The sequence below is a fragment of the Stigmatopora argus genome, chromosome 20 (genome assembly GCF_051989625.1).
Source record: "Stigmatopora argus isolate UIUO_Sarg chromosome 20, RoL_Sarg_1.0, whole genome shotgun sequence".
Lineage (NCBI taxonomy): Eukaryota > Metazoa > Chordata > Actinopteri > Syngnathiformes > Syngnathidae > Stigmatopora > Stigmatopora argus.
In genome coordinates, this window is record NC_135406.1 from 7,964,017 (window position 1) to 8,108,195 (window position 144,179).

At 41.8% G+C, this 144,179-nt stretch overlaps 6 protein-coding genes, 1 long non-coding RNA gene and 8 other non-coding genes across 19 annotated transcripts in view; 7 read left to right on the forward strand and 8 right to left on the reverse strand.

Annotated features, from left to right (window-relative positions):
- The first annotated feature begins 21,160 nt into the window (after nucleotides 1-21,160).
- On the forward strand, nucleotides 21,161-21,234 carry trnai-aau (transfer RNA isoleucine (anticodon AAU)). Its single transcript has one exon. It is a non-coding gene; the product is annotated as a tRNA-Ile (tRNA).
- A 314-nt stretch (nucleotides 21,235-21,548) lies between these two features.
- trnai-aau (transfer RNA isoleucine (anticodon AAU)) lies at nucleotides 21,549-21,623 on the forward strand. Its single transcript has one exon. It is a non-coding gene; the product is annotated as a tRNA-Ile (tRNA).
- Nucleotides 21,624-35,657: 14,034 nt separating this feature from the next.
- On the forward strand, nucleotides 35,658-36,848 carry LOC144066152 (uncharacterized). The gene is made up of 2 exons (XM_077589496.1): nucleotides 35,658-35,668; nucleotides 35,715-36,848. Exons 1-2 carry the CDS (start codon nucleotides 35,658-35,660, stop codon nucleotides 36,538-36,540), a joined length of 837 nt encoding a protein of 278 aa, XP_077445622.1. The 3' UTR covers nucleotides 36,541-36,848.
- Nucleotides 36,849-39,060: 2,212 nt separating this feature from the next.
- LOC144066447 (U5 spliceosomal RNA) lies at nucleotides 39,061-39,172 on the reverse strand. Its single transcript, XR_013297612.1, has one exon. It is a non-coding gene; the product is annotated as a U5 spliceosomal RNA (small nuclear RNA).
- A 973-nt stretch (nucleotides 39,173-40,145) lies between these two features.
- LOC144066398 (U2 spliceosomal RNA) lies at nucleotides 40,146-40,336 on the reverse strand. Its single transcript, XR_013297570.1, has one exon. It is a non-coding gene; the product is annotated as a U2 spliceosomal RNA (small nuclear RNA).
- Nucleotides 40,337-44,058: 3,722 nt separating this feature from the next.
- Nucleotides 44,059-110,066, reverse strand: LOC144066153 (uncharacterized). Its single transcript, XM_077589497.1, has 2 exons — nucleotides 110,018-110,066; nucleotides 44,059-45,578 (listed from the first exon to the last, which is right to left on the reverse strand). The coding sequence occupies exons 1-2, from the start codon at nucleotides 110,049-110,051 to the stop codon at nucleotides 44,059-44,061; spliced, it is 1,554 nt and encodes a 517-aa protein (XP_077445623.1). The 5' UTR covers nucleotides 110,052-110,066.
- LOC144065979 (uncharacterized) lies at nucleotides 68,775-73,365 on the reverse strand. 3 transcript variants are annotated; one of them, XM_077589244.1, is made up of 3 exons: nucleotides 72,797-72,922; nucleotides 72,037-72,203; nucleotides 68,775-71,380 (listed from the first exon to the last, which is right to left on the reverse strand). In XM_077589244.1, the coding sequence occupies exons 2-3, from the start codon at nucleotides 72,191-72,193 to the stop codon at nucleotides 69,171-69,173; spliced, it is 2,367 nt and encodes a 788-aa protein (XP_077445370.1). In that variant the 5' UTR covers nucleotides 72,194-72,203; nucleotides 72,797-72,922; the 3' UTR covers nucleotides 68,775-69,170. The 3 variants fall into 3 exon arrangements, with proteins under 3 accessions (XP_077445370.1, XP_077445372.1, XP_077445371.1); XM_077589246.1 differs by lacking the exon at nucleotides 72,037-72,203 and having other exon boundaries at nucleotides 72,797-73,365; XM_077589245.1 differs by lacking the exon at nucleotides 72,797-72,922 and having other exon boundaries at nucleotides 72,037-72,319.
- Nucleotides 78,971-79,052, reverse strand: trnal-uag (transfer RNA leucine (anticodon UAG)). Its single transcript has one exon. It is a non-coding gene; the product is annotated as a tRNA-Leu (tRNA).
- On the forward strand, nucleotides 80,333-80,523 carry LOC144066373 (U2 spliceosomal RNA). Its single transcript, XR_013297547.1, has one exon. It is a non-coding gene; the product is annotated as a U2 spliceosomal RNA (small nuclear RNA).
- LOC144065990 (uncharacterized) lies at nucleotides 82,828-88,475 on the forward strand. Of its 2 annotated transcripts, XM_077589262.1 has the most exons (3): nucleotides 82,828-83,393; nucleotides 84,795-84,853; nucleotides 84,884-88,475. In XM_077589262.1, exons 1-3 carry the CDS (start codon nucleotides 83,264-83,266, stop codon nucleotides 86,450-86,452), a joined length of 1,758 nt encoding a protein of 585 aa, XP_077445388.1. In that variant the 5' UTR covers nucleotides 82,828-83,263; the 3' UTR covers nucleotides 86,453-88,475. The 2 variants fall into 2 exon arrangements, with proteins under 2 accessions (XP_077445388.1, XP_077445387.1); XM_077589261.1 differs by having other exon boundaries at nucleotides 84,795-88,475.
- Nucleotides 96,540-104,729, forward strand: LOC144066009 (uncharacterized). Its single transcript, XR_013297371.1, has 2 exons — nucleotides 96,540-101,312; nucleotides 101,733-104,729. It is a non-coding gene; the product is annotated as an uncharacterized LOC144066009 (long non-coding RNA).
- An 8,662-nt stretch (nucleotides 110,067-118,728) lies between the features above and the next one.
- The window catches only part of LOC144065978 (uncharacterized), a 206,738-nt gene continuing 181,287 nt past the window's right edge, over nucleotides 118,729-144,179 (reverse strand). Inside the window, exons 1-2 of one of the 2 annotated variants that reach the window (XM_077589241.1) lie at nucleotides 130,287-130,610; nucleotides 118,729-121,516 (exon numbers count right to left, since the gene is read on the reverse strand). In XM_077589241.1, the coding sequence (XP_077445367.1) occupies nucleotides 119,100-121,516; nucleotides 130,287-130,413 (2,544 nt within the window). In that variant the 5' untranslated portion in view covers nucleotides 130,414-130,610 and the 3' untranslated portion in view covers nucleotides 118,729-119,099. Of the gene's footprint in view, nucleotides 121,517-130,286; nucleotides 130,611-144,179 lie in introns of those variants that run through there. The other variant, XM_077589242.1, reaches the window with a different exon arrangement.
- Nucleotides 131,267-131,431, reverse strand: LOC144066509 (U1 spliceosomal RNA). The gene has a single exon (XR_013297659.1). It is a non-coding gene; the product is annotated as a U1 spliceosomal RNA (small nuclear RNA).
- On the reverse strand, nucleotides 132,120-132,230 carry LOC144066457 (U5 spliceosomal RNA). The gene has a single exon (XR_013297622.1). It is a non-coding gene; the product is annotated as a U5 spliceosomal RNA (small nuclear RNA).
- LOC144065993 (uncharacterized) overlaps nucleotides 133,820-144,179 on the forward strand; it is a 12,991-nt gene continuing 2,631 nt past the window's right edge. The window contains exons 1-2 of the mRNA XM_077589271.1: nucleotides 133,820-134,259; nucleotides 142,856-144,179. The exon at nucleotides 142,856-144,179 is cut by the window's right edge and continues 2,631 nt beyond it. Of these exons, the coding sequence (XP_077445397.1) occupies nucleotides 134,124-134,259; nucleotides 142,856-144,179 (1,460 nt within the window). The 5' untranslated portion in view covers nucleotides 133,820-134,123. The remainder of the gene's footprint in view (nucleotides 134,260-142,855) is intronic.

Genomic DNA, 144,179 nt, shown 5'->3' on the forward strand with positions numbered 1-144,179 from the left:
TCAAAACGTATGGATTTAATCTATATGCAAAAAATTTTTGTAGGGCATGTTTGACTTGTGCTCGACATAACCCCCAAGGGGGGATACGGCCAAAATGTGGGCAATTCCCAAAAACTACATATCCATTTCAAGGGATACATATGGATTTTATTGAATTAAGTAAAAGTGAGGGGAAAAGATACTGCTTAGTGATTGTAGAGGCCTTTTCAAAATGGGTTGAAATTTTCCCAACAAAAAACATAGATGCATTAACTGTAGCCAAAGCACTATGTAAAGATATCATTCCACGATATGGAATCCCAGAAACCATTTATAGTGATAATGGCACCCATTTTGTTAACAAAATAATTGATGGAATTGGCAAGAGGTTCCATATTTCGTTACGAAATCATTGCGCCTACCATCCACAATCGGCGGGCCTTGTAGAACGGATGAATGGAACTATAAAGAATAGACTAAAGAAATGCATGGAAGAAACAAAAAGGCCGTGGACGAAATGTATCGATTTAGTCAAATTATATATTAACATCACGAGTACAAACGGATTAACACCGTATGAAATCATGTTTGGTAGACCTTACAAATTGCCATTATTCACTACACAATGGGAATTGGATGACGAGGCAAATCTGGCTGACTACATGAGAAAATCTTTAGAAAAACGCATCGAACTTAAATTACCGGAAGGGGATTGTTTTTTTCAACAGGAAACGGACGAGACGACGGTGGTGCCAGGAGACTGGGTGCTGATACGCAGCATAAAAAAGAAACATTGGAGTGACGCAAAGTGGGAGGGGCCATACCAAGTGTTGCTAACGACACCAACAGCTATAAAGATAGCCGAGAGGGGAACTTGGATCCACCTTTCACACAGTAAGAAGGTTATCTCAGTTGAAACGTTTCAAGCTCCCTAAACAAAAATGGCAAAAACAATTATTGCTCTTGGGGCAATGGAATTAACGATTGTGACTCTTTTCCTCTCCACAGTAGGGCTACTTTCTCCAGTTGGAGAGAAAGGCGGATGCGTTTCATCTAAGGATACACCTTACGGGAGGGTAAAACGAGCAACAATAACATGGGACATAACATTACCTACTGAATCAAATTTCCAAACATGCATTCGAGATGACACCCCCAGACGATTAAACACACAAACAATGTTTTGTCTTTGTTGGAATAATCATTATTATAAATGTGTTTGCAATGCTTACTTAGGAATAGAAAGCCTTATTATAAACATGCTTACTATATTAATCAATATATTTACTTATTAGGAATAGTAATGCTCATCCTGAATGTGTAACAATATTAAACAATACATATATGTGTTGAACACTGTGCTTTTATGTTAGAGTTATTGGCATTAATAAAAGCAATTTTAATGCATGCCTTGGTAAAGTAAGGACTGGTTCACATCAAGAGGACAGGGCATGGAGAGGTCTCACAACAATTGCTCTTGGGAACTGCGAACGGTTTTCGGCTTCGGAGGACTCAGGACAGGTGCTCTTGGGAACTGAGGACTGTTTACGGCTTCGGAAGATGGACTCACAACAAGCGCTCTTGGGAACCAAGGACTGTTTTGGGAAGCCCCTCTTCGCTGAAGGGTTCGCATCGAAACTCGCTTGGGAAGATTCGACAGGTCCTACAATTGTTTTGATAACTGTACAAAATTGTTGTGAGACTCTACGAATGTTTAGACTTCTGTGGGGCATGGCGTGAAAATCTTATGATTAAATTAGCGAAACGGACTTCGAGTTGTTAGAATGATCTTGGCCGGAGACGCGGATGGATGTATTCTCTCTTGCAAGAATTAAATGTAGATATGACTACAGATGCCTTTTTATTGAAAGCTGAATACGGAAAAACCTAAGGATAAACCTACAATTGGATGAACCTAACATTTGGTCCTTCGAGCCTGTGGCCAAGATACCGGAGCAGAATCCAGGTCGCTTCCGTTCGATATCTGGAAAGACCGTGCACGGCGCTTAAATACCCTTTTACGGGCTGGATTATTCGACGAGGCGACTTGGTTCTCGACGGTTGACGGCTAACACTCTGAAAGGGACATCTGGAGTCATATCTGGTAAGTCCACGTGAATGTCTGCATTTGTTGAAGGGGCATTGCACGTGTTGGGGTAATCATTATTATAAATGTGTTTGCAATGAATATAAAGCCTTATAATATACATGCTTACTATATTAATCAATATATTTGCTTATTAGGAATAGTAATGCTCATCCTAAATGTGTAACTATATTAAACAATATAGTTATATGTGTTGATCGCTTTCAACGAAGACAAACGCTTACGCCAAGGTCGCTCTCCAGGACAGCTGGGTCCAGCGAGAGATACAAGTTCGAAAGGACATAAAACAATCCACTGAGTTCTTGCTCCGAGGACTGATTACTGGAAGATGCGAGTTCGAAGATCGGTGAAGGACGCTTAAATTGTTGTTGGCTCAACGGATGGCTATCAATCAACTCGCATATTGTTTAATTTGTGACGCTTGATATGGAATTGTTTTGTTTCTTGCTTACGCAATTGGATCGATTACTCGCATATTGTTTTAATTTGTGACGCTAGGTTGACGCTTGGTTTGCTTGATTATGGAATTGTTTTGTTTCTTGCTTACGCAAATGGAGTCGATAACCTTGTAATTGTTTTGATTTGAAGCCTTAAATGGGCAGGACATAATGCCGCTCTTTAGAATAATCTTGGTCGGCCGAGCGGTCCGGATGTATTCTCTTCTTGCAAGAATTAAATGTGATGTGACTACAGATGCCTTTTTTATTGAAAGCTGAATTGGAAAAACCTAAGGATAAACCTACAATTGGATGAACCTAACCTCATATCTGGTAAGTCCACGTGAATGTCTGCATTTGTTGAAGGGGCATTGCACGTGAGGTCCATTTTTTGAAATGAGACTCGCGTCCAGGGGGACTGCGTAAAACCCTGGGTATACTAGTCGATGCCAGGTAAAGAGACAGAGCATGAGTGTATAAAACTTGGGGCAGTTCGGGGTGTCCTGTGCCGCGGTCCGGAAAGGTACAAATATAACTCTGACAGTATATCACGCTAGGGTATACATTTGTGTTGCGTGTGTTACGTGCGTCCTTCCGCGGAAAAGAAAGTTAACTAACTGATAACTGAGTGCACGCAAGCTCCCTTAAAAATGGGCAGCTCAAATATCAATGCGGTTAGCGACGACGATGTGAAACAGTGTCCGCCGTGTAAAGATGAAATTTGTTGAAAATCAAAGCGCTACAAGGGTTAAACACCTAAATTTATGGATAAACAAATATGGGTTTGCTGGCCAGCTTAAATATGCATGAAATATTAAAACCTGCAGGATAAAATACGCACTAAGCATAGAAGTAATCTATATAATATGTGAAGGGAGATACAAGCGAGGCGGCTTGTTCAACAGAAAAAAGGAGTGATAAAACGGGTCCGTTGTGTGAAATAAAAAATAAAAGATAGCGCGGGCTACTCGGCTGACGGAAGAGGATAGGAATGTAAGCCAAGAAGTTGGAAAAAACAAATGAAATCGGGTTTTCAAAAATGCTATGTGCGCGAGTGCCTGGACAAAAAGTCTCTAAAAACAAGGCAGGCCTGCTCAAAATGATTTGAATGGGGATTTTGAACATGAGGATGTTGAGCTAATTTTAAACCAGAGATCACATTCTTTGTGAATGAATTCAATTGGATTTTTTTGTGTGATGCTGAAAGTTGTAAAATGGCAATTAAAATGGTTATTTCAAAGTGCTAGGCATACTTTGCTAATAGTAACTAAATGTACTGTGAAAGTACTGGAATGAAATGGCTTATTGTGGCTTATCCTGGTTTCGTTCCCGTCTGCTAGCGGGAATGTTTTGGTTAACAGTAGAAAAGAAATACAAAACGACCAATTAAATGTTTAGCGGGGTTGCCAAACCTGCGTTTTTTTGTCATACTCTAAACTGGTCAAATAATGCGTCGGCTGCAGGGGAGCGCGGCTGTCTTTGCTGCTGATTTGAATGCAAAAAAACATGTGGACCGCGTAGCGGCTGATTTGACGGTGTTAGGCATTCAGTATGCGCGCAGACCGCACGAGCGACTAATTTTTTTGGACCCCTTCCATGAAGACATTACAATAATTGGCCTTGGGGGTGCTGAAGCAAACTTGAGGGCAGAAATGGGTTTTGCGATGCTTGCAGCATATTGTGATTATGGGGTATTGCCAAAATATTGTGATATAGTTGGATATCAGGAGAGGAATTAATTTAGTCTTCTCTAAAAAGCGTTGTAATTGTGAGGCGAAACATTGTGCGCAGAAAGAAAAAGAGGTCGCTTAGGAATGTCAACATTGATAAGCTGCTTCGCAGCATCCGTGAAGGTCACAGTTAGTGGCTAAGAGCGCGCTTCCGTTAAACACTTCATAATAAGAGCAGCAGGGTTTTCGCAATGACCTTCACACTTATTTTTGGGATTTAATCAGAAATGTCTTTCGAGGTGATAGTAAATCTGTTTGGCAAAGATCGATTTGGTAAAAGCTTTGGAATTGGGAATAATACTATTATTATTATTTTCTTTTTTTCTTCTGTGATGTTCAAAGGGCTCTTAATTGAAGAGAGCTAGTTTTTGGAGGATAGAACGAGATTATTACTGTTTTTGAATGTTTGGATTGTTCAAAATACTTTAATATAGGAGATTGGCTGATTAAAGAAAAATGAATGGATTTTTTTACAATATTATGGCATATTGGTGACAATTTGTGGATCCTTTATTAAGCATTGAAAATTGTAATTAGGAAATGCCTGGTAAAAGGTTGATTTCTCTAATTTACTTATTGTAGATTTCTCTTGTGATAACAGGGAGCTATAAGAAATGGCTCTTATCTTAAGTAAACAGTATGGGGTGATTTAGAAATTATGTCTTGGGTATTAAGAGTAATTTGTTTGTTAAAGAGATTAGACATGAAATTAGCAATGCAGAAATGGCATGAGAAATTTCGTGGCATTCGTCCAAATTATTAGGTAAATTGAACCTGGCTGGGGTAGATAAGATAATTGATTTAAGATAGGCATAGTTTCCCTAGAGCAGGGGTCTCGAACTCAATTTACCTGGGGGCCGCTAGAGGCCGAGTCTGGGTGAGACTGGGCCGCATCAGGATTTCCACAAGAAAAGCACTGATAAAACATTCCAACGTTATCAAATATCTTTTTCTATTTTTTAACAAAAAATAATGAATTAAATAAATTAACTTAAAGATGAATAAAAAATAAATCAATCCGTAATACAAAACCAAATAATACTAATGAGCATACAGTAGATATACACTGGCTGGCTAAGTAGAGAAAATGAATTATTTTTATTCCGTTTCAAATGTCTGTATTAACAGCTCTTTAACCTTTAACTTTCTGAACTTGAATGGAACATTGAACATGAAATATTCTGAACACGGCTTCTCTTGCCTACTCCTTGCTGCTAGAGACCTGGCAGCGCTTCTTCTCACATAGTCACATTTGGCTTGAGGGAGGAAGCAGTGGAGACCCTCAGTAGAGCTTGAAGATGCTCATCAGTAAGTCTGGACCTGTACTTGGACTTATTGAAGTTCAAGGTGGAGAAGAGCTTCTCACACAAGTATGTGCTCCCAAAAAGGCACATGGTCCGCTTGAACCTTCGGGAAAGTTCAGGGAAGCTGGGGGTCAACTCTCTCAAAAATTGCCCAAGCTTGTCTGCTTCTCCACTCACCTCCCTGAACTTGGCTTTGAGTGCAGAGTTGCACTGCAGGTCAATGAGCTCCATTTGAAGCTCAGGAGGGGCATCTTGCACATCAAAGGAGAAGGGGTCCGCAAAAATTTGAAATGTGGCTTTGTGTGTCTTGAAGTCTGCAAATCTGTGATCAAATTCCTCCTGTAGCTTCGAAATGGCCTCAACATACTTCTCACCACTGAATGGTGTGCCTGCATCCACGAGAGCCTTGCATGCTGGGAAATGGCAAAGGTTTGTCTGAGAGAGCTGGGCTTTCCATAACACAAGTTTAGGGCAGAATGCTCTCACGTTGTCATAGGCAGCACTGACAAGTTGCCCCTGGCCTTGTAGCTTCTTGTTCAGTACATTAAGCTCATGTGTGATATCAACAAGAAAAGCCAAGTCCATGAGCCATTTGGGATCACTTAGCACAGGATCAATCAACTCACAAACGGCGTAGCTAGCTTTGACTGCTGCATTACTGTCTTTGGTAGCCTTCTTGAAGAAATCCTGTTGCCTCAGAAGACGTGTTTTAAGACTGGCAACCTGGTTGGCTTTCTCATCTCCCTGGTATTTTTCGTACTCCTCAGCATGTCTCGTAGTACAATTACGTTTCAAATTGTATTCCTTGTGCACCGCAACTTTTTCAGTGTAAATGGGACACGTCGGGGTGCCCCTGTGTTCAACAAAGAAATATTGCACTCCCCACTTTTCTTGAAACTGTCTGTGCTCATCACCGACCTTTCTCTTCACGGCAGGCTTTGAAAGAGACATCTCTGGGGCTCTGTAATATGTTTTTCCACTTGGAATGAGTCTCGGGTTGATCTTTCACATTCAGTCGCGCGGGTTTGTGGCGCATGTGCACTTTCGCTCTCCGTTTCAATCGCGGAGATGGCTACAGACACTGACACAGGCTGGATCACGGATCATAGCGCCTCATTCAGTTCTATGCTGAGAGCAGCGGAGGAGTGTGCGCGCCGAGCGGAGTGATCGGCCTCACGGCTTCTCCTCCGCCCAGCTGATTGGAGGAATGAATGAGTGAGTGAGCGAGGCACTGTACAGCCCGGCCGATGTCCCGCCCTCCAGAGCCGTATACCTCACCGTGATTGGTTCATTCAGCTCCGAACCAAAGTTCCCTCTAATTTTTTGTTGGTCTGAGCAGAAAGACAACCTCCCTGAGCGCAATGAGTACCAGTGTGAGCGACATCATCGGTACTCGGATGATTCGCCTAAAGACGTTTCGCCGACGGACGTTTGACAGACGGGCAGGTCGCCGAATGGACCTTCCACCGAACGTTCATTCGGCCGAACAGAGGTTTCGCCGAAACGGGATTCGAACGCTCGCCCCGCCGGATCGTGTGTGTACAAGTTTTTCAACCTCGGCCCGCGGGCCATATACGGCCCGTTAGGATTTTTAATCCGGCCCGACGCCGGTGTTGTCCAAATTATAGTAAAAAACAATGTTCGTCTACCATCAATGGCAGCCCGGGAATAAGCACTCTTGGGCAGGCAGATGTAGCAGAACCGAGCCGTAAAATGACAGCAATCGGGTCAAATCCATCCTAAAACAGCATTTAATGATTAAATACAAATACTGGATGATATCGCGATGGAGGCAAAAAAACGTCTATAGACGTCCATTCGCCAAACGGCTCAAAATGCTCTCAAATTGGGTCAAATCCAGCTGAAAACAGCGTTTAATGATTAAATACAAATACTAGTATTTGTATTTAATCATTAAACTAACAAATACTAGTACGACCTGTCCGTCTGTCAAACGTCCGTCGGCGAAACGTCTTTAGGCGAATCATCCGGTCACGACATCATCATTGCTCGCTATGGGCACACCAGTATCACACCTGCCACAAGCAGGTGCATGTCAATGTTCCCTCTAATTTTTCATGTAAAACATGCTGTAAAACACGAAAAACATGAGTGGACAGAGCTACTGCCACTGGCTGCCACTTAAACGGCGCCATCATGGGGAAAGGGGTAAAAAAAAAAAAAAAAAAATTAAAACAAAAAAAAAATCGATTTTTTTTTTACTGCGCGCCATATGATTGCTACTGCGCAGAGAAGACGAGAGTAGTGCGCAATTGCGCACGCGTGCAGCTTAGAGGGAACATTGCTCCGAACACAAGTGTCATTCATATCAATTTTGCGGGCCGCACGAACATTAATCTTTCATATTAAGACGGGGGCCGCAAATTATCGTCCCGAGGGCCGCAGTTGGCCCGCGGGCCGCAAGTTTGAGACCCCTGCCCTAGAGGAAACATGGAGCGTCTTTAAGTGCACAGAAGACGTTCCCTGTTTGACCTGAAGGGGGCAGATGCTTTGGTATAGGTCATATTGATGACTATTGGGACGTTACTGCCTATTTGTCAGGAGTGCCCTTTTGGCCCTCCTGGGTTGCCGTCGACACGTACCGGCTGTAGCCAATTCAATGATTACTTTCGGTTCCTGTATTTAAGTAAGCGACGCGTCATCACACGTCGCCGGATCATCACTCTATCGTCCACTGTCGATGACCACCATTGACTGTTGTTAGCAGTTGCTAGCCGTAGCTAGCGGTCGTTATGCTGCTGCCATTCTGTTTGCCTCTGTCCGTATGCGCGCCGCATGCGGCCACGCTTGTTTCCACGTTTTGGTTGATGCATTAAAGGACTCGTTATCACGCTAATGCCTCGTCCTCTCCTGCCTCCTGCATTTGGGTCGACCTACTTCCACGATCGCGTCACACGACGCGGCGCGACCGTAACTGATACCCCCGATCGCGCTGCGACGACCCAGCGACGCAGCGTGATCATAACACTATTGCTTTAGGGGCATACAAATTAAGAATTTAGCCAAAACTTACTGCATTGCAATTATGGGGTTAATACACCTGAATGTTACGGTGATAACGATTGGCAATAACAAGCTTAGATAAAGGGGAATATCTACAACAAATTCAGGTGGGGCCTTTCATAGTGTGAAACAAGTGATGAAATAATGTCTATGTTTTAAAAATAACATCTCCAAATTATAAAATATCAACCTTGGAGAAATGCTTTAAGTAGATGGGTTGACTAGAATGGGCAAAATTCGATAACATTGAAAGGGGGTGTAACTTAATGCAGAACAATGAGATAAAGTTTTTACAAACGGTTAAAATACTAAAAGGGGGTGTGTGTGTGTTTCAATGTGTCACAACTTTTCCGTTATTGCATTATTGGCGAATAGATAGTTAATCACAGCCACTCGCATGGCAGTCTACATGCTGACTGACTGGGGTAAGGGGCGGTGGCAATTGAACAAATTTCTATTTTTAGATATGTGGCATGTGAATCTAATACATTAATTCTCTAGTTTCTTCAGGCATCAATCTTGCGGTTCGAGGATCTACTAATGCGGAGTGGATCCAAACCTTCCGGAGTGTGGAGTATTCCTGGTGTCCTCAAGAATTCGTGGGTTTTCTCTGGGTATTGTTATACACGAAAGATATGCAAAAAAGACCTGGCTTGGTCGCATCACAAAATTTTGATCGCATGACGGGCGAATTATTCGATCGAAATTTCCGCCGTAAGACGAGAATTTTGTATGACGAGCGGTCGTATGACGAGGTACCACTGTACTGGAGCTTTTGAGACATTACAACCAGACCAGGGGGTGATTTTTTCCCGGGAAAAGACAGCGATGGACGTCAATGGTGAAACGCCAAAAATTAAACTGGGGTAAAATCCACTTCCTAGCAGCATTTTGTGATTAAATACAAACACTGGAGCTTAAAAACAAACACTGGAGCTTTTCAGATATCAGAACTTGGCCCACAATTGAAATATTATTTAGGAATATAGCCATATTTTACTCACCAAAAAAACTTTTTACACAATATCCATCCTCCTTTCTTCCTTCTTTTCTATCGCCATCAAAGCTAATGATGAAAGTCGAGCCTGTCCTGTTATATTTCCGGCATAGTCCGTTTTGAAAATAGCTTTAAATCAACACAACAATATACTAGTTGCTTGTGGAGCTAAGTTAGCGCGCTGAAAGTGCCGCACACACCATTTTCCCGGCTGTAACAGGCTTGCTAGCTTCGGAGTTGACCCCCCTTTCTTAATGATGTCCACTTTTTTCTGGAAAAGTCCGTCTGAAAAATAGCTTTGTGAGCACACAGAATCCATTTGTTTTTGCTTCTCTCGGCCATTGTGGGTGGAGTTTGCGATCTCAGCTGCCTCGGGTACTGCTTTGGCCCGCCTACTAGCCAATCATAGTTGGTGAAACCAATGAAGTATTCCAGCCAGCAAAATGCTAACGCCTATGAAAAATCATTGTGGGGTTGCCAACTCGAAATCTGATTGGTTAAAAGCAACAGTCTAGTTTAATGCAGCAGAGCCCGCAAGAACTGATTGTGAAGGCTTTGAGGCAGGTCTGATCTGGCAACAAATAATGGCTGAAATGGGATTGGTTAAATGCTTCAATATGAAAACACACATCTGGAAGCAGTGCAACCAGGGGGAAAAGCAATGAAAGGAAGCTAAAATACATAAAAATAAAATCAGACTTAGGCTTATCATCATCATTGACTAGACAAAAGCCTAATTGTCATCATACCCAGCTGCGTATGACAAAATTGAAAGTGCTTCTCCATAAAGTGCGCTTTTCCCAGGCAAGAGCCCAACCAAGTGATAGTTTCAGACTTGCTGGCACTCTGCCGTGATGGATACATCGCATCACCTCCCGAGCGCAACCAACTCCCTGCGACTGCGAAAAGGTTTGCCTCACCGATGCCAACAAAGAATAAAATGGATCACTTACCTCCCACTGTCTGCTTACTTACCTTCAGTCAGCCAGCAGGAGGCAGATCACCGCCCAACGTCCTTCATGTTTCCTCACCCCGAAGTTGTTACACAGAGGGGATTGTGTGTCGTGCTACTGCAAATTCAGAGTCCTGATGGCTGTGGGAAAGAAGCTGTCCTTAAGCCTCTTTGTCCGTGCTTTGTGAGACCGGTAGTGCCTGCCAGAGGGAAGCAGCTGGAACAGGTTGTGACCAGGGTGGTCCGGGTCCCCAACAATGTTGCCGGCTCTGCTGAGGTAACGAGGGCTGGAACAGGTTGTGACCAGGGTGGTCCGGGTCCCCAACAATGTTCCCGGCTCTGCTGAGGTAACGAGGGCTGGCAATATCTTCCAGTGAGGGCAGAGAGCAGCTGACAATCCTCTGGGCAGTGTTAATCACTCTGCATGGCCTTTTTGTCTGCTGCCGTGCTTCCAGCGTACCACACTGTGATGCCGTATGCCAGGATGCTCTCCACAGTGGCTTTATAGAAAGTTACCAGAAGCTTAGTGTCCAAGTTGTTCCTCCTGATTACCCTCAGGAAATGGAGTCGTTTCTGGGCCTTCTTCACTACTGCTGTGGTGTTTGTGGACCAGGAGAGCTTGTCCGTGACGTGGACCCCCAGGAATTTAAAGGACTGGACCCTGTCTACACGAACTCCATTTATGAGGAGTGGGGCCAGATCTGTGCTCTGTTTGCGGAAGTCCAGGATTATTTCTTTAGTTTTTGGGTTGTTCAGTGTGAGGTTGTTTATCGAGCACCACGAAGACAGTTTGTTGACCTCGTCTCTATAGGCTGCCTCATTCCCTTCTGAGATGAGTCCGACCACAGTGGTGTCATCAGCAAATTTGATGATGTAGTTAGACTGGTGGGTTGGTGTACAGTCATAAGTGTACAGGGAGTACAGAAGAGGACTCAGTACACAGCCTTGAGGGGAGCCAGTGCTCAGTGTAATGGAGGAAGAAAGGTGGGGACCAAGTTTAACAGTTTGTGGTCGGTTGGTTAGGAAGTTCTTTATCCAACAGCAGATGGAGGAGGATAGTCCAAGGTGGGAGAGTTTGTCAGTCGGAATGTCCGGTTTCATGGTGTTGAAGGCTGAGCTATAGTCAATGAAAAGCATCCTCACGTAATTCCCATGGTGTTCCAGGTGGCTCAATGCTGTATGTAGAGCAATGGTGATAGCATCCTCAGTGGACCTGTTAGCTCTATAAGCAAACTGGTGAGGGTCAACTGAGGGAGAGATTGTATTCCTGATATGGCGGGCTATCAACTTTTCAATGCACTTCATGATCACAGGCGTGAGAGCAACAGGCCTATAATCATTCATCCTGTCAATGGTTGGCTTTTTGGGGACAGGGATAATGGTGGCAGATTTCAGGCAGGATGGAATGATGGATTGTTGCAGGGAACAATTGAAGATTTTTGTGAAGACTCCAGCCAGCTGGTCAGCACAGGCTTTGAGCACCTTCCCAGGTACTCCATCAGGGCCAGCAGCCTTCCTGGTATTCACAGACCGCATTTCCAGTCTCACTTCCTGTTCCCGGAACGTCAGTGTATTGCTGCAGGGTGGTGGTGGGGGTGTTGAGACTGGGTCTGATTTGTCAGTCTCAAAGCGGGCAAAGAAACGGTTCAATTTCTCCGCTAGTGAGGCATCTGCGTTAACAGACATTATTGTTATTGTAGTTGGTAATATGTCGTATTCCCTGCCACATCTTCTTTGGGTTATTTTCTGTGAAGTGCTCCTCAATTTTCTTAGTATATTCTGCCTTGGCCTTTTTAATTCCTCTTTTCAGCTCAGCTCTGGCAGCTCTATATTTCATCTTGTCCCCTGATCTGAAAGCGATGTTACGGCATTGTTTATTTATAGTGACGTCGTCCATGCAGTTTTTGATATAGGAAAGTACAGCGTCCGTATAGTCCTGGAGGTTGTTGTGTTCAAAGAGTTCCCAGTTGGTGCGGAAAAAACAGTCCTGCAGCTGAGAAAGGGCGTTGGAATAATGATTCAAACCTTTTAAATCATTATTAGTAATATTTAATTAAAAAAGGAAAAACATCTTTCAACAAACTCTGCTTACAACTTGCAAGGAAAATGCCATGTGACGCCGTCTTAGTCCCCAGTGCATTCTGACGAGCGGAATACTCTTCGTTCCATTTAGCGGCACATAACCAAAACATTCAAAGGTAATCTGATTTAAACAATTGCATACGCAAAAACAACTGTCTCTGCTGTTCCAGTACTCAGTCCTCGGAGCAAGAACTCAGTGTATTGTTTTATGTCTCTGTGTACTTGTATCTCTCGCTGATCCCAGCTGTCCTGGAGAGCGACCTTGGCGTAAGCGTTTGTCTTCGTTGAAAGCGATCAACACATATATATAGTTACACATTTAGGATGAGCAAATATATTGATTAATATAGTAAGCATGTATATTATAAGGCTTTATATTCATTGCAAACACATTTATAATAATGATTATTCCATCACCGGACCAAGTTTTTATTGTCTTTATTTGTGGCCTTGTTAGCCTCCGGAATGGAGTGTATGCTGGGGTGAGGGCTAGACAGAGGTGATCTGATCCAGCTAGGTGAGGGAGGGAAGTGGCTTTGTAAGCATGTTTGATGTTAGAATAAACATGGTCAAGATTTTTGTCTCCCCTCGTGTGACATTTTACGTATTGGATAAACTTAGGTAGAACAGTCTTTAAACATGCTCTGTTGAAGTCACCAGCAACAATAAAGACTCCATCGGGGTGGTCAAGCTGTTGTTTGTTTACAGCCATTCGCAGGAGGTTTAATGCCGTGTTGACGTTACCATCAGGAGGAATTGAGATCGCCGTTACTATGATGACCGTTAGCTCTCTCGGTAGATAGTAGGGCCTACATCGTACTGCCAGTAGCTCTAAGTCCGGGGAACAGTGAGTGTCAATGATTCTACTGTCACCACAAAATTCATTATGTATGAACAAGCAAAGTCCTCCTCCTATGCTTTTGCTTGTTAGTTCCTTTGAACGATCGTTCCGAAAAAGCGTTCGGCTAGCTAGCGATACCGCAGCGTCAGGGATTTGCGGGTGTAGCCACGTTTCCGTGATGAGAATAATGTTACAGTTCTTAACAAAGCTGTTGGTAGCAATTCGAAGTTCCAACTCATCCATTTTGTGGGTGATGGATCTGGCGTTGGTCAAAAAGATACTCGGAAGCGGTGCTCGGTGTGGTTGTTGACTTAGCTTAGCAGCAAGGCCCGCCCGACAACCGCGCTTTTGCTTCCTTTCTGTTGGAGTAATCATTATTATAAATGTGTTTGCAATGCTTATTTAGGAATATAAAGCCTTATAATATACATGCTTACTATATTAATCTATATATATATATATATATATATATATATATATATATATATATATATATATATATATATATATATATATATATATATATATATATTGTTGATCGCTTTTATGTTAGAGTTAGAATTAATGTGTTTTCAACGAAGACAAACGCTTACTCCAAGGTCACTCTCCAGGACAGCTGGCTCCAGCTAGAGACTTAACAATTCACTGAGTCCTTGCTCCGAGGACTTATTACTGGAAGATACGCCTCAACCCTTTCCCCAGATACAAGTTCCAGGATCTACAAGAACTCTTAAACTACTTTGTTTACCTTATAATGAAAATATTATGCAATTCCTCACGCCATTGTTTGGGTGCCTTGTTCAACTTTTATGCTCACTTCGGCAATTCTCGCCATCTAGGGTGTTATTGTACTGATTACATAAACATGTTTTTCGAGTGTCGCAATTAAATACAATGATTCAGTTACTGCAATTCAGAATGCCTTGTGGACTGAGACGACGTCACAAGGCACCTCCTTGCAAGTTGTAAGCAGTTATGTTGAAAGATGTTTTCCTATTTTAATTAAATATTACTAATAATGATTTAAAAGGTTTGAATCATTATTCCAACATTTTCTCTCCGCCGCCTTCGCCTCCTTCGACGTGCTTTGAGTGGGCTGGCTATCCACGGAGATCCCGGAGGTCTCGAGATGCCCTCGGGGATATCGTAGGTTCGTTGGTAGTTCGTTGTGACATCGGATATATCGCATCTCCTCCCGATAGCAATTAAGTCGTGGCGACTGTAGGAAAAGTTTGCCTCGCAGATGTTGGTAAATAACGATAGGATTGAGAAAAGAAAACACCAAACTGGAGAGCAAAAAGCCGCTGCATCCGTGTGCACCGCCATTTTTGCTAGTCCGACTTAGGGTTTATACAGTAGCTCTAACAAATTCCGAATTACAAGGATTGTATCTGCTCATTAGACAGCCTACTGGTGATAACATTGATGTCCAGGATGATGCAAATTATGAAAATGAGTTGAATAAGAATGATTTTGTTCTTCCTTTTTCAGGCCAGATATGCAAGTAAGGTGAATTCTGGTAAAGATCGAGACTACGGACTTCCCAAGTGTATTTGTATTTGTCATAAATAAAAAATGATTATGGGATTGCGTACACATAATAATAGGGGGGAATGTTAGGTTTATCATTATTATAGATGTGTATCAATATGATTATATTATATGTGCTTGCAACGAAGAGTTATTGACATTAATACAAAAGGCATTTTAATGCATCTCTTGCAAAAGTAAGGACTGTGGTTCACATCAAGAGGACTGGGAATGGCCTTGGGCATGAAGAGGGTTCACAACAAGCGCTCTTGGGAAGATTCGACAGACCTACAGTTGCTTTGAGAACTGTGATAAATTGTTATGAGACTCTAAATATGTTTAGACTTCTGTGGGGCATGGTGTTAAAATCTTATGAATAAATTAGCGAGAAAGACCTCGAGTTGTTAGAATTATCCTGACCGGGAGCGCGGATGGATGTATTCTCTTCTTGCAAGAATTAAACAAAGATGTGACTTCAGATGCCTCTTTTATTGTGAATTTGGAAATACCTAAGGATAACCTTATCAGATCCCACCATGTCACCATCTCATCCACATGTTTCCATGATATCTCCTCACTCAGCTAAAGACTTTGGGCCCTTTGTATGAGAATACATGTTGGCTAAGGATTGGAAGCCCATCATCACTCAATCTTTGTTTTATTCTCCGTCTCTTGATGTTTATTGTGTCCAATCTGAAAAAGTTAAACCATGCTCCGTTTTGGAGCATCCACTGTTGGAAGACACCATGGTTGAGAGACAATGGACAGCCACATGGACCCAATGGTTCTCGCTGACCTGCCGGACACAATTTGTTCCTTTACTCCAACAGACATGGGCTTGTGTAATGTTGCTTTTGCACTTTTCACATGACTTCCAATCCGGTGCATGTCAAATGCAGTCTTTATAATTCAACTGTTCATTTCAGTAAATACTACAATGACATTGAAAAAGACTTTTTAAAAGGTACTTAGTCAAATGAAAATGACAGTGATGAGGATGGCAATCACATATTTGGATTATTATTCATTAAAAAAAGCAATTATTTTTGTCACTTGTCCTGAATCAAGATGCCTCTTGAATTGTATGAAGTTTTCCTGCTTCCTATCTTGGTGTCTTGTGGAGCTTGGCCATCTTGGTATTTGTCTCCTTGACTGCCCCCCTCAGGTCAGTGGTGTGCTCCTGGATCAGCTTTGGCATATGGCCGATTTCATTCCAACTTGGTCTCAATTGTGGAAGCCTATTGACAGGGATGACGTTTAAAATGTTAAGACAAATTGTTAAACGAGCACTTTGTAATCAGTGCTTTTTTGATGAAAATGTTGACCATAATTCTTGCTAAACTTTTATTCTTAACAATGACACTAACCTTCAGAACAATGTTGCTCCACCTCCAGGAAAGGTGGGCCACTAAAAAAGCAAACATGTGGGGGTCTCTTTTAAGGTGCTCAGTCAGCTTGATGTCTGCCATCTATAGAAGAAATGGCATAATGAACATTTTGATGGAGAACATTGCATCGGTACAAAGTGGGTTAAGGATGACACATTGAGTTTTTTTTCTTGTAAATGTACTCGTTCTCTAGGCATCCTTGACCACCTTGCACACCATCATGGACTTCAAGAGGAAGATTTGTCCATTTTTGCCCATGCTCAAGGCTATTCTTGAATCCCAGACCTTGAAGGAATTCTGCAGGAGCAGATCGCCTTGCGACTCGATGCATTCATCAAAAGCTGAAGGTGACATGTAAGCAAACTGGACTTGATTCCTGAGCAAATGTTTTGCCATCTTGTCATTCAGTTACCTTCCAGCATGGAGAGATGCATGGTATCATTGGCTTTCCCTGGGAATGCCAAGAGTTACATCCAGGGCTTTCTTGAGCTGCTCTTACCCTTCTTCACAGCATTGCAACAGAATTTTAAATAAGCCAAAAGACACTTACAATGGCTGTGAGACACCGTTCTCACAAAATAGAAAGAATCTACTGTATAGGTATTGTCATATGCTCTGTTTGTGTTACGTCTTTTGGACCAAAATGCAGGGAAGCAGGCAAGGAGAAGGAAGTAGTACTCAATCGAAACTTTAATAACTTAAACTGTAGGTAATAGACTAACAAAAGACTTGGCGTCGAATAACAAAACCAAATCTGACGAGGGGAGACACGGGAAAGCTAGGAGCGAGGCACGCCACGTTGGATCGAGGAAAATGTGGAAACATGGCATGGTAATCAGCAGACGATCCAACAATGACAAAGCAGTCAGTGGGGTTTAAATAGACTGGCATGGGTTGACGGGACAATTCTGAACACCTGGGAAACACAAGAGGGACGAAGGATACACCAGGGGCGGAGACACGACAGCTGAACACAATGGGCAATCACTCAGACAGGAAACCAGGTGGGAAAAAGCATAACAAAACCAAGCAACCCTAACAGTTTGTCTGTTGTGTACTAAAGGAAGTTTAAGATTACATCCATGTTCGTTTCACTGAGCTGTTCATGTTTTGTTTCATTATGTTAGGGGACCTTCATGAGACAAAATAAAAGGTGATGTTGAATTAATTTCTTTCTAATGGGGTTCAGGTTTACGGAAGCTGATCGCACTCACCTTGAAAATAAAAGTCCTGGCCGTTTTTCAAATTAATTCATCTTTGGTGTGGTGTTGTTTTTTTGAAGTATTTTTTTCTTCATTTTTCAAATTAATTTATTGTCTGAGGGTGTTTTTCTTTGTTTTTCAATATGTATTTTTGGCGTTATGTTTTTGAATTATTTTTTTCTTGTTTGTTTTTCGTTTTTATTTATTTTTTCCTCAGAAAGAAAATACATTCAAAAATCGAGCAAACAGCAGTTATCGACATATTTGGAAGTCTCGCGTGGACTGCGTCCCCCAAATTCTAGACAGGAGGATCCGTGCTCGCGTACACACCTACCTCCATTCAGCACAATCATGTTTTATCCAGATATTTGGCAAAGACAGTGCGAGACAGCCCAGTCATCAAGTCACCTTAATGACAAGTACGCTTCTAAGTTTCCTCTCGTATAGAATTTGAAACCCCTCTTCTTGGCCACTCTGTAGTCAAACATTCATTTGGAAGGAAAACTTAAAGCATCACATAACAAACCCACACAGCGCAAAGACCTTTTCAAACATTCAGTAAGAGAGCAACTTTTTTGCTCAGTTTGTTGCCAATGTTTTATCCTAAGGACAGGAATTTCTTTTCTCATATTTAGATGTAATTTTCCATTGTTTTCACTTTTTTTACCTGTCTTGTTCAGTTGTTTTTTTAACTGGTAATGCATTTTCTTTTTGTTGAGAACATGCTCTCAAAGTGTATGAAAATAGAATGCAATTAATCACTTGTTGTTAATATTTGAAATAGATGACAAAAAGAAAAATTGACTAAATGTAATGAAGTAAAAATGAATTTTCCTATTTGACTATTTTCTGTTCCTTTTTCACAATGAATTTTAGGCCTTACCTGACATGTTTCGCGGTATCACTTCTGCCTTCATGAGAATGTCAAGGCATTTCAAAAAAACAATGCGTTTTTTTATCAAATTCCGATCTTGTGAAAATGATGCGATCAGGTCAGATTTCCGATCTGATTTTTGATCAGTAGGAATCCCTCAGGAGAAAATGAGAAAAGAGAAGTTTCACCGAATTACTAATTTTCAAGAACAAATTTTCACAGCAATGGTAACACTTGGAAGTGGGGTAGTTTGCTTCTACCAAAAAGAACTGATGTTTGTAGCACAGAATGGTTTCAATCCATTGAGCCCTGGATTATGGGCCAACCACGCTTCCGCTGCACCACTCTGCTTCTTCTGACATATTACTTCACAGTTCACAAGGTTACTCACAAAACTAATCAATCAAATCGAAGCAGATATACTGAGAGCACGTGGGTATTCCCACCTGCTGACGGAGCTCCTGAGGACCACCAGCGCAAGAACCTCGGTCTCGGCCGGGGACTGGCATAGCCTTGGTTAGTCCTGCTATTCACAGAGTCATCCATTACGCATTTAAAAATTTCCATTACAATAAAAAACGCGGTACGAGACATTCGGCCCCGGGATTTACAAATCAAGATACCATGTTGAATTTAAACTTGCACTTAAGCTAATAATACCCCACCGACGAATCATTACCTTGTCGTGGTGGTGGGGTTTGTGTGTCCCAGTGGTGGGGTTTGTCAGTCCCAGTGACCCTTGGAGCTATGTTGTCCAGAGCCTTGTACCCCTGGTAGGGTTATCCATGGCAAACTGGTCTGATGCGAAGGATCAGACAAAGAATGGCTCAGAAGACCTCTTATGATGAGCAACATTATTGGACGACATCTTCCCTCACCTGGACGCGGGTCACCGGGGCCCCACTCTGGAGCCAGGCCCAGAGGAGGGGAGCGATGGCGAGCGCCTGGTAGCCGGGCCTAGACCCATGGGGCCCGGCCGGCCGGGCACAGCCCGGAGAGGCGACGTGGGTTCCCCCTCACATGGGCTCACCACCTGTGAGAGGGGCCAAAGAAGGCGATCCCCGGCTGCAGAAACTATCTCTTGGGGCGTGGAATGTCACCTCCCTGGTTGGGAAAGAGCCTGAACGTGATGTTGAGAAATTCCGGCTCGACATAGTTTGGCTCAGCACTACACAGCTTGGGTTCCGGTACCACCCCTCTCAAGGGGGGTTGGACACTACCAGCATCCCTCCATCTTCGGGTGGGGGGACGGCACCTGATTTGTGTGCATGCACCAAACAGCAGTTCAGAGTACCTACCCCTTTTGGAGTCCTTGGAGGGGGTGCTGGAGAGTGCTCCTTATGGGGACTCCCTTGTTCTGCTGGGGGACTTCAATGCTGATGTGAGACCTCGAGGGAGTGATTGGGAAGAACGGCCCCCCTGATCGAAACCCGAGTGGTGTTCTATTGTTGGATTTCTGCGCTCGTAGTGGATTGGCAATAATGAACACCATGTTCAAGCATAAGGGTGTCCATATGTGCACTTGGCATCAGGACAGCCGCATGTCTTGGATACTCTGGTAAAGAGAGGGACGGAGCTGTCAACCGATCACAACCTGGTGGTGAGTTGGCTCCGATGTGGGGGCAGATGCCAGTGCAGCCCGGGAGACCTAAACGTTTCGGTACCCTATTAGAAACACTTTCAATTCCAACTCGCCGCTCCCCGCTCGACCTCACCCGTCCGAGCTCCCCGCTCGACCTCGCCCGTCCGAGCTCCCCGCTCGACCTCCCCCGTCCAAGCTCCCCTCATCTCCGTGCCGACTCGCCCGCCAGTCGCACCTGAGCCAAACCCAGCACATTGCTGTTTAGCTCAGTTAGTCAGAGCGTGGTGCTGAAAATGTTTAAGTCATGGGTTTGATCCCCAAACGGGCAAGACCTTTCTAGAGCATGGGTGTCAAAGTGGTGGCCCGGGGGCCAAATCTGGCCTGCTGCATCATTTTGTGCGGCCCGGGAAAGTAAATCATGAGTGCCGACTTTCTGTTTTAGGAAATTATTATAGATGTACATTACATTTCCTGATTTTCCCCTTTTTATAATTAATCATTGCAATTTTTAATCCATTTTTTTTCTTTTGTGTTTTTAGTTTAAATATACAAATATTTTCCATTTTCCAATTAAAAAATATTTAGTTTCCACTTGAAATAAAAAACATGATTAAAAGACATTTTCCAATACTAAGAAAAAAAGCTCAAATAAACATTGCTTTAGATCTATAAAAACTGACTATTTAGGGCTTTTGATCCAGTTCTTTTACTCCAATTTAGAAAAAATTAAAAAAAATCTAGATATTAGATCTAAAATGGTCCGGCCCACATGAAATGGCGTTGATGTTAATGTGGCCCGCAAACCAACCCAGGTTTGACACCCTTGCTCTAGAGTAAGTTAAAATTGCCTAAAATGATTTATTTTGCCGTAACATAACAGTTTAGCTATCTGATATTTGCACTTGCGGGCATCACACAAAAATCATGGCCACTTTGCACATAGCTGGTTAGCTCAGTTGGTCAGAGCGAGGTGCTAATAATGCCAAGGTCGTGGATTTGACCTCCATATGGGCCATGACCTCTCCGTAGTCATTTGAAATTGCCTATTCCAACTTCTTTTGCCGTAACATAAGTATTTAGCTAGCTGAAGTGTTGCATTTGCGTCATCATGCAAAAAAATGGCTTTTTCATGGCTGGTTAGCTCGGTTGGTCAGAGCGTGGTGCTAATCACGCCAATGTCGTGGGTTCGACCCCCGTACGGGCCATCACCTCTCCGTAGTCTTTTGAAATTGCCGACTACAACTTCGTTTGCCGTAACATAATTGTTTAGCTAGCTGACGTGTTGCATTTGTCTCATCACGCAAAAATCTCGATTTTATGGCACATGGTCAGTTAGCTCAGTTGGTCAGAGAATGGTACTAATGACGGCAATGTCGCGGGTTCGACCCCTGTACGGGCCACGACCTCTCTGCACCATTTGAAATTGCCAACTACAGCTGCTTTTGCCGTAACATAACTGTTTAGCTATCTGACGTGTTGCATTTGCGTCATCAGGCAAAAATCTGGATTTTCAGACACGTGGCCAGTTAGCTCAGTTGGTCAGAGTGTGGTGCTAATAACACCAAGGTCGTGGGTTCAACCCCCACATGGGCAATGACCTCTCTGTGATAGTTGAATTTGCCTAATACAACTTCTTTTGCCTAAATATAACATAATGTCTTGTCTTGATGTTTCCTCAGTTTCTGTGATCTGATAAATTCTCAGCTCCACAAGGCAGAAGACGCCACCCAGGATGTGAATCATCTCAGTGAGGGAATACTTGAGGTTTGTTCCCACCACATTTCTGTCCTTCCCAAATTGTTGTGAAATTAAATTTGTCTTCATACTCAAGCGGGCAGAACAGTGTTTCTCAACTTTGCTTAGCCTCCAATGAGGAAGCCTATAGAAAATGATAATAGGATTACTACAAGTGCAAAAATCTCCAAATAAAGATGTAAAAACTCTTAAAATAGAATCAATAAAATGCTGTAACAGAGTTGTCTATCTGTCTGGTAAGTTGACTGAGCTACCTTGCTAATTGCTAGCATGCGCGAGTATGAGTTTAGACACAGTTGGCGTATGTCTATCAATATTAGAATATAACAACACATCACAAAATATTTATAGTTTAGGATTGTGGTCACATTTTTCACTCTTTCATGGATATCTTTTTAACTTTATGCTAAAAGCTAAGCTAACCACAAGTGACATAGAACCCTTCTTGAGAGAGTAATTACTTGCCCAAGACGCTAAACAAAAAGTGCATAACCTGATGACAACACTTTTTTCACAATTGAATATAACTTTTACAAATGGAAGTATAGTTCTATAACCATAAAGATACAATTCAATCTTAAATTGCCGTCCAGAATAATTTATCGCATTTCCCTTCCCAGTACGTGTATGAGACCAACGAAAACAGCGACAAAGTGGTCCTCGGGAAAGGCACGTACGGGGTGGTGTATGCCGGCAGGGGCGTTAGCAGCCATCAAGAAGATTCCAGAAAAGGACAGCACGTGAGTGGATTGTTTGTCCTTCCACTTGACAGCCACTAACAAACACAAATATTCCCAGCCGCTCCACGAGGAAATCTGCCTGATCAAGCGACTGAAGCACCGGAACATCGTCCAGTATCTGTGCTCCCTCATCGAGGACTCTTTCATCAAGATCTTCATGGAAGAAGTCCCAGGAGGTTTGTAGACAAAGCAGTGTTGATGAATAAATCCCAAATACTGTATTTTCACAACTATAAAATGCACCTTGTGATAGGGTGCAGTCTCGTTTGAGGGTATAGTTTCAGTTTTTTGTCAATACATTGGACGCATCATCCGATAAGGCACTAGCATGACACTAGGCTTGCGTATGTTATGCTAGCCGCTAGCGTTTGTTATGCTAGCCGCTAGTGTATGTTATGCTATCCGCTAGCGTACCTATGTTATGCTATCCGCTAGCGTGCCTATGTTATGCTATTCGCTAAAGTACCTATGTTATGCTAGCCTCTAGCGTACCTGTTTTGCTAGCCGCTAGCGTACCTGTTAAGCTAGCCGCTACCGTATGTTATGCTAGCCACTAGCGTATTTATGCTAGCCGCTAGCGTACCTATGTTTTGCTATCCGCTAGCGTACCTGTTATGCTAGCCACTAGCGTATGTTATGCTATCTGCTAGCATACATATGTTATGCTAGCTGTTAGCGTATGTTATGCTATCCGCTAGAGTACCTATGTTATGCTATCCGCTAGCATGCCTATGTTATGCTATTCGCTAGTGTACCTATGTTATGCTAGCCTCTAGCGTACCTATGTTTTGCTAGCCACTAGCGTACCCGTTAAGCTAGCCGCTAGCGTATATTAAGCTAGCCGCTAGCATATGTTATGCTAGCCACTAGCGTATGTTATGCTAGCTGCTAGCGTACCTATGTTTTGCTATCCGCTAGCCTACCTGTTATGTATTCGGATTTTCTGTTTTAACAATTGGGAAAAACAACTGCAATGTGTCACTGTCAATCATGAGTACTGAAAATGCAAATTTGAACTAAATAAATCATACTGGAAAAAGAAAAATTGCTCCAGCGTCTATAACCCAGGAGACTTATTAAACAATTTCCAAAACGGGCCTTAATATGTGACTCAAAGTCATGTTTTGGTATACATTTCTGCAATATTGAGTACTTACTTGTGAGTACTAAGTGTCTTTCTCAAACTGATGAATTTATTGAATCCATATTGGCAGATTTACAAATAACACCTAGATAACTAATAACACACAAAAACGAAAATTAGCTTTAAAAAAATAGACAATTTGTGAAATAAAAGAAATACACAAAAATTGACAAAACACCTTGTTGGCTGAGTACCAAGAGGAATTAGCCTGGGTTTTATTCTTTATTTCTCTTTATATTACTTTAGCTTGCAACTTTCTGGCTGAGCTTGTCTCGTGCTGCCTTTCTCTTACCGAGAGCGCTTCTTCTGCTGCACTTATCTTCCCATTTAGCAAACGTACGCTCGCTCAAGCGCCACTGCACCCACTACAGGAGGTATGGTGAAACTGACATTAAAATACACAAAAAAATACAGTGAAACTAAAATGTGGCAGTTACATTTCAATTGCCAGATAAGTTTAGTTACATGCCAATCAAATCCGTTTGGATAAATATAAAAGTGTAATAGAACTACAAAATGAACCCAAAGTCAGTTCTGGTGAAGTTGTTAACTGCGCAAGGAAAAGGAGTTCTCCCCTTTGTGGATTCTCATGTGGGTTCTTAAATTTTGCTTTTGAGAAAAGGCAAAACGACCACAAAACGAGCAGGAAAATTGTTTTTCACCAGTGTGGGTTCTCGTGTGCCTTTTTAAATGTTCCTTTTGAGAAAAGGCTTGACCACAAACTGAGCACGAAAATGTTTTTTCGCCAGTGTGGGTTCTTGTGTGACTACTAATTAAGCTTTTCTTCCGTGTGAATGTCTGACCACAAACTGAGCACGAAAATGGTTTTTCACCAGTGTGGGTTCTTGTGTGGCGTTTTAACTTGTGCTTGAGAGAGAAAGATTTACCACAAATCGAGCACGAAAACGGTTTTTCACCAGTGTGGGTCCTTGCGTGGATAATTAAGTCCTGCTTTCGAAAGCAAGCGTGACCACAAATTGAGCAGGAAAATGGTTTTCCACCAGTGTGGGTTCTTGTGTGGCTTTTTAAGTTTGCTTTCTGTGTGAATGTTTTACCACAAACGGACCACAAAAACGGTCTCTGCCCAATGTGGGTTGCCATATGTCTTTTCAAAGTAAACATTTTACCAAAGGTTTTCCCACACTGAGAACATTTGCAGAGTATCCCGCTACTGGGATTTTTCTTAAGACCTTCATCGTCATCATTATCATAAAGCAGGTCGTCACTATCTGATGGAGGAGCAATAAAAGCTTCTTCTTGCCATCCTTTTGTTGAGTCGCTGCCGTGCAGAGTGTTAGAATTATTATGGAATATTCTATATGTGTTGTAAGCATTTTTTAATAAGTAATAAGGCTATAAACCAATTCATGGAACCATGGACACTTTTCCTCCACATCGTCTCCTCAAGGCCCCACAGCTCGAGGACACATTGTTTTCACACACACTTTTCGGCAGAACACAACGGGACTGTTTTGACGGGACTCCAGCAGAAGATGGCGATAATCGCATTATTGTTTGAAAATACGGCTTTGCTTTGTTTACCTTGAAAGCATTCCTCACACTGTTGTTTTTCTAACCAGCGAGGGTGTTATTGTACTGATTACATAACCATGTTTTTCGAGTGTCGCGATTAAATACAATGATTCAGTTACTGCAATTCAGAATGCACTGGGGGCTAAGACGACGTCACAGCGCATTTTCCTTGCAAGTTGTAAGCAGAGTTTGTTGAAAGATGTTTTTCCTTTTTTAATTAAATATTACTAATAATGATTTAAAAGGTTTGAATCATTATTCCAACATTTGGTCCTTCGAGTAGCCGGGGTCAACACATCGATAGGGAATCCAGACGCTGCAGTTTAATATCTGGAGTGACCGTGCACGGCGAGAATCCCTTTTCCAGGCCGGACTATTTCTCAGCAGCGCCTGTTTTCTAATCGGTTGACGACTATCCTCTTGGTAAGCATCTTTCGACATTTCTGCCGAGCCCGCGTGTGATGGCTGCATATTGTTGACGGGTTCCGAGTGCGTGAAGGGCATCACACGCGAAGGCCTTATTTTGAGAAGTAAGGCTCGCGTCCTGGGGATTAGCGATTTTAAAACCCTGGGTATACTAGTCGATGCCAGGTAACGAGACAGAGCATGAGTCTATAAAACTTGGGGCAGTTCGGGGTGTCCTGTACCGCGGTCCGGATAGGTACAAATATAACTCTGACAGTATATCAGGCTAGGGTATACATTTGTGTTGCGTGTGTTACGTGTGTCGTTCCGCGGAAAAAGAATTTGCTAACTGATAACTAAGTGCGAGCGCGCTCCCTTCTAAAAATGGGCAGCGCAAATGTAAAAGCGGCTATTGACGACGATCCAAAGATGCGTCTGCCGTGTAAAGATTGGAAATTTGTTGAAAATCAAAGCGCTACAAGGGTTAAACACCTAAACTTATGGATAAATAAATATGGATTTGCTGGCCAGCTTAATATGCATAAGATATTGATACTGCAGGATAAAATACGTGCTAAGCATGGGGGAAATCTTAACAAAATGGAGCAGGAGGGATATAATGATACCCATTATTGGTTTATGATACATGGGTTAAATCAGTTGATAACGGTGGGACTGGAGACACAGAGGCTGTGTTATTCCACAGAAAAGAGGACGGCTAGCCCGGTGGGGAAGAAGTGTGTTGTTGTCGTTAAAAAGGAGGGCCCCCTCCGACAAATATGACCAGGTCGGGAGGGCCCGTGGGGGACATAGGGAGAAAACGCTATCTCCCCAGCCTGGGGCGCCGCCAATGAGTGATGTGGTTATTGAACGATATCCCATGATCGAAGTTGCTGATACTAATGTGGGCAAGGAGCAGGCTCCTACTAAATTTGGATGTTCGAATCCAAAAGCTGATGGTGGCCCGTTGTGTCATGACGGTGGTAATTTGAATTTGTGAGTGCATGAACTGATTGATCGGGTTACGGGGAAGTTTAAAACAAAAGTTAATTATACCGTGATCAGCAGAGCTAAGCAGAGGGATGGTGAGCCTTTTGCAGAATATCAAATCAGGATGACGGCTTGTTTTAAGGCCAACAGCGGCCTCGCTGAAGACCACGCGGTGGGCAGCATTTATCAGGAGCAGCTAAAAAATGTGTTGCATGCTCATTCAAATGTGTTGCATGCTCATTCAAATTATACTTATATATATTACATATATCGCGTGATTGCCTGGACAAAAATGTCTCTAAAAACAAGGCAGGCCTGCTCAAAATGATTTGAATGAGGATTTTGAACATGAGGATGTTGAGCAAATTTTAAACCAGATATCACATTCTTTGGGATTGAATTCAATTGGATTTTTTTGTGTGATGCTGAAAGTTGTAAAATGGCAATTAAAATGGTTATTTCAAAGAATGAAATGGCTTATTGTGGCTTATCCTGGTTTCGTTCCCGTCTGCTAGCGGGAATATTTTGGTTAACAGAAATACAAAACAGCAAATTAAATGTTTAGCGGGGTTGCCAAAACTGCGTTTTGGTCAGACTCTAAACTTGCCGAATAATGCTTTGATTGCGGGGGGAGCGCTCTGTTTTGATGCGGCTGAATATTACAATAATTGGCCTTGGGGGTGCTGAAGCAAACTTGAGGGCAGAAATGGGTTTTGCTATGATATAGTTGTGCTTGCAGCATATTGTAATTTAGTCTTCTCTAAAAAATAATTGCTCACAGGAGGCACAAGAGGGGAAGCATTGGGCACAAAGAAAAGAGAGCACTTAGGAATGTCAACATTGATAAGCTGCTTCTGCAGCGAGCGTGAAGGTCACAGTCAGCGGGTAAGGGCGCGCTTCCGTTTAAACATTTCAGAATAAGAACAAAACATGGTCTGCAAGGGATGCAGAGTTCCGCGATTATCTTCGCATTTATTTTTGGGATTTAATCAGAAATGTCTTTCGAGGTGATAGAAGATCTGTTTGGCTTTGGAATTGGGAATAATACTGTTATTATTGGTTTCTTTTTACTTTAATATAGGAGATTGGCTGGTTAAAGAAAAATGAATGGATTTTTTACAATATTATGGCATATTGGTTACAATTTGTGGGTCCTTTATTAAGCATTGAAAATTGTAATTAGGAAATGCCTAGTAAAAGGTGGATTTCACTAATTTAATTATTGTAGATTTTTTCTTGTGGTAACAGGGAGCTATAAGAAATGGCTCTTATCTTAAGTAAACATAGTATGGGGTGATTTGCAATTTATGTCTTAGGTATTAAGAGTTATTTGGTTGTTAAAGAAATCAGACATGAAATTAACAATGCGGAAATGAGAAATTTCATGACATTCGTCCAAATTGTTAGGTAAATTGAACCTGGCTGGGGTAGATAAGATAATTGGTTAAGGATAGGCATAGTTTCCCTAGAAGAAACATGGAGCGTCTTTAGGTGCACAAAAGACTTTCCTTGTTTGACCTGAAGGGGGCGTATGCTTTGGTAGGTCATATTGATGACTATTGGGACGTTATTACTGTCTATTGCTTTAGGGGCATACACATTAAGAATTTAGCCAAAACTTACTGCATTGCAATTATGGGGTTAATACAACTGAATGTTACGGTGATAACGATGGGCAATAACAAGCTTAGATAAAGGGGACTATCTACAACAAAGTCTGGTAGAGCCTTTCATGGTGGGAAACAAGTGATGAAATAATGTCTATGTTTTAAAAATAACATCTCCAAATTATAAAATATCAACCTTGGGGAAATGCTTTAAGTAGATGGGTTGATTAGAATGGGCAAAATTCGATAACATTGAAAGGGGGTGAGATAAAGTTTTTACAAACGGTTAAAATACAAAAAGGGGGTGTGTGTGTGTTTCAATGTGTCACAACTTTTCCGTTATTACATTATTGGCGAATAGATGGTTAATCACAGCCACTCGCAGGGCAGTCCACATGCTAACTGACTGGGATAAGGGGCGGTGGCAATTGAACAAATTTCTATTTTTAGATATGTGGCATGTGAAACTAATACATTAATTATCTAGTTTCTTCAGGCATCAATCTTGCGGTTCGAGGATCTACTAATGCGGAGTGGATCCAGACCTTCCGGAGTGTGGAGTATTCCTGGTGTCCTCAAGAATTCGTAGGTTTTCTCTGGGTACTCCAGTTTTACTCCAACAAACCAAAATTGTGGATGGTTGGGGGAGCACTCAAAGCAAATTCCTTGATTATGAGTGCGAGCGTGGATGAGTGTCTGTCTTTTGTGTTTTAATTGGCTGGCCACCAAGATATATCAATATTCTAATATCAAGGTGGAATATTTCTGAAATCGCTGATAAGCCTTTCAAGGACGGCGGTGGCAGAGTAGGACAGAAACAATAAAGAAAAGAATTTCGCCAAATGAAATTTTTAATTTCTGTAATGGGAAATTTTGGGAACCTGGGGGACTAAACAAAAACAAAAGACTTATCTGGGAGGGCTGCCATTTTGAGTCATGGTAAATTTCATGCCTCAAAAAAGGGGGAGGTTATATATTCAATCTATATGCAGATATATGGCAAAAACACGGGCGATTCCCCCTTATGTCAAGCTACAAAAGCTACATATCCATTTCAAAGGATACACATGGATTTTATAGAATATGTGTGGTACATAACAGTCCTAAAACAGATTGGGGAAACCTTGTTGCAGAAACTGGTCTAGATTGGCAAGCTTGGATGACACACGTGTGCGAAAAACCATCAGGCCTTCGATAAAATTAACCCATACGGTGGGGCATTACAAATCATAATTCAGACTGACAAATTAACTTGTGAATCTTTGTCTGACGTTTTTCCTAAGTCCATGGGTAAGAAGGTCGTCAGAGATGGAAACACCCGGATCCGCCATAGTAAAATTAAAATCTGAGATGACCAGAGAATTCATTTCTGCAACGGGGAGTTCCCAAACGGGAGGCGGTAAGAAATAATTGGTTATTGTTGATGGAAAATGCAGCTATTATAAATCAAACCTGTATCAAACCTGTATCAAACCTGTATCAAACCTGTATAACATGTATGGGGGGCCGACCTCTCTTAAGAGTAGTACCCGCGCAAATTACCCCTGATTGTGTAAAGGAGATAATGACAAGAGATGTAAGCCCAAAATGTATGAAATGGAATAATGTCTACCCAGTTACAACGGCAGCAAAGGACAAGCCTAACTTTTCAACACATGTCGCGTTTAATCATTTTACCTGCTTAGTCCTCACAGGGCACGGTCCGGCACTGGGAGCGATAAATGTGACGTGGTGTGCCCACATCCTAAAACAGACTACACCCCTGATTCCACGTTCTGACCTATGGTGGTGGTGGGGTCAAAACAAATTATACGACTCCTGTCAAAATGACAGCAGGACTTTGTGCCTTGGTCTCACTGCTATTACCAGTGTCTGTTTTTCCATCTACAGTAGAGGAGATACAATTGGCTGCACAGAAATCCAGTATGATGGCGGGCCCCTCGCGACGGCGTCGCATGGAGAGAGGGACATACATTGATGCGATTGGCATCCACGAGGATGAGTATAAGTTGGCTAATCAGATCGCAGCAGGTTGGGAGTATATTTTTCTTTTAATTACTCCAAACAAAAATGATTGGATAAATTACCTGCATTACAATGTCCAAAAACTTGGAAATTATACTGAACAGGGATTTGTGGCGATAAAGGAACAACTGGCAGCCACTAGTCTGACGGCGTTCCAGGATCGTGCAGCGGTTGAAATGCTTCTTGAAGGAGCAGGGGGCGTATGCAACGTTTGAAAATGTTGCACTCAACAACACGCCCCCCACTGGGTCCCACACCAGGGCCAACGATGGCCTGCAGACCCTAAACCGCAAGATGAAAAAGCATCCTGGAGTAGAATGATGTCCGCTGACAGATTTGTGGCCTCACTAATAATGATTTGGCCTAATTTGTGGTAGCCCTTTTTGCTACGATTTTGACATTATGTGGGTGTTGTATTATTCCCTGCTTAAGATCTTTGATGAGCCGACTTATAACCACTACGATTGCCCCTACAAATTCCAAATTGCATGAATTATATCTCCTACTGAAGAAACGTGCTGACACTAACAGTGAATTCCAGGAGCATGGTAATTACGAGGATGGATTGGACGAAAATGATCTTGTGTTCTGATATCCCTCTCATTTTGAATTTGTCATAAAATGAATAACAAACATATAGTAAAAGGAGGGAATGTTAGAATTATTATGGAATATTCTATATGTGTTGTAAGCATTTTTTAATAAGTAATAAGGCTATAAACCAATTCATGGAACCATGGACACTTTTCCTCCACATCGTCTCCTCAAGGCCCCACAGCTCGAGGACACATTGTTTTCACACACACTTTTCGGCAGAACACAACGGGACTGTTTTGACGGGACTCCAGCAGAAGATGGCGATAATCGCATTATTGTTTGAAAATACGGCTTTGCTTTGTTTACCTTGAAAGCATTCCTCACACTGTTGTTTTTCTAACCAGCGAGGGTGTTATTGTACTGATTACATAACCATGTTTTTCGAGTGTCGCGATTAAATACAATGATTCAGTTACTGCAATTCAGAATGCACTGGGGGCTAAGACGACGTCACAGCGCATTTTCCTTGCAAGTTGTAAGCAGAGTTTGTTGAAAGATGTTTTTCCTTTTTTAATTAAATATTACTAATAATGATTTAAAAGGTTTGAATCATTATTCCAACACAGAGGCTCCGCCCCTCTGCCGGCCACGCCTAGATCAACTTCACTCTTGAAAGGCTCAGCAGTTGACCAAGTGACATCTTGCTTCTCCTCCGTTTTGATTGAAAGTTGCTCTTCTCTCTTTTGCTCTTTAAAATGTTAAAGTGTTTGCAGGCTCCGCCCCTCCGCTGGCCACGCCAAGATCATCTTCTCTATTCAAGGACGCACCAGTTGACCAGGTGACATCTTCTTCCTCCCTTTTTTTTATTTTAAGTTGCTATTCTCTCTCTCTGTCTTGAGGGAACTCTGGCTCCTCCTCTTCGATTTGAGGGGGCTCAACATCCTCTTTGGCACCACAAAACTCTGACACCTTCCCATCAGGACCAAGATATTTTCTGAAACCTGCAAAGACCCCAAGATAAATTATATATTTTATAAACTGTCTATTATTCTATCTAGAGGTTCTTTATGTTAGACTGGTAATTAAGTCTTATACTTATATTTGCAGTGGTTAGGCTGGAAAGAAAGGACTAATATGCTGGTCGCTACAGTAACGAAGCTAAACAGAAGAGGATGCCATACATTTGTGATGTTGTCAACATAGCACTACTGTAGTATTCTCATCAATAGCCAAAGGGGTTTAAACGTTTTTTTAAAGTGTATTTCACTAAAAAAGGACTATTGGTCAGTAAAGTAACCTCACAGGCCCTTGAAGTTTTTCCAAATCTTTTTTGAGCCTCTTCTTTGCAGATATTCTCTTGTATTTTTGAGATTTTAATTTATTTGGAATCCTTTTAGAAAAGAGTGAAGCATCAAATATAAATTTTAATCATTTTTAATTAAAAAGGAAAAATGACAGCTATTCTTTTTTTGTTGACATTAAAAAAAATGGAAAAAGAGCCAACATTCAGTTTTATCGATTTATTTTTCTAAATCAATAATTTTGAAATATATTTTTGGATTGAAATAAGTGGGAGAAAAAAAGCTGTTTTTAGAGTTCTTAAACAAAGGAAACATTATATATATAAATATATATATATATAAATATATATAAATATATATATATATATATAAATATATATATATATATAGCCTTTTTATGATTTCATATTTTTATATGCATTACAGTATGAAAATGGGAAATAGTTGTTATGATTTGTCCTTTTCCCATGATTTATTCTGCATGGTTTTGTTTGTACTGTTTTATTGTCTTAAAATCAAGCTTGTACCTTCTGTCGACCTGAGAATTTTTAAATAAATCAATTGCAGCGCACAAAAAAGTCCTTTTATAACACATTGAGAGAATATATAAATATAAAAAGTGAACCCACCTTCTAGTATGTGAAGAACAACTTTTGCATGCCTTATTTTGCAAACAATCGAGTGTTCCTCGTGGAACACCCACACGGGAATTCTGATGGAGGCACCTTTGATTGATGCTAGCAGGCTAAACTAAAGTAGACCGCAAAGCTTCAACGAGCCTTTAGACGCCTTGAAGATGATGTTGACTGAAACTTAAGACGGAAGAGTAGTTAAGCAAGACACATCGGCCACGCGTGGGTTTAGTTAAGTGGTGGAAATTGAGGAAAAACTTGGCGCGCTACGGTCACGACAAGATTGTGACTGGGGACGGAACCTTGACTTTTGGGGTTGCGCATGCGCGGAACATTGCGTCACTTCTGCAACTCGAGCGTCACTTCTTTCGGTGGCATTAGGTTTATTAAAAACAAGAGAGTCGAACATAGGAAATAATTATTCTTCAAATGGTCTGACATGGTTGGAATAAAAATACTTTCATAGGTTTGAATTTACGACATAAGTCACCATGAAGAAGGTTGCGGCTCAAAAGGAGGCGACGCAATATGCGCAAGCGCAGAACAAATCGAAAAATCAAGGAACCATTGCTGTTTTGCCAAATTGAATCACGAGAGATGAAGTTCTTCAACGAAAATGTACCAACTCCCACGAATAATTCCCTTATTTGCTTAAATGAATTGAATTTGTGAGAACAAATAAATGACTTAAAGTGCGTCCATTATATAACTGGGTCCAAAGGAGGCGGGGCTACGGTCCAGATGGAGATCAAAGCGAGTGGCGTCACCAGGAGCTCTTTGCTCTTTGATGTCACCTATCAAAGCGCGTGGCTCTTTGCTCTTTGATGTCAACTGCGCAAATATGCAGCATCCAGAGGATGGCATTCAGTCAGATGATGCAGTTGGACGTCCTCGACTCATCTGGAGACACGAGACTCATTTGGACAAACTTTTGGAAACAATGAAAATCCTTCAAGGTTAGTTGGTTTCAACTTTGAGATAGTTTAGCCATTGACTGAGTGAAAGAGTCCTGCTCACATGTTGGCGTTTATTTACTTGTGATGTAAAAAAGTGACTGAAAAATATAAAATTTAGTGTGTTCAGATTGTAAAAAGTGGCCAGAAGCTTTTACTATACTTTAATTTGTGGCTTTTTCTGAGCTTTGTCTTTGTTTGGTCGGTCGTAGTCGTTATGCTTGGTGCCAAGTCATGGAGATGTTTTTATTTCATTTGCGACATTTTTTGACGGATAATATTGGTGTTTGCAGCCAGCTCATTTTAGACATCTTTAAAAAACAGCAATTTTGACCTAATTGCACTTTTGCTTCCTATTTAACCAATTGATATTCATCATTTAGTTTTGTTAAGTCGAAAACAACATTTGGGATATCGTAATGTGCCAAACCCTCAGCCATAAATTGCCTAAATTCCAATTTATTAACTTAAACAGTGAACGCATTCAGCTCAATATTAAATTCATCATCGTGTACGGGTAAATTGGTCATGCAGGGGGGCTTTTTATCATGCTGTCTTTGCTGTCGTGCTAATTATGTTTTACGTTTTTATACCTTTGTTGTCCCGGCTGGGTTGGCTGTTTGCCCCCGCCTCCACCCTCACTTTCACTATCGATGGGCCGTTTGCTTTTGTATTCCCTTCAAAATATTCCGACAATGATGCACACAAATGTCCTCACAATAGGATAACGCACTTCCACTTGCCAACGAGAAGTAGTCTTAAATTAGCGATCGCTCCGTTAACGGGAGCTAACAGGCTAAGGGGGGGGAAAACACTGAAAAAAACGCTCAGTGCTCGCAGAGACGTTACAAAGAGGTATAGTTGCGACCAGAGATATTACACGAGGAGTTGCGGGGGAGAGAGCCAGTGCCCCTGACCGTTCTTATGAGCAGCCAACGAGAAGTAATATACTATACTGCGCGTATTAGCGATCCCCCCGGCATTAGCCGGAATCCGGCATCTCATTAATCCCCCAAATAATAATAGACCTGCTACTGAATAAAAGATAATGGTTTTTAATGCCTCCCCTTTGGCCAAAGCCTTTTAACTAAATTAAAATCTAAAACATAAAAGAGAATGTTTACAATGAAAAGGCTCCAAAAAAGATTTGACTAATTTTAAGGAGCTACATCACCAGTGAAGAAACTTTTCTGACCAATAGTGCCATACTTTGAAAAATGCACCTATAAACAGTTTTCAACTCATGTTGCTGTTGACTAGAAAACTACAGTAGTAAGTACTGCATTGTGACGAAATGAATGTATGGCGCCCTTTTCCGTTTGGTTTCATTTCTGTGAACAAGAAATTCAGTCATTTATATTTGGAAAATGGTTAATCATTTATCTTTGTGTCTTTGCAGGTTTCAGAAATGATCTTGGTGCTGATGGGCATGAGTCTGTTGACCTTGAAGGGGAAGTTGAGCTCCCCCAAATCAAAGAGGAGGAGCCAGAGTTCCCTCAACAACAAATGGGAGACGAGCAACGTCCAATCAAAAGAGAGGAAGATCATTTCACCTGGTCACTTGGTGAGTTCGTGAAGAGGGAAGATGTTCTGGGCGTGGCCAGTGGAGGGGCGGAACCTGCAAACACAGGAACATGGCCCCTAATTAAAGAGGAGGAGCCAGAGTTCCCTCAACAGTGCAAAAGAGAAGAGCAACCTCCAATCAAAAACGAGGAATGTGTCAAATGGTCAACTGGTGAGCCTTTCAAGAGTGAAGATGATCTGGGCGTGGCCAACATAGGGGCGGAGCTTCTGAGCAGCAGCTCAACAGAAGGATGGCGAGCAGAAAATTTAATTGCTTCTTTATCAGATGGCAACGACTTGCTTTTTGACGATGATGATGTTGAAGATGTTAAGAAAAATCCCAGTGGTGACAAACTTTGCAAATGCTTTCAGTGTGGGAAAACTTTTGGGAAAAAGTCTTCTTTGAAAACGCATATGAGGAGCCACACTGGGGAGAAACCCTTATGTACAGTTTGTGGTAAAACATTTACACACAAGGGAAAATTTAAAAGACACACAAGAACCCACACGGGTGAAAAGCCATTTTCGTGTTCAGTTTGTGGACAAAGATTCACACGGAAGGGAGACTTAATTAGTCATGCAAGAACCCACACAGGTGAAAAACCATTTTCGGGTTCAGTTTGCGGTAAAGCCTTTTCTCACAATGAATCCTTAAAAATCCACATAAGAACCCACACTGGTGAAAAACCATTTGCGTGTTCAGTTTGTGGTAAAACATTTACACACAAGGGAAACTTAAATAATCATGCAAGAACCCACACTGGTGAGAAACCATTTTTGTGTTCAGTTTGCGGTAAAAGATTTACAGAGAAGGGAAGCTTAAAAATCCACATAAGAACCCACACTGGTGAAAAACCATTTTCGTGTTCAGTTTGCGGTAAAGCCTTTTCTCAAAAGCAACACTTAAAAGACCACACAAGAACCCACACTGGCGAAAAACCATTTTCGTGTTCAGTTTGTGGTCAAAGATTCACACGGAAGGGAGACTTAATTAGTCATGCAAGAACCCACACTGGTGAAAAACCATTTTCATGTTCAGTTTGTGGTCAAAGATTCACACGGAAGGGATACTTAATTAGTCATGCAAGAACCCACACTGGTGAAAAACCATTTTCGTGTTCAGTTTGCGGTAAAGCCTTTTCTCAAAAGCAACATTTAAAAAGACACTTAATAACCCACACTGGCAAAGAAACATTTTCCTGCTCAGTTTGTGGTCGAACATTTTCCCATAAGAGAAGCTTAAAAGAACACTTATTAAACCACACTGGAGAACAATGTCTTCCTGCTCAGTCTGTGGCCACAAATTCGCTACAACAGCCCAATTAAAAAGCTACACAATTGAAAAACCTGAAAAGAAGACTTAACAACCCGCAGAGGAGAAAAGCCCTCTTTTTGCTCAATTTGTGGCAGGAATATCTTAAAAACACAATTACCCACACGTCGGAAACCTTTTTCCTGCTCAGCTTCTTGCCAGAGATTTTGTCGTAAGGATAGACTTAAAAGACGCAAATGTGTTGTAATAAGCAGTGGCCAATCACGGCTTTGCTTGCTTTTTCAAATTCTGTATGAAAGATCATTGTAATCGAAGTATAATTGTATTTTTCAGTCTGAAAATCTTGTTTACACTTTTTAATCTGTAATTTAACGTGTCATCTTTTTGGTAGTTTCAATAAAGCTCTCTTTTTGGTGAAAAATACTTTTTGGGTCTTTTTGTTGACAAAATCAGCCTTCCAAATTCAAAGGTAACAAAAAAGTGAAGCGTTATTTGCTCAGATTTAATGAATACATTAATTGGAACAATTTGACAAATTATTATATAAAAGATTGTTTTCTTTCTACAGGTGTGAAAATACGGTAACTTCATGTCTGTAATTAACGGTAAATTGTTTTTATCTTTTTGATGTTGAAGGGGATTATTGGTAGATTTTTATTTTATGTGTAACTATTGGAAAAACATTGAGTAAGAAAGTTTTATAGGAGATGATAGACAAACTACAAAGGGAATGTAATGTTAAATGTTTGCAAAAGACTACTAGATTGGGGTATTATTCACATTATTGAATGAATTTGGAGTTCTTGATTAGCATGCATTTTATATGGCTTAATTGCTGCAAAGGGTACAGGCTTAATATATTAATCCTTGCCAACAGGGGAAGATGGTTGTTCAATTCTATTTAAAAATATACATTTATTTATTTGTTTCTGAATGTGAATGTAACTATTGCAGGGAACGAGTGCCCTTTTTTGTGTGCCAGGCTGGAGAGGTGGTTTTTAAACTCCTGTGAAGAATCCAGCTTGGTTTTCCTTTTGTATTTTTTTCCTTTTTTTTTAGGTTACACAGTCTTTCTATTGTTTTGGAATCAAGTCGACCTTATGTTCACTTCTGAGAAGTAAGTAAACTTTGTATATGGAGGAAGCCAGTCTAGCTATTTATTACAGTACAGTAATACCTCGACATACGAGTGCCCCGACATACGAGCAATTTGAGATACGAGTAAATTTTCGAGCAAATATATATCTTGAGATATGAGACAAATTTTGATATACGAGCATACAGCGGACCCGAGAGGCTGCTCATAAGAACATCATGGGCACTGTCTTTCCCGTCGCAAGGCCCTCGTGTAATGTCTCCACGAGCACTGGCCGAAGCGTTGCATTTTTTCAGTGTTTTTTTCCCGTTAGCCAATGCGAATGGCGGAGGAGTTTGCTCGATAATACGAGAGGAGTATAATACTTCTCGTTGGCAAATGGTCCTGTGTTATCCTATTGTGAGGACATTTGTGTGCATCATTTTGGGAATATTTTGAAGGGAAGACAAAATCAAACAACTGTCAATATTGACAGGCAAATAGAGCCAATCCGGGAGAAGAAAGGTATCAAATGTCAAACAAAATTAGAATTAAGTTTAGTGTTAGGTTCGATTAAACTTATTTTTGAGTGTGTCTGCATCGTAATCCAAGTTCATTTAAATTTGTTTGTTATGTTACGAGCGTGTTGCCGTGCAAAAAGTATCTGTCTAATTTTACTACTATTAAACACATTTTAGTACTATTAAACCACTGTTACTTTGTTAATAGATGGCAAATTAGAACAAATAAAAATGTTTTTCCAATACAATATCCTGTTTTTGGTGTTTTTTTAGAGGCTTGGAATAAACTAATTTGTTTTTTGTTCATTTCAATGGGAAATGTTCTTTCGAGTTACGAGAATATTGACATACGAGCTCAGTCCCGGAACGAATTAAGCTCGTTTGGAGTACGTATCCTACTTGATGATGGAGCCCATCCCCCACACAGTTCCTGTTGTTTTGTTTGGTCGGGTATGCACTTTGCTAGTCACATCTAGTGTTGTGCAGAACATTAATGCAGTCATTAAAAATTTGCATGAAACTGCTAATTGGGAAGTAGAGAGTCAGAATTTTAAATCGTGTGATAATTTTTTGTTCTTAGTTTGTCGAGATAATGATTTTAAACAAACAAAAAAGTCTGAACAAAGGCACAAATCAAAATACAACTACAACAAAATAGCAATTCTCTAGAAATCACATTTTTATAATCTCTAACAAAATTATGCTTCGAAAAATTGAAAACCAAATAGAGAGTATTTTTGAAAAAATACAAAGTTAAAAAAGGGAAACGTACACCTGAAAACCGCCTCTTCAGAATAGTATAGATTAAAACACTCAGGAATTAACATCAACATGTACTTATTATTTTTACTTAATTGAACAAAGTCAGATGCTTGAGGACGTAAACAGTGTGCAAAAATTCAAGCAGTGAAATTGCGTGAAAAAAACTTTAACCCAGATTAATATTAAATACATATTTAGTTTTGACAGAGACAGGAAGCTTTACTAGCACAGAGCATCAAAGATTTGATTGAAAATCTTATTGTTCCTCTCCACAGAAATTTTTTGTAAAAGGCAAAACATTTGTGCGATTTGAAGAGAAGCAAGAGTGAATTGATGAAGAATTGACAGAACAAACTACGTCTATCTCCGCAATAGTAGTTTAATACAGGCTAAAGCACTAAAAACTAGTGCGTGGTTCCAATCCATTGAGCAGCCAATCACATTGCAGAAGCTGTATTATGCAGCCAATCACGTTTCAGCACCTGTATTTGGCAGCCAGGGGATTGGAGAGCGTTGTGATATAATATGATCCAGGGCGTACGTGCATCCTTTGGGTGTAAATGCGTTGGACTTAATGTTGTAGTGAAATTAGTAATTAAACCAAATGATCCAAAATAGAGGTGTGATCGTGAGCCCGACCCCGCCTCTCTCACAGACTTTTTTTTTAAATAGATGTTTATAACAATGTATAATGAAACGATGTGTTCACTAAACTAACAATACTTGTGATAAAATAAATAATTTGGATTAAACAGGAGTTGCAGAGCCAGAGCATGCTTTAAGCACGTCACGTGAAGGCTGCCTGCCCTCTTAATAATCTTCCCGTCCGCAAATCCGCATCTATTTTGACCTGGTATCCCCAATATGGGGGAGCAAGAAGTTAAGGATAAACTACAGTTAGGAGAAGTGAAATGACAAATGCCCCGGTAAAAGTGAGGTGTGGAAAAGCTTCAAATTGATTGTTGAATATGCTACAGAAACTTACGTTGGTTTCGCTGAATGTAGTCAATGTGGCGTTTTGCTTTCATATTACAGCAAAACCTCGACACTGAGCAGTCATTTAAACAAGCTGTACTGGCAAAAATGATGATTGTCAAACCTATATATTATTATATAAGATGTGAATGTTTATACAGTCTTGTTGAACTTAGATTTTGTTAGAAAAGAAAGGCTTTAATTTGTTAATTTAAATCAACCCTCATCCTCATGAATAATATATGAAATTTCAGATTCGTTTCTGTCGTTTCAATCATTAAACTTAGGAATTTCAAGAGTAAGTATATGTATTTTGACAAATAGAGAGGGTTGCATCTCTCATGGAGATACTGCAATACCAGGATGATGCGTGGAGTGGAAGGATCAAGCTCCTATTCCATCACCTAGTCCCAAATATCAATTCAATATATGGTCCCCATTTAGGAGACATAACAGCTATTAAACAGATAAGAAAAGATACTACACTTGATCTTAGTCAAAAGGCCGATAAGCCATATTCCTTAAACAGGCGCAAAGGACGACTTCATTCCAGATAATTCAACCTAAAATAGTGGAAACACACGTTGGATGTCAATAGTAACATACATTTACGTATACAACAAACTACAACGACACACGTTTAGTGCAATAACAGGGAAACTCATCTCATCACATTTTCTGAACCGCTTTATCCTCATTAGGGTTTGCAGGGGGTGCTGGAGCCAATCCCAGCTGTCTCCGGGCCAGAGGCGGGGGTCACCCTGAATCGGTGGCCAGCCGATCGCAGGGCACAAGGAGACGGACAACCATGCACTGTCACACCCATACCTAGGGGCAATTTAGCGTGTCCAATCAGCCTACCATGCATGTTTTTCGGAATGTGGGAGGAAACCCACACAGGGAGAACATGCAAACTCCACACAGGTGGACGTTACCTGGATTGCTGCACTTGTCATAAAGCTAATTGGACGAAATTGATTTTGTTCTTTTTCATACCAACCTGCACAACCCCCCCCCCCCCCTGGTGGAATTATATTTGTCATAAAAAGGAATTATTAACATTTAGGCATAATGGAATTAGATTGTGTGCAAATATATTATAAAAAGGGGGGATGTCAGGATTATTTCATATTATAAGTTTGCTTGCAACAAAGAATATGCTTTGCTTTACCATTAAACTTACTTTGCTATCTTTGATTAAAGTAAAATGATGTATAAATGCTGTGCTACTGATAACCTAAGTTAGACTAAACAACGAGAAGCCAAACGCCTTGGACTACTTGGAGCGGACTAAACAAAGATGATCCAGAACACCTTGAACTGCACCTGCATCCACCACAGACACACCCATAAGAATTCCAGACTTTCATTTGTCACCTCAACGGGAGAGCCCTGGCTCCAACTTCCATCGCAGCGAACCCCAAATCTGGCCTTTTGTTGGAATCTTTCGATTCCAAAAGGGGGACTGAAGGGTGCATTTGAAACGTAAGAAAGTTTGGTACCATAAAAACACGTACAGAAAGAACTCTGGCCAGCGTGCAAAACTGCTGATAACCACAGTGTCAGCGGCTCCCCAGCTGTCTACAGGGTTGTGTCAGCATGAAGTTAACCCTGAGCCTCCCATAGATAAACTCTCTTCTTCCCATCTGGACCCTCAATGAGATAGAAGCCATTATTTGTATCGCATTGACAGTCACATAGCGCTATGTTTATTAAACTCGACGAGTTGTTGTCACATTTCTGCCTGTTTCCATTAATTAGCTCTTGAACAATTTGAACAAACATGCAAGTGATTAATACTAAGGCAGTGTGGCTGAGTGGTCCAAGTTGCTGGATTTAGGCCCCAGTCTCTCAGGAGGTGTGGTTTCAAATCCCACCACTGCCATTAACTCATGAGCTCAATTCTGTTCTTTCACTAATTTTGTTATACGCAGCTGTGTATGATGACAATAAAGGCTTTTGATTTGACTTTTTGAACAATCAACAGACTTTTACTATTCAGGCAGTATGGAAGATGAATGAATGATCGTGCAAATTGCTGCTCTACTTGTGAAAAATTCAGGTTACGAAACATCTTCTGGAACCAATTATATTTTCTTAAGTAGATGTAACACTGCATTGGTTTATCATGGTATTAAATTCCTTTATCTTAGATCCATCTAGTGCAGGGGTCTCAAACTTGCGGCCCGCGGGCCAACTGCGGCCCTCGGGACGATAATTTGCGGCCCCCGTCTTAATATGAAAGATCGATTTTTTTTTTTTTTTTGATTTTTTTAATTTTTTTTTTTTTTTTTTTTTTTTTACCCCTTTCCACATGATGGCGCCGTTTAAGTGGCAGCGAGTGGCAGTAGCTCTGTCCACTCATGTTTTTCTTGTTTTACAGCATGTTTTACATGAAAAATTAGAGGGAACATTGACATGCACCTGCTTGTGGCAGGTGTGATACTGGTGTGCCGATAGCGAGCAATGATGATGTCGTGACCGGATGATTCGCCTAAAGACGTTTCGCCGACGGACGTTTGACAGACGGACAGGTCGTACTGGTATTTGTTAGTTTAATGATTAAATACAAATACTAGTATTTGTATTTAATCATTAAACGCTGTTTTCAGCTGGATTTGACCGAATTTGAGAGCATTTTGAGCCGTTTGGCGAATGGACGTCTATAGACGTTTTTTTGCCTCCATCGCGATATCATCCAGTATTTGTATTTAATCATTAAATGCTGTTTTAGGATGGATTTGACCCGATTGCTGTCATTTTACGGCTCGGTTCTGCTACATCTGCCTGCCCAAGAGTGCTTATTCCCGGACTGCCATTGATGGTAGACGAACATTGATTTTTACTATAATTTGGACAACACCGGCGGCGGGCCGGATTAAAAATCCTAACGGGCCGTATATGGCCCGCGGGCCGAGGTTGAAAAACTTGTACACACACGATCCGGCGGGGCGAGCGTTCGAATCCCGTTTCGGCGAAACCTCCGTTCGGCCGAATGAACGTTCGGTGGAACGTCCATTCGGCGACCTGCCCGTCTGTCAAACGTCCGTCGGCGAAACGTCTTTAGGCGAATCATCCGAGTACCGATGATGTCGCTCACACTGGTACTCAGTGCGCTCAGGGAGGTTGTCTTTCTGCTCAGACCAACAAAAAATTAGAGGGAACTTTGGTTCGGAGCTGAATGAACCAATCACGGTGAGGTATACGGCTCTGGAGGGCGGGACATCGGCCGGGCTGTCCAGTGCCTCGCTCACTCACTCATTCATTCCTCCAATCAGCTGGGCGGAGGAGAAGCCGTGAGGCCGATCACTCCGCTCGGCGCGCACACTCCTCCGCTGCTCTCAGCATAGAACTGAATGAGGCGCTATGATCCGTGATCCAGCCTGTGTCAGTGTCTGTAGCCATCTCCGCGATTGAAACGGAGAGCGAAAGTGCACATGCGCCACAAACCCGCGCGACTGAATGTGAAAGATCAACCCGAGACTCATTCCAAGTGGAAAAACATATTACAGAGCCCCAGAGATGTCTCTTTCAAAGCCTGCCGTGAAGAGAAAGGTCGGTGATGAGCACAGACAGTTTCAAGAAAAGTGGGGAGTGCAATATTTCTTTGTTGAACACAGGGGCACCCCGACGTGTCTCATTTACACTGAAAAAGTTGCGGTGCACAAGGAATACAATTTGAAACGTAATTGTACTACGAGACATGCTGAGGAGTACGAAAAATACCAGGGAGATGAGAGAGCCAACCAGGTTGCCAGTCTTAAAACACGTCTTCTGAGGCAACAGGATCTCTTCAAGAAGGCTACCAAAGACAGTAATGCAGCAGTCAAAGCTAGCTACGCCGTTTGTGAGTTGATTGATCCTGTGCTAAGTGATCCCAAATGGCTCATGGACTTGGCTTTTCTTGTTGATATCACACATGAGCTTAATGTACTGAACAAGAAGCTACAAGGCCAGGGGCAACTTGTCAGTGCTGCCTATGACAACGTGAGAGCATTCTGCACTAAACTTGTGTTATGGAAAGCCCAGCTCTCTCAGACAAACCTTTGCCATTTCCCAGCATGCAAGGCTCTCGTGGATGCAGGCACACCATTCAGTGGTGAGAAGTATGTTGAGGCCATTTCGAAGCTACAGGAGGAATTTGATCACAGATTTGAAGACTTCAAGACACACAAAGCCACATTTCAAATTTTTGCGGACCCCTTCTCCTTTGATGTGCAAGATGCCCCTCCTGAGCTTCAAATGGAGCTCATTGACCTGCAGTGCAACTCTGCACTCAAAGCGGTTCTTGTGTGTCTTTTTAAGCTTCCGTTCCCTGTAAATCTTTTACCACAAACTGAACATGCAAATGGTTTTTCACCAGTGTGGGTTCTTGTGTGTATTTTTAAGTTTTGCTTGTGTGTAAATCTTTGACCACAAACTGAACACGAAAATGGTTTTTCACCAGTGTGGGTTCTTGTGTGTCTTTTTAAGCTTCCGTTCCCTGTAAATCTTTTACCACAAACTGAACATGCAAATGGTTTTTCACCAGTGTGGGTTCTTGTGTGTTTTTTTAAGCTTCCTTTCTCTTTAAATCTTTTACCACAAACTGAACACGAAAATGGTTTGTCACCTGTGTGTGTTCTTGCATGACTAATTAGGTGATCCTTCCGTGTGAATGTTTGACCACAAACTGAACACGAAAATGTATTTTCACCTGTGTGTGTTCTTGCATGAATTGTTAAGTTTCCCTTCTGTGTGAATGTTTGACCACAAACTGAACACGAAAATGGTTTTTCACCAGTGTGGGTTCTTGTGTGGATTTTTAAGGATTGATTTTGAGAAAAGGCTTTACCGCAAACTGAACACGAAAATGTTTTTTCACTAGTGTGTGTTCTTGTGTGCCTTATTAAGTTTCCCTTCTGTGTGAATCTTTGACCACAAACTGAACACGAGAATGGTTTTTCACCAGTGTGGGTTCTTGCATGAATATTTAAGTTTCTCTTGTGTGTAACTGTTTTACCACAAACTGTACATGATAAGGGTTTCTCCCCAGTGTGGCTCCTCATGTGTGTTTTCAAAGTAGACTTTTTCCCAAAGATTTTTCCACACTGAGAGCATTTCCAGAGTTTGCCGTCCTTAAGACCTTCATTGTCATAAAGCAAGTCTTCGGTATCTGATAACGGAGCAATTAAATTGTCTGCTTGCCCTTCTGCTGAGCTGCCGTTCGGAGTCTCCGCCCCTCTGCCGGCCACGCCCAGATCATCTTCACTCTTGAAAGGCTCACCAGTTGACACACTGACATCATCTTCCTCCTTTTTGATTTGCTGTTGAGGGAACTCTGGCTCCTCCTCTTTAATTTGGGGTAACTTTAAGGTGTGTGCAGGCTCCGCCCCTCTGCTGGTCACGCCCAGATCCTCTTCCCTCTTCAGGTTTTCACCAAGTGACCAGGTGACATCATCTTCCTCCTTCTTAATTGGAAGTTGCTCGTCTCTCATTTGTTGTTGAGGGAACTCTGGCTCCTCCTCTTTAATTTGGGGTAATGTTAAGGTGTGTGCAGGCTCCGCCCCTCTGCTGGTCACGCCCAGATCCTCTTCCCTTTTCAGGAATTCACCAAATGACCAGGTGACATCATCTTCCTCCTTCTTGATTGGAAGTCGCTCGTATCTCATTTGTTGTTGAGGGAACTCTGGCTCCTCCTCTTTAATTTGGGGGAGCTCAAGTTCCTTTTTAAGGCCAACAGACTCTTTCCCATCGGGACCAAGATATTCTCTGAAACCTGCAAAGACACGAAAATAAATGATTTGTTTCATAATCTGTCTATCCAAAGAGAAGTCCTTTAGGTTAGACTGGGAATGTAAAGTCTTATACTTATTTCGGCGGTGGTTAGGCTCGTAACATGACATTAACTTGACATTTAACTGAAATCTACTCAAATGACTATACACACCCACACATATTTGACCACCCGGAACCATCTCAATAAGCTCGTATCTCCAATTTGTTTCATTTCTCAAGGAAAAAAATGGCTCCGAATTTAGCTCGTATCTCAAATTTCCCGTAAAATGGGACACCCGTATGCACTGTTCCCTCTAAGATGCGCGTGTGCGCAATTGCGCACTACTCTCGTCTTCTCTGCGCAGCAGCAATCATATGGCGCGCAGTAAAAAAAAATTTTTTTATTTTTTTACCCCTTTCCCCATGATGGCGCCGTTTAAGCGGCAGCCAGTGCAGTGGCAGTAGCTCTGTCCACTTATGTTTTTCGTGTTTTACAGCATGTTTTACATGAAAAATTAGAGGGAACATTGACATGCACCTGCTTGTGGCAGGTGTGATACTGGTGTGCCCATAGCGAGCAATGATGATGTCGTGACCGGATGATTCGCCTAAAGACGTTTCGCCAACGGACGTTTGACAGACGGACAGGTCGCCGAATGAACGTTCGTTCAAACAGCGTTTAATGATTAAATACAAATACTAGTATTTGTTAGTTTAATGATTAAATACAAATACTAGTATTTGTATTTAATCATTAAACGCTGTTTTCAGCTGGATTTGACCGAATTTCAGCCGTTTGGCGAATGGACGTATATGGACATTATTTTGCCTCCATCGCGACATCATCGCAACATTTTACCGAGGAATTCACTTCCCTGGGCTCGGTTCTAATGTCTAAAGAGCTCCAGTATTTGTATTTAATCATTAAATGCCGTTTTCGGCTGGATATGACCGAATTTGAGAGCGTTTTGAGCCGTTTGGCGAATGGAGGTATATAGACGTTTTTTTGCCTCCATCGCGATATCATCACGACATTTTACCGAGGAATTCACTTCCCTGGGCTCGGTTCTAATGTCCAAAGAGCTCCAGTATTTGTATTTAATCATTAAACGCTGTTTTCGGCTGGATTTGACCGAATTTGAGAGCGTTTTGAGCCGTTTGGCGAATGGAGGTATATAGACGTTTTTTTGCCTCCATCGCGATATCATCACGACATTTTACCGAGGAATTCACTTCCCTGGGCTCGGTTCTAATGTCCAAAGAGCTCCAGTATTTGTATTTAATCATTAAATGCTGTTTTAGGATGGATTTGACCCGATTGCTGTCATTTTACGGCTCGGTTCTGCTACATCTGCCCGCCCAAGAGTGCTTATTCCCGGGCTGCCATTGATGGTAGACTAACATTGATTTTTACTATAATTTGGACAACACCGGCGGCGGTCCGGATTAAAAATCCTAACGGGCCGTATATGGCCCGCGGGCCGAGGTTGAAAAACTTGTGCACACACGATCCGGGGGCGAGCGCGCAAATCCCGTTTCGGCGAAACCTCCGTTCGGCCGAATGAACGTTCGGCGGAACGTCCATTCGGCGACCTGCCCGTCTGTCAAACGTCCGTCGGCGAAACGCCTTTAGGCGAATCATCCGAGTACCGATGATGTCGCTCACACTGGTACTCAGTGCGCTCAGGGAGGTTGACTTTCTGCTCAGACCAACGAAAAATTAGAGGGAACATTGCCCGTATGTCAACGTTTTCCGGTAATATGCTGGCTGGCACAGCAAATGTTTAATTAACAAGGAATAATTATAGCACTCGCGGGTGACCCGCATTGTAATCAACAGTTTGAGGAAAACAGAGTTCACCTTCTAAATTAAAGTACAATTAAGAGCACACCAACACATTTCAATGTATAAAAATGTGTTGTTTTATTAAACCCAAAGGATTCTTTAATCTCATCTCATTTTCTGAACCGCTTTATCCTCATCAGAGTCGGGGGGGGGGGGTGCTGGAGCCTATCCCAGCTAACTTTGGGCCAGAGGCGGGGGGGCACCCTGAATTGTTGGCCAGCCAATCGCAGGGCACAACAAGACTTTAGACAAGAATTTAGTGTCCAATCAGCCTACCATGTCTTTACAATGTGGGAAGAAGCCGGAGTACCTGGAGAAAACCCACACGCGTCAAAATAAAAAGGTAATTTTTTTTGAAAAAAAAGCCTTTCTATAAATGGTCATTTTTTAAAGAAACTGATACTTTACTTTACATGGTCTTTTTTATTATTAAAAAAAGCCTTACTATGCAAGTTTTTGGAGTGTGGGAGGAAACCGGAGTACCTGGAGGAAACCCACGCAGGCCTGGGAAGAACATGCAAACTCCACCCAGGTGGACTTGACCTGGATTTGAACCTAGGACCCGAGAGCTGTGAGGCCGATGCGCTAACCACTCGCTCCTCTGGGCCGGTTTTCACATTTTTATGAATTTATAATTTAAAAAAAATCTCCAGTGTTGAGTCCTAGTAGCAAGCGGAAGACATGGGAGTTGCTTCCGCTTGAAAAAATATTTAAAAAATAAACATTTTCCCCAGAAAAATCTGCGATGTAGTGAAATGCTGAGGGATTACTGTACTTGAATATGCAATTGCAGCGCACAAAAAAGCACTAATACAATTACCATCAACAAAAACCAAAAATCGGTCAACAAATTGTCTTCGTGGTGCTCGGTGAACAATCTCACACTGAACACCACGAAAACTAAAGAAATAATCCTGGACTTTCGCAAACACGGCACAGATCTGGCCCCACTCCTCATAAATGGAGTATGTGTAGACAGGGTCCAGTCCTTTAAATTCCTGGGGGTCCACGTCACGGATAAGCTCTCATGGTCTACAAACATCACGGCAGTGGTGAAGAAGGCTCAGAAACGACTCCATTTACTCAGGGTAACTTAGGAAGAACAACTTGGGCACCAATGTTCTGATCACCTTCTATCGAACCACTGTAGAGAGCATCCTGGCATACGGCATCACAGTGTGGTACGCTGGAAGCACGGCGGCAGACAAAAAGGCCATGCAGAAAGTGATTAACACTGCCCAGAGGATTGTCGGCCGCTCTCTGCCCTCACTGAAAGACATGGCCAGCCCTCGTTACCTCAGCAGAGCCAAGAACATCATAGGGGACCCTTACCACCCTGGTCACAATCTGTTCCAGCTGCTGCCCTCTGGCAGACGCTATAGGTCCCACAAAGCACGGACAAAAATGGTTTTTCTCCTGTGTGGATTCTCGTGTGTATTTTTAAATGTTTCTTCTCTCTGAATGCTTGACCACAAAATGGGCACGGAAATGGTTTTTCACCAGTGTGGGTTCTTGTGTGTATTTTTAAACTTCCCTTCTCTGTAAATGTTTTACCACAAACTGAACACGCAAAGGGTTTCTCCCCAATGTGGGTAACCATATGTCTTTTCAAAGTAGACTTTTTCCCAAAGGTTTTCCCGCAGTAAGAGCATTTGCAGAGTTTGTCGCCACTGGGATTTTTCTTAAGACCTTCATCGTCATAAAGCAAGTCGTCACTATCTGATAAAGGAGCAATTAAATGTTCTGCTTGCCATCCTTCTGTTGAGCAGCTACATGCGGAGGCTCCGCCCCTCCGCTGGCCCCGCCCAGATCCTCTTCCCTCTTGAAAGGCTCACCAGTTGACCACGTGAAATCATCTTCCTCCTTTTTGATTGGAAGTTGCTTTTCTCTCATTTGATGTTGAGGGAACTCTGGCTCCTCCTCTTTAATTTGGGGCCATGTTGAGACACTTGGAGGGTCCATCCCTCTGCTGGCCAGGCCCAGATCATCTTCACTCTTGAAAGGCTCACCAGTTGACCCGATCACATCTTGCTCCTCCTTTTTAATTGGAGGCTCCTCTTCTCTCATATGCTGATGTTGAGTGAACTCTGGCTCCTCCTCCTCTTTAATTTGGGGCCTTGTTGAGGTATTTGCTGGCTCCGCCCCTCTGCTGGCTACGCCCAGATCATCTTCGCTCTTCATGGGCTCACCAGTTGACCATGTGAAATAATTTTCCTCCTTATTGATGGGAAGTTGTTCTTCTCTGTTTTGGTGAATAGGGAACTCTGGCTCCTCCCTTTTGATTTGGGGGAGCTCAAATTTCTCCCCAAAGTCACCAGACCCCTGCCCATCAGCAACAAGATCATTTCTGAAAGCTGCAAAACACAAAAATAAATGATATATTTTATCAACTGTCTATCTGACGAGAAGTCCTTTAGGTTAGACTGAGAATTTAATAATAATAATAATATAATAATAATAATCGGACATAGGCCCTGTCGTCATTATCACAACACAAAAAGCCTACTTGTCATCACACGCAGAAACTGCGTGTGACGAAATTGATGGTGCTTCTCCATAAGCTACGTTTACTCGGCAAAAGACCTAAATAAGTGTAAGTTACGGACTTGTAATTTGGCATTCTGCTGTTGTGGATACAGGTCGCTTACCTCTCGCTTACCTCTCACTGTCTTTCACTTACCTTACTTCAGTCAGCTAGTAGGAGGCAAATCACCACCCAAACATCTTTTCATATTACCGCAGAAGGGAAAGTGTGTTATGTTACAGCGAGTTTAGATTTCTGATGGATGTGGGGAAAAAACTGTCCTTAAGCCTATATGTCCGTGCTTTGTGGGACCTATAGCGTCTGCCAGAGGGCAGCAGCTGGAACAGATTGTGACCAGGGTGGTAAGGGTCCCCTATGATGTTCTTGGCTCTGCTGAGGTAACGAGGGCTGGCAATGTCTTCAAGTGAGGGCAGAGAGCAGCCGACAATCCTCTGGGGAGTGTTAATCACTTTCTGCATGGCCTTTTTGTCTGCCGCCGTGCTTCCAGCGTACCACACTGTGATGCCGTACGCCAGGATGCTCTCTACAGTGGTTCTATAGAAGGTTCTCAGAAGATTGGTGCTCCAGTTGTTCTTCCTAAGTACCCTGAGGAAATGGAGTCGTGTCTGAGCCTTCTTCACCACTGCCGTGGTGTTTGTAGACCATGAGAGCTTGTCCGTGACGTGGACCCCCAGGAATTTAAAGGACTGGACCCTGTCTACACATACTCCATTTATGAGGAGTGGGGCCAGATCTGTGCCGTGTTTGCGAAAGTCCAGGATGATTTCTTTAGTTTTCGTGGTGTTCAGTGTGAGATTGTTCACCGAGCACCACGAAGACAAATTGTTGACCTCATCTCTGTAAGCCGACTCATCCCCTCCTGAGATGAGTCCGACCACAGTGGTGTCGTCAGCGAATTTGATGATGGCGTTAGACTGGTGGGTGGGTGTACAGTCGTATGTGTACAGGGAGTACAGAAGAGGACTCAGTACACAGCCTTGAGGGGAGCCAGTGCTTAGTGTAATGGAGGAAGAGAGGTGGGGACCAAGTCTAACAGTCTGTGGTCGGTTGGTCAAGAAGTTCTTTATCCAGCAGCAGATTGAAGAGGATAGTCCAAGGTGGGAGAGTTTGTCAGTCAGAATGTCCGGTTTTATGGTCTTTTAAAGTCTTATAGAGCCATACGTCTACTTACAAACTTTTCAGATGCAAATGAGTGCCTCAAGATACAAAAAAAACATCCAAGTTACGAAAACGTCGATACATTTCCTGTATCTGTTATTTCATTTTGACATTTTCGCGGATACACTGCTTGCTTGACATGTTCACTCCATTCTACTGGGCTCTCATTGGCTCTCTCACAACAACCGTGCATGTTTCTTTGACTGCCGTTGTGTGCTTGACCTTATGCCTAGAAGAAGTTTTAATGGCTTATGAAATAATTTTATGATCATTTTCTCTCAATTTTGTGTCTTCACACTTTTCCTACCAAGTTGGGACACTTTGATGATTTTTTTTAAGGATTTAGTTGGTAGTTTTGTGAGGACCATGGAACGAATTAGAGTATTTACATATAAAGTACAGACGCTCCCCTACTTACGAACGCAATTGGTTCCGAGCGATTGTTCATAAGTTGAATTTGTTTGTAAGTTGATTCAGTGCTATATTTTGTATTATAATTTATGTTTAAGGCCGATATAAGTATATTGAAGGTTTATACAAGTGCGTTTGTATGTTCAAGGCTTGTATAAGTAACACGCATTTGTTTGTACTGAAAAAAAAACATTTAATAAAATGGAGAGAATATGTACAGTACTGTAGAGAGAGAGATTTATGTATTAGAAACTGGCCAAAAGAAGCGACCTAATGACGATTGCACAGTTTTCTTCTTTTTTCATCATAAATGATGAGGTAGCACTGTATGGCATCATTCAATTGATTTGCAAACTTTGTGCAACGTTCAATATTTGGGTCCTGCTGCTCGATCTTTCTGTTTATAAATGGTACTGAATGTGCAACGCTCACCACTCTCACGCGCATCAAGCTTCGTTATTATTGCCACTCGTTTCAAATGAAATGGCTTGCCTCTTCCTTGCAACTCCCTCAATAGAAGCCTTTAGCTTTTTACCAACCATATTTAATATTGGATGCATGAGATATTTAATGATACAAATGAAAAAGGTTCTTTGCACACTGGAGATACATTCACGCACTTCCGCATTGCAACGAAGAAGAAGGTAGATGCTGGGTGAGCTGAGCTCTCACAGCGCCAGGCGTCGGTATTAGCGGCGGAAAGAAGTACTACTCCGAAAAAGGGGCGAAATACAAAATTGGACTTGCGAACATTTTTGGACTTAAACGCAATTTGCAGACATGTTCGTATGTACCGTTGTTCGTAAGTTGAATGGGAGTCTTTTCTGGGCCTTCTTCACTACTGCCGTGGTGTTTGTGGACCAGGAGAGCTTGTCCGTGACGTGGACCCCCAGGAATTTAAAGGACTGGACCCTGTCTACACGAACTCCATTTATGAGGAGTGGGGCCAGATCTGTGCTCTGTTTGCGGAAGTCCAGGATTATTTCTTTAGTTTTTGTGTTGTTCAGTGTGAGGTTGTTCATCAAGCACCACGAAGACAGTTTGTTGACCTCGTCTCTATAGGCCGCCTCATCCCCTTCTGAGATGAGTCCGACCACAGTGGTGTCATCAGCAAATTTGATGATGTAGTTGGACTGGTGGGTTGGTGTACAGTCATAAGTGTACAGGGAGTACAGAAGAGGACTCAGTACACAGCCTTGAGGGGAGCCAGTGCTCAGTGTAATGGAGGAAGAAAGGTGGGGACCAAGTTTAACAGTTTGTGGTCGGTTGGTTAGGAAGTTCTTTATCCAACAGCAGATGGAGGAGGATAGTCCAAGGTGGGAGAGTTTGTCAGTCAGAATGTCCGGTTTCATGGTGTTGAAGGCTGAGCTATAGTCAATGAAAAGCATCCTCACGTAATTCCCATTGTGTTCCAGGTGGCTCAATGCTGTATGTAGAGCAATGGTGATAGCATCCTCAGTGGACCTGTTAGCTCTATAAGCAAACTGGTGAGGGTCAACTGAGGGAGAGATTGTATTCCTGATATGGCGGGCTATCAACTTTTCAATGCACTTCATGATCACAGGCGTGAGAGCAACAGGCCTATAATCATTCATCCTGTCAATGGTTGGCTTTTTGGGGACAGGGATAATGGTGGCAGATTTCAGGCAGGATGGAATGATGGATTGTTGCAGGGAACAATTGAAGATCTTTGGGAAAACACCAGTCAGCTGGTCAGCACAGGCTTTGAGCACCTTCCCAGGTACTCCATCAGGGCCAGCAGCCTTCCTGGTATTCACAGACCGCATTTCCAGTCTCACTTCCTGTTCCCGGAACGTCAGTGTATTGCTGCAGGGTGGTGGTGGGGGTGTTGAGACTGGGTCTGATTTGTCAGTCTCAAAGCGGGCAAAGAAACAGTTCAATTTCTCTGCTAGTGAGGCATCTGCGTTAACAGACATATTATTGTTATTGTAGTTGGTAATATGTCGTATTCCCTGCCACATCTTCTTTGGGTTATTTTCTGTGAAGTGCTCCTCAATTTTCTTAGTATATTCTGCCTTGGCCTTTTTAATTCCTCTTTTCAGCTCAGCTCTGGCAGCTCTATATTTCATCTTGTCCCCTGATCTGAAAGCGATGTTACGGCATTGTTTATTTATAGTGACGTCGTCCATGCAGTTTTTGATATAGGAAAGTACAGCGTCCGTATAGTCCTGGAGGTTGTTGTGTTCAAAGAGTTCCCAGTTGGTGCGGAAAAAACAGTCCTGCAGCTGAGAAAGGGCGTCCCCGGACCAAGTTTTTATTGTCTTTATTTGTGGCCTTGTTAGCCTCCGGAATGGAGTGTATGCTGGGGTGAGGGCTAGACAGAGGTGATCTGATCCAGCTAGGTGAGGGAGGGAAGTGGCTTTGTAAGCATGTTTGATGTTAGAATAAACATGGTCAAGATTTTTGTCTCCCCTCGTGTGACATTTTACGTATTGGATAAACTTAGGTAGAACAGTCTTTAAACATGCTCTGTTGAAGTCACCAGCAACAATAAAGACTCCATCAGGGTGGTCAAGCTGTTGTTTGTTTACAGCCATTAGCAGGAGGTTTAATGCCGTGTTGACGTTACCATCAGGAGGAATTGAGATCGCCGTTACTATGACGACCGTTAGCTCTCTCGGTAGATAGTAGGGCCTATATCGTACTGCCAGTAGCTCTAAGTCCGGGGAACAGTGAGTGTCAATGATTCTACTGTCACCACAAAATTCATTATGTATGAACAAGCAAAGTCCTCCTCCTATGCTTTTGCTTGTTAGTTCTTTTGAACGATCGTTCCGAAAAAGCGTTCGGCTAGCTAGCGATACCGCAGCGTCAGGGATTTGCGGGTGTAGCCACGTTTCCGTGATGAGAATAATGTTACAGTCCTTAACAAAGCTGTTGGTGGCAATTCGAAGTTCCAACTCATCCATTTTGTGGGTGATGGATCTGGCGTTGGTCAAAAAGATACTCGGAAGCGGTGCTCGGTGTGGTTGTTGACTTAGCTTAGCAGCAAGGCCCGCCCGACAACCGCGCTTTTGCTTCCTTTCTCTCCGCCGCCTTCGCCTCCTTCGACGTGCTTTGAGTGGGCTGACTATCCACGGAGATCCCGGAGGTCTCGAGATGCCCTCGGGGATATCGTAGGTTTGTTGGTAGTTCGTTGTGACATCGGATATATCGCATCTCCTCCCGATAGCAATTAAGTCGTGGCGACTGTAGGAAAAGTTTGCCTCGCAGATGTTGGTAAATAACGATAGGATTGAGAAAAGAAAACACCAAACTGGAGAGCAAAAAGCCGCTGCATCCGTGTGCGCCGCCATTTTTGCTAGACCGACTTAGGGTATATACAGTAGCTCTAACAAATTCCGAATTACAAGGATTGTATCTGCTTATTAGACAGCCTACTGGTGATAACATTGATGTCCAGGATGATGCAAATTATGAAAATGAGTTGAACGAGAATGATTTTGTTCTTCCTTTTTCAGGCCAGATATGCAAGTAAGGTGAATTCTGGTAAAGATCGAGACTACGGACTTCCCAAGTGTATTTGTATTTGTCATAAATAAAAAATGATTATGGGATTGCGTATGTTACACCCTGCATTCGATCTTGACACACAGGGGGAAACAATCAGAACAGTGAGATGTTGTTGTTACTTCAATCCAACTTTTACTGTAATGATTCAACACACCTCCCGTGCCTCAAGCTATTTGCTAAGACATCAGTAATCGAATACCGATCTTCACATTCAATCCAAACTCGTTGTGCATTCTCAACATTCAATCATTAATAAATCAAACACTCTAGTATGTCACACTAATAGATCAAACACTCTAGTATGTCACACTAATAGATCAAACACTCTAGTACAGGGGTGGCCAAACCGGTCCTCGAGGGCCGCTGTGGGTGCAGGTTTTTGTTCCAACCGATCCAGCCCAGGCACTTTGACCAATGAGATTTCTGCAGAAAACAAGAAGCACCTGACTGCAATCCACTGATTGCACTTGTAGGACACCAGATTGGTGAAAAGGTGTCCTCTTGATGGGTTGGAATGAAAACCCGCACCCACTGCGGCCCTTTGTGGAATAGTTTGGACAACCCTGCTCTAGTATGTCACACTCTCCCCCACAAAAACAAACGTCGTCCCGACATCAGTATATTCCAAATATCTTCCCCTTGTTGGTTGTAATGCTGAACAGTCTAGCGAACTTGTCATTTCACATCCTCTTCTGTAAGCTGATACTCATGAAAACTCCAGGCGGCAAGGGCCACAGTTCAAATATAATCCACAACTCGTACGGTCCACGTTCACTGGATGGAAACTGTAATCACAGTCCGTAACAGTCCATGTTCGCATAATACATGTCACCCTTGTAGGCTCAAGCCTGTTGGAGTCCATACATAAAGGGTGGTTGAATGTAATATGGCTGCAGGTGTACTAACCAAGGAACCACTCCTGGTGCAGGGTAAGCAGGTAGCAGCTGATGTGGTGACTGAGTACTATAACAGGAGGGGACACCAAGCTGATCATAGGTCGTTCGTCGTGGTGGATGTCTCTCACTTCTTGGCCGTTCATAAGTCAACGCCTCAGGTTCATTCACAGTGGTTGGCGGAGAGGTCTCTGATAAATGATCATCACGAGGATCTTCAACAGCCAGATTTGTTCCCTCACCAGGCAGGTCCTCCAGCTGATAGTCATCTTCTGCTTGTACTGGTCCGGAAGCAGGGCCCTTCACTTCGAGTCTCTGATTCGCTGGCAGTGGCCTGTGCTTAGACTCCATCCCTTGGGCATCTCTCTCATTTAGCACCTGGAGGGGCTCGTAGTAAAAGTCATCTTCGTAACCACTGTCTTGGTCTGTCTCTTGAAGATGAGATACCGGCTGCTGTTTATTTCTCTCCATACTCTTGTCAATTTTTCCTCCTTCTCGTGTCAGGTTTTTTATCAGGATGCGCTCTCCTGGTTGTAGCACGGAGCTCCTCACTTTGGTGTCTGTTATAATAATGATTACCCCAACAGTGTCATAGTGCTTTTTACCTCGTTCTGCAGCTTTTCGTACACTCACGGTGGCAATGGTGTACGCCTCCTCCATCCCTTGTCTCCCTTTCTCCACTTTGGCCTTGTATAACTCCAGCTTGTCAGCTTTGATTGCGCGTTCTCTCAGCGCATCCAGTTCATCACGATAGGCACGGGCTGCACGGGCGTCTACGAGCAGCTTCAAATTCTCCTGCTGGAGCCTCTTTATTTCTTCCTCCATGTTTTCCTGCTGGTGTCTGTTGTCCAGCAGTTGTTCATTCCTCTCTTCTAGCTCTTGTCTAAGTCGTCTGATCTTTGCCTTTGAATCGGCAGGTTCCACCATCAGGTGTTGCTGAGTTCCCACCTGCTGCTGTTGCATGCTGGGAGGATTGACGATGGCCTGTGGACTGGGTGTGCCACAAAGCACACGAACCACACCTTCCCTTTCCTGAGTTAGCTCTGCTATAGTCTCTTCTTTTAGTGGTCTGCCTCCTCGGATTTTACATCCAGCTTGGAAATGTCCTCCACTCCCACACCGATAACAATGTGTGCACTTCACATCTCGCCCTCCCTGCTGACAAGCAAAACACCTTCTTGGGACATAAGCAGGGCGGCTAGTGTTCCAGGGGGGTGCTGGGGGCTTGCTGTAGTAATTTTGTTTTTCAAAAGGTGGCTGTGGCTCCCTAACTGGTCTTCTAACTGAAGGTGGGAGGTAGGACTGAGGCTGAAACATAGCCTGCTGTAGTGTCTCTCTAATCTGAGCTATCTCTGCACTGAGAACTTTAAGAGAAGCAACACTTGCCTTAAGTTCAGTCAACTCCGCTCGTACCTCACGGGACACTTTTGGTTTTTCTTCTCCAGGGCAATTGGTAGGTCGTAGTTCTTCTGAGTGCACCTTGCTAATATGTGTCGCTGCCTGTGGGGTACTAAACTTCTTTTTATTTCTCCTTTCTGTTTCATTAGCACAGGCTACATTTAACCGCTCTAGCAAAAGCTCATCTGAAGTCTTACAGTTCAGCAAGAGAGGCTGCATATCTACTCTAACACTGTCACTCTGGAGACCAGTGAGTATCGTGTGCAAGCACATACGCTGGACTAAACTTGGGTCATACTGGAGTCCTGATTCTGATTCTCGAGATGCAAACAGTACCTTCTGTCTAAGAACTAAGACTCGCATTAAGAAACTTTGAGGAGTCTCTTTGATATGCTGCACTTCTGAAGCTAACTGCACATAGAGGTCGGTAGCACTCCTTTCCTGAAAATGAGCGCGTAGGATGCGTTTGAGTGTGGGAAGAGTGAGCTTAGGTTTCTCTTCCAAATAATTACGTAGCTGCAAACTGGGGGAGATAGCTCTGATAACTGCATCAATAATTTCCACATCTCGGTAACCCCTATTCAGTCCATTTTCAATTTGATGAACAAGGCTGGAGAATGTCAGCTTGTCCCTCTGGCCTGTTTCACCTATTTGGCCGGCAATTTTGAAGTCCTTGCGCCAGTATGAGCTTGGCTGGGGCTGGGGAGACACACCCCCTTGAGGGTCCGCAGCATCTGGTAGCTGGGGCAAAGTTATTGGAGTCTCTTCCAATCTTGATCCTTGCTTTTCGTTTTCATCTATTTTGACTTCATGCTTCATATCTGATATTTTATCTTTCAGTTTCAACAATTCAGACATGCCTTCATCCTGCAGTTCCTCTAGTTCTTCTCTTTCTAGGTACTTTACAATGTGAGCCACTAATGATAGACGCGATTTCCGTTTAACACTTCTTAATATGTTAAGAAAATCACATATTTCCAGTAGGTTATTTTCCGTCAGGTTGTTCAATGTTCCTACCACCTCTTCGAGTAACTGTTCCATTTTGTTGACGATCTAGGAGCTCTGTTGACTGTACAGGAGTGAACTCTGAACTGGCACGTCTTTACTGTCCCTCTGATGATCTCGTAGGCCTCAGATGACAAGTACTCAACCGCCAACTTCCAGTTCTTCTTAAACAGCAACACCTCCTCTCACTGCCATCTGCCTGGTTTGTAGTGTTTGGGGGGATTTAGCTGGCTCAGAATTCAGTGAGCAGATCTTGGACACTGGACATCTGAACAGCAATCCCAGCAGTGCCTCCAAAATGTTACACCCTGCATTCGATCTTGACACACAGGGGCAAATAATCAGAACAGTGAGATGTTGTTGTTACTTCAATCCAACTTTTACTGTAATGATTCAACACACCTCCCGTGCCTCAAGCTATTTGCCAAGACATCAATAATCGAATACCGATCTTCTTTAACATGCCCCACACTTGCCATGTGGATCAAAGGATCAACAATCGAACACCGATACACACATTCAATCCAAACTCGTTGTGCATTCTCAACATTCAATCATTAATAAATCAAACACTCTAGTATGTCACACTAATAGATCAAACACTCTAGTATGTCACACAGGCATTTCCACACGTGGATTCTGATGATGGCGGCGCCTTTGTTGATAGCTGCTAGCTAAAATAAGCTAAGAAAAAGTAGGGCGCAAAGCTTTAACGGGTTCTTCGACGACTTGAGGACTTGTTTCTTTGATGCTGCTAGCTAAGATAAGCTAAGATAAAGCATAAACACGCTCTTCGACGACGTTTTCCTTCAGTAGCTGCTAGCTAGGCTAAGCTAACTTAGCCAGGAAAATTCCAACGAGTTCTTCGGTGACTTGTTTCTTTGATAGCTGCTAGCTAAACTAAGCTAAAGCATAAACAAGCATTCGGCGACTTGTTCCTTTGATATCTGCTAGGCTTAGCTAAAGTAGTGCGCAAAGGTTCAACGAGTTCTTGGACGAACCGGACTTGTTTCTTTGGTAGCTGCTAGCTAGGCTAAGCTAGAGAAGGTTTTGCTGATAGTGATGGGACGATCGACACTGTTGCGTCAGCACTGTGCCGAGAGTTCAAGAGTGAAAGTCGGAAGTAGGGCGTGTATAGCTTCAAGAAAGAATCACGTGACCGGTACAGGAAATGTATAGTTTGGCCAAAGTGTTTAGTATAAAGACATAAACTGTATCAAAGTGTCGTAGGCCTGTTGGATGGGATTTTGCGTAATTGTCATATGTATATCAAAGAAACAACTCGTTTTAAGAAGTTTTCCCCAGTGTGGAACCATTTTGATCGTGTGACGCAAAACGAAATCACTTTTATTTCATGTGATTTAACAGTTAACAAAAATGTGGACATAAGTTAAAAATTGTAACTCAAATTTGATCTATTTTACATATCAACTCCGTTTGGAATATAAAAAACAAGGGTTTGTTTCACCTGCAATGATTATATAACTACTGCAGGGGTCACTAATGAATGACCAACACGGTTTCAATACAGTGCCGACACAGTGTGTCAATACAATCCTTGGTATATCAAAAGGTTTTAGGTAATCAAAAACACCAAAAGCAAACTGAAAACATAAAAGCCCTGAATCAAAAATTACAAAAAAGAACCAAAAGAGGTAGAACACAAGAATAAATACAGACATGGGTTAATGAGACATGGAAAAATAGTTGGGTGACACACAGGTGAAAGCAATGGACAATCAATGACAAGTTTCAAGCCATCAATTGTTTTTTTTAATCAATGGTTATATATAATGAAGACTACGACATATTTTAATCATATATTTTACTACAGATGAATCATTGCAACAAAACATAAGGCTTTATTTTTATATATTACTACTGTATGATTAAACACATGTTTTCAGGTTGATGACGCACGCAAACAGAATGTTCCCTTATATTAATGCTTGCACAAGGAATAAAGGAAGCTTTCAGTACAAGATATTCTTTTGAGGTTGATTACTGATGGCTCCACCCAAGGCCAACTGATACAGAGGCAACTGGAAAATCCCAAGAGAGGGTGGAACCCTCGAGACCGTCGTGGACCGGTCAACATCATACCTTTAATCAGTTAATGTGTTATTCATATTTGTGTTATGAAAACTGGGCAACTCGGTTTGGGTGTTGTCTCTCGATGGTCACGAAGACGCACAGCTGTTTGTGTTAGGGACCCGAGACCCAGAGCTCTGTATTAGATCTACTTGTCAGGAATAAATCATCTGTGGAGTAATCCTGGTCTTCTCTCCCGATGCTAAACATGCACTATTGTTAGGTCGATAAGCCATAGTTTCAGATAGACAAACGTTGGAGTCAGATGCCAAAACTTATCGTCTAACAGTCCAAAATGTCTTTAACAGTTTGCTTTGTCACATTCCCATACGTATTTGATGCATTTCCAGTTCAGATTAAACTGTCTGAGCCAGTTTCTTCCACAGAGGGATGCTCCCTTTCCCTTCACGACTAACAGTGGCATTTCCACTTCTTGATCCTCAAATTTTACTTTGGTCATGAACTGTCCAGAAACCTGAATGCTGCCCCCATTGTAAGCTTTAAGCTTCACCTTTGCGGGCTGTCAAGGCAAATGTGCAAACATTCTGCTATAGGTTGCTTGTGAAATGACTTCTTGCTGCTCCATTGTCTATTTCCATGTCAAGAGACACCCCATCAATAGTGAATGTAGCCCTGTATAGCTCATCATTATCACTACTGACTGTCATGATGGAAAACTCTTCTTGTTCTGCCTCAGAAAGCAATCTTCTTTGGCACATTTCATTTTTTGAGTGCACTCACGAACCTGTCTCGCAGTGCCGAATCCAAATTTGTGCCAAACTCACAATTTGCTGCTTGTTGCTTTAGTTCTGCTACATACTGTGCCAGAGTTTGATTCCTCTTTTGATTACATTTGTTAAAGCGGAATCTTTCTGCGACCAATATTGGCTTTGGCTCAAAATGTTCTTTCAAGATCCTCATATTGTCGTCGAAAGATTTATCTTTGGGCTTGTCCGGTTGGACCAAGTTCCTCAAATGTCCGTATGTGGTAGCTCCCAATACGCTAAGCTACACGGCTACATACTTCTCTGGGTCGATGTCGTTAGCATCAAGGAACTGCTCCAACCGCTAGATATATGTGGTCCACGGCTCATTTTCAGGCTTATATTCATCAACCTTGCTGATTTGGGGTATTGTACTCACTGGTACACCATGGATCAGGTGGACTGAACGAACTTATCCATAATAGGTTGGAATACACCTCATATTATTAGGACATGGTGTCCCCAGGATAACACCAAATATTAATTTACGTCAAAGTCTTAGAAATCCAAATAGAAACTTCAAGTTTCTTCTTCCTTTGTATTTGAGAAAATAACGCAACAGAGTGAATTTGAAATGAATGACTTTACGTATTGTTATTAAGTACAGGTGAGTTGCCTTACTGCTGGAAGCCGCAATTCTGATTGGACCAATGTGTGTCACATGACCTACAAGACCCAATATTTTTCGAAGAATTTGTTTCATTTTTAGGTACAAAACCAATGTTGTTTTCCAGGTTTTTACCCAAAATGTGTGGAGTTGTAGTTTCTGATTTAGGTGTGCTGATTTTCTTTTGTTTTATATTAGTGTTTCTTTTACTCTAGGTCGTATTGGCTGGAATAAGGTCATCCTTATTCATAGTTGGTTAGATGCTTAAATATGAAAACACATCTGGAAGCAGTGCAACCAGGGGAAAAGCAATGAAGGAAGCTGACAGACAATTTGGAATTAATTAATAAGTATTCATAGACAAAACATAATTAACATCAGTCTGTGATTCAGATATGTTTTAGGCCGGCAGAGAAGGCCTTGCAGGCCCTGACAGTCCACCACTGCGTAAACTTCGCATGCCTTGCGATAAGAACAATACATTTGGAACCCACAATGTTTATTGGAGACTGCCTGATGGTGTGTTGGTTCAATCACCTGACTACAATGTGGGGAGTTGTGGGCTCGATTCCTGATGGTACTATGATTCTGAGTGCAAATGATTGTCTGTCTCTCTGTGTGCCCTAAGCCAGTCTGGTAACCAGTCTAGGGTGGAGTCTGCCTTTTGTCTAAAGTCCGCAAGTACATGCTCCAACAACCCATTACGAAGATACGCGGGACCCATGATGACTGAATGGATTCATTGGAAGTGTTGTCTTCCCATGACACTGATGCTCGGCTCAACGCAATCAGAAGATTTCTTGCCAGAAGAGGACACGTAACAGAGATGTATTCTGATAAAGGAACCAATTTCCAATCAGCTGACAAGGAAATACATCAATGAATTGAATACAAACAGGACTGAAAAATACTTGCAACAAAAAGGAACAACTCGAGCTCTTATAGTACAATTAGGCCAATAGTCAATCTGCAGTTGAGGTTTTGAGCAAACTGCCAGCTGAAGTAGCTCAGATGGGAGACTGTTAAACTGAAGATTCTAAGGTCCCTGAATCAACCCTGGGCTTCAGCAGTCCATTTTGCTTTTATTTTAAACTCATTTTAAAACTGAAAAATCACATTAATCAATTTAAATAAGACATGAATCTTGTTTTAAAATACAGGAAATTGCTGAAACATGATTCAAATCAGTCCTTAAATTTTTTTATTAGGTCATTAAGAAAGAAAAAAGATACTCCCCGTGGTGGCAATACCAATAATTTCCACAAGAAGACAGTCTCCCTACGTCTCTTATGACTTAAATGTTAAGTCATAAGAGACATAGGGAGACTACGAGCTTAATGCCTTCTGGGACTGAACGCGTATGTCGATTTACCCGTATCTCAAATCAACATTTCCCATAGAAATGAACTAAAAACAAATTAATTCGTTCCAAGCCTCTGAAAAAACACAAAAACAGGATATTGGATTGGAAAAACATTTATTTGTTCTAATTCGACATCTTTTAACAAAGTCACAAATAACTAGTGGTTTAATAGTACTAAAATGTGTTTAATAGTACCAAAATTAGACGGAGAGACTTTTTGCACGGCAAGACGCTCGTAACATAACATAAACAAATTTAAATGAACTTATATTACGTTGCAGACACACTCAAAAATAAGTTTAATCGAACCTAACACTAAACTTAATACTAATTTAGTTTGACATTTGATACCTTTCTTCTCCCGGGTTGGCTCTATTTGCCCCGCCTCCAAACTGACTTTCATTCAATATCGACTGTTGTTTGATTTTGTCTTCCCTTCAAAATATTCCCAAAACGATGCACAAAAATGTCCTCACAATAGGATAACGCAGGACCACTTGCCAATGAGAATTAGTATACTCCTCTCGTATTAGCGATCGATCCGCCATTCGCACTGACTAACGGAAAAAAAAAACACAGTGCTTGTAGAGACATTACACGAGGGACTTGCGACGGGAAAAACAGTGCCCATGATGTACTTATGAGCAGCCTCTCGGGTCCGCTGTATGCTCGTATATCAAAATTCGTCTCATATCTCAAGATAAATATTTGCTCGAAATTTTACTCGTATCTCAAATTGCTCATATGTCGGGACACTCGTATGTCGAGGTACTACTGTACTGTAATACATAGCTAGACTGGCTTCCTCCATATACAAACTTTACTTACTTCTCACAAGTAACCATAAGAAGGTCGACTTGATTCCAAAACAATAGAAAGACTGTGTAACCTAAAAAAAGGAAAAAAAATACAAAAGGAAAACCAGGCTGGATTCTTCAAAGGAGTTTAAAAACCACCTCTCCTGCCTGGGAAATGAATAAATGTATATTTTTAAATACAATTGACCCCATCCTCCCCCCCCACCCCCCTGTTCGCAAGGATTATTATATTAAGCCTGTACCCTTTACAGCAATTAAGCCACATAAAATGCATGCTAATCAAGAACTCCAAATTCATTCAATAATGTGTATCGCACAGTTGTTTAAAACGAATAATACCCCAATCTAGTAGTTTTTTGCAAACATTTAACATTACATTCCCTTTGTAGTTTGTCTATCATCTCCTATAAAACTTTCTTACTCGATGTTTTTCCAATAGTTGCACATAAAATAAAAATCTAGTGACATATCTCCCAATTATTCCCTTCAACATCAAAAAGATAAAAACAATTTACCGTTAATTTCAGACATGAAGTTTCCGTATTTTCACACCTGTAGAAAGAAAACAATCTTTTATATATTAATTTACCCAATTGTTCAAATTAATGTATTGATTTTCCTCTTAGTTTTAAATCTTAGCAAATAACGCTTCTCTTTTGTCACCGTGGAATTTGGAAGGCTGATTTTGTCAACAAAAAGACCCAAAAAGTATTTTTCACCAAAAAGAGAGCTTTATTGGAACTACCAAAAAGATGAAAAGTTAAATCGGTTTAAAAACGTGTATCATCTTATAATATGACAAAAGTATAAGGACATTGTACTACTTATTTATTTTGAGCAAATTCATCGTCTTTCACACCATATTTCTACTAATGTTTCTTAGATCCTAGATCAGGGGTCCCCAAACTTTTTCTTGTGAGGGCCACATAACTTTTCCCTTCTCTGATGGGGGGCCGGTGTCAGTTTGTAACAGAAAAAGTGTGACGATCGTAGGGGAGCTTAATTTTCTTTTATTGTTTTCCAGAAAGCCACACATAACCAAATAACCCTTTCCAGGTTCTTTACAGAAAAAAAGTCAGGAAACATATAATAACACTATTAATGAAATAAATAATAACTAAATAACCCTCTCTGAGTTCTTCACAGAAAAAACAGGAAATAAATAACACTATTTATGAAATAAATAATAACTAAATAACTCTCTCTGGGTTCTTCATAGATAAAAAAGCCATGGAACATTAACTTTCTGTTGTGCCATGCACAATCTTCTCCCTTTGCTCTGAAGTTTATGCACGACACCACAACCGTCATTACAGAATCCCACGTCAACATTTTGCAGCACAGTGCTTGGTGGTGAATTTGGCAGTGGACTCGTAGCGGGGCGGTGAGACCCCTTTTTTCCAACTCCCGGTTCATGCGTCCCATTATTAGACCGCGAGTTTCGGCCACCATGCTAGGAGCCCCGTCAGTCGTGATGCTAGCTAGCTTTGACCAGTCCAGGTCCAACTTCTCCATGGTTTGGCACACTTTGTCAAAAATATCCTCTCCCGTTGTAGTCCCTTTGAGACTTTGGAGGGCTGCCAGATCCTCGCAAATCTCAAAGTTTGCGCTAACTCCACGAATAAAAATGAGCAGTTGCGCTGTGTCTTGCACGTCCGTGCTTTCATCCAGTGCTAATGAAAAAAAGTCAAATTATTTCGTCTTCTGCTGCAGCTGGGCATATACATTACTCCCGATTTCTTCAACGCATCTGGTCATTGTACTCACCGACAGACTTACCTCCTCCACGACAGTATCCATACATTTCTTAACAAACTCTCCGTCAGTGAAAGGCTTACCGCTGCTTGCTATCAATTTAGCAACCCAAAAGCCGGCCCGAACGGATGCCTGGTTCTGCTGAGATAGTAGTCCACTTTTTCGCTTTGAGAGTTTGTCTGCTCGTATTTGGCCTTGCAAGCTATCGTACTTGTCTTTGTGACGGGATTCATAGTGTCGGCAAAGATTGTATTCTTTGAATACCGCCACCGTCTCTTGACAAATGAGACAAACAGCCTTTTCTTTGCCTTGAACAAAAAAATAATTGTTTGTCCACTCCAGGTTAAATACCCTGCATTCTCAATCAATTTTTCTGTCACCTAACTTTTTCGCCATTATTCCGTTCTCAAACAGGTTGCAGTTTTAATATGCTTGAATAGTCCGCGATGGTCCCAGGGCTCCGCCCTCACCTGCGATCGTCCAGATGTCTCGGTAACACTGCTCGTGCATGCAACGGTGGACGTGCCCGCATGCATCAAAGGGAAACACTCTCCCCGCGCGTGTCACCAAAGAAGCAATGCGAAGCCCCGCTTCACTGGGATGATTTGTGGGCTCAGCAGGGGTGCAATGAACCAAACACAAGATTAAAACGTCCCAGTCTTCAAGGCCAAATAGGAAAAAAAATCCGATAGCGTCTCTGGTATTGTTCATAGGGCCGGTCCAAATGTGCCGGCGGGCCGCATCCCAAAAATAAAAAAAATAAAAAAATAAAAATAAAAATAAATTTAAAAAAAAAAAAAAAATCCGATACCGTCTCTGGTATTGTTCAGAGGGCCGGTCCAAATGTGCCGGCGGGCCGCATCCGGCCCGCGGGCCGTAGTTTGGTGACCCCTGTCCTAGATTCAATATATCAATTATTGTCAGTAAAATGTACAATGTTTGAATAACACTCAATATTCTTATTGGATTTGCTAGCAAATTCAATAGACAAAAACTGCAATTTTTCAAATTTCTTAGGCATGTCTTTAACTGTGAGGACATTTTCCATATTAATTAGATCACATTATTGATCATTTACTTTGTAATTTCCTAACTTAGGCTCTACTATTTCGGATAGAATTGTGAGGTCAATAAAATCTTCAACGGCACTATTTTTTCTTAAAAAGTAATACCTTGACATACAAGTGTTCCAACATAGGAGAAATTTGAGATACGAGGAAAATTCTGAGCAATTTTTTTGCCTTGAGATATGAGATAAATTTGAGATATGAGCATACCAGATGGTTCACAATTGTGAGTCGGTAGTTAATTAGAACCAATTTTGGTGGGGTTTTTTTTAGGATGGAAACGGATTAATTTGTATTTTGTTCATTTCTATGGGAAGAATTGACTTGAGATACGAGTAAATTGACATACAAGCTCGATCCCGCAGTTAGCTCGTATCTTAAGGTTTTACTGTATTTGAATAGTGTGGATCGATATTACACATTAAAAAATGTAAACAAGATTTTCAGAATGCAAAATACAATTAGTGGTACCTCGTCATATGACCGCTCGTCATACAATATTCTCGTCTTACGACGAAAATTTCAATCGAATAATTCGCCCGTGATGCGATCAAAATTTCGTGATGCGACCAAGCCAGTGGGCCATGGCACTGTCTTTTTTGCATATCTTTCGTGTATCTACGAGCACCGAATGAGTTATTCAGACCAGGAAACGCACAACGCGCATGCGCGGGAAAAAGAGGGCTTTCTGGGTAATGAAGTATACTCGTGCACACAACACCGACAGGCAATGGCACTCTTTCTCAGAATAAAACTTTACCCACAATCAATACGTGGGTAAGCTCAGCTGTTGCATTTCCTGTTTTTTATTATTATCTAATACGAGGAGTATTATATTACTTCTCGTTCGCTGCTCCTAAGAACATCAGCGGCACTGGCTCGCAATTCCCTCTTTGTAATATTTCTGGTCGCAACTCTCTCTCAAAGCGGCTGCGACCAGAGCCATTTCAACGAGGGAGTTGCGAGCCAGTCTTTATGAGCAGTTTTTCTCGTTGGCAAGTGGTCGTGGGTTATCCTATTGTGAGGACATTTGCGTGAATCATTTTCGGAATATTTTGAAGGGAATACGTAGTACAACAGCAAACAGCCCATCGATAGCGAACGTGAGGGTGGAGGCGTGGCAAACCGCCAACCCGGAAAACGAAGGTAACAAAAGATTACAACAAAATTAGAATTCATTATTGTGTAAAGTTACATTAAACATATGTTTGAGTCTGTATATATTAATCCAAGTCAATTTAAATTTGTTTGTTCCGTTTACGAGTGCGTTGTCGTGGAAAAAAACACGAACCCCCTGCCCCCTTTGTGCGTCTCTGTCTCCCGTCGGCGAAAAACGCCCAATTTTAGTTAGATTAAACACATTTTATTACTATTAAACCACTAGTTATGTGTTACTTTGTTAATAGATGGCGAATTAGAAGAAATAAAACATTTTTTCCAATCCAATATCCTGTTATTGGTGTTTTTTCAGTTGGTTGGAACAAATTAATTTGTTTTCCATTCATTTCAATGGGAAACGTCCGCTCGAGTTACGAGAATCTCTTCATACGATCTCAGTCTCAGAACGGATTACGATCTTATGTCGAGGTACCACTGTTTAGTGCAATTACAATGATCTTTCATACAGAAATTGATAAAGCAAGCAAAGCCGTCATTGGCCACTGCTTATCACACCACATTTGCGTCTTTAAAGTCTATCCTTACGACTAAATCTCTGGCAAGAAGCTGAGCAGCAAAAGGGTTTCTGACCAACGTGGGTAATTGTGTTTTTAAGATATTCCTGCCACAAATTGAGCAAAAAAGGGCTTTTCTCCTGTGTGGGTTGTTAAGTCTTCTTTTCAGGTTATTCAATTGTGTAGCTTTTTAATTGGGCCGTTGCAGCGAATCTGTGGCCAGACTGAACAGGAAAACATTGTTCTCCAGTGTGGGTTAATGGGTTCTTTTAAGCTTCTCCTTTGGGAAAATGTTCGACCACAAACTGAGCAGGATTTTTTTTTTTTGCCAGTGTGGGTTCTTGTGTGTCTTTGTAAATCTTGCTTTTGAGAAATGGCTTTACCGCAATCTGAACACGAAAACGTTTTTTCAGCAGTGTGGAATCTTGTGTGCCTTTTTAAGCTTTCCTTGTGTGTTTGACTACAAACTGAGCAAGAAAATGGTTTTTCACCAGTGTGGGTTATTACGTGTTTTTTAAGCTTCCCTTCTCTGTAAATCTTTTACCACAAACTGAGCACGCAAATGGTTTTTCACCAGTGTGTGTTCTTGCATGACTTTTTAAGTATGCCATCCGTGTGATGTTAAGTTTTCTTTTCAGATTCCCTTCTGTGAAAATGTTTGAACATTAACTGGGCGGGTCATCAGTGTGGGTTCTTGTGTGGCTTTTTAACTGGTGCGTTTGAGAGAAAACTTGACCACAAATCAAGCAAGAAAAGGGTTTTTCACCAGTGTGGGTTCTTATATGGCATCGTAAGATTCGCTTATCTGCGAATGCTTGACCACAAACTGAACACGAAAATGGTTTTTCACCAGTGTGGGTTCTTGTGTGTATTTTTAAGTTTCCCTTCTGTGTAAATCTTTTACCACAAACTGAGCACGAAAATTGTTTTTCACCCGTGTGGATTATTTCGTGCCTATTTAAGTGTCCCTTCCGTTTAAATGTCCGACCACAAACTGAACACGAAAATGGCTTTTCACCTGTGTGGGTTCTTGTGTGCCTTTTTAAGGTTTCCTCGTGTGTGAATGCTTGACCACAAACTGAACACGAAAATGGCTTTTCACCTGTGTGTGTTCTTACATGACTAATTAAGTGTCCCTTGTGTTTGAATGCTTGACAACAAACTGAACACGCAAATGGTTTTTCACCAGTGTGGGTTCTTGCATGACTATTTAAGTGTCCCTTGTGTATGAATGCTTGACCACAAACTGAACACACAAATGGTTTTTCACCAGTGTGGGTTCTTATGTGGATTTTTAAGCTTCCCTTCTCTGTATATCTTTTATCACAAACGGAGCACGCAAATGGTTTTTCACCAGTGTGGGTTCTTGCATGACTATTTAAGTGTCCCTTGTGTATGAATGCTTGACCACAAACTGAACACGCAAATGGTTTTTCACCAGTGTGGGTTCTTGCATGACTATTTAAGTGTCCCTTCTGTGTGAATCTTTGACCACAAACTGAACACGAAAATGGTTTTTCACCAGTGTGGGTTCTTATGTGGATTTTTAAGTTTCCCTTCTTTGTAAATCTTTTACCACAAACTGAGCACGGAAATTGTTTTTCACCTGTGTGGATTATTTCGTGCCTATTTAAGTGTCCCTTCTGTGTAAATGTCTGACCACAAACTGAACACGAAAATGGCTTTTCACCTGTGTGTGTTCTTACATGACTAATTAAGTTTCCCTTGTCTGTGAATGCTTGACCACAAACTGAACACACAAATGGTTTTTCACCAGTGTGGGTTATTACATGTTTTTTTAAGCTTCCCTTCTCTGTAAATATTTTATCACAAAATGAGCACGCAAATGGTTTTTCACCAGTGTGTGTTCTTGCATGACTAATTAAGGGTCCCTTCTCTGTGAATGTTTGACCACAAACTGAACACGCAAATGGTTTTCCACCAGTGTGGGTTCTTGCATGACAAACTAAGCTTCCCATTTGTGTGAATGCTTGACGACAAACTGGACACGAAAATGGCTTTTCACCCGTGTGGGTTCTTGCATGTCTATTTAAGTTTCCCTCGTGTGTAAATGTTTTACCACAAACTGTACATGATAAGGGTTTCTCCCCAGTGTGGCTCCTCATATGTGTTTTCAAAGAAGACTTTTTACCAAAAGTTTTCCCACACTGAAAGCATTTGCAAAGTGCGTCGCCACTTGGATTTTTCTTAACATCTTCAACATCATCGTCAAAAAGCAAGTCATTGCCATCTAATAAAGGAGCAATTAAATTTTCTGCTCGCCATCCTTCTGGAGAGCTGCCGTTCAGAAGCTCCGCCCCTCTGTTGGCCACGCCCAGATCATCTTCACCCTTGAAAGGCTCACCAGTTGACCATTTGACACATTCCTCGTTTTTGATTGGAGGTTGCTCTTCTCTTTTGCACTGTTGAGGGAACTCTGGCTGCTCCTCCTCTTTAATTTGGGGCCATGCTGAGGCGTTTGCAGGCTCCGCTCCTTCACTGACCACGCCCAGATAATCCCTTTTAACGGACTCACCTGGTGACCAGGTGAAATGATCGTCCTCCTTTTTGATTGGAAGTTGCTCTTCTCCCATTTGTTTTTGAGGGAACTCTGGCTCCTCCTCTTTAATTAGGGGCCATGTTTTGGTGTTTGCAGGCTCCGCCCCTCCACTTGCCACGCCCAGAACATCTTCCCTCTTCACGAACTCACCAAGTGACCAGGTGAAATCATCTTCCTCCCTTTTGATTGGAAGTTGCTCGTCACCCATTTGTTGTTGAGGGAACTCTGGCTCCTCCTCTTTGATTTGGGGGAGCTCAACTTCCCCTTCAAGGTCAACAGACTCCTGCCCATCAGCACCAAGATCATTTCTGAAACCTGCAAAGATACAAAGATAATTGATTAACAATTTTCTAATTATAACATAACTAAATTTATTGTTCACAGAAATGAAACCAAACGGAAGAGGGCGCCATACATTCATTTCATCACAATGCAGTACTTACTACTGTAGTATTCTCGTCAACAGCAACATGAGTTTAAAACTGTTTATAGGTGCATTTTTCAAAGTATGGCACTATTGGTCAGAAAAGTTTCTTCACTGGTGATGTAGCTCCTTAAAATTAGTCAAATCTTTTTTGGAGCCTTTTCATTGTAAACATTCTCTTTTATGTTTTACATTTTAATTCTTTTAAAATGCTTTCCCCAAGGGGAGGCATTAAAAAAAGCATTATCTTTTTTTCAGTAGCAGGTTTATTATTATTTGGGGGATTAATGAGATTGAAATAGAGGTATAGTCTGATTGGACACTCTAAATTGCCCCTAGGTATGAGTGTGAGCGTGAATGGTTGTTTTTCTCCTCGTGCTCTGCGATTGGCTGGCCACCGATTCAGGGTGTTCCTCGCCTCTGGCCCGAAGGCAGCTGGGATAGGCTACAGCACCCCCTCCACAAGATTTAGCATATCAGAAAATGAATGAATGAATGTTGGGATTAAAAACAGTGGGAGAAGCCCAACGTAGCCTCGGCAGCAAACCTCGACTGGGTGGATGGTGCATATCCAGACAATTTTCTGGCACTCGGCTGCCAGATTCAAGTATTCGGCCTTCTTGCGCTCGAAGGTGGTCTCGATCCCCTCCTCTGATGGTACTGGTAGTTCTATGAGGTGAAGCGCTCTTGCCTTGGAGGACCATACCTCAATGTCTGTGCACAGTGATGTAGTGATGATCTCTGATGATAGTTAACATTCTGTTTATTTATAAGCTGCATTTGAATTTTAGCATTAAATATTAAGTACTTTCGCAGGCCGCACCACGGAGTAGCAGTGGGTCAGATTTGGACCTCGGGCCGCAACTTTGACACCATTGTTTGAAGGCTGCTCTCGTTGTTGTTTAGTGCATCTACATCTCTATTTTTTGAATTTTCAATTAAGAGCATGCAAATAAGTGTTATGTCTCTCAAGCATGTAGCCAAAAATGGAGGGCGAGTAGCAGGGATGACTCTTGAACGCCTCTGGAGGGCGCTCGCGCTTTGCGTAATTTGAAAAATACATTGTTTGTTTGTGATAAGGATACAATAAAAGGAAAGCTACTGTTTAATGCCGTTGTTAAGTATTAACACGCGTTGAGACTTATTCGTTCCCTCCTATAGTGGTTATATTTAAATAGAAATAAAATTTATTACGTCTTTCTTCGAATGGTGCTAGTGCAAATTCATGAAAATGTACGTACGCTACTATAGTGTCATGTCAATAGAATACCTTTAAGGGAATATATGGAAATAAAAAGTGTACCCACCTTCTAGTCTATGAAGAACAACTTTCTCGTGCGTTATGTTGCAAACTGTCGATTGCTCGTGAGTTGAATGCTCCTGTTTGACCTCAAAAAGTTCCTCCTGGAGCTTTGGCAGTTGTGTTCTTGCCGACATTTCCACACGTGAATTCTGATGATGGCGGCGACTTTGATAGCTGCTAGCTATGCTGAGCTAAAATAGCCAGGAAACCTACAACGAGTTCTTCGTCGACTTGTTCCCTTGATAGCTGCTAGCTAAGCTAAGCTAAAGCATAAACAAGCTCTTCGACGACTTGTGGAGTTTGCGATCTCGGCTGCCTGGGTACTGCTTTGGCCCGCCTACTAGCCAATCATAGTTTGTGAAAGCAATGACATGTCCCAGCCAGCAAAATGCTAACGCCTATGAAAAATCATTGTGGGGTTGCCAACTCGAAATGTGATTGGTTAAATGCTTCAATATGAAAACACACATCTGGAAGCAGTTTAACTAGGGGGAAAAGCAATGAAAGGAAGCTAACAGACCATTTGGAATAATAAGTATTGATGGACAAAATATAATATGATTCAGATATTTCTTAGGCCAGCAGAGAAGGCCTTGAAGGCCCTAACGGCCTGCCACATATATATATATATATATATATATATATATATATATATATATATATACATATATATATATATATATATATATATATATATATATATATATATATATATATATATATATATATATATACATATATATACACATATATATATATATATATATATATATATATATATATATATATATATATATATATATATATATATATATATATATCGAATATTTGTCCCAATATTATTGGGACAAATATTCGATTCATTGCCTAAAAAGAGGGGCTTTGCAAATAGCTGGGTCGTGAAGTGGGTCTCATATTGAAATGTGTATTTTGCCTGTTTCTAGTCATGACTCCATGAGTCTCAAGCTTCTCCTTTGTAGAGCTCTGTCCTGTAGCCAGATGTGTCCTTGAACACTTGCAACATTGTCGTTATCTTCTATTTGCCGGTTCATAACAAATGGCTTATCCTGGAAGACTTGCAACATTGTCGTTATCTTCTATTTGCCGGTTCATAACAAATAGCTTACTGTCTGAAGTAGGGGAAAATCCCATCCCTGTTTCGCTTTCTTGAGAGAATAAAGGTGAATGAATGTAAATTGTCTGTCTCGGCGCATTTGTGGACGACAGCCTTGCCTGTGGTTCACCTGTGCTCAGAATATTCTGTAATAAAAGCTTTGAAGTCACTGTTTCTCGCCTCCAGCCTGTATTTGGACACCCAACATCTTCCACATCCGAAATTAATCGTACCCGAGAAGGAAGACAGAGTGCTCTTCCTTCAACAGTCGTTCACATCACTGCAAAGATGGTGCTACAGTAGTCTAATACGTGCTAGTTGCCAAACATGAAGTAGTAGGTGGGTGGCATTTTGCCCAGCAGAATTAAAAAGAACCAGTTTGTGGATCATTGAAAAAATAACTCTTCTCTGATAATTCTGGATTATTTTTTCATCACGAGTATATTGTTAAACTACTTTAATGGAGGTACATTGATTCTATTTGTAATTATTGTCTTATTATTCAATAAAAAGAAATCCCTTGGTCTAAATATTGATGTGCATTCAAACAATTCATAACCTCACTATAATAAAAAAAACTCTTCAATCAAAGAAAAAAAATATTTGAATGCAAAATCATAGCTGAGATTAAAAAAAATGCACTATCATTTTGATCTAGCATGATCATCTGAAATGGTAGTTTATACATTTTCGCGAAAGCTATGTCAAACACAGCAACCATCTGACATTCTGGTCAGCGAACTTTAATGTCAGTGATGACTGTGCAATTGAAGAACTCCTTCAAATACAACCCACTTCTTTGTCAGAGCGGGAGCAGCACATGTTTAAACAAGCAAAAACCACAGCACCAGATTTGAGTTTTTCCAAATATTTTCATCAAGATACATTTCCGGTAGGTGACAATGTTCGGACAAAAAATCTAAAGAGAACTTTTAACCCAGAGTCTGGAACCGTATTATCAATGAAAAAATGCCTTCAACAGATGAATCCAGTGAAATTCACTGTTTTAGCACTTTTTTCATGGTCCCAGTAGAGTGTAAGACATAAGAGACAGGAAACGAATCAACAACGCTTTTATAATTTTAGGGGACCATAAGGGTTCAGTCAGACAGTTTAACAATTTGGCTCTTTGTGTCTTGTTCGCCAGCCTTGCAATATCTTATGAAGCTAGTTTTTTTATTATTTTACATTCGAGTAGATGCAGTTGGTTGTTACAATGATTGGATTTGCCTCCACGTTTATGGAATGGTTGCATGTTTTGTTAAAAAGGGGGAACGTTTTAATTACATGAGGGGGGTGTAAAAGGTTCATTTGTTCATCTTCTGTATTGCTTATCTTCATGGGGTCTTGTGGTTGTTGGGGCCTATCCCAGTTAGTTGTGAACAGGAGAAACACTCTTGGATTAGATAAAAACACACGCAAAGGACTAACGTGGAAAACGTCCATTGAGTACATTCGTCCTGACTATGGTTTTTCACCTGTGTGGGTTCTTGTGTGTATTTTCAATCCATGACCTCGGAACTGTAAGGCCAACGTGCTAACCACTCGGTTAGTAAATGTAAATCTAACTAAATAATTATGAATGTTTATCAGACATTTATCAATACTTTCACTAAGTATTCAATATTGCAGAAGTGTATACTAAAACATGACTATGAGTCACAAATTACGGCCCATTTTGGAAATGGTTTAAAAAGTCTCTTTTGGGTTATAGACACCTTCGAGAAATGTTTCATTTTGCAGTACGATTTATTTATTTCAAATTTCCATTTTCAGTAACTCATGATTGACAGTGACACATTACAGTTGCTTTTCCCAATTGCTAAAAGAGAAAATCCTAAAGGACCCACACATTTAAAAGAAATAGAATAAAAGTACATCCCATTTGAAAATAACACAAGCCCATTTCACACACAGTCTCGATTCCCATATCACAACAATCCTCCTCTCTCATAAATCGAAACCTAGTCAATAAACTTCAAATGTTTTCACTGATTACTGTGGTGTTGAAGACGATGATTCTGTTTTGCATCAATGTATGTAACTTGTACCACAACTCCTCATCTGAAACTTCAGAAAAGGAGCCAAGAAAATACTGTTCAGTAAAAAAACTATTCTACATAAACTAAAACTACATTGATTATATGATTATTTATGATCATCATTTTCTGACATTCAATGTGAATGAGGCAGAGGGTACAGAAAATGAATGAATGAATTTGACATGAATGTAAAGAATTAAGGCTTTGTCATGGAGAAACATTGAAGCAGTTAAAGGATGTATAAAATCAAATTCCATCCAAAAAGCAAGAGCACCATGCATGCATGGTAAAGGCTCAGGGTATATACATGTAATCCAATAGGTCTGAAGTTGTCAATGACAGAATTTGGCAGAATAATCAATTGGCAGTGGTGGGATTTGACCCCACACCCCTGAGAGACTCGAGCTTAATCAAGCACCTTGGGCCGCTCGGCCACACTAGACTCGGCGCTTGGAAGTTCTTAACCACAGAAATCTTAAAAGGTGAAAGAAAGATTTGTTTGATTTGAAGAGAAACAAGAGTAGTTTTCTAATAGTACAAGTTAAAGTAACTCAATGAAAAACTGAATCTATTGAACACAACAGTACTCATTGAACACAGGAAGCGTATTTACTGGGTTTTACTTTTTTTTAAAAACAGGATTATTATATGTGAATTGAGTTTTTGTGTGAAATTGATTTGTGGTATTGACAAATGGGAGCTACTTTTATTATGTGTTTTAAATGTGTGTGCTCTTTTGTCTTAGGGAGTTGGACTTTCTGCACATTTGAAATAAATAGTAATGGAAATTAAAAAAATCCTTGAAGGGGTCTATAATTTAGAAGGCACTTTTTAAACATAATTCCAACAACACACCTTAATTTACGATAGCTATAGAGCTATAGTTATATTTTGCAATATTAATTCCAATGATTGAAAATCTATAATTGCTTAATTATATTTAATTCCTTGCATTGTTGGTCATTTGCTTCAAATATTGCCCATGAAAAGTGACAATTGATTACATCAGCATGAAGTAAAAAGTATATTCTAGATTTGTATGCCTGCAGAGCAGATTTTTCAGCAGTATCAAAGTAATAAAAAAAGACAAGTAAAATAAAAAGTGAAAATAACAGTGATTTTTTTGACCGGGCATGCAGGAAGGCCTAGGATCGAGGCATGTAACTTCATAGGTGAATTAAATCTGGTGAAACAGTACTAATGAAAACAGTGTGGAGTCACATGGTGCCATGATTTTTTTTTACCACGAATAGAATAGGAATAAGGTGTCTCACTAGTGTGACTACAAAACAAAAAAAGGTCTGAACAAAGGCACAACTCAAAATAATACTAGAATAAAATAGCACTTCTCTACAAATCACATTTTTATAATCTCTAACAAAATGATGCTTTGAAAATCTGAATACCAAATAGAATGGTTTTTTTTTTAAATACAAAGTTAAAAATGGGAAACAAACATCTGGAACCTGTTGACAGAAAAATCTCATCTTCAGAGTAATATAAGTTAAAACATTCATGAAATAAGCAGTGGGTTTATAATCAAGTGTTAATCGATCATTCAATTGACATATTACATGGTACTTCATCACTACTTCATTTAACAAAGTCAGATGTTTTTACCATGAAATGTGGCAATTGTTGCTCCCTTTAGAAATACACTGCAGGGCTGGTTGTGTTTGGAACAATCTGGGCCGCCGTGAACCAAGTGACCACCTGGCGGCGAGATCAGAGGGTGTCGTGTATGTGTACTAATATCAACATAAAAGCCGCACCTTCAAAGAATGGCTTTTATTAAAATTGGTTTTATATATTATGCACATATAAGGCGCAGTAGTAGTAGTAGTAGTAGTAGTGGTACTAGTAGTAGTGGTAGTAGTAGTAGTATTGGTAGTAGTAGTCTTAGTAGTAGTGGTAGTAGTAGTAGTAGTAGTAGTAGTAGTAGTAGTAGTAGTAGTGGTAGTAGTAGTAGTATTGGTAGTAGTATTAGTAGTAGTGGTAGTAGTAGTAGAAGTGGTAGTAGTAGTGGTAGTAGTGGTAGTAGTAGTAGTGGTGGTGGTAGTAGTAGTAGTGGTAGTAGTAGTAGTAGTAGTGGTGGTGGTGGTGGTAGTAGTAGTGGTAGTAGTAGTAGTGGTAGTAGTAGTAGTAGTAATGGTAGTAGTAGTAGTGGTAGTAGTAGTGGTAGTAGTAGTAGTAGTAGTAGTAGTAGTAGTAGTAGTGGTAGTAGTAGTAGTAGTAGTGGTAGTAGTAGTAGTAGTAGTAATAATGGTAGTAGTAGTGGTAGTAGTAGTAGTACTAGTAGTAGTAGTAGTGGTAGTAGTAGTGGTAGTAGTAGTGGTAGTAGTGGTAGTAGTTGTAGTAGTAGTAGTAGTAGTAGTAGTAGTGGTAGTAGTAGTAGTAGTAGTAGTAGTAGTAGTAGTAGTGGTAGTGGTAGTAGTAGTAGTAGTAGTAGTAGTAGTAGTAGTAGTAGTGGTAGTAGTAGTAGTAGTAGTAATGGTAGTAGTAGTGGTAGTAGTAGTAGTGGTAGTAGTAGTAGTACTAGTAGTAGTAGTAGTGGTAGTAGTAGTAGTGGTAGTAGTAGTGATAGTAGTGGTAGTAGTTGTAGTAGTAGTAGTAGTAGTAGTGGTAGTAGTAGTAGTAGTAGTAGTAGTGGTAGTGGTAGTAGTAGTAGTAGTAGTAGTAGTAGTAGTAGTAGTAGTAGTAGTAGTAGTAGTAGTAGTGCTGGTTGGGGTTGTGCTATACATCCACTAGATGGATCTAAGATAAAGGAATTTAATACCATGATAAACCAATGCAGTGTTACATCTACTTAAGAAAATATAATTGGTTCCAGAAGATGTTTCGTAACCTGAATTTTTCACAAGTAGAGCAGCAATTTGCACGATCATTCATTCATCTTCCATACCGCCTGAAGAGTAAAAGTCTGTTGATTGTTCAAAAAGTCAAATCAAAAGCCTTTATTGTCATCATACACAGCTGCGTATAACAAAATTAGTGAAAGGACAGAATTCAGCTCATGAGTTAATGGCAGTGGTGGGATTTGAACCCACACCTCCTGAGAGACTGGGGCCTAAATCCAGCAACTTGGACCACTCAGCCACACTGCCTTAGTATTAATCACTTGCATGTTTGTTCAAATTGTTCAAGAGCTAATTAATGGAAACAGGCAGAAATGTGACAACAACTCGTCGAGTTTAATAAACATAGCGCTATGTGACTATCAATGCGATACAAATAATGGCTTCTATCTCATTGAGGGTCCAGATGGGAAGAAGAGAGTTTATCTATGGGAGGCTCAGGGTTATCTTCATGCTGTCACAACCCTGTAGACAGCTGGGGAGCCGCTGACGCTGTGGTTATCAGCAGTTTTGCACGCTGGCCAGAGTTCTTTCTGTAAGTGTTTTTATGGTACCAAACTTTCTTACGTTTCAAATGCACCCTTCAATCCCCCTTTTGGAATCGAAAGATTCCAACAAAAGGCCAGATTTGGGGTTCGCTGCGATGGAAGTTGGAGCCAAGGCTCTCCCGTTGAGGTGACAAATGAAAGTCTGGAATTCTTATGGGTGTGTCTGTGGTGGATGCAGGTGCAGTTCAAGGTGTTCTGGATCATCTTTGTTTAGTCCGCTCCAAGTAGTCCAAGGCGTTTGGCTTCTCTTTGTTTAGTCTAACTTAGGTTATCAGTAGCACAGCATTTATACATCATTTTACTTTAAGCAAATATAGCAAAGTAAGTTTAATGGTAAAGCAAAGCATATTCTTTGTTGCAAGCAAACTTATAATATGAAATAATCCTGACATTCCCCCTTTTTATAATATATTTGCACACAATCTAATTCCATTATGCCTAAATGTTAATAATTCCTTTTTATGACAAATATAATTCCACCAGGGGGGGTTGTGCAGGTTGGTATGAAAAAGAACAAACTCAATCTCGTCCAATTCGCTTTATGACAAGTGCAGCAATCCAGGTAACGTCCACCTGTGTGGAGTTTGCATGTTCTCCCTGTGTGGGTTTCCTCCCACATTCCGAAAAACATGCATGGTAGGCTGATTGGACACGCTAAATTGCCCCAAGGTATGGGTGTGAGAGTGCATGGTTGTCCGTCTCCTTGTGCCCTGCGATCGGCTGGCCACCGATTCAGGGTATCCTCCGCCTCTGGCCCGGAGACAGCTGGGATTGGCTCCCGCACCCCCTGCAAACCCTAATGAGGATAAAGCGGTTCAGAAAATGGGATGAGATGAGTTTCCCTGTTATCACACTAAACGTGTGTCATTGTAGTTTGTTGTATATGTAAATGTATGTTACTATTGACATCCGACGTGTGTTTCCACTACTTTAGGTTGAATTATCTGGAATGAAGTCGTCCTTCGCGCCTGTTTAAGGAATATCGCTTCTCGGCCTTTTGACTAAGATCAAGTGTAGTATCTGTTCTTATCTGTTTAATATCTGTTATGTCTCCTAAATAGGGACCATATATTAAATTGATATTTGGGACTAGGTGATGGAATAGGAGCTTGATCCTTCCACTCCACGCATCATCCTGGTATTGCAGTATCTCCATGAGAGATGCAACCCTCTCTATTTGTCAAAATACATATACTTACTCTTGAAATTCCAAAGTTTAATGATTGAAACGATAGAAGCGAATCTGAAATTTCATATATTATTCATGAGGATGAGGGTTGATTTAAATTAACAAATTAAAGCCTTTCTTTTGTAACAAAATCTAAGTTAAACAAGACTGTATAAACATTCATATTCTTATATAATAATATATCGGTTTGACGATCATCATTTTTGCCAGTACAGCTTGTTTAAATGCCTGCTCAGCGTCGAGGTGCCACTCTTTTTGCTGTAATATGAAAGCAAAGCGCCACATTGACTACATTCAGCATACATCTTTTTCCCCAAGATAGCGTCGTCACGCGGAAGCCAGTGACAGTAGCTCTGTATATTCTTATGTTTTTCGTGTTTTACAGCCCTTCTATCTTTTTTTAAATTACATTTGAATATTTCTTAATACATTCGTCTTTACTTTACTTTGTACTTTATATTTTTTACATTAATGTTTTTACAACTTTCTTTGTTCTGTGAGCCTGGCTTCTTTCGGCTACTTCTTTTTTGGGAACCATTCAACCATACCTATGCTGTCATACACATGGGACTAGCTGTTACAATACGCAGCAGAAGGAGCAACACCTCAATACCGCAGGAAATTCGGAGCTGGGCAAAAGTGCCGGGAGAAGAAGCAACGCTTCTGACCAACCATTCCATCATGGGATAAGATGGAAGAGCTGTCGGCGCTTACCAGGCCGGAAACAGATTCGAGGAGTTCTACCCCACTACTGTTGTCTTCAGCTCCAGACTACTGAGGAACTGTGCGGATAAACTTGGAAGAGTGACTCTGCATATTCTCTACCTCGGTCACAGTCTGCAGAAGTTCCCCATCTTGTGGAAGACTTCCTGTGTGTGGTTCCAGTTTTTGTCCAACTTTACAACGTCTTTTTGAGTCTGTATCCGTTTTAGCTACCGCAACCAAGATGGCGCCGTTCAAGTGGCAGCCGGCGGCGGTAGCTCCGTCCACTCTTGCTCGTTTTGTGTTTTTGCTGCTTTTCTGTCTTAATGATCTGATTTGGTGATTCTTAATGATCCCATTTACTTTGATTTGCTTTGTACTTTGTGCTTTTGCTTTGTTGTACATATATAGATATATGTATGTACGTATGGTTGTATATAGGATTGGATAACTTAATACAAAAAAAGGGAAAAAACACAATAGGAAAACCAATCTGGATTCTTTACAGGAGTTTAAAAACCACCTCTCCAGCCTGGCATAAACATATCTCTTGTTCCCTGCAATAGTTACATTCACATTCAGAAACAAATGAATAAATGTATATTTTTAAATAGAATTGAACCACCATCTCCCCCCTGTTCACAAGGATTAATATATTAAGCCTGTACCCTTTACAGCAATTAAGCCACATAAAATGCATGCTAATCAAGAACTCCAAATTCATTCAATAATGTGTATCGCGCAGTTGTTTGAAATGAATAATACCCCAATCTAGTAGTTTTTTGCAAACATTTAACATTACATTCCCTTTGTAGTTTGTCTATCATCTCCAATAAAACTGTCTTAATGTTTTTTTCTAATAGTTACACATAAAATAAAAATCTAGTTACATATCTACCAATTATCCCCTTCAACATCAAAGAGATAAAAACAATTTACCGTTAATTTCAGACATGAAGTTACCGTATTTTCACACTTGTAGAAAGAAAATCTTTTATATATGAATTTGTCAAATTGTTCAAATTAATATTTATTTTCCTCTTAGTTTTAAATCTTAGCAAATAACGCTTCTCTTTTTTGTCACCTTTGAATTTGGAAGGATATACCTTAGTGATGGGACGATGGTATCTCAAGGATTGTATTGACACATTGTGCCGGCACTGTATTGAAACCGTGTTGGTCATCCAATAGTGACCCCTGCAGTAGTTATAAATTTATTGCAGGTAAAAAAAATCCATGTTTTTTTTCAAATTCCAAACCGAGTTTATAAGTAAAATAAATCAAATTTGAGTTACATTTTTTAACTTATGTCAACATTTTTGTTAACTGGTAAATCATGTGAAATAAAAGTGATTTTTTCGTTTTGCCTCACACGATCAAAATGATTCCACACTGGGGAAAACTTCTTAGAGCGAGCCATATTTACGCCAAAGTCCGTCCAACAGACCCACGACACTTCAATACAGTTTATTTCTTTAAACTGTGTATTATCACACTTTGGCCAAACGATACATTTCCTGTTCCGGTCACGTGATTCTTTCTTAAAGCTTTACACGCCCCAATACGGGCTTTCTCTCTTGACCTATCGGCACAGTGCTGACGCACCAGCGTCGCTCGTTCCCTCGCTATTTATCAGCAAAACCTGCTTTTGCTTAGCGCAGCTAGCAGCTAGCAAATAAACAAGTCTTTGACTAGCTTGTTTATACTTTAGCTTAATTTAGCTAGCAGCTATCAAAGGAACAAGTCGTCGAAGAGCTTGTTTATGCTTTAGCTTAGCTGGCAGCTATCAAAGGAACAAGTCGACGAATAACTCGTAGGTTTCCTGGCTATTTTAGCTCAGCATAGCTAGCAGATATCAAATAAATAAGTCGTTGAAGTGCTTGTTTATGCTTAAGCTTAGCTAGCAGCTATAATGGAAAGGGTCGACTAAGAACTCGTTGTAGGTTTCCTGGCTATTTTAGCTCAGCCTAGATAGCAGCTATCAAAGCCGCCGCCATCATCATCAGAATTCACGTGTGGAAATGTCGGCAAGAACACGACGCCCAAAGCTCCAGGAGGAACTTTTTGAGGTCAAACTGGAGCATTCAACTCACGAGCAATCGACAGTTTGCAACATAACGCACGAAAAAGTTGTTCTTCATAGACTAGATGGTGGGTATACTTTTTATTTCCATATATTCCCTTAAAGGTATTCTATTGACACCAACCTATAGTAGCGTACGTACATTTTCATGAATTTGCACTAGCACTATTCGAAGAAAGACGTAATAAATTCTATTTCTATTTAAATGTAACCACTCTAGGAGGGAAAGAATGAGTCTCAACGCGTGTTAATACTTAACAACAGCAATAAGCAGTAGCTTTCCTTTTATTGTATCCTTATCACAAACAAACAATGTATTTTTCAAATTACGCAAAGCGCGAGCGCCCCCCACAGGCGTTCAAGAGTCATTCCTGCTACTCGCCCTCCATTTTTCGCTACATGCTTGAGTGACATAACACTTACTTACATGCTGTAAATTTCAAATGCAAAAAATGAAAATGCAGATGCACTAAACGAGAGCAAAGGAGAGGTGTCAAAGTTGCGGCCCGAGGGCCAAATCTGGCCCACTGCCACTCCGTGGTGCGGCCTGCGAAAGTACTTCATATTTAATGCTAAAATTCAAATGCACCTTATATATAAATAGAATATTAACTATCATCAGAGATCATCACTACATCACTCCGCACAGACATTGAGGTATGGTCCTCCAAGGCAAGAGCGCTTCACCTCATAGAACTACCAGTACCATCAGAGGAGGGGATCGAGACCACCTTCGAGCGCAAGAAGGCCGAATACTTGAATCTGGCAGCCGAGTGCCAGAAAATTGTCTGGTAAAGCACCATCTACCCAGTCGAGGTTTGCTGCCGAGGCTACATAAGGCTTCTCCCACTGTTTTTAATTCCAACATTCATTCATTCATTTTCTGATATGCTAAATCTTGTAGAGGGGGTGCTGGAGCCTATCCCAGCTGCCTTCGTGCCAGAGGCGAGGAACTCCCTGAATCGGTGGCCAGCCAATCGCAGAGCACGAGGAGAAAAACAACCATTCACGCTCACACTCATACCTAGGGGCAATTTAGAGTGTCCACTCAGACTATACCTCAATTTCAATCTCTTTAATCCCCCAGATAAAAATAGACCTGCTACTGAATAAAAGATGATGCTTTTTTAATGCCTCCCCTTTGGCGAAAGCATTTTAACTACATTAAAATCTAAAACATAAAAGAGTATGTTTACAATGAAAATGCTCCAAAAAAGATTTGACTAATTTTAAGGAGCTACATCACCAGTGAAGAAACTTTTCTGACCAATAGACCCTTACTTTGAAAAATGCACCTATAAACCGTTTTCAACTCATGTTGCTGTTGTCGAGAATACTACAGTAGTCAGTACTGCATTGTGACGATATGAATGTATGGCGCCTTCGGTTTGGTTTCATTTCCGTGAACAAGAAATTCAGTCATTTTATAATTGGAAAATGATTAATCATTTATCTTCGTGTCTTTGCAGGTTTCAGAAATGATCTTGATGCTGATGGGCAGGAGTCTGTTGACCTTGAAGGGGAAGTTGAGCTCCCCCAAATTAAAGAGGAGGAGCCAGAGTTCCCTCAAAAACAAATGGGAGACGAGCAACATCCAATCAAAAGGGAGGAAGATCATTTCACCTGGTCATTTGGTGAATTTGTGAATAGGGAAGATGTTCTGGGCGTGGCCAGCGGAGAGGCGGAGCCTGCAAACACCAAGAAACACAAAGAGGAAGAGCCAGAGTTTCCTCAACACCAAATGAGAGAAGAGCAACCTCCAATCAAAAACGAGGAATGTGTCAAATGGTCAACTGGTGAGCCTTTCAAGAGTGAAGATGATCTGGGTGGGGCCAGCAGAGGGGCGCAGCCTCCGCATGGCAGCGGCTCAATAGAAGGATGGGAAGCAGAAAATTTAATTGCTCCTTTATCAGATAGCGACGACTTGCTTTTTGACGATGAAGGTGTTAAGAAAAATCCCAGTGGCGACAAACTCTGCAAATGCTTTCAGTGTGGGAAAACTTTTGGGAAAAAGTCTTCTTTGAAAACACATATGAGGAGCCACACTGGCAAAAAACCCTTTTCATGCTCAGTTTGTGGTCAAGCCTTTTCTCAAAAGCACCACCTAAAAACACACAAAAGAACCCACACTAGTAAAAAAACATTTTTGTGCTCATTTTGTGGCCGACGCTTCACAGAAAAAAAAGCTTTCAAAATACACATAAGAAGCCACACTGGTGAAAAACCATTTTTGTGCACAGTATGTGGTCAGGCGTTCGCACAAAAGGGAAATTTAAAAACCCACACAAGAACCCACACTGGTGAAAAGCCATTTTTGTGCTCAATTTGTGGTCAAACATTCACTCACAAGGAAGGCTTAATCGTCCACACAAGAACCCACACTGGTGAAAAACCATTTGCCTGCTCAATTTGTGGTCAATCATTTACACAGAAGGGAAGCTTAAAAGTGCACACAAGAACCCACACTGGTGAAAAACCGTTTTCCTGCTCAATTTGTGGTCAAACATTCACACACAAGGTAAGCTTAAAAATCCACACGAGAACCCACACTGGTGAAAAACCCTTTTCGTGCTCGGTTTGTGGTCAAGCATTCACAGATAAAGGAAGTTTAAAAATACACACAAGATCCCACACGGGTGAAAAACCATTTTCGTGCTCATTTTGTAGCCAAACATTCACACACAAGGAAAGCTTAAAAACGCACACAAGAACACATACTGGTGAAAAACCTTTTTCCTGCTCAATTTGTGGTCAAACATTCACACACAAGGATAGCTTAACAACCCACACAAGAACCCACACTGGTGAAAAACCGTTTTCGTGCTCGGTTTGTGGTCAAGCATTTACACGGAAGGGAAACTTAAAAGTCCACACAATAACCCACACTGGTGAAAAACCATTTTTGTGCTCAGTTTGTGGTCAAGGCTTTTCTCGTCAGGAAAATGTAAAAACCCACATAAGAACCCACACTGGTGAAAAACCATTTTTGTGCTTGATTTGTGATAAAGCTTTCTCGCTAAAGCACCATTTAAAAAGCCACATGAGAACCCACACTGCTGAGAATTTATTTCCTGCCCATTTAATCTTCGAACATTTTCACAGAGGGGAACCTGAAAAGAAGACTTAACAACCCGCATTGGCGAAAAGCTCTTTCTTTGCTCAATTTGTGGTTCAACATTACATCACAAGAATACCTAAAAAATACCGATAATAACCCCCATTGGTTAAAAATACTTAATAATACATAATACTAAGTTTGTTGCCAAGGATTTATTCATAAGACTTAAAAGACACAAATGTGTGTGTGTATTATCTATTAATTGGCAAAAATGACGAGAATCCTTCGTGTCATTTTTGAATCATGTTGATAAAAATAGTCTGATGTGAATTTGTCTCTGTTTGAAAAAGAGAGAAAAACAAGTAAAATGTTGTTTTATTTCATTTAATCTTCCAAATTTTCTAATAGGTTTGTAAACTAAATTCTTTACTTTTTTCATTTTGGAGTAGTTCTATTCCAATTTTATATTTATACAAACTGATTTGATTTGTATGTACAGTATTTTCACGACTATAAGGCCGTATTATTAGGCGCAGTCTCAGTAACGGGTGCTATTTCTGTATTTGACACATACACAAGGCGCACTGTATTTATTATTGGACCCAGCTAGGCATGGCAAAACATACGCCAGCTTAAACATACGAACACACGCTAAAAACGTTTTTAAAAAAGCAACGGAAGCAAAATTGAGTTTGGTTGTCCTTTATTTAGCCATTTTACATTGTACTCACGTTTTTTGATCAACCAGCACCCACAAATCCATCAGTCCTCATTTTCTGTGTCCAAATTGAACAATTGTGCAAATGATTCATAAAAAACGCTGGGTTCCCTCTCGTCGTTGTCAGAGTCACTCATATTGTCATGTGCCTCCACAGAAATGATGCCGGCTTTGGCAATAGCTCGAACAACAGCGCAAGCAGACACGTTTGTCCAAGCTGCCACAATCCATTTGCAAATAGTGGCGTAACTAGCCCGGCGCGGCCTCCCACTCTTCATAAAGCTGTTTTCGCCATCTATCATCCAATGTTCCCATGCCGCTCGCAACTTTACTTTGAACGCCCGGTTGATGCCGATGTCCAGCAGTTGGAGTTCTTGAGTTAAACCTCCGGGAATGACGGCAAGCACGGAGTTCATTTGCTTGACTTGGTTTTTCACCTCTGCTGGGAGATGGGCACGCATGGAGTCGCAAATCAAGAGTGACGGCGAGGCTTGGAAAAAGCCATCCGATCTCTTAACATACACCTCACTTAGCCAATCTCTCATTTTCTGCTCGTCCATCCAGCCCTTTTGGTTTGCTTTCACGATGACGCCGGCTGGAAACTTTTCTTTCGGCAGCCTCTTTCGCTTCAAAATCACAATAGGTGGTAGTTTCTGACCATTAGCATGACAACCAAGAACGACTCTAAAAGCCGACTTCACATGCCCCATTGTGCGTATCGCTACCGTGCTGGTCCCCTTCTTCTCCACAGTGTGGTTCACCGGGATGTCAAAAGTCAGCCGGACCTTGTCCATGTTGGTTATGTGGTTAGGCTGTATACGTTTGTCGGTAATCTTACTGCAGTAGGTGCGGAAAATGGCTAGCTTTTCAATGTAGTCCGCTGGAAGTTGCTGCGCCATGGTTGTCCTCGCTCTAACGGATAGATGGTGTCGTTTCATAAAGCGAAAGCACCAAGACGGACCTCCTTGAAAATGTTCAATTTTCAATTCTTACGCTAGTGCTTTTGCCCTCAGTCGAATGGTGACTGTGGAGATGTTTCTCCCAACTGCACTTTGATCAAGAATCCACCGCTCCAGTTGGTCTTCCAAGTCGGGCCACCTTGGCTTGTTTCCACGGAAACTCAGCTTCGTCTTCTTGACTTGCCGAAACTCGTTCTCCCGCTTCCTCCATTTGCGAACCATGGATTTGTTGATCTTAAATTCCCTCGCGGCTGCTTGATTCCCATGTTCCTCTGCATATTTGATGGCTTGAAATTTGAACTGAGCTTCGTAAGCGTGTCTCTTTGTCATTTTCGGGGATCCTTAGAAACCAAACCGAAGTTGTTTTGCAATGATGCACATACCCACACCATATACTGGTACCTGCTAGGGGCGTGCCTTTAGCGCAGGGGTCTCAAACTCAATTTACCTGGGGGCCGCTAGAGGCCGAGTCTGGGTGAGACTGGGCCGCATCAGGATTTCCACAAGAAAAGCACTGATAAAACTTTCCAACGTTATCAAATATCTTTATTTTTTAACAAAAATAATGAATTAAATAAATTAACTTAAAGATGAATAAAAAATAAATCAATCAGTAATATAAAACCAAATAATACTAATGAGCATACAGTAGATATACACTGGCTGGCTAAGTAGAGAAAATGAATTATTTTTATTCCGTTTCAAATGTCTGTATTAACAGCTCTTTAACCTTTAACTTTCTGAACTTGAATGGAACATTGAACATGAAATATTCTGAACACGGCTTCTTTTGCCTACTCCTTGCTGCTAGAGACCTGGCAGCGCTTCTTCTCACATAGTCACATTTGGCTTGAGGGAGGAAGCAGTGGAGACCCTCAGTAGAGCTTGAAGATGCTCATCAGTAAGTCTGGACCTGTACTTGGACTTATTGAAGTTCAAGGTGGAGAAGAGCTTCTCACACAAGTATGTGCACCCAAAAAGGCACATGGTCCGCTTGAACCTTCGGGAAAGTTCAGGGAAGCTGGGGGTCAACTCTCTCAAAAATTGCCCAAGCTTGTCTGCTTCTCCACTCACCTCCCTGAACTTGGCTTTGAGTGCAGAGTTGCACTGCAGGTCAATGAGCTCCATTTGAAGCTCAGGAGGGGCATCTTGCACATCAAAGGAGAAGGGGTCCGCAAAAATTTGAAATGTGGCTTTGTGTGTCTTGAAGTCTGCAAATCTGTGATCAAATTCCTCCTGTAGCTTCGAAATGGCCTCAACATACTTCTCACCACTGAATGGTGTGCCTGCATCCACGAGAGCCTTGCATGCTGGGAAATGGCAAAGGTTTGTCTGAGAGAGCTGGGCTTTCCATAACACAAGTTTAGTGCAGAATGCTCTCACGTTGTCATAGGCAGCACTGACAAGTTGCCCCTGGCCTTGTAGCTTCTTGTTCAGTACATTAAGCTCATGTGTGATATCAACAAGAAAAGCCAAGTCCATGAGCCATTTGGGATCACTTAGCACAGGATCAATCAACTCACAAACGGCGTAGCTAGCTTTGACTGCTGCATTACTGTCTTTGGTAGCCTTCTTGAAGAGATCCTGTTGCCTCAGAAGACGTGTTTTAAGACTGGCAACCTGGTTGGCTCTCTCATCTCCCTGGTATTTTTCGTACTCCTCAGCATGTCTCATAGTACAATTACGTTTCAAATTGTATTCCTTGTGCACCGCAACTTTTTCAGTGTAAATGAGACACGTCGGGGTGCCCCTGTGTTCAACAAAGAAATATTGCACTCCCCACTTTTCTTGAAACTGTCTGTGCTCATCACCGACCTTTCTCTTCACGGCAGGCTTTGAAAGAGACATCTCTGGGGCTCTGTAATATGTTTTTCCACTTGGAATGAGTCTCGGGTTGATCTTTCACATTCAGTCGCGCGGGTTTGTGGCGCATGTGCACTTTCGCTCTCCGTTTCAATCGCGGAGATGGCTACAGACACTGACACAGGCTGGATCACGGATCATAGCGCCTCATTCAGTTCTATGCTGAGAGCAGTGGAGGAGTGTGCGCGCCGAGCGGAGTGATCGGCCTCACGGCTTCTCCTCCGCCCAGCTGATTGGAGGAATGAATGAGTGAGTGAGCGAGGCACTGGACAGCCCGGCCGATGTCCTGCCCTCCAGAGCCGTATACCTCACCGTGATTGGTTCATTCAGCTCCGAACCAAAGTTCCCTCTAATTTTTTGTTGGTCTGAGCAGAAAGACAACCTCCCTGAGCGCACTGAGTACCAGTGTGAGCGACATCATCGGTACTCGGATGATTAGCTTAAAGACGTTTCGCCGACGGACGTTTGACAGACGGGCAGGTCGTCGAATGGACGTTCCACCGAACGTTCATTCGGCCGAACGGAGGTTTCGCCGAAACGGGATTCGAACGCTCGCCCCGCCGGATCGTGTGTGTACAAGTTTTTCAACCTCGGCCCGTTAGGATTTTTAATCCGGCCCGCCGCCGGTGTTTTCCAAATTATAGTAAAAATCAATGTTCGTCTACCATCAATGGCAGTCCGGGAATAAGCACTCTTGGGCAGGCAGATGTAGCAGAACCGAGCCGTAAAATGACAGCAATCGGGTCAAATCCATCCTAAAACAGCATTTAATGATTAAATACAAATACTGGATGATATCGCGATGGAGGCAAAAAAACGTCTATAGACGTCCATTCGCCAAACGGCTCAAAATGCTCTCAAATTCGGTCAAATCCAGCTGAAAACAGCGTTTAATGATTAAATACAAATACTAGTATTTGTATTTAATCATTAAACTAACAAATACTAGTACGACCTGTCCGTCTGTCAAACGTCCGTCGGCGAAACGTCTTTAGGCGAATCATCCGGTCACGACATCATCATTGCTCGCTATCGGCACACCAGTATCACACCTGCCACAAGCAGGTGCATGTCAATGTTCCCTCTAATTTTTCATGTAAAACAAGAAAAACATGAGTGGACAGAGCTACTGCCACTGGCTGCCACTTAAACGGCGCCATCATGGGGAAAGGGGTAAAAAAAAAAAAAAAAAAAAAAAAAAAAAAAAAAATCGATATTTCATATTAAGACGGGGGCCGCAAATTAGCGTCCCGCGGGCCGCAGTTGGCCCGCGGGCCGCAAGTTTGAGACCCCTGCTTTAGCGTCTTCTTACACGCACACCCTTCACTCATTGGCAGACTTCCGCATGCCTGTCGTCACCCATGTCTGCCTTTTCTCTATACAACCAGCGTGTCGGCCAGAAGTAATCTCAGTCAGGCTTTGGAACTCGGCGCATACACTAGGCGCTCTGTCTATTTTGGAGAATATTGAAGACTTTTAAGTGCGCCTGATAGTCGTGAAAATACGGTAAATAGACCTGGCAGTTGGTATATGAAGTCAAATGTGATTTTAAAAAAAAATATTTTAATGTTGAACAAACTGCCGCAACCAAGATGGTGCCGTTCAAGTGGCAGCTGGTGGCGGTAGCTCCGCCCACTCTTGTTCGTTTTGTGTTTTTGCTGCTTTTCTGTCTTAGCGATTTGATTTGGTGATTCTTAATGATCCCATTTACTTTGATTTGCTTTGTACTTTGTGCTTTTGCTTTGTGCTTTTGCTTTGTTGTTCTGCGGCCTTTGCGACTGTACTGTCTAACTTGTAACTGTGTATTTTTCTGTATCTGCATTCCCCCTTCCTACTACTGTCACAATGAAATTTCCCGAATATGGGATGAATAAAGTTATCCAATCCAAACAGATAATACTCAATATTCTTATGTATAATCTGTGAGTGGATCTGCCTCGCCCTTAGTCTCTTGCCATGGTTCACCTTCCCATAGGGGAAGTGGAATGGCCTTCCATGAACTAAAAGGTGTTAACCCAGAGCTAGTTGGTACTATCCTCATATATGTTTTGACCAGTAATAGGCATTCTGGCCATGGCTTCTTTGTCTCTTCCATGGTTTTCTTGAGCCTTAGTTTCATCATACCATTTGTTCTCTCTACCAGTCCTGCACTTTGCGGATGGTACGAGCAGTGGTTTTTCAGACTTATTCCTAGATGTCTTGCCATGTGTTGTACTATGCTGTTTACAAAATGAGCTCCATTGTCACTCCAGATGATTCTGGGGATCCCATGCTCTGGGATTATGTGTTTACAGATGGCTTTAGCCACCGTTAATGCGTCTGGTGATTTTGCAGGAACTATTTCAGTCCATTTTGAGACTGAATTAATCAAGACAAAACAGTATTTATACTGGTTGCTTCTGGATAATTCGGTGACCTCGAGTTTGTCACAGTCTCAAATTAAAGACACTCTTATACAAAATTAATTAAAATGCATACATCTATAACATCATCATAGCCTTATTACTTATTAAAATGCTTACAAAACATATAGAAACATCCCATAATAAATCCAACAGTACCTTTTGGGCATTGGCCTCGTTTGGGCCTGAGGTTAAACAGTTCTTACCAAAAATTTTAAAGTAGGCCGTCTGCAGACTGTTCTGCGCCTTCATGTATCCATGCATATTTTTATTTCTGTGGTGCAATGTTTCGCTTATCAAGTAATACTGTTTTTGGGATTGATTCATTTTTGTTGTTGTTGTGTATACTGTGAAGTAAGTGTTTGTGCTGCTGTATCTGCTCTAGCATTTCCTCTACTGATTCTGTCGCTGCTTTTAGTATGTGCCTTACATTTGCATACAGCTATGTGGCTGGGAAGCAGTACTGCGTTAAGTAATTTTTTTCAGCAGTTCGGCATGTTCTACTGATTTGCCTGTGGATGTTTTCATCCCTCTTCTATTCCATTGTGCAGCAAATACATGTAGAGTGGAGTGTGCATATTGTCTGTCTGTATAAATGGTGACCTTTAGACCTTTAAACAATGTGCACACCTTTGTTAATGCTATAATTTCTGCAGTTTGAGATGAGAGATTAGATGGCAGTTATTCTGCACATAGGACTTTGTTGTCTGTAACGACTGCAAATCCTACTTGATTTTTCCTTTGTTCTGGTTTGGATGTTGATCCATCTACGTATACATAAGTGCTGTGTGGAATAGGAGTGTCTTTTAGATCTGGTCTTGGTTTGCAGCCTTCGTTGGTTCTTTCATCACATTGGTGTGGATCTCTGTCTTCTTCAGTTGGTATTAACGTTGCTGGGTTCATGATATTGCATCGCTTAATGGTGAGATGGGGTTGCGATACCAATGTGGCTCTAATGGCCAGGTGTCTTGCTGGTGACAGGAACGACATTTTTGTTCGTGTTATCAGTAGATCCACTTCATGAGGGACTTGGAGTGTGAGCGGATGGAACAGTACAAGTTCAGCTGTCATCTGGACGGCTAATGCTGCTGCGCTCACTGCTAGTACACGGGGGTAGAGCAGCTGCAACTGGGTCCAGTTGTTTTGAGTAGAACGCTACTGGTTTCATCTTTGTTCCATGTGGTTGTAGTAATACTGATGTCATGAACGTCCCTTTGCAAGTCACTGTTTGGGTGAATTGTTTTTTATAGTCAGGAAGCGCCAGGACTCCTGATTCCAAGATTTGTTGCTTGACTTCCATGAATGTTCGGTTTTCTTCTTCAGTCCATGTTACTGGGTTCCTCATTGTCATCTCAGTAGCATAGATCATGTCTAGCAAAAGACCGGCGACCAATCGACCATGTACCCAGTGCGTGTGCGGTCGATTGGTCGCCGGTCTTTTGGTCACCGGTCTTTTGGGCGCGGTCTTTAGGTCGCCCGGAAGTTTGGTCGTCGTCTTTTGGGTCGCCGGTCTTTTTTGTCGCCGGTCTTTTGGTCGCTTATCAAACAAATAAAAGTATTAGTATACTTTTAGTTAGACAGTATTTAGATCGTTTCAACAGTAATTAGACTCTAAATACTGTAAATACTGTTGAAACGATCTAAATACTGTTGAAACAATCTACATATCTAATATCAAAATATCAATATGAGCACTCATTTAACACATCAATAAGAGCACTCATTTAACACATCAATAAGAGCACTCATTTAACACATCAGCTGCTGCCATTGACTGTCATAGGCGTCCAATGAACCTTCATTCTCTCTGGGAGAACTTGCAATGTTGAAATACTTTAGATTAGATCAGGGGTCACCAAACTACGGCCCGCGGGCCGGATACGGCCCGCCGGCACATTTGGACCGGCCCTCTGAACAATACCAGAGACGCTATCGGAATTTTTTTTTTGTTTTTGTTTTTTGAATTTTTTTTTTTGAATTTTTTTTTTTTTTGGGATGCGGCCCGCTGGCACATTTGGACCGGCCCTCTGAACAATACCAGAGACGCTATCGGATTTTTTTTCCTATTTGGCCTTGAAGACTGGGACATTTTAATCTTGTGTTTGGTTCATTGCACCCCTGCTGAGCCCACAAATCATCCCAGTGAAGCGGGGCTTCGCATTGCTTCTTTGGTGACACGCGCGGGGAGAGTGTTTCCCTTTGATGCATGCGGGCACGTCCACCGTTGCATGCACGAGCAGTGTTACCGAGACATCTGGACGATCGCAGGTGAGGGCGGAGCCCTAGGACCATCGCGGACTATTCAAGCATATTAAAACTGCAACCTGTTTGAGAACGGAATAATGGCGAAAAAGTTAGGTGAGAGAAAAATTGATTCAGAATGCAGGATATTTAACCTGGAGTGGACAAACGATTATTTTTTTGTTCAATGCAAAGAAAAGGCTGTTTGTCTCATTTGTCAAGAGACGGTGGCGGTATTCAAAGAATACAATCTTTGCCGACACTATGAATCCCGTCACAAAGACAAGTACGATATATTGCAAGGCCAAATACGAGCAGACAAACTCTCAAAGCGAAAAAGTGGACTACTATCTCAGCAGAACCAGGCATCCGTTCGGGCCAGCTTTTGGGTTGCTAAATTGATAGCAAGCAGCGGTAAGCCTTTCACTGACGGAGAGTTTGTTAAGAAATGTATGGATACTGTCGCGGAGGAGGTGTGTCCCGAGAAGAAAGATGCATTTAATGCCGTAAGTCTGTCGGTGAGTACAATGACCAGACGCGTTGAAGAAATCGGGAGTAATGTATATCCCCAGCTGCAGCAGAAGACGAAATAATTTGACTTTTTTTCATTAGCACTGGATGAAAGCACGGACGTGCAAGACACAGCACAACTGCTCATTTTTATTCGTGGAGTTAGCGCAAACTTTGAGATTTGCAAGGATCTGGCAGCCCTCCAAAGTCTCAAAGGGACTACAACGGGAGAGGATATTTTTGACAAAGTGCCAAACCATGGAGAAGTTGGACCTGGACTGGTCAAAGCTAGCTAGCATCACGACTGACGGGGCTCCTAGCATGGTGGCCGAAACTTGCGGTCTAATAATGGGACGCATGAACCGGGAGTTGGAAAAAATGGGTCTCACCGCCCCGCTACGAGTCCACTGCCAAATTCACCACCAAGCACTGTGCTGCAAAATGTTGACGTGGGATTCTGTAATGACGGTTGTGGTGTCGTGCATAAACTTCAGAGCAAAGGGAGAAGATTGTGCATGGCACAACAGAAAGTTAATGTTCCATGGCTTTTTCTGTTACAAACTGACACCGGCCCCCCATCAGAGAAGGGAAAAGTTATGTGGCCCTCACAAGAAAAAGTTTGGGGACCCCTGGATTAGATGGTCATTTTTATCAAACAAATAAAAGTATTAGTATACTTTTAGCCCGGAACGTTGACATTAAAATAAAAGGCAATAACTAAAATTAATTTATTAAAAAGAAGACAAAGCAAATTCAAAAACTTAAAAATTCTAACAATCTCTGGGAGAAATAAGAGCACTCATTTAACACATCAGCTGCTGCCATTGACTGTCATAGGCATCCATTAACACATTATTATTTTATTAACCAAATAAAAGTGGGGATTTGGATTAAATGTTCCGACATCCGGGTGCCACACAAGATCTACATCCGGGTTACCACGAGGGATCTCCATTCTTCTCCGGACGGCCAAGTACGCGACTACTCTCCATTCGGCGTGCAAGCAATCAGAGACGGACGAAAACGACCGCGAATTGACCATAAGTAGCACTCTTTAATGAAAATGACCTGGACATTTTGTCACCCAATGTTAAAATCTATCAATTGCATGCCAATTGGTATTATATTTGTTCATATCCATACGAGCGACGACGACTATCGAAACGGCCGCGCGCGCGAGAAAATACTGCAACCAAACCAAAAGACCGGCGACAAAGAGATCGGAGACCAATCGACCGTTTACCCCCCTCAACCCCCCAATGTTAAAATCTATCAGTTGCATGCCAATTGGGTGAACAAATTTGTTGATATCTATACGAGTGACGACAACTATCGAGACGGCCGCGCGCGCCTGTGCTCGCGAAAAGTTTGTATATATATATATATATATATATATATATATATATATATATATATATATATATATATATATATACATACATACATATATACATATAGTATTATCATTCCTAAGGTTTATTCAAACTTTCTATTGGTAAATTGATCTATGATATATGTTGTAGGCCACGAGTATCAAACCCCTGTTAATATATATTGTTTGGCTTCACATATTTTTCTTATAAATATGAAAACATGTGTTAATATTAATAGGATAATAGTACGTATAACTAAGTGGCATATTCATTAATCCCGATACTCGTATCATCAATTTGCTTTTTGTATATATTGAAATAAAGGAATCGAGGATTCCTAAACGGTCGTATTAAAATAAGTCTTCGGCAGGGAAACGACTGGGTCCACAGAGATCTTAGATCGATCCTAATAAAATTCTAAATTTCTGGATTCCTAGAATTGAATATACTAAAATTCTAAATTTATCCGGTGATTTGTGATGACTGCGTTGGAAAAAATGCTAGGAGAGCTTGAACAAGAATGTGTGTGTTGAAAAGAATGGGGAGGAAGACGCTGAAGGAGAATGGAGTTTGTGTGTGTGTTTGTTAAAAGGAAAGGGGAGAATGATGCAGATGGAGAATGGAGTGTGTGTGTGTGTGCGTGTGTGTGCATTTTGAAAAGAATGGGGAGACAGATGCTGAATGAGAATGGAATGGAATGAATTGATGAGTTTGTATGGAGATGTAGAAGCACAGGTTTTCAAAGACCAGCTAAAATTAGATGTGAGTTGGAGAAATAATTTTGTACGTTGAACGGAAATTTACATTGTACAGGTCAAAAGCGTTTGTCCTTAGCGTGGAAAAAAAGGAGCGTGACGTCACAGCTAAGGCAGAACTAAAAAAAAGCGAAAGGAGGGAGGTGATTAGGAGGAGGCGTCTGCCCAATACAGAAAGAGGAGGTATGTTTCCCCTCCGCCCTCAGGGAGGAGGCGTGATATATGGTTCTTAGAGATATGGCACTAAATAAATTCCCCCCCTCTAGTGAGGGGAGGAAGTTCATGGCGGAGGAGGCTCCTGGCATTGATGAGTGGACAGAGTTGTGCGCTTGACACGAGACAGGCCATATAGCGGCTATTGTCGAGGGTGTTCCGGAACCTTTGATCTCTACTGTGTTGAAACTCCAACTTTCCAAATTACCAGGAATGTGGTGGGGCCCGAGATGGTCAGTTACATGGTAGATACTAGTGGTCCGGGCATGGTTTCTCTGGTGGCCGGGGAAGAGGGTACTCGGGACAGGGCCAACAAGGCAACTCTTTTATATGTGGCGGTATTGGACACTGGAGATGTGATTGCCCCAGTCAACAACGGCAACCGCAACAACTGTTCCCATGGCAACCCCAAGCACAGCAGTATGGCCCACTACAGCAACAGCGGCCTACGCGCGGAGGAGGACGAGGCACTGGCAGACCATGGCGGCCCCCAGCAGCCGGCTCAGTCACCTGGACAATATTACCAGGGCGGAGATGATTATTACTGTCCATGGGATCCTCCACACTCAGAATAGAGGTGCCCGAGAGGCTCCTGTGAATTTGATGGGAAGAGACTTGTTGATGTCTATTGGAGCTACCATCTTATGTGGACCGGATGACCTCACAGTGACTTTACCAAATGGTGCAAAGATTCCGTGTTCACAACCAATACGAACATGTGGACAGTGGTGGACAATCTATAGGTCATGTCTTGAGCCTGAAACTCCGGCCACTGGGGGACTGTTGTCTGTATATCACCGGTGGAAATCATTCATTGACTGACTCCGGCCTTACCATCCACCCATGGATGATTTTCATTGTACGTTGTTTTATGACATAGAAGATGATTTAGTCTATCGAGACCGTTTTCAGAAGGTTCTTGGAGCGCCCTGGCAGTTGAAAGACTTTGGCTCTGTCTCCTGGTCATGAGGCTCGCCGGCTCGGTCCAATGGTCATGGCCAGCACCCCTTCCCAGATGCGCACGCCCCTCACCCGACAAACTAAGCACACCCTGGACAAAAAAAAGAGGGGGGTCGCCCAGAGAAATAGCCCCCACCAGCCCAAGGCCCCCTCCCCCTGCACAAACGGGGAGGGGCGGGGGTAGGAAGAGAAAGAGACAGAGATGTAGGAAGAGAAAGAGACAGAGATGTAGGAAGAGAAAGAGACAGAGATGTAGAGAGAGAGAGACAGAGATGTAGAGACAGAAACAGAGACAGAGATGTAGAGAGAGAGAGACCGAGATGTAGAGAGAGAGAGACCGAGATGTAGAGACAGAGATGTAGAGAGAGAGAGACAGAGATGTAGAGACAGAAACAGAGACAGAGATGTAGAGACAGAAACAGAGACAGAGATGTAGAGAGAGAGAGACCGAGATGTAGAGACAGAGACAGAGATGTAGAGAGAGAGAGACAGAGATGTAGAGACAGAAACAGAGACAGAGATGTAGAGAGAGAGAGACCGAGATGTAGAGACAGAAACAGAGACAGAGATGTAGAGAGAGAGAGACAGAGATGTAGAGACAGAAACAGAGACAGAGATGTAGGGAGAGAGAGACCGAGATGTAGAGACAGAAACAGAGACAGAGATGTAGAGAGAGAGAGACAGAAACAGAGACAGAGATGTAGAGAGAGAGATTTAGAGAGAGAGACAGAGAGATGTAGAGAGAGAGAAAGACAGAGACAGAGAGATGTAGAGACAGAAAGAGAGACAGAGATGTAGAGAGAGAGATGTAGAGAGAGACAGAGAGATGTAGAGAGCGAGAGAAAGACAGAGAGACAGAGAGATGTAGAGAGAGAGAGAGATAAAGACAGAGATACAGAGAGATGTAGAGAAAGAGAGATAGTTGACAGTGTTGTGATATATTAATGAAAAATTATGGGTCCTTTATTAAACACTGAAATTTATATTAGGAAATGCATAGTGAAAGGTTATTTTCCCTAAATTTTAATTGAGGTAACAGTGAGCACAGAAAATGGCTCTTATTTTAAATAAAACCGCCTTCTTAGAGCGGATAGGAATTCAGCCAGAGCTTTAGCTATTGGTTTTAGCAATATGAGAGTGATTTGCGATTTAGACTTAAGTATTAAGAATCATCCAAATTATTAATGATGTCAAACATGGAGAAAACAATGCAGAGATGGCATGGATCCAAATTATTAGGTAAATTGTACCTGACAAGTTTAGATAAAATAATTAATTTAGGATAGGCATGATTTCTCTGTGATGGAATAAACAATACATGTTCAAGTGCACGGGATATGTCTCTTGTTTTGCCCAACAGCAGATGAAATATGCTTTAGCGTTAGTCATGTTAATGACTATTAGAATATCACAGATTACAGCAAAAGGTGGTTAGCTGCCAAGGAGCCCCAGACTGGGGATGGCGCTCTCCACTAGTGAAAAATTGCAGACCACTGATGTCTGAAAATGAGTGTGAGCGTGAATGGTTGTTTGTTTGTCTTTTTGTGTTTTTGATTGGCCGACCACTGAGATATAATTAATCGGTTAGATATCAAGGTGGAAAAGGATTTAGAAAAAGCAGCAGTACTCCAAATGTGAAATTTGAAGTGGAGAAACAAATCTGCTATGCGAAATTTAGGAGCACTGAAAAAAACAAAGACAGTGCATGATATGAAATTCCAAAGTATTAAAGTGATAATGGCATCCAAATTGTGTTAACAGAATAATTGACTGAATTGACAAAAGTTTCCATATTTCGTTATGAAATCATTGCGCCTACATAACGAGGTCAACAGGACAACAAATCTGGAAATCCAATTTAGTGGAATGTACCAAACGCCATTATTCACTACACGATTGGAGCTGGATGATGAGGCTAATCTGGCTATCTGCATAAAAGAAAAAAACTTTAAAGAAACGCATTAAATTTGGGTTGGCAGAGGGAGATTGTGCTTCTCAACAGGAAACATGGAGAGCAACCCAGGATGAGAGTGTCCGTGCAAGTGTTCCTGACCAACCAGCAGACATAAGAATGGCCGATCCACCTTGTGCACTGTCGGAAGGTTCTCTCAGTTGAAACGTTTGAGGAGACAGGTAAGATAAACTTTTTGCCGTGATCAGACGGAATGCAAGCACTCCAATATTGATTGGTAAGATTATTGCTCGAGGAGCAATGCGATAAACCATAAGGAACTTTTTATATTGGTTTTATTGTCTCCATAAAAAAAGATGAAAGCGTTTCAATTGAGACCAAACCTTCTTACAGATTTTTAAAGTAAACAATTAGAAAGAAAATGGATAGAAATGTAACAAGATTTTAATTTTATGCCTGACTATTGAAATGTTGATTGGGAAAGTTTTACAGGAGATGATTGGCAGGCTCCAGGGACGGTGGAATGTTGCATTTGATGGAAGGACTGCTAGATTGGGGTATTTTGAGTTTCAAGCAGCTGAGTTTGCTATGCAACGCGATACACATTATTGAATACATTGGGACTGGATTAGTAGGCATTTTAAAAGTAATGAGTTTTAATTGCTCTAAAGGACACATTTATGCTAAAATTATTCACCCTGACAAGCAAGGGGTGGTTACAGTTTAGTGGGTTCAATTCTTCTCAGAATTATAGATGTGTGTATTTGTTTGTGGATATTGATTGATGAGTGTGGCTATTGCAGAGAACGGGAAAGCTGTTTTCCTGAGGAGAAGGCAGCCGGGTTTGCTTTTTGGATTTTTCCTATTTTTAGTATGATTAGTTAATTTGTATAATTACAGGAAAGAGAAATTGGCAAAATAATGTACGGCACCAAAAGGTCTTGGGTTCAAGCCCTCCCATTGGCTTTACTCTCTATTCGTCCAACCATCAACAAAACCACAAATTTTACCCCATATGAAGAGGTTTGTCCGGTCCACTATGAACATTCACAAGGTCGAACACAAATAAAGCACACCGAGACAGATGAGTGAGATTTTGAAGCTTCTGCAGAAGGAGAGTACGGAGGTGGTGGGTCCGACGACTCTACTTCTACAGTGAACTATTTTACTTAGGGCAAGATTTCATGACATACAAATTCTCTATGACAAGGGACATACAAATTCCCTGTTACAAAGATGCAGCGCGACAGTGACACCGATGATGGTGGTGATACTGATGATGTTAAAGGCTACATATAAACATATAAACAAAGGACATACCCTATTACAAAGATGCATGGTTGTGATGAGGATGGAAGGTCTCTATGACATGGGCATGACACGGATTGAAGGTGATGTCATAGATTGAAACATTATTTGATTACTTTCAAGATTATTTCACAGGTTCCATTACCCGATCTCTCGCATGCAGCATATTAGTCGACAACTTCATTCTCTTGTATCTAGTATATCCTCACAGGTACAGGAGGCGGCTGCAGTTGCACGTGATCACCCACAGGAGGAACCCACGGTCTCAACCCACATTCTTCTCAAGGTTCTATCCAGGAAGTGGTCGGAGCCCAGGTGGACAGGTGTCCTTTCAAAGCTCGTACATCAAAGGCGGTTCAACTTGAACATAAGGGGCAGAAGTGGTTTCATTATTCCCAAATTAGAGCCGTTGATCCACGTAACCCATAACCACACACTCCACCATAGGATCCTCCAAAGGCGCCCTTTGATTCTCCCAAGGACAGGACACATACATTTTAACATGACACCTAGTCCCTGGTCTGGACTGGATTTGTGCCAGTCCAAGAGAGGGAAGTGGGGTACAGGATGTGTTTGCTTATTGAGTAAAATTTTCACTCCACATGTGTATGTCATACTCCTGTTGGGCGATCTCCAATCAGACGGATGTGGCTCCAATGACACCACAATCTCCAACGAATGGGACACCACTGGTACACAAGCGATTTAAAAAACATACAAACTCAGTAGGGTATGGGGGTTCTTCGCTGGCCAGTTATGATCCTTGCACCCAGGGTCAGGTGCAGTACCTGACAGCAAACGCATCCAAAGGGAATGAATGACAATAGGCAATAGTTTTGTTACAACGGCTCGTTCGAAATTCGCATGTTTATTCCATACGCAGCGTTATACTCGAAAAGGAATGGAAAAGGTTCGGATTGGGGAAACAAATACAAATGGTATATGGATGCTAGGCCGTACCAGGACTCAGGGGGTAATTGGGCACACACCGTAGTGGTGGATCAGTCGACCTGCTGGTCATCTGGTACCTATGGCTGGTCAAAAATAGCTAAAAATGGCAAAAGAAGGTTTCAAATTTCTCTATTGATGGTTCTGGTTTGTATTTCAGGATAAATGAGTCGGAAGGCACCTTACCTCTGTGGAGGGAGGGTGACTGGACTTCATCGTCCACACAGTGTAGCTTCCTGAACCTGTGTGCATGGTCCTCGGATACCGATCCATGCTGGCCAGTGAGGATGTGTAAAAAACCTAGTAATACTCAGGCGAAAACCGGCAAGGTGATTCCATCAATTGTGTCCCCTAAATCGAGTAAGGTCCGCATAATCCATGGCGAACCATCAGTGGACGATTGGTTTAGAATGATTACAGGTATTACGGCAGGATCTAACAATTGGCTGTTAATGGCAGAGCAAGCTGCCAGCAAAACCCAAGATGATTGTCTCGTGTGTATGGGTGCTCGACCCGTACTCCGTATTGTTTCGGCCCCAGTCGAAAATGAATGTATTGTGGACCTTCTAAAAAACACCAACCCAAAATTTAATTGTTCTAAGTACGATTCGATATTGCAACTTGCCCAAGAGGATAAAGAGAAACCGATTTTTGATAAAGCAGTAGCAGGACAAAATTTTACCTGTCTTAAGTTAAAGGGGACTGGAAAATCATTGGGAAGCATTCAGTCTGATTGGTGTGTATTAAATATGTCTTTTCCGGTACCACACCCCTTATCCCGAGCGGACATCTGGTTATGGTGTGGAAGCGATAAGTTGTATGGTAGATTACCCACAAATGCTTCTGGTGTGTGCTCTTTGGTGTCTTTGTTGCTTCCAGTTTCTGTTTCCCCAGTGAATCTCACAGCTGGAGTACAATTACCTTCAAACCTGAAGGATATTTTGCATCGCAATAAGAGAGCATCACCCACCTGGCGTTCCTAATGAGTATAAACTTGTTGATCAGGTCTCAGCAGGATTCGAAAGTCTTCTAATTTGGGTAACCCCTAACAAAAATGTTGATCGCATTAATTACATTCATTACAATGTCCAGCGACTTGGCAATTACACTGTTGAGTCGTTTGAGGCGGTACATGAACAGTTAGCGGCAACATCTCTCATGGCTTTCCAAGATCGTATAGCATTAGACATGTTATTGGCCGAGAAGGGTGGGGTATGTGCTATCTTTGGTGATTCATGTTGTACTTTCATCCCTAATAAAACGGGTCCAAATGGACGTCTCACCAAAGCCTTGGAAGGTCTCCGAACCCTGACTAATAAGATGGCAGACCATTCAGGTGTGGGCGACTCAATCTGGGACCGATGGATGGATCAGTTCGGTACCTGGAAAGGTTTGATGGGAAATGTCTTTATATCTGTTGTTGTTTTAACAACTTTACTTAGTCTTTGTGGATGTTGCCTCATCCCCATGGCTCGTACTCTGGTTGTTCGTTTGTTCGATAGGGCAGTGGGACCAGATCCGAAAGGCCAGTATGCTCAATTGCTCCAAACTGATCCCTCTGCAACCACCGCCAAGCATGTGTTCATGGATACACTAATGTGATGCTTCTTTGTTTCTTTTCTTATACTAATGTAGTGCTTCTTAGTTTTGTTTATTACTAACTAGTGTGTTATTTGTCGGTATGGTCTCTTTTGGGAGACCAAGAGAGGGAATGAAGAATATGACATACTTTACTCCTTCATTTTATTGTAGCTGTTTCATTTTGATATAGTACCACAGTAGGATTAAAACTATTGTTCTCAACTCAATTACAATGAACAAAAGGTCTTTTGTCTGAGTTTCTGCTTCAAGGTGTGGTCGGTGATAAGTAGTCCAGATGAAACCAGAGACAAAGGAATCCCTGCGGAGAGGGCGACCAGGCCAGACGTGGATTCACGGACAAGCAGATTCTAGGAGAGGACACCCCTGCAGAACGTCGTGGGACAGTCCACATATCATTAAACTCAGCGAATGAATATTCATCTTTGTTATACTATAATTGGGCAAATGCGGGTTTGGACTTTAGTCTCTTTCATCCTCCACTGAAGCACGGCGATGCTCAGCTGGTTATATATTTGGGAAACGGACCCGGAGCTCTGTAAAGATCAATATCAGGAATAAATAATCTGTGGAGTAACGTGCAAACCCTGGTCTCTTCCTTCGATGCTGAACACGCACAAGTTGTTAGACGGGATCAGACTGAGTTAGGGAACTATGGATAGGTGCTAAAACTGTACGTCTAACAGGGCGAGCTTTTGCCAAAGCCGGCATCATTTCTAAGGAGCCACATGGAAATGACGGTGACTCTGACAACGAAGAGAGGGGACCCGGCTTTTTGGAAGGCTCGTTTGGGCAATTGTTTAATTCGGACACAGAAAATGAGGACTTTGAAGGATTTGTGGGTGATGACGTGAGTTGTAAAACGTCTAAATAGTACAACCGAGCTCAGTTTTGCTTCCGTTGCCTTTTTAAAACGTGTTTTTAGCGTGTGGGTGTAGCGTTCAAGAACTATATTTCCCAGCAGTCACTGCGCACCGGAACCCTGAAATAGGCTGCTTCCGGTAGCCAGCGCTATTGCATTTCGATGTTCATCCATATATAATATATATGCGTCTAATGAAACGGTGTTTGATTTATTAACGATTGCATGTTGGGGAGGTACAAGGAGTTTGGATTGGATGTGTTTATTGGTGTTCGATTGTTGATCCCTTGATCCAAATAGCAAGTGTGGCATGTTAAAGAGTATCGGTATTCGATTATTGATGCCTTAGCACAGGGGTAGGGAACCTATGGCTCGGGAGCCACATATGGCTCTGAACTAAAATATGGAAACCGGTGGTGAGAGAAAAGAGTCTTGAACGCACCAATAGGAACGTCACGTCGGCACTGTGGCATTGATTTTTTTTCATTAGTCTTCTGCATTCATTCTCTCATTGATACTCATTGAACTCATTGACATTCATTGATTAGCAACAGCTTAACAATGTTGTCAAAATAATTAAGAGACTTTTTGTACTTTAAAAGTTTTAAAATGACTAAAAAATCGCACATTTTCATGTGTTTTGACTTTTAAATTGTGATTATAGCTCTCAAGGTATAATATTTGAAAATAGGAATTGTTTATGGCGCTCTCTTTCAAAAAGGTTCCCGACCCCTGCCTTAGCACATAGCTTGAGGCACGGGAGATTTTTAGTCATAACAGTAAAAGTTGGATTGAAGAAACAACAACGTATCACTATATATATATATATATATATACACACACATATATATATGTATATATGTGTGTATATATATATATATATATATGTATATATGTGTGTATATATATATATGTGTATATATATATATATATATATATATATATATATATATATATATATATATATATATATATATATATATATATATATATGTATATGTATATATATATATATATATATATATATATATATATATATATATATATATATATAAATAAATATAAATAGTCCGGCCCACATGAAATCGAGTTGACGTTAATGCACCCTTGAGCTTTTTGTATAGTTTCCTGCAGTGGTTTTTAACGTCCACCAGGTGTCAGTATTCTACGAAGCAGTGGGTCACTGTATGTAAACGACAAGTGATGCTCACAAACCCATAACTAGTAGTGAGTCAATACAATCATTACGGTATACATAAAGAGTTTTAATTAAAAACACAAAAAGCAAACTGAAAACCTGAGCACAAAATTACACCCCCAAAAAATAAAATGGAAAAAAAGCTGCAGGACGCAGTAAGGCATGGGTTGACGAGACATGGAAAACAGGTGGGTGACACACATGGGAGGCGACCACAGGTGAAAGCAATGTACAATCACAACGATAAGTTTCAAGCCATCAATATTTTTTTCATACTAATGATTATACATAAGAATATTGAGTATTATCTGTTTGTTCAACATTAAAATAAAATTAAAAAAACAATTCACATTTGACTTCATATACCGACTGCCAGGTCTATTTACATAAAAAATCAAATCAGTTTGGATAAATATAAAATGGAAAACTACTCCAAAATGAACCCAAAGTCAGTTCTTATAGTTTAAAAAAGGAAAAGAATGTAGTTTACAAAGCTAATAGAAAATGTTGAAGATTAAATGAAATAAAACAACATTTGACTTGGTTTTCTCTTTTTCAAACAGAGACAAATTCACAGCAGACTAATTTTATCAACATGATTCAAAAATGACACGAGGGATTCTCATCATTTTTGCCAATTAATAGATAACATACACACACACGTTTGTTTCTTTTAAGTCTTATGAATAAATCCTTGGCAACAAACTTAGTATTATGTATTATTAAGTATTTTTAACCAATGTGTTGAACCACAAAATTGAGCAAAGAAAGGGCTTTTCGCCACTGCGGGTTAAGTCTTCTTTTCAGGTTTTTCAATTGTGTAGCTTTTTAATTGAGCAGGAAGACATTGTTCTTCAGTGTGGGTTAATAAGTGTTCTTTTAAGCTTCTCCTTTGGGAAAATGTTCGACCACAAACTGAGCAGGAAAATGTTTTTTCACCAGCGTGGATTTTTGTGTTTTTGGAAATCTTGCTTTTGAGAAAAGGCTTTACCGCAAACTGCACACGAGAATGGCTTTTAACCTGTGTGTGTTCTTGCATGACTAATTAGGCTTCCCTTCCGTGTGAATCTTTGACCACAAACTGAACACGAAAATGTTTTTTCACCAGTGTGGGTTCTTGTGTGCCTTTTTAAGGTTCCCTTCTCTGTAAATCTTTTACCACAAACTGAACACGAAAATGTATTTTCACCTGTGTGTTCTTGCATGACTATTTAAGTGTCCCTTCTGTGTGAATCTTTGAAAACAAACTGAACACGAAAATGGTTTTTCACCAGTGTGGGTTCTTGTGTGCCTTTTTAAGGTTCCCTTCTCTGTAAATCTTTTACCACAAACTGAACACGAAAATGTATTTTCACCTGTGTGTGTTCTTGCATGACTATTTAAGTGTCCCGTCTGTGTGAATCTTTGACGACAAACTGAACACGAAAATGGTTTTTCACCAGTGTGGGTTCTTGTGTGCCTTTTTAAGGTTCCCTTCTCTGTAAATCTTTTACCACAAACTGAGCATGAAAATGGTTTGTCACCTGTGTGTGTTCTTGCATGACTAATTAAGTGATCCTTCCGTGTGAATGTTTGACCACAAAGTGAACACGAAAATGGTTTTTCACCAGTGTGGGTTCTTGCATGACTATTTAAGTGTCCCTTCTGTGTGAATCTTTGACCACAAACTGAACACGAAAATGGTTTTTCACTCGAGTGTGTTCTTGTGTGCGTTTTTAAGTGATGCTGTTGAGAAAAGGCTTTACCGCAAACTGAACACGAAAATGGTTTTTCACCAGTGTGGGTTCTTGCATGACTAATTAAGGGTCCCTTCCATGTGAATCTTTGACCACAAACTGAACACGAAAATGGTTTTTCACCAGAGTGGGTTCTTGTGTGCCTTTTTAAGGTTCCCTTCTCTGTAAATCTTTTACCACAAACTGTACATGATAAGGGTTTCTCCCCAGTGTGGCTTCTCATATGTGTTTTCAAAGTAGACTTTTTCCCAAAGGTTTTTCCACACTGAGAGCATTTCCAGAGTTTGCCGCCCTTAAGACCTTCATTGTCATAAAGCAAGTCTTCGCTATCTGATAACGGAGCAATTAAATTGTCTGCTTGCCCTTCTGCTGAGCTGCCGTTCGGAGTCTCCGCCCCTCTGCCAGCCACGTCCAGTTCCTCTTCACTTTTGAAAGACTCACCAGTTGACACGGTGACATCATCTTCCTCCTTTTTGATTTGCTGTTGAGGGAACTCTGGCTCCTCCTCTTTAATTTGGGGTAACGTTAAGGTGTATGCAGGCTCCGCCCCTCTGCTGGTCACGCCCAGATCCTCTTCCCTCTTCAGGAATTCACCAAATGACCAGGTGGCATCATCTTCCTCCTTCTTGATTGGAAGTCGCTCGTCTCTCATTTGTTGTTGAGAGAACTCTGGCTCCTCCCCTTTGATTTGGGGGAGCTCAAGTTCCTTTTTAAGGCCAACAGACTCTTTCCCATCAGGACCAAGATATTCTCTGAAACCTGCAAAGACACGAAAATAAATGATATGTTTCATAATCTGTCTATCTAACGAGAGTCCTTTAGGTTAGACTGGGAATGTAAAGTCTTATACTTATATCGGTGGTGGTTAGGGTCGTAACATGACATTAACTTGAAATTTAACTGAAATCAACTCAAATGACTATACACACCCACACATATTCGACCACATGGAACCATCTCAATAAGCTCGTTTCTCCAATTTGTCTCATATCTCAAGGAAAAAAATTGCTCGGAAATTAGCTCGTTTCTCAAATTTCCCGTAAATTGGGACACTCGTATGTCAAAGTATTCCTGTAATATGCAGGCTGCCACAGCAAATGTTTAATTAACAAGCAATAATTATAGCACTTGCGGGTGACCCGCATTGTAATCAACAGTTTGAGGAAAACAGAGTTCACCTTCAAAATTAAAGTACAATTAAGAGCACACCTACACATTTCAATGTTTAAAAATGTTTTGTTTTATTAAATCCAAAGGATTCTTTAATCTCATCTCATTTTCTGAACCGCTGTATCCTCATCAGAGTCGTGGGGGGTGCTGGAGCCTATCCCAGCTGATTTTGGGCCAGAGGCGAGGGGGGGGGGCACCCTGAATTGTTGGCCAGCCAATCGCAGGGCACAACAAGACAGACAACCATTCACGCTCACACTCATACCTAGGAGCAATTTAGAGTGTCCAATCAGCCTACCATGTCTTTAGAATGTGGGAGAAAGCCGGAGTACCCGGAGAAAACCCACACACGTCAAAATAAAAAAGGTACTTTTTTTTGGAAAAAAAACCTTTCCATAAATGGTCATTTTTAAAGAAACTAATGCTTTACTTTACATGGTCTTTTTTATTATTAAAAAAACATTCCTATGCAAAGTCTATGCATGTCTTTGGAGTGTGGGAGGAAACCGGAGTACCTGGAGGAAACCCACGCAGGCCTGGGGAGAACATAAAAACTCCACAAAGGTGGACTTGACCTGGATTTGAACCGAGGACCCCAGAGCTGTGAGGCCGACGCGCTAACCACTCGCTCCTCTGGGCTGCTTTTTCACATTTTTAAGAACTTAAAATAAAATAAAAATATTCAGTGCTGAGTCCTAGTAGCAAGCGGGAGAAATGGGAGTTGCTCCCGCTTGAAAAATAATTTACAAAATAAAAATCATTTTCGCATTAAAAAATCTGCGATGTAGTGAAATGCTGAGGATTACTGTACTTGAATTTGCAATTGCAGCGCACAAAAATAGCACTTCTACAATTACCATTAAGCCTTAATGGTTTAGGAAATATATAGATATAAAAATGGACCAACCTTCTAGTCTGTGAAGGACAACTTTTGCATGCATTATTTTGCAAAATGTCGAGTTTTCCTCGTGGAACTTTGCGGCTCTTTTCCCACACGTAAATTCTGATGGAGACGCCATTGATAGCTGCTAACTAGGCTAAGTTAAAGAGGGCGCAAAGCTTCAAAGTTCTTCGACGACTTGAAGAGTTGATCCTTTGATATATGCTAACTGGCTGAGCCAAAGTAGCCCACAAAGCTTCAACGAGGTCTTGAAAATGATTTTGGCTGATATTTAAGGCCATAAAGTAGCTGAAGCTAGACACGACGGGGACCCATAGGTTAAGTTTGGTGGCGAAAACTGCGCATGCGCGGTGGCAGCGTCACTTCCTTCGATGCATTAAGTTTATAAATGTAAGAGAGTTGGACATAGGAAATAATTATTCTTCAAATTTTCTGACATGTGGTTTGAGCCAAAAAATGTTTGCGTAGGTTTGAATTAAACTGAAAATTAAATTAAACATAAATCACTTGAAGATCGCGTCTCAAAAGGAGGCGTCGCAAAACGCGCATGCGCAGAAAAACATCGTCCTTGATAATGGTGCTGTTCTGTTTTGCCGATTGGCATCACGGGAGAGGTAGTTCTTCATTGAAACGGTTTGAACTCGCAGGGATCAGTCACTTATTTACGTACTGCTCTCTCGTGGTCAGGAGAAAATTTGTTTCATTCTAAGTTCAGTATTCGTGGACACTGTTCACAATATTTAAGACACTGTCAATCACAAGTTATCGAAGAAGCACATTTTAAGAAAATATATCAGAAAATTAGCAATTTCTCAAAGGTGTCTTAAACCCAAAAGGAAAAGTTAGTTTTTTCTTTTATTTACATTATTCCCTTAATCCGGACCAACCACTAGATGTAAATTATATTTCTTTATTTTCCCATTTTTAACGAATATTTGTAATTTTTCCCTCCAATTTTGTTCTTTTTGTGTTTTAGTTCAATAAGTATTTTGTAAAATGTAAAAATAACTATATAGAAATATTTTCAACAAATGATTCTTCCCTTATTGAAAATAAAAGCTCAAATAAACATTGTTTTAGATCTATGAAAAATATTTAAGGCTTTATATCCAGTTCTTTAAATCCGATTTAATCTCTCTCTCTCGCTCTCTTGCTCTCTCCCGCTCCCTCTCCCTCCCTCTCTCCATCTCTCCCTCCCTCACCCTCTCTGCCTCAAACCTCCCTCCCTCCCTCTCTCTCTCTACATCAGGGGTGTCCAAACTTTTTGCAAAGAGGGCCAGATTTGGTAAGGTGAAAATGTGTGGGGGCCGACTATTTAGCCTGACATTCTTTGAACCATTAACATTAAATACAAATTAACTTTTTGGGATTTTTTTTAATTACAAATGGCATACTTTTACATTTTTTTTTACATTTAGGTTTTTACCGAAATCACAAACCACAAAAAATTAAGAAAACTATCAAGGATATCTAAGTTCATGTGAAACATTACATATTATTCATTATTATATGCTCACTGTAGGAAAAGTGCTGAAAACAAAACAATGATCACTGCATATTCAAACTGTGATTTTGACCATCACAAAAAAAATAATTAACTGAGATTTAAGAATTTATTCAACTCAGAGGACTTAACAAAGGTCTTGCCTGCACTAATGTGAAGGGTGATACTGGGATCTTGACTGCAGTATGTAGTCCATGTCTGGCTCAAGAGCAGTGGTTTTGATGCGCAAGACGTCACGCAGGTGAGAGTCACTCAGTCTCGTCCTCATGCGGCTCTTGTTAATGTTCATTGGATTGGATAACTTTATTCATCCCGTATTCGGGAAATTTCGTTGTTCCAGTGGCAAGAGGGTGAGGATGCAGGAATAGGAAAGGCATTTTAGACATAAATAGATAGGTAATAAGTAGGTCAAGAAATAAATACATGAATAAATATATAATTAAATAAGCGTGTTGCTTAGCACATATATACATACATACATACACATAAATGTACATGCATGCATATGGTAGGTCTTAACACACAGCCATTTTTTTGTTAAAGAGCCTGACAGCTGATGGGAGGAAGGATCTGCGGAAGCGCTCCTTCCTGCAATGAGGGTGCCGCAGTCTATTGCTAAAGGAGCTTCGGAGGGACTCCACAGACTCATGCAGGGGGTGGGAGGTGCTGTCCATGATGGACATCATCCTGGTCAGCATCCTCCGCTCTCCCACTTCCTCCACAGAGTCCAGAGGACAGCCCAGAACAGAGCTGGCCCTCCTGACCAGCTTATTCAGCCTGTTCCTGTCCCTCTCCGTGCTCCCGCATCCCCAACAAAGCACTGCATAAAACACTGTAGAGGCCACCACAGTGTCGTAGAAAGTCCTCAGCAGTGTCCTGCACACTCCAAAGGACCGTAGACTCCTCAGTAGGTAGAGGCGGCTCTGGCCCCTCTTGTACAGGGCATCTGTGTTTGTGGACCAGTCTAGTTTGTTGTTGAGGTGAACACCAGGTACTTAAAATTTTCCACGATTTCAATGTCTGTACCCTGGATGTTCACCTGAGTGGTCTGTTGAGGATTCCTCTGAAAATCGATGACCATTTCCTTTGTCTTACTGGTGTTGATGTAGAGGTGGTTTTGCCTACACCAGTCAACAAAGGCTGGGATGACTCCCCTGTACTCCAGGTCGTTCCCGTCCGTCACTCGTCCAACAATAGCGGTGTCGTCAGAGAACTTCTGGAGGTGGCAGGTGTCTGTATTATGTTTAAAGTCCGATGTGTAGAGGGAGAAGAGGAGTGGAGAGAGCACTGTGCCTTGTGGGGCCCCCGTGCTGCAAACTACCACATCAGATGTACAGTCCTGGAGTCTCACATATTGTGGTCTGTCAGTGAGGAAGTCGATGATCCATGCGGCTAGGTGGTTCCTTACTCCAGCCTCTTCCAGTTTGCCTCTCAGTAGAACCGGCTGAATGGTGTTGAACGCACTGGAGAGGTCAAAAAACATCATTCTCAGCGTGCTTCCCGCGTTCTCCAGGTGTGAAAGAGACCTGTGCATCAGGTAGGTGGTAGCATCTTCCACACCAATGCCTGGACGATAGGCGAACTGCAGAGGGTCCAGCTCTGCATTCATCAGGGGGCTGAGGTGATTGAGGATGATTCTCTCCAATGTCTTGATCAGGTGAGAGGTTAATGCTACCGGCCTGAAGTGGTTTGGCTCCCTGGGGTACGCAGTCTTAGGAACTGGGACCACGCAGGAAGTTTTCCACAAGGTGGGGACCTTCTGCAGACTGAGGCTGAGGTTGAAAATATGCAGAATCACTATACCAAGCTGATCCGCACACTCTCTCAGTAGTCTGGAGCTGAGGCCGTCAGGACCGGTAGCCTTCCTTGCCTCGATCTTCTTGAGCTGTTTTATCACCTGATCGACAGTAATGCACAGACCGGTGGAAGAGGGGGAGGAAGAGGAGGAGGAGGAGAACGAGGGGGGAGCGTTGCTTCTGGTCTGGGGGGTCAGGGGAGTGGGGGCAGGACTGAATCTGTTAAAGAACTGATTCAGTTCATTGGCCCACTCCCTGCCGCCAGACTCCGGGTCTCTCTCGCTGTTGCCTCCATGGCCCGAAATAGTCCTCAAGCTCCTCCAGACCTCTTTGGTGTTGCCTCTCTGGAGTTGGTTCTCCAGCTTCCTCCTGTAGATGGTCTTACCCTTCCTTATCTCTCTCTTCAGCTCCTTCTGGACCATTTTCAGGCTCTCTTTCTCCCCAGACCTAAAAGCCCTCTTCTTCTTGTTCAGGAGGGCCCTTAGATCCCTGGTGACCCACGGCTTATTGTTGGAGAAACAACGGACCTTCTTGGAGGGTACAATGTTCTCAACACAGAAGTTAATATAATCTGTGATGCAGTGGGTCAAGCTGTCAATGTCATTACCATGTGAATTGCACAGCACCTCCCAGTCAGTGGTCTCAAAACAGTCCCTCAGTACCATGCTGGTCTCCTCGGTCCATCTTTGTATGATCCTCGTGGTAGGTTTTATTTTCCTCACCATAGGGATGTAGGTGGGGATCAGATGGACCAGGTTGTGGTCTGAGCGGCCCAGTGGGGGGAGGGGGACTGAGCTGTATGCCTGCTTTGTGTTGGCATACAGCAGGTCCAGAGTTTTTTGTTCCCTGGTGTGGCACTTCACAAACTGAGTGAAGGTGGGGAGAGTAGAAGCCAAGGGAGCATGGTTAAAATCACCAGAGATAAGAAGGAGAGACTGGGGGTGTGACGTTTGCAGCCGGGACACAGTGGCGTGAAGCAGCTTGCGGGCGACTGTCGCATCGGCCGAGGGACGTATATACGCAGTTATTATGATAACGTGCGAGAACTCCCGGGGGATGTAAAACGGCCTGATGCTAACAGCTACTAGCTCGATATCTCGAGTGCAGAGTCGCTCCTTCACAGTAATGTGCCCGGGGCTGCACCATCTACTATTAATAAAAACAGCTAGTCCCCCCCCTTTCTTCCTACCGCTCTCCTCAGCATCTCTGTCCGCCCTCACCAGCTGAAAACCGTCCAAGGAGACGAGAGAGTCCGGAATTAGTTCATTCAGCCAGGTCTCAGTGAAGCACATAATGCAGATATTCCGATATTGTCGTTGATGTTTGGTCAGCGCCGTTAGCTCTTCCATCTTATTGGGGAGAGATCTTACGTTCCCCATAATAATAGATGGAATGCTGGGTCTGAAGCGTCGCTTTCTCTCCTGACATTTTCGTCCAGCTCTGCATCCTCTTCTCTTCCTCTTTAACTCCGCGGGGAGGTCCAGGTCCAGGTCCAGGGGAATCCAGGTGTTGCGTAGCGCTAACAGCTGATCCTTTGTGTAAGACAGCGGAGGCATGGCTGAGTGGGTCAAAATATAATGTCCAGAATTCCCAAAAGATAAACTAAACTAATAGCTCAAAGACTGCCTCTCGCACAACTTGAGTCTCGGAGTAGAGTCTTGAAAGTAAAGTTTTAAAACATTAAAGTTTGGAATATAATATATAAAGCAAAGTAACAAGTAAAATCTTTAAGAACAATAAAATGTAAAAATAAAGGATAAAAAAGCTCTAAAAAAGCCCTAAAAACACAGAATACGAGTGAGGGTTTAGGGAGCCACTGCAACTAGCAGCCGCTTTTGAACGGCGCCTATGATGTATGGAGAATGTCTTCTCGCACATGTATGTGGAGCCAAACAAGCTCAGCATTTTCTTAGCAAATGTCCGAATTGCTTGGAACCTGCCTTCATCCAGCTGGCGGTAGAAGTTGACAAGAGGGAGCTGTTGGTGCCGACTGCGATGCTCGGCGTCACACTGCAGCTCAATGAGCTCCAGTTGCAGGTGGTCTGGAGCGTCATCAGGGTCCACGGAGAAAGGAGAGGAAAAAAGCGTGATCTCCTTTTCAATAGCTGCAAAGTCCCGAAAGCGCTGCTGAAACTCCTCAACCAGAGATGAGATGTCTGCTGCATACTTTGTCATTTGCGCACTGATATTGATCTGTGGGAAACTGGTCACAATTTCCTGCAGCGACGGGAAATGTGCGGTATTGGGCTGCGCCTGTGACAGGTGTCTTTGGAAAAGTAGCAGCTTGGTCCGAAAGGCTTTGATGTGTGAATACAGTTGGCTTACCACTGCATTTTGCCCTTGAAGGCTTGTGTTCAGCGCATTCAGATGTCGCGTTATGTCAACTAAAAATCCCAAATCAGCCAGCCAAACAGGATCATTTAATTGTGGCATGGGTTGTCCCTTTTTAGTCAAGAATTGTCCAATTTCCTCCCTGAGAGAGAAGAAGCGCTGCAGCGCAGACCCCCGACTGAGCCACCTTCCGTCGGTGTGATACAAAACATCTCCGTATTCAGCCTGGATGTCGAGAAGAAACTGTTGAAACTGGCGGTGGCACAGCGCTTTGGAGCGAATATAATTAATAGTCTTTATCACCGGTTTCATAACATTATCATATTTCATATATTTGGCACAGAGAACTTCTTGATGAATAATACAGTGGAGTTTAATAGCGCTGCCTCCTTCTTCGCTGACTTTGTTACAGACAAGGCTTGATCATCCACTCCGCTCGCCAGCCATGGCAGGTGCGCCGTCCGTAATAATCCCGGTGACTTTATTCCACTGTAGTTTCATGTCATCTACGGTGGAACAAACAGAAACAAATAAATGCGTTCCTCTTGTTTGGCCCTTCAGACTCTGGAGGTCCAGAAGCTCTTCACTCACGTTCATGTCATTGTCCACTCCTCTTAAAAAGATCAGTAACTGAGCGGTGTCGGACGCATCCGTGCTTTCATCGCACGCTAACGAGAAAAAGTCAAACTCAGTTCCTTTTGCCTCTAACTGTCTCTTAATATCTAATGAAACGTCTTCAATTCTCCGTACCACAGTATTACGAGCCAGGCAAATATTGGCAAACTCTTGCTTCTTCGCGGGACAAATTTTCTCAACCATTTTCATTACACAGTCTTTAATAAATTCACCCTCAGTGAAAGGTTTGCAGTGCTTTGCAATCAGCGTTGCCACTTCGTAGCTTGCCTTTGTGGCATTTTCATTTGACTCACGGACTCTTGTGAAAAAGCTTTGCTGTGCCGTTAAAACAGCTTGCAGTTGCTTCACTTTTTCACCGCGTTTGTTCCCAGTTAGCTTGTCGTAGCTAGCATGTTTCGTCTGGTAGTGCCTCTTGATGTTGAATTCCTTGAAAACAGCCACAGTCTCTTGGCAAATTAGGCAGACACAGTTGTTTCGTATTTCAGTGAAAAAATACTCAAATTTCCACTTGTCCTGGAAGCGGCGGCCCTCGCGGTCAACTTTCCTTTTTTTGTTTACAGACGCCATGTTAGAAATGGGCTGGGCTGAAACGATCACGCCAGAGTGCGGCCACAGGGCTACTGCCATCTTCTGGTGAAATGAAAAATATGAAAAATAGCTTTTTGTACACATGTATTTTATACTGTGGTCAACAGTGCTGGCGGGCCGCATATTATTGATTTCATGATAGAGGCCGCGGGCCGGTAAAAATTTGTCCACGGGCCGCAATTGGCCCGGGGGCCGGACTTTGGACATGACTGCTTTAGAGCAATTACCGTAATTACTCGAATATAACACGCAGGTTTTTGCAAAATAATTTATTCCAATAGTTGGGGGTGCGTGTTATAATCAAGAACTAAAATAAATTACAAATTTTCGATCGAAAAAAGCATTGTCAAACTCACTTGACGCACGGATTTGACGTCATCACGTAGAGACGACGCACGGATTTTACGTCATCTCGTAATTTCGATCGAAAATCGGAAAGCCGAGACCACCACTGCCCCCCTCTAGCCTCCTACTCGTCTCAGTTCACCCTCTCTCAGTTCAGTGTTATAATCAAGAACTAAAATAAATTACAAATTTTCGATCGAAAAAAGCATGGTCAAACTCACTTGACGCACGGATTTGACGTCATCACGTAAAGACGACGCACGGATTTTACGTCATCTCGTAATTTCGATCGAAAATCGGAAAGCCGAGACCACCACTGCCCCCCTCTAGCCTCCTACTCGTCTCAGTTCACCCTCTCTCAGTTCAGTGTTATAATCAATAACTAAAATAAATTATAAATTTTCGATCGAAAAAAGCATTGTCAAACTCACTTTGACGCACGGATTTTATGTCATCTCGTACAGCCGACGCACGGATTTTACGTCATCTCGTAAAGCCAATCGGATGATGTGTTGTGGGAGGAAGAGGAAGTTGACGCATACCGGCTGTAGCCAATCCATTCATTGCTTTCGTTTCCTGTATTTAAGTAGCGACGCGTCATCACACGTCGCCGGATCGTTCACTATCGTTGACTATCATTGACTGTTGTTAGCGGTTGCTAGCGGTCGCTAGCTGTCGTTATTCTGTTGCCTCTGTCCGTATGCGCGCCGCATGCGGCCACGTTTGTTTCCACGCCTTGGTTGATTCATTAAAGGACTCCGTATCACGCTGAATGCCTCGTCCTCTCCTGCTTCCTGCATTTGCACAACGCGGCGCGACCGTAACAGATGCCCCCGATCGCGCTGCGATGACCCAGCGACGCGGCGCGATCATAACAAGAGGACAGACAAAGAGAGAGAGGAACTCTTCATTTGAAGGATTCTAATGAATAAATTTGTTTGAACAAAACAATCGTGAAACGACGAAAAAAAGGTAAGATTTCTGATTTTCGTCAGCGGGAAAGTTCAGGTGCGCACTATATTCGAGTACTGCGTTTTTCCAGATATTTTTGGCCCAAAGTTATACCTGCGTGTTATTTTCGAGTGCGCGTTATATTCGAGTAATTACGGTAAGCCATATAAAATGCATGCTAATCAAGAACTCCAAATTCATTCAATAATGTGAATAATACCCCAATCTAGTAGTGTTTTGCAAACATTTAACATTACATTCCCTTTGTAGTTTGTCTATCATCTCCTATAAAACTTTCTTACTCAATGTTTTTCCAATAGTTACACATAAAATAAAAATCTACCAATAATCCCCTTCAACATCAAAAAGATAAAAACAATTTACCGTTAATTACAGACATGAAGTTACCGTATTTTCACACCTGTAGAAAGAAAACAATCTTTTATATCATAATTTGTCAAATTGTTCAAATTAATGTATTCATTAAATCTGAGCAAATAACGCTTCACTTTTTTGTTACCTTTGAATTTGGAAGGCTGATTTTGTCCACAAAAAGACCCAAAAAGTATTTTTCACCAAAAAGAGAGCTTTATTGAAACTACCAAAAAGATGACACGTTAAATTACAGATTAAAAAGTGTAAACAAGATTTTCAGAATGAAAAATACAATTATACTTTGATTACAATGATCTTTCATACAGAATTTGAAAAAGCAAGCAAAGCCGTGATTGGCCACTGCTTATTACAACACATTTGCGTCTTTTAAGTCTATCCTTACGACAAAATCTCTGGCAAGAAGCTGAGCAGGAAAAAGGTTTCTGACGTGTGGGTAATTGTGTCTTTAAGATATTCCTGCCACAAATCGAGCAAAAAAAAGGGCTTTTCTCCTCTGCGGGTTGTTAAGTCTTCTTTTCAGGTTTTTCAATTGTGTAGCTTTTTAATTGGGCTGTTGTAGCGAATTTGTGGCCACAGACTGAGCAGGAAAACATTGTTCCCCAGTGTGGGTTATTAAGTGTTCTTTTAAGCTTCTCCTATGGGAAAATGTTCGACCACAAACTGAGCAGGAAAATGTTTCTTTGCCAGTGTGGGTTATAATGTGTGTTTGTAAAGCTGGCTTTTGAGAAAAGGCTTTACCGCAAACTGAGCAGGAAAATGGTTTTTTGCCAGTGTGGGTTCTTGTGTGGTCTTCTAAGTGGTGCTTTTGAGAAAAGGCTTTACCGCAAACTGAACACGAAAATGGTTTTTCACCAGTGTGGGTTCTTGCATGACTAATTAAGTGATCCTTCTGTGTGAATCTTTGACCACAAACTGAACACGAAAATGGTTTTTCACCAGTGTGGGTTCTTATGTGGATTTTTAAGGATTCATTGCGAGAAAAGGCTTTACCGCAAACTGAACACGAAAATGGTTTTTCACCAGTGTGGGTTCTTGCATGACTAATTAAGTCTCCCTTCCGTGTGAATCTTTGACCACAAACTGAACACGAAAATGGCTTTTCACCCGTGTGGGTTCTTGTGTGTATTGTTACACTTCCCTTCCGTTTAAATGTTTTACCACAAACTGAACACGAAAATGGTTTTTCACCAGTGTGGGTTCTTGTGTGTATTTTTACACTTCCCTTCCGTTTAAATGTTTTACCACAAACTGAACACGAAAATGGTTTTTCACCAGTGTGGGTTCTTATGTGGATTTTTAAGGATTCATTTTGAGAAAAGGCTTTACCGCAAACTGAACACGAAAATGGTTTTTCACCAGTGTGGGTTCTTGCATGACTAATTAAGTGTCCCTTCTGTGTGAATCTTTGACCACAAACTGAACACGAAAATGTTTTTTCACCAGTGTGGGTTATTATGTGGATTTTTAAGGATTCATTTTGAGAAAAGGCTTTACTGCAAACTGAACACGAAAATGGTTTTTCACCAGTGTGGCTTCTTATGTGGATTTTTAAGGATTGATTTTTAGAAAAGGCTTTACCGCAAACTGAACACGTAAATGGTTTTTCACCAGTGTGGGTTCTTGTGTGTATTTTTACATTTCCCTTGTGTGTAAATGTTTTACCACAAACTGAACACGAAAATGGTTTTTCACCAGTGTGGGTTCTTGTGTGTATTTTTAAGGTTCCTTTCTCTTTAAATCTTTTACCACAAACTGAACACGAAAATGGTTTTTCACCAGTGTGGGTTCTTGCATGACTAATTAAGCTTCCCTTCCGTGTGAATCTTTGACAAGAAACTGAACACGAAAATGTTTTTTCACCCGTGTGTGTTCTTGCATGACTAATTAAGTCTGCCTTCCGTGTGAATCTTTGACCACAAACTGAACACGAAAATGGTTTTTCACCAGTGTGGGTTCTTGAGTGTATTTGTAAAACTTGCTTATGAGAAAAGGCTTTACCGCAAACTGAACACGAGAATGGTTTTTCACCAGTGTGTGTTCTTGCATGACTAATTAAGCTTCCCTTCCGTGTGAATCTTTGACAAGAAACTGAACACGAAAATGTTTTTTCACCCGTGTGTGTTCTTGCATGACTAATTAAGTCTGCCTTCCGTGTGAATCTTTGACCACAAACTGAACACGAAAATGGTTTTTCACCAGTGTGGGTTCTTGAGTGTATTTGTAAAACTTGCTTATGAGAAAAGGCTTTACCGCAAACTGAACACGAAAATGGTTTTTCACCAGTGTGTGTTCTTGCATGACTAATGAAGTGTCCCTTCTGTGTAAATGTTTTACCACAAACTGTACATGATAGGGGTTTCGCCCCAGTGTGGCTCCTCATATGCATTTTCAAAGAAGACTTTTTCCCAAAAGTTTTCCCACACTGAAAGCATTTGCAGAGTTTGTCGCCACTGGGATTTTTCTTAACATCTTCAACATCATCATCGTCAAAAAGCAAGTTGTTGTCATCTGATAAAGGAGCAATTAAATTTTCTGCTCGCCATCCATCTGTTGAGCTGCCGCTCAGAAGCTCCGCCCCTCTGTTGGCCACGCCCAGATCATCTTCACTCTTGAAAGGCTCACCAGTTGACCATTTGACACATTCCTCATTTTTGATTGGAGGTTGCTCTTCTCTTTTGCACTGTTGAGGGAACTCTGGCTCCTCCTTTTTAATTAGGGGCCATGTTGTGGTGTTTGCAGGCTCCGCCCCTCCACTGGCCACGCCCCGAACATTTTCCCTCTTCACGAACTCACCAAGTGACCAGGTGGAATCATCTTCCTCCTTTTTGATTGGAAGTTGCTCATCTCCCATTTGTTGTTGAGGGAACTCTGACTCCTCCTCTTTGATTTGGGGGAGCTCAACTTGCCCTTCAAGGTCAACAGACTCATGCTCATAAGCACCAAGATCATTTCTGAAACCTGCAAAGACACGAAGATAAATGATTAACCATTTTCCAATTATAAAATGACTGAATTTCTTGTTCACAGAAATGAAACCAAATGGAAGAGGGCACTATACATCCATTTCGTCACAATGCAGTACAGACGCTCCCCTACTTACGAACGAGTTAGGTTTCCGAGCGATTGTTCATAAGTTGAATTTGTTTGTAAGTTGATTCAGTGCTATATTTTGTATTATAATTTATGTTTAAAGCCTATATAAGTATTTTGAAGGTTTATATAAGTGCATTTGTATGTTTAAGGCTTGTATAAGTAACACATATTGGTTTGTACTAAAAAACATTTAATAAAATGGAGAGAATATGTACAGTACTGTATAGAAAGAGAGATTTATGTATTAGAAACTGGCCGAAAGAAGCGATCTAACGACGATTGCAGTTTTCTTCTTTTTTTCATCATAAATGATGCGGTAGCACTGTATGGCATCATTCAATTGATTTGCAAACTTTGTGAAACGTTCAATATTTGGGTCCTGCTGCTCGATCTTTCCGTTTATAAATGGTACTGACGGTCGAACGATTCAAGTTGTATGCCCGTGCAACGCTCACCACTCTCACGCGCATCAAGCTTCGTTATTGCCACTTGGTTCAAATGAAATGGCTTGCCTCTTCCTTGCACCTCCCTCACTAGAAGCCTTTCACTTTTCACTAACCATATTGAATAATGGTTGCACGAGATATTTCATGATAAAAATTAAAAAGGTTCTTTGCGCACTGGAGATACGTCACGCACTTACGCAACTTACGCACTGCAACGAACTGGGCAGAGGAAGGTGGATGCTGGGTGAACTGAGCACTCACAGCGCCAGGCGTCGGTATTAGTGGCGGAAAGAAGCACTAATCGGAAAAAGGCGCGCAATACAAAATCGAACTTACGAACATTTTTCGACATAAACGCAATTTTCAGACATGTTCGTATGTACCGTTGTTCGTAAGTCAAATGTTCGTAAGAGGGGAGCGTCTGTATTTACTACTGTAGTATTCTCGTAAACAGCAACATGAGTTGAAAACTGTTTATAGGTGCATTTTTCAAAGTATGGCACTATTGGTCAGAAAAGTTTCTTCACTGGTGATGTAACTCCTTAAAATTAGTCAAAAAAATTTGGAGCCTTTTCATTGTAAACATTCTCTTATGTTTTAGATTTTAATTTAGTTTAAATGCTTTCGCCAAAGGGCAGTGGCGGGCCGTTAGGGCCTTCTAGGCCTTCTCTGCTGGCCTAAGAAATATCTGAATCATATTGTATTTTGTCCATCAATACTTATTATTTGAAATGGTCTGTCAGCTTCCTTTCATTGCTTTCCCCCCTGGTTGCACTGCTTCCAGATGTGTGTTTTCATATTGAAGCATTTAACCAATCACATTTCAGCCATTATTTGTTGCCAGATCAGATCTGCCTCAAAGCCTTCACAATCAGTTCTGCGGGCTCTGCTGCATCAAACTAGACTGTTGCTTTTAACCAATCAGATTTCGAGTTGCAACCCCACAATGCTTTTTCATACGCATTAGCATTTTGCTGGCTGGGATACGTCATTGCTTTCACCAACTATGATTGGCTAGTAGGCGGGCCAAAGCCATAGTGAGGCAGCCAGAGATCGCAAACTCCACCCACAATGGCCGACTCACAGCAAAAACAGAGGCAAAAACAAATGGACTCTGTTGCAGATTTGCTCACCAAGCTATTTTCCAGACTGACTTATCCAGAAAAAAATGGACATCATTAAGAAAGGGCGGTCAACTCCGAAGCTAGCAAGCCTGTTACAGCCGGGAAAATGGTGTGTGCGTGCCACTTTCAGTGCGCTAACTTAGCTGCACAAGCAAATATATTGTTGTGTTGATTTAAAGCCATTTTCAAAACGAACTATGCCGGAAATATGACAGGACAGGCTCGGCTTTCATCATTACCTTCGATGGCGATAGGAAAGAAAGAAGAAAGAAAGAAAGAAAGGAGGATGGATATTGTGTACAGTTAAAAATAATTTTTGGTGAGTATAATATGGCTATATTCCTAAATAATATTTCAATTGTGGGCCCGGTTCTGATATCTGAAAAGCTCCAGTGTATGTATTTAAGCTCCAGTGTTTGTATTTAATCACCAAATGCTGCTAGGATGGGGATTTTATCCCATTTTAGTGCAATTTTTGCCGTTTCGCCATTGACATCCATCGCTGTCTTTTCCCAAGGAAATCACCCCCCCTGGCCTGGTTGTAATGTCTCAAAAGCTCCAGTATTTGTATTCAATCAATAAATGCTGCTACGAAGTGGATTTTACCTAATTTTAGTGCATTTTTTGTCATTTCACGTATGGACGTATCGACATTCATCGCTGTCTTTTTACCGGGGAAATGATACTCCGGGCCCGGATCTAATGTCTAAAAAGCTCCAGTATTTGTATTTAATCAATAAATGCTGTTCGGTTGGATTTTACCCCATTTTCGGGCAATGTTTGCCCGTACGCCATTGACGTTCATCGCTGTCTTTTCCCGGGAAAATCGCCCCCCTGGCCTGGTTTTAATGTCTGAAAAGCTCCAGTATTTGTATTTAATCATGAAATGCTGCTAGGAAGTGGATTTTACCCAATTTTTGTGCATTGATTTATTGATTATTTTTTATGTCGCAGCTCTAGCTGCAGTAGAGGTTTTATAGCCATAAAATAGTTTTTGAGGGTTGGATTGATACGTTGAAGGCGCTACGAGAAAATGCACCGACCGCCACTGCCAAAGGGGAGGCATTAAAAAAGCATTATCTTTTATTCAGTAGCAGGTCTATTATTATTTGGGGGATTGATGAGATAGAAATTGAGGTACAGTGGTACCTCTACATACGAGCAGCTCGAGATACGTGGAAAATTTCGAACAAATAACGAGATGCGAGAAAGCCAGTTAGCCAAGACATGAGGCTGTTTATCATTGTAGCGCACTGTCTTTTTTGCCGCATCTCTTTCGTGTATAACTGATATTTACGAGCACTGGGCGGAGCGTTGCATTTTTTTCAGTGTTTTTTTCCGTCACTCAGCGCGAGTGCCGGAGCGATCGCCAATACGAGCAGTATAGTATATTACTTCTCGTTGGCTGCTCATAAGAACATCAGAGGCACTGGCTCTCTCCCTCGCAACTCCTCGTGTAATATCTCTGGTCGCAACTATACCTCTTTGTAACGTCTCCGCGAGCACTGAGCGGACCGTTGCTTTTTTTCCAGTGTCCCCCCCCTTAGCCTGTTAGCACCCGTTAACGGAGCAATCGCTAATTCAAGACTACTTCTCATTGGCAAGTGGTCGTGCGTTATCCTATTGTTAGGACATTTGTGTGCATTATTTTCGGAATATTATGAAGGGAATGCTACAGCAAACAGCCCATCGATAGCGAACGTGAGGGTGGAGGCGTGGCAAACAGCTAACCCAGCCAGAAGTTATAAAAATGTAAATCCAAATTAGAATTCAGTTTTGTCTGAAGTTACATTAAACGTATGTTTGAGTGTGACTGTATATATTAATCCGAGTTAATTTAAATTTGTTTGCCGTGGAAAGAACCCCCCCACCCTCTATGTCCCTCTCTGTACCCGCCGCAAAATCCGTCTAATTTTAGTTCTAATAAACACATTTTATTACTATTAAACCACTAGTTATGTGTTACTTTGTTAATAGATGGCGAATTAGAAGAAATAAAAAAAAATTCCAATCCAATATCCTGTTTTTGATGTTTTTTCAGAGGGCTGGAACGAATTCATTTGTTTTTAGTTCATTTCAATGGGAAACGTTCGCTCGAGTTACGAGAAGATAGACACACGAGCTCAGTCCCGGAACGAATTAAGCTCATATGTAGAGGTACCACTGTATAGTCTGATTGGACACTCTGAATTGTCCCTAGGTACAAGTGTGAGAGTGAATGGGTTTTTTTCTCCTCATGCTCTGAGATTGGCTGGCCACCGATTCAGGCTGTTCCTCTCCTCTGGCCCAAAGGCAGCTGGGATAGGCTCCAGCACCCCCCTATACACGATCAGAAAATGAATCAATGAATGTTGGAATTAAAAACAGTGGGAGAAGCCCAATGTAGCTTCGGCAGCAAACCTCGACTGGGTAGATGGTGCATTTCCAGACAATTTTCTGGCACTCGGCTGCCAGATTCAAGTATTCGGCCTTCTTGCGCTCGAAGGTGGCCTCTGTTGGTACTGGTAGTTCTATGAGGTGAAGCGCTCTTGCCTCTGAGGACCCTAGGTCAATGTCTGTGCGGAGTGATGTAGTGATGATCTCTGATGATAGTTAATATTCTATTTATTTATAAGCTGCATTTGAATTTTAGCATTAAATATGAAGTACTTCCGCAGACCGCACCACGGACCGGCAGTGGGCCAGATTTGGCCATTGGGCCGCAACTTTGACACCATTGTTTGAACGCTGCTCTCGTTGTTGTTTAGTGCATCTACATCTCAATTTTTAAAATTTTCAATTTAGAGCAAGCAAATGAGTGTTATGTCACTCAAAAATGGAGGGCGAGTAGCAGGAATGACTCTGGGGGGCGCTCGCGCGTTGCGTAATTTGAAAAATACATTGTTTGTTTGTGATAAGGATACAATAAAAGGAAAGCTACTGTTTAATGCCGTTGTTAAGTATTAACGCGTTGAGACTCATTCTTCCCTCCTAGAGTGGTTACATTAAATCGAATTTATTACATCTTTCTTCGAATGGTGCTAGTGCAAATTCATGAAAATGTACGTACGCTACTATAGTGTCATGTCAATAGAATACCTTTAAGGGAATGCATGGAAATAAAAAGTGAACCCACTTTCTAGTCTATGAAGAACAACTTTCTCGTGCGTCATGTTCCAAACTGTCGATTGCTCGTGAGTTGAATGCTCCTGTTTGACCTCAAAAAGTTCCTCCTGGGGCTTTGGCCGTTGTGTTTTTGCCGACATTTCCACGCGTGAATTCTGATGATGGCGGCGGCTTTGATAGCAGCTAGCTAGGCTAAGCTAAATTAGCCCGGAAACCCCCAACGAGTTCAGCGTGTTTCTTAGATAGCTGCTACTATGCTAAAGCATAAACAAGCACTTTGACGACTTGTTTATTTGATAGCTGCTAGCTATGCCGAGCTAATATAGCCAGGAAACCTACAACAAGTTCTTCGTCGACTTGTTCCTTTGATAGCTGCTAGCTAAGCTAAAGCATAAACAAGCTATTTGACGACTTGTTCCTTTGATAGCTGCCAGCTAAATTAAGCTAAAGTATAAACAAGCTTTTCGACGACTTGTTTCTTTGATAGCTGCTAGCTGGGCTAAGCTAAAGCAGGTTTTGCTGATAAATAGTGATGGAACGAGCGACGCTGGTGCGTCAGCACTGTGCTGATAACTCAAGAGAGAAATCCCGTATTGTTGTGTGTATTGCTTTAAGAAAGAACCACGTGACTGATACAGAAAATGTATCGTTTGGCCAAAGTGTTTAGTATAAGGAAATAAACTTTATCCAAGTGTCGTGGGTCTGTTGGATGGACTTTTACGTAATTATTGATAATTCTAAAGAGTTTCCCCCAGTGTGGAATGATTTTGATCGTATCATGAACGATTTGTTCTGCGCATGCTCTTTAAGCGTCGCCTCCTTTTTTAGCCGCAAGTGATTTATGCTCAATTTAGTTTTCAATTTAATTCGAACCTGCGCAATATTTTTTGCTAAAACCATGTCAGACCATTTGATGAATATTTATTTCTTATGTCCCACTCTCTTGCATTTATAAAGCGAATGCCATCGAAAGAAGTGACGCTTGATTCGCGCATGCGCAAAATTCGTCACTTAACTCTAAAACAATGTTTATTTTTTTTCTTAGTAAGGGAAATGTCTTTTAATCATGTCATTTCAAAAGGAAACAAAATATGTTTTTATGTTCAAAGTTAAAGTGGAAAACAGAAAATATTTTTACAGTTATTTTTACATTTTACAAAATACTTATTGAACTAAAACACAAAAAGAAAAAAATGGATGTAAAAACGCCAAATATTCGTTAAAAATGGGAAAATCAAGAACTATCATTTAGGTTGGTCCGTATTAAGGTAGGAAATGGTTTGTGCACCTGCGATTGAACAGGAAAAGGCAAGCATGCCAGCTAGACACCGGTGCCACTTGTAACGTCATGAGCAGTAGGACCAAAGAGAAGTTGTTGACGGTGTCAGTAAAATTCTATTCTAGTAACTTTATATTCATAAGAGTGCAGAAGGGAGCAAGATTAAATATAAGAATACAATTCATATTTCACATGACCCATCTTGCCAAATTCCTCCCAAAGCGCTCTGAGGTGTGTGAACCACTCAGCAGACTCTTGGATAAAGACACAGAATGGCACTGGCTGGCCAAACATGAGGACGCAGTAAATAAGATAAAGCGGCTGGTCTCCAACACACCTGTTCTCAGACACTATGATGTCACAAAACCTGTCACCATCCAGAGTAATGCCACCATGAGTGGGCTTGGATGCTGCTTGCTGCAAGGCGGACAGCCGGTGGCTTTCGCCTCGAGAGCCCTAACACAAACTGAACCAAATTATGCTTAAATCGAGAAAGTGTCTGAGGCTAGTTTTTGCGTGCCAAGGATTCCACCAGTACTTACATGGCAGGGAAATGGTCACAGCAGAAACGGACCACAAACCGCTGATCACCATATTCAAGAAGCCCCTCCTGAGTGCGCCAAAACGTCTTCAAGGAATGTTAATGCAACTGCAGTGCTACAACTTGGATGTGGTGTAGAAGCCTGGGCCTGAAATGTATGTTAGTGACACGCTGAGCCGCGCTGCGCTGCCACGCATAACAACAGACACTCCACTTGTGCACCACACTGTGTTTTCAGCCCAGGCAGAGTATGCGCAGCTGGACCAAGCCCAGCACCTGAATGTCACTACCTTCTGATTCCAGCGAAATTGACCAGCTGCCTGACCTATCCGCCAACACGCTGATCACTCGCGGCAGAGCCCAATTTGCGCGTCATGGGCAACCGGACAAGGTAATTACTGACAATGACCCCCACTTCGCCTGTGAACAATTCAGAAAGTTTGCTTCAAGCTGGGGTTTTACCCATGTCACGTCGTCGCCCCGCCATCCCAAGTCAAAGGCAAAGCCAAGGCGGCTGTAAATATAGTCAAATCGCTCTGTATGCGGGCCAAAGCAGACGCATGGATGGCCATCCTCCACTGGCGCAACACGCCCACACCCTAGGGGTTAGGCAGTAGCCCCGCCCAGCGCTTAATGTCAAGGAGGCTCAAATCCTCCCTACCAGTTGCAGACAGCCTACTGCAACCACATGTGGTGGTCGGGGTGACTGACAAGTTGGTGTGGAAACGCCGGACAGGGAAATCGACTTACGACAGATCCGCCAAAGACCTCCCAAAGCCAAATGTGGGAGATCAGATCAGAATGAAGCCGCTTCCGGGTGACCGTACGGGGAGATGGCCATTGGGCCAATGCATTCAGAAGGTTGCTCCTCGCTCATTCCGGCTGAATGAGCTGCTTCCGGTAGCCAGCGCTATTGCGTTTTGATGTTCATCCATATATAATATATATGCATGTAATGAAACGGTGCGTGCTTTGTGTCTAAAACACAGAAATAGCACTCGTTACTGACACTGCGGCTTAAAATACAATGCGCCGAATAGTTGTCAAAATACGGTAATTCAGTGAGGGCAGCGAGCAGCCCATGATCTTCTGGGTGGTGTTGATCACTCTTTGCATGGCTTTTCTGTCTGCTGCCGTGCTTCCAGCGTACCACACTAATGCAGTATACCAGAATGCTCTCCACAGTGGCTCTGTAGAAGGTTACCAGAAGCTTAGGGTCCAAGTTGTTCCTCCTGAGTATCCTCAGGCTTCAAACCCTAATTGGCTACAAACATAGTAACATCCATAAGATGACAATCATTTTGGACTTTGCTTGCTCTAACTGAAAGACAACAAAAACAACATTGGCTTTTTCCACCTATCTCACATTTAACACATCCATCTTTCAAATGACATGTTATGCATTGATTAAATAAAGTGTTTATTATCATTTCCAAAGGGTTTTGAAATTAGTGTGGGTGGCTTGGCGTGTTCATCTTCCCAATTTGCGCCAATATTCCACAAAGTGGGCGAATCCCACAGCCTTGTTGCAAAGCTGCACTGGAACGGATGTGTAGCGGCGATGAAGCAAATTTACTTCATTTCCCATTATTTAGTAGGGTTACGGAATTCCTATTTCCATACAGGGTGCTGAGGAATAGTGTGCCGAACTCTTTCAACCATTTTCAAGGACTGTATGCAAAATTCTAACATTTTTAAACCTTGAAAACATTACAGGTAAAATTCAAGTATTTTCAACGATTTCAAAGACTTTTACAAATCCCGATTATTAAATGCATGCCCATATAAGCTGCAAACGTGAAATATAGATTGGAGTCACATACAGTATGATTGGAGTATGATACTAAATAAGTATGATACTTATTTAGTCTCCCGATTTCCCAGTATAGATCCAGTATCCCGCCACCAGATTCATTTTTCTCTCACCCCAAGTCTTTGGAAAAAAAGGCGGGAGCGCGCCCAATCTGGCAACGCTCGCTGCGCTGAGGGAAACCCCGTGCATCAAGTGAACGCACCCAGTATACACGTGAAAAACATGTCCAAGGCAGTACTATACAGAAATAAATCCGGACGCAGTGCATGCATGATGTCACGCACAGTATATGTTATACAAATAAATAATCACCAAAGGTAAACTAACCTTCTAGTTTGTGAAGAACAACTCTGGCATGCATGATTTTCCCAAGAGTCGAGGGATACGAAGGCTCCAATGTGACGCCACAAAGTCCCCCCTGGAAGTTTTCCGCAGTCTGTGTTGTTCTCGCCATTTCCTTTGTTAGCCACCCACGAGGCTAGGTCTTCAAACTTCAACGAGTTCCGAGAATACTCGAAAATGGACGTACTGATGTCCGAGTAAGTCACGCTGGAAACGTCGCCGAGATTTCGTCGTAACTAAGTGAATGGATAAAGACGAAAAACCGTTCCACGTTGGCCAGTCTTTCTTATACATGCATTGCATGATGGGTAAAGCAACGCCGAGCCCCTTCGCGTCTTAGATCCCGCCCAATTTTAACCCCGTGTCCGCCTAATCAATTTTATTTCGCTGGAGGGGGTCTACAGTGAGACGTTTTTGTCATGGAATCGGGGGACGAATGATCTTAAGAGACATGTACTGCCTTTCTTAGCACTAGTCCTTATTAAAAAGCATAATTAAAAAATCGTAGAGTCATGCTGGGCCAATGAATATGCTGATTTTGTTTCACATAAGCATCTTGACCATTAAAACGAAATCAGGATGAAATGCGATGAAATATTTTGGTTTTGCCTTTGTTTAAAATGTTAAGTTTAAAATAGTGGGAGTAATACTACAAGAATGGTAATCCCGTGCCGATTCATGCTTTTGTCCACATTCTCTTGATGGACACTCGTTAAATTGTGTCTGCCATTTTGGTGACTAGTGTATCTGTGTTTTTTTTAATCAGGCTTTTTGTTTCCTTTTTCAAATGACTTTTTCACCTATTTTATCGGACGCTTTTCAATTGCATTTACCTGCAGCTCCGACGTAGCCTCCGGAGCACGGTGAGTTTGATACGACGAGGTTGCTGAATCTCTGGGATTTAACCATATTGAATTATTTAAAAGTTTGGTCAATTGCTTGAATGTTATTTTTTGACAACAAATCAGGGCAGAGCGCAAACGCAGTCCCCCACTATCAGAAATTATCCAGTCGAGATTCCCATATTTGGGGAATTCACAGAGGTCAGCACAACCAAGAGTGCAATGGCTGGGCCTCACCCTGGGTTAACCACCTTCTTGATCATGGTATCTCCCCTGCCAGGTAAGTATGAGTTGTCCCCGGTTGCAGCACCCTCTTCTTTCACGTGCTCGCCATCTTCAGTCACGTGCCCGTTTACTACACCGTAATAAAACACACTCGCGCATGCACGCGCCCAAAAAAAGTGAACAAAGGCACAAATTAAAATACAAGTCGAACAAAATAGCCCTTCTCTACAAATAACATTTTTATAATCTCTAACAAAATGATGCTTCGAAGAATTAAATACCAAATAGTAAGTATTTTTTTAAAAAAATCCAAAGTTAAAAAAGGGAAACGAACATCTGAAGCTTTCTACATAAAAACCGCCTCTTCACAGTAATATAAGTTAAAACATTCATGAATTAAGCAGTGGGTTTGTCAGCAATGAGTGTTAGTTGATTAATCAATTGACATAATACATTTTACTTTATCACTACTTCAATTAACAAAGTCAAATGTTTGAGGATGTAAACAGTATGTATAAATCCAAGCATTGAAATTGTGAAATACCATTGCGCCATATCAATAGCAATTCCATATTTCATTTTGACAGAGAGGGACAGCTCTGGTAGCACAGAACATCAAATATTTGATTGAACAAGGTGAGATGCTTAAGGACATAAATAGTCTATAAGAATTCAAGGGGGAATATTGCCTGAATTAACTTTAAGTTTCAGATAAGTAGAAAGTTCATATTTACCATCGACAGAGAGGGGAAGCTCTGTTAGTGCAGAGCATCCAAAATTTGATTAAAACTCTTATTGTTCCTCTCCACGAAAGTCTTTAGTGAAAGGCAAAAGATTAATGAGATTAGAAGAGAAACAGTATGTGGAAAAGCTTCAAATTGATTGTTGAATATGCTACAGAAAATTGCGTTGGTTTCGCTGAATGTAGTCAATGTGGCCCTTTGCTTTCATATTACACCAAAAAGAGTGGCACCTTGATGCTGAGCAGGCATTTAAACTAGCTGTACTGGCAAAAATGATAATCGTCAAACCTATATATTATTATATAAGATGTGAATGTTTATACAGTCATGTTTTACTTGGATATTGTTACAAAAGAAAGGCTTTAATTTGTTAATTTAAATCTCCCCTCATCCGCATGATTAATCTATTAAATTTCAGGTTTGCTTCTGTCATTTCAATCATTAAGTTAGGAATTCCAAGAGTAAGTAGTAAATGTATTTTGATAAAGAGCGAGTGGTGCACCTTTCTTGGAGATACTGCAATAACAGATTGATGCATAGAGTGGAAGGAGCAAGCTCCTATTCCATCCCCTAATTCTAAAATACAATTTAGTATATGGTCAATAGTAACATACATTTACGTATACATCAAACTACAACGATACACTTTTAGTGTGATAAGAGGGAAACTCATCTCATCTCATTTTCTGAACCGCTTTATTCTCATTAGGGTTGCGGGGGGTGCTGGAGCCAATCCCAGCTGTCTTCGGGCCAGAGGCGGGGGACACCCTGAATCGGGGGCCAGAGGCGGGGGACACCCTGAATCGGGGGCCAGAGGCGGGGGACACCCTGAATCGGGGGCCAGCCAATCGCAGGGCACAAGGAGACAGACAACCATGCACACTCAAACCCACGCTGGATTTTAAGTTAAAAAATTTAACCCACGACCCCAGAGCTTTGAGGCCGCGACGCTAATCACTCGCCCCACTGGGCCGCATACCTGAAAATGTCTGCATTTACTTTAACATTCCTACACTTTTAAAATACAAAAATTCTCTGTTCTTTAATAACATTGTTACGCCGTTGATATGCAAAAAGGAGTCTCGTAAAAAAAATCATTATGATTAAAGCGAAGCTAGAGGTAGCGTCAGTGACACAGTGGTGTGCAAACGTGACACTCCTATTAGTGTGTTCGGGACTCAGCTCTCTCACCAGTGGTTTCACATTTTATCTTACAGGTTAGTGAAGAGCCATAAGCAATCCAACAAAAGGACCATAAACAGCCCATGAATTTATTGGCAGTGGTGGGATTTGGACCAACGCCTCCTGAGAGACTGGAATTTATATCCAGCGCATTGGACCGTTTGGCCACTCTCCCTTGAATGAGGCTGAATGAGGGATTGTGTAGTTCTAAATTGTGAAATAACCTTATAAACCCTTATATTTAAATATTAAAATGTGTTATTTGTTACTTGCAATAAGATCAAACACAATGTAACATTTAAAGCAAATGTCCTTAAAATTGTCTAACTTTTTCTCAAAATGTAGCTTTTCGATTTAGTGTCACGTCTAGCTAGACAAGAACTGGACTTCGAGCTGCTCTCTTCACGCTGTGGCATTAAGAGACCAAATTTAACATAATCGCCCCCTCTGTCTAAAATCTGAATTAAGAACTTGGTATTTTGAGGTATTGAGACAGTAGAGGGCGATAATGCTACAGTACGTTGGCTGCCAACAACCGTAAAACCTCAAGCGGAAGAAGAAGAAGGGATTCGGGCGTTCATTTCTGCATTGCTAGGGTTTTAACTTTTTGTTTGTGCGCCTCTTGTTTCTCCTCAATTTAATTTAACTTAAATGAAACGAAACCTCGACAACATGCTCAACATTAAATAGTTTGTGGACTCGAACGTCAGTCCGTTTGTCTTCAATCCGTTTTGGGAGTCGTACTTTAGCCTAGCCTAGCTGGCAGCTAACAAAGGAACACGTCGTCTGCATCAGTACGTCGTCAAGCGAACAGAAATAAAGTGTGAAAAATGTCTGGGAGAACGACGCCGGTTGCGGCAAAGTTTCAGAAGGAACTTTATGGCGTGAAAGAGGATCTCTCATGTCATCAACATTCTATTGTTTGCAAAATGATGCAAGCTAAAGTTGTTCTTCACCAACTCGAAGGTACGTTCACTTTTGACGATCATAAATGCATGATAGACCGATATATACTTTACGTTACACAATTAATATTTCATAATGAAATATTTAACGGGGTGGCATTGTCGTTTCTGATCGTGACTTTATTGAATGAATCGAAGCTGGACAGCGCATAGCATTATGGGTAGAACTGAGAACCTGCTACATTGATGAACCACTAGATGTCGCTAACTGCTCAATATTCATTTCTATAATCTGTAACATCTTCCTTCCTTTAGATTACTGTTCTGTAACTTTATAGTAACCTTTTATTCACATTAAACATTGCTGCCCACCATGACATATTGTTCTGAACATAAACTATTCTTGTATTATGCTTATTCCTGACATTAACCCTTGTACTAACAAAATGACACATTTTTTCCTCTCTTTTTTTTCTTCACCAATCTGACAACAAACCAAAAGTCTCTTGTGCAACTTCTTCGTGTGTGTGTGCTGTCATTGTCTATGTATGCGTGGGTCTGGGCTTAGTAAGGGCAGCGTGCAGCCTACACCCTAGTCGAACCCTTGTTTTCATGTATGCTCTTCTACGATCACCAATTCAGTTTAGGCGGTGGCCGTGAGAGGCGGCCACAACGTGTATAGATTGCCTGGCCTGGTGAGTTGCTGCGTCTCTCCGGAGTCTGGCATTGTCCTCTGGTGCCGATGTAGACAGGCTGCGAGGAGCCAGACTGCTTGGGGCGCTTGGGCTTTCTGCACTGTGCAATTTCCCCATGGCCTGACCCATGGGCAGTCTCTGCCCGGGTTGATGTCCCAGTCACATTCCAGATTTCGCTGTTTCAGACCCTTTATTTCCGCTGAGCGCTCTGCCACTCGTAGATCCACGCGGTTGCGCCTGTAGAGAGTGCCGTGAACATCCACCACGAATGAGCGAGGAGCAACCTTCTGAATGCATTGGCCCAATGGCCATCTCCCCGTACGGTCACCCGGAAGCGGCTTCATTCTGATCTGATCTCCCACATTTGGCTTTGGGAGTTCTTTGGCGGTTCTGTCGTAAGTCGATTTCCCTGTCCGCCGTTTCCACACCAACTTGTCAGTCACCCCGACCACCACATGTGGTTGCAGTAGGCTGTCTGCAACTGGTAGGGAGGATTTGAGCCTCCTTGACATTAAGCGCTGGGCGGGGCTACTGCCTAACCCCTAGGGTGGGCGTGTTGCGCCAGTGGAGGATGGCCATCCATGCGTCTGCTTTGGCCCGCATACAGAGCGATTTGACTATCTTTACAGCCGCCTTGGCTTTGCCGTTTGACTTCGGATGGCGGGGCGACGACCTGACATGGGTAAAACCCCAGCTTGAAGCAAACTTTCTGAATTGTTCACAGGCGAAGTGGGGGTCATTGTCAGTAATTACCTTGTCCGGTTGCCCATGACGCGCAAATTGGGCTCTGCCGCGAGTGATCAGCATGTTGGCGGATAGGTCAGGCAGCTGGTCAATTTCGCTGGAATCGGAAGGTAGTGACATTCAGGTGCTGGGCTTGGTCCAGCTGCGCATACTCTGCCTGGGCTGAAAACACAGTGTGGTGCACAAGTGGAGTGTCTGTTGTTATGCGTGGCAGCGCAGCACGGCTCAGCGTGTCACTAACATACATTTCAGGCCCAGGCTTCTACACCACATCCAAGTTGTAGCACTGCAGTTGCATTAACATTCCTTGAAGTCGTTTTGGCGCACTCAGGAGGGGCTTCTTGAATATGGTGATCAGCGGTTTGTGGTCCGTTTCTGCTGTGACCATTTCCCTGCCATGTAAGTACTGGTGGAATCTTTGGCACGCAAAAACTAGCCTCAGACACTTTCTCGATTTAAGAATAATTTGGTTCAGTTTGTGTTAGGGCTCTCGAGGCGAAAGCCACTGGCTGTCCGCCTTGCAGCAAGCAGCATCCAAGCCCACTCATGCTGGCATTACTCTGGATGGTGACAGGTTTTGTGACATCATAGTGTCTGAGAACAGGTGTGTTGGAGACCAGCCGCTTTATCTTATTTACTGCGTCGTCATGTTTGGCCAGCCAGTGCCATTTTGTGTCTTTATCCAAGAGTCTGCTGAGTGGTTCACACACCTCAGAGCGCTTTGGGAGGAGTTTGGCAAGATGGGTCATGTGAAATATGAATTGTATTCTTATATTTAATCTTGCTCCCTTCTGCACTCTTATGAATATAAAGTTACTAGAATAGAATTTTACTGACACCGTCAACAACTTCTCTTTGGTCCTACTGCTCATGACGTTACAAGTGGCACCGGTGTCTAGCTGGCATGCTTGCCTTTTCCTGTTCAATCGCAGGTGCACAAACCATTTCCTACCTTAATCCGGACCAACCTAAATGATATTTCTTGATTTTCCCATTTTTAACGAATATTTAGAATTTTTACATCCATTTTTTTCTTTTTGTGTTTTAGTTCAATAAGTATTTTGTAAAATGTAAAAATAACTGTAAAAATATTTTCTGTTTTCCACTTTAACTTTGAACATAAAAACATATTTTGTTTCCTTTTGAAATGACATGATTAAAAGACCTTTCCCTTACTAAGAAAAAAAATAAACATTGTTTTAGAGTTAAGTGACGAATTTTGCGCATGCGCGAATCAAGCGTCACTTCTTTCGATGGCATTCGCTTTATAAATGCAAGCGAGTGGGACATAAGAAATAAATATTCATCAAATGGTCTGACATGGTTTTAGCAAAAAATATTGCGCAGGTTCGAATTAAATTGAAAACTAAATTGAGCATAAATCACTTGCGGCTAAAAAAGGAGGTGACGCTTAAAGCGCATGCGCAGAACAAATCGTTCATGATACGATCAAAATCATTCCACACTGGGGGAAACTCTTTAGAATTATCAATAATTACGCAAAAGTCCATCCAACAGACCCACGACACTTGGATAAAGTTTATTTCCTTATACTAAACACTTTGGCCAAACGATACATTTTCTGTATCAGTCACGTGGTTCTTTCTTAAAGCAATACACACAACAATACGGGATATCTCTCTTGAGTTATCAGCACAGTGCTGACGCACCAGCGTCGCTCGTTCCATCACTATTTATCAGCAAAACCTGCTTTAGCTTAGCCCAGCTAGCAGCTATCAAAGAAACAAGTCGTCGAAAAGCTTGTTTATACTTTAGCTTAATTTAGCTAGCAGCTATCAAAGGAACAAGTCGTCAAAAAGCTTGTTTATGCTTTAGCTTAGCTAGCAGCTATCAAAGGAACAAGTCGACGAAGAACTTGTTGTAGGTTTCCTGGCTATATTAGCTCGGCATAGCTAGCAGCTATCAAATAAACAAGTCGTCGAAGTGCTTTTTTATGCTTTAGCATAGTAGCAGCTATCTAAGAAACACGTTGAAGAACTCGTTGGGGGTTTCCGGGCTAATTTAGCTTAGCCTAGCTAGCTGCTATCAAAGCCACCGCCATCATCAGAATTCACGTGTGGAAATGTCGGCAAGAACACAACGGCCAAAGCTCCAGGAGGAACTTTTTTAGGTCAAACAGTAGCATTCAACTCACGAGCAATCGACAGTTTGCAACATAACGCATGAGAAAGTTGTTCTTCATAGACTAGAAAGTGGGTTCACTTTTTATTTCCATGCATTCCCTTAAAGGTATTCTATTGACATGACACTATAGTAGCGTACGTACATTTTCATGAATTTGGACTAGCACCATTCGAAGACAGACGTAATAAATTTGATTTAATGTAACCACTCTAGGAGGGAAGAATGAGTCTCAACGCGTTAATACTTAACAACGGCATTAAACAGTAGCTTTCCTTTTATTGTATCCTTGTCACAAACAATGTATTTTTCAAATTACGCAACACGCGAGCGCCCCCCAGAGTCATTCCTGCTACTCGCCCTCCATTTTTGAGTGACATAACACTCATTTGCTTGCTCTACATTGAAAATTTTAAAAATGGAGATGTAGATGCACTAAACAACAACGAGAGCAGCGTTCAAACAATGGTGTCAAAGTTGCGGCCCGATGGCCAAATCTGGCCCACTGCCGGTCCGTGGTGCGGTCTGCGGAAGTACTTCATATTTAATGCTAAATTTCAAATGCAGCTTATAAATAAATAGAATATTAACTATCATCAGAGAGCATCACTACATCACTCCGCACAGACATTGACGTAGGGTCCTCAGAGGCAAGAGCGCTTCACCTCATAGAACTACCAGTACCAACAGAGGCCACCTTCGAGCGCAAGAAGGCCGAATACTTGAATCTGTGTGCCAGAAATTTGTCTGGAAATACACCATCTACCCAGTCGAGGTTTGCTGCCGAGGCTACATTGGGCTTCTCCCACTGTTTTTAATTCCAACATTCATTGACTCATTTTCTGATATGCTACATCGTGTATAGGGGGTGCTGGAGCCTATCCCAGCTGCCTTTGGGCCAGAGGAGAGGAACAGCCTGAATCGGTGGCCAGCCAATCGCAGAGCACGAGGAGAAAAAAAACCCATTCACTCTCACACTTATACCTAGGGACAATTCAGAGTGTCCAATCAGACGATACAGTGGTACCTCTACATATGAGCTTAATTCGTTCCGGGACTGAGCTCGTGTGTCTATCTTCTCGTAACTCGAGCGAACGTTTCCCATTGAAATGAACTAAAAACAAATGAATTCGTTCCAGCCCTCTGAAAAAACATCAAAAACAGGATATTGGATTGGAATTTTTTTTTATTTCTTCTAATTCGCCATCTATTAACAAAGTAACACATAACTAGTGGTTTAATAGTAATAAAATGTGTTTAATAGAACTAAAATTAGACGGATTTTGCGGCGGGTACAGAGAGGGACCTAGAGGGTGGGGGGGTTCTTTCCACGGCAAACAAATTTAAATTAACTCGGATTAATATATACAGTCACACTCAAACATACGTTTAATGTAACTTCAGACAAAACTGAATTCTAATTTGGATTTACATTTTTATAACTTCTGGCTGGGTTAGCTGTTTGCCACGCCTCCACCCTCACGTTCGCTATCGATGGGCTGTTTGCTGTAGCATTCCCTTAAAAATATTCCGAAAATAATGCACACAAATGTCCTAACAATAGGATAACGCACGACCACTTGCCAATGAGAAGTAGTCTTGAATTAGCGATTGCTCCGTTAACGGGTGCTAACAGGCTAAGGGGGGGACACTGGAAAAAAAGCAACGGTCCGCTCAGTGCTCGCGGAGACGTTACAAAGAGGTATAGTTGCGACCAGAGATATTACACGAGGAGTTGCGAGGGAGAGAGCCAGTGCCCCTGATGTTCTTATGAGCAGCCAACGAGAAGTAATATACTATACTGCTCGTATTGGCGATCGCTCCGGCACTCGCGCTGAGTGACGGAAAAAAACACTGAAAAAAATGCAACGCTCCGCCCAGTGCTCGTAGATATCAGTTATACACGAAAGAGATGCGGCAAAAAAGACAGTGCGCTACAATGATAAACAGCCTCATGTCTTGGCTAACTGGCTTTCTCGCATCTCGTTATTTGCTCGAAATTTTCCTCGTATCTCGAGCTGCTCTTATGTAGAGGTACCACTGTACCTCTATTTCAATCTCATTCATCCCCCAAATAATAATAGACCTGCTACTGAATAAAAGATAATGCTTTTTTAATGCCTCCCCTTTGGCAGTAGCGGTCGGTGCATTTTCTCGTAGCGCCTTCAACGTATCAATCCAACCCTCAAAAACTATTTTATGGCTATAAAATCTCTCTCTACTGCAGCTACAGCTGCGACACATAAAAAATAATCAATAAATCAATGCACAAAAATGGGGTAAAATCCACTTCCTAGCAGCATTTCATGATTAAATACAAATACTGGAGCTTTTCAGACATTAAAACCAGGCCAGGGGGGCGATTTTCCCGGGAAAAGACAGCGATGAACGTCAATGGCGTACGGGCAAACATTGCCCGAAAATGGGGTAAAATCCAACTGAACAGCATTTATTGATTAAATACAAACACTGGAGCTTTTTAGACATTAGATAATAATAATAATAATAATAATAATAATAATCGGACATAGGCCATGTCGTCATTATCACAACACAAAAGCCTACTTGTCATCACACGCAGAAACTGCGTGTGACGAAATTGATGGTGCTTCTCCATAAGCTACGTTTAATCGGCAAAAGACCTAATAAGTGTAAGTTACGGACTTGTAATTTGTCATTCCGCTGTTGAGGATACAGGTCGCTTACCTCTCGCTTACCTCTCCCTGTCTTCCACTTACCTTTCCTCAGTCAGCTAGTAGGAGGCAGATCACCAACCAAACATCTGTTCATATACCGCAGAGGGGAATGTGTGTTATGTTAGCGCGAGTTTAGATTTCTGATGGATGTGGGGAAAAAACTGTCCTTAAGCCTATTTGTCCGCGCTTTGTGGGACCTATAGCGTCTGCCAGAGGGCAGCAGCTGGAACAGATTGTGACCAGGGTGGTAAGGGTCCCCTATGATGTTCTTGGCTCTGCTGAGGTAACGAGGGCTGGCAATGTCTTCAAGTGAGGGCAGAGAGCAGCCGACAATCCTCTGGGCAGTGTTAATCACTTTCTGCATGGCCTTTTTGTCTGCCGCCGTGCTTCCAGCGTACCACACTGTGATGCCGTACGCCAGGATGCTCTCTACAGTGGATCTATAGAAGGTTCTCAGAAGATTGGTGCCCAAGTTGTTCTTCCTAAGTACCCTGAGGAAATGGAGTTGTGTCTGAGCCTTCTTCACCACTGCCGTGGTGTTTGTAGACCATGAGAGCTTGTCCGTGACGTGGACCCCCAGGAATTTAAAGGACTGGACCCTGTCTACACATACTCCATTTATGAGGAGTGGGGCCAGATCTGTGCCGTGTTTGCGAAAGTCCAGGATGATTTCTTTAGTTTTCGTGGTGTTCAGTGTGAGATTGTTCACCGAGCAGACAAATTGTTGACCTCATCTCTGTAAGCCGACTCATCCCCTCCTGAGATGAGTCCGACCACAGTGGTGTCGTCAGCGAATTTGATGATGGTGTTAGACTGGTGGGTGGGTGTACAGTCGTAGGTGTACAGGGAGTACAGAAGAGGACTCAGTACACAGCCTTGAGGGGAGCCAGTGCTTAGTGTAATGGAGGAAGAGCGGTGGGGACCAAGTCTAACAGTCTGTGGTCGGTTGGTCAAGAAGTCCTTTATCCAGCAGCAGATTGAAGAGGATAGTACAAGGTGGGAGAGTTTGTCAGTCAGAATGTCCGGTTTTATGGTGTTGAAGGCTGAGCTATAGTCAATGAAGAGCATCCTCACGTAGTTCCCAGGGTGTTCCAGGTGGCTCAGTGCTGTATGAAGAGCAATGGCAATAGCATCATCAGTGCTCTATAAGCAAACTGCAAACTGGTGAGGGTCAATTGATCCGGGCCCGGGGTATCATTTCCCCGGTAAAAAGACAGCGATGAATGTCGATACGTCCATACGTGAAATGACAAAAAATGCACTAAAATTAGGTAAAATCCACTTCCTAGCAGCATTTATTGATTGAATACAAATACTGGAGCTTTTGAGACGTTACAACCAGGCAATGGCGAAACGGCAAAAATTGCACTAAAATGGGATAAAATCCCCATCCTTACGAGAATACTACAGTAGTAAGTACAGACGCTCCCCTACTTACGAACATTCGACTTACGAACAACGGTACATACGAACATGTCTGAAAATTTTTGTATTGCGCGCCTTTTTCCGATTAGTGCTTCTTTCCGCCACTAATACCGACGCCTGGCGCTGAGTGCTCAGTTCACCCAGCATCCACCTTCCTCTGCCCAGTTCGTTGCAGTGCGTAAGTGCGTGACGTATCTCCAGTGCGCAAAGAACCTTTTTCATTTTTATCATGAAATATCTTGTGCAGCCATAATTCAATATGGTTAGTGAAAAGTGAAAGGCTTCTAGTGAGGGAGGTGCAAGGAAGAGGCAAGCCATTTCATTTGAAACAAGTGGCAATAACGAAGCTTGATGCGCGTGAGAGTGGTGAGCGTTGCACGGGCATACAACTTGAATCGTTCGACCGTTAGTACCATTTATAAACAGAAAGATCAAGCAGCAGGACCCAAATATTGAACGTTGCACAAAGTTTGCAAATCAATTGAATGATGCCATACAGTGCTACCGCATCATTTATGATGAAAAAAAGAAGAAAACTGCAATCGTCGTTAGATCGCTTCTTTCGGCCAGTTTCTAATACATAAATCTCTCTTTCTATACAGTACTGTACATATTCTCTCCATTTTATTAAATGTTTTTTAGTACAAACCAATATGTGTTACTTATACAAGCCTTAAACATACAAATGCACTTATACAAACCTTCAATATACTTATATAGGCCTTAAACATAAATTATAATACAAAATATAGCACTGAATCAACTTACAAACAAATTCAACTTATGAACAATCGCTCGGAACCTAACTCGTTCGTAAGTAGGGGAGCGTCTGTACTGCATTGTAACGAAATGGATGTATGGTGCCCTCTTCCATTTGGTTTCATTTCTGTGAACAAGAATTTCAGTCATTTTATAATTGGAAAATGGTTAATCATTTATCTTCGTGTCTTTGCAGGTTTCAGAAATGATCTTGGTGCTTATGAGCATGAGTCTGTTGACTTTGAAGGGCAAGTTGAGCTCCCCCAAATCAAAGAGGAGGAGCCAGAGTTCCCTCAACAACAAATGGGAGATGAGCAACTTCCAATCAAAAAGGAGGAAGATGATTCCACCTGGTCACTTGGTGAGTTCGTGAAGAGGGAAAATGTTCGGGGCGTGGCCAGCGGAGGGGCGGAGCCTGCAAACACCACAACATGGCCCCTAATTAAAAAGGAGGAGCCAGAGTTCCCTCAACAGTGCAAAAGAGAAGAGCAACCTCCAATCAAAAATGAGGAATGTGTCAAATGGTCAACTGGTGAGCCTTTCAAGAGTGAAGATGATCTGGGCGTGGCCAACAGAGGGGCGGAGCTTCTGAGCGGCAGCTCAACAGAAGGATGGCGAGCGGAAAATTTAATTGCTCCTTTATCAGATGGCAACGACTTGCTTTTTGACGATGATGATGTTGAAGATGTTAAGAAAAATCCCAGTGGCGACAAACTCTACAAATGCTTTCAGTGTGGGAAAACTTTTGGGAAAAAGTCTTCTTTGAAAACGCATATGAGGAGCCACACTGGGGCGAAACCCCTATCATGTACAGTTTGTGGTAAAACATTTACACAGAAGGGACACTTAATTAGTCATGCAAGATTACACACAGGCGAAAAACCATTTCCGTGTTCAGTTTGTGGTAAAACATTTACAGAGAAGGGAAATGTAAAAATACACACAAGCACCCACACTGGTGAAAAACCATTTTCGTGTTCAGTTTGCGGTAAAGCCTTTTCTCATAAGCAAGTTTTACAAATACACTCAAGAGCCCACACTGGTGAAAAACCATTTTCGTGTTCATTTTGTGGTCAAAGATTCACACGGAAGGCAGACTTAATTCGTCATGCAAGAACACACACTGGTGAAAAAACATTTTCGTGTTCAGTTTGTTGTCAAAGATTCACACGGAAGGGAAGCTTAATTAGTCATGCAAGAACACACACGGGTGAAAAGCCATTTTCATGTTCAGTTTGTGGTAAAACATTTAAAGAGAAGGGAAATTTAAAAATACATACAAGAACCCACACTGGTGAAAAACCATTTTCGTGTTCAGTTTGCGGTAAAACCTTTTCTCAAAAGCACCACTTAGAAGACCACACAAGAACCCACACTGGCGAAAAACCATTTTCCTGCTCAGTTTGTGGTCAAGCCTATTCTCTAAAGCAACATTTAAAAAGACACTTAATAACCCACACTGGCAAAAAAACATTTTCCTGCTCAGTTTGTGGGCGAACATTTTCCCATAGGAGAAGCTT

Excerpts from the sequence above, each read along its gene's own strand:
- LOC144065979 (XM_077589244.1), bottom strand. The coding sequence starts at position 72,193 with ATGGTCCTCCAAGGCAAGAGCGCTTCACCTCATAGAACTACCAGTACC. Across the intron at positions 71,381-72,036 it reads GCACCATCCACCCAGTCGAG|GTTTCAGAAATGATCTTGGT; the intron begins GTTTGCTGCCGA and ends GTATCTTTGCAG.
- LOC144065990 (XM_077589261.1), top strand. The coding sequence starts at position 83,264 with ATGTCGGCAAGAACACGACGCCCAAAGCTCCAGGAGGAACTTTTTGAG. Across the intron at positions 83,394-84,794 it reads TGTTCTTCATAGACTAGATG|GTTTCAGAAATGATCTTGAT; the intron begins GTGGGTATACTT and ends GTGTCTTTGCAG.
- LOC144066153 (XM_077589497.1), bottom strand. The coding sequence starts at position 110,051 with ATGCATGCAAAAGTTGTCCTTCACAGACTAGAAG. Across the intron at positions 45,579-110,017 it reads TGTCCTTCACAGACTAGAAG|GTTTCAGAGAATATCTTGGT; the intron begins GTTGGTCCATTT and ends GTGTCTTTGCAG.